Genomic DNA, 121,896 nt, shown 5'->3' with positions numbered 1-121,896 from the left:
CCTGACTATGCCGGGCCTACAAGATATATAAATATCTATTATATATGTATCTGTACGAATTTCTACTATACGTGTTTCTTTGTTTTAAATTTTGCGCAAAGCTACACGAAAACTATCTGCGCTAGCTGTCCATAAGTTAGCTGCGAAAGACTACATGGAAGGCAGCTTGTCATCACCACGACCCGCTAACCCCTGGGCAACTCTTTCACCAACGAATAATATATACATCTGTGTTCTCACATATTATAATATCAATAAAAACAAGCATCATGCCTAATATTAGACCTACAAATTGTGATTATAATTGTGGGTAGAAGATACAACCAGTAAAGCGCGACTAGTTCTACGTTAGTTGTCATGTTTGTACGAATGATATGCTCAGCATAGAGTTTGAGGCATGAAAAATTTGTTTCCGTGATGTTCTGTAAACTCTTTGCACTGTTTTATTCTAACACGTTAATGCAAGGTTAATTTCGAATTCAGTGCTTATGATATTTTGTAATCCTACAGCGAAATTTCCAAGAACTACTGTTAACGTTTCACACGAATGTAGCCGGTAGTGGATTGTCCACTAATTTATCATGTGTCATTAAACGCCTGACAAATATAATTAGCAATGTATGTCACAGCTCCAAATAGAACGTTTTAAAATCTAGTTTAAATTGAAAACGGGCTATGATAGAACTTGCCCACTGTGTCCAATGAGATCTGTAGCCGTCAGATCACTGTTGGTCATTAATTCACTGAAATTTATTGCAAAAGTTTGTTTCGAATGAAGGAAATGATTATACCTCGAAATTCTGTCATCGCTTGCGTTAAGTCGGTGACAAAAGAAATAAAGTGCAGCTCGTAAGTTTTGATTACACGTACCATTCGCATTTAGTACATCGGCTTCTCACCAGAGTGCTAGAAAGTAGCATTTTATGGACAGTCTATACCTATACTGACATAGGAAGCATGCTGTATCAACAGCTGTCCCTGTACGTGTGTTAAAGAAGGCTGACTGGCTCTCCGAGATTTCTGTAGTGAAGCCCACAATAATAAACGTTATTCAAGTGCGTGGGCTAGCAGAAGCAAACGAAGTATTCGCCGGGACTCTCTTGCACTGTGAACATCGATTTCTCTTCACTTTCTCGTGATTACTAGTTGTTTAGAGCGAATTGACATTAATTTATTCCAACAAAAGTTAAAAAGTCGATAATAGCAAACGTAAACTAAACATAGATGAGTTGAAAATAGACAAGGTAAGTGTATTATTATAATTTTGAGCGTCTGTTGTTTTCTATCCAATGTAAAGAGCTAAACAGCTGTAGGCGAAATAGAAACATTACGCGTGGGTTTGTGTGATTTGCTTCCAAAAGCTAGACTCAAGGTACATATATTGATTCAAGTTATGTGCTAGGTTTATATATGTACATACATATGTATCTACACACATCAAGAACGGAATATATGTAAGATCAGGCGTGCAATTGAGATTCGTGCTTTGTTTATTCGCTCTTTAAAGGAGTTCAAAATTTCAAAAAGAGCTCAGTTTCTATACAATTGCAAATATTTTTGAATATGTTTGCACATAGAAGTATAATACAGTCTATATAATTTGTTAGTATCAGTTATTACTGATTCAAGTAATTCTTTAATATTCATATTCTTATTCTAAAAAAAGCTGGTATAATATTTACCGAAACCTCTTATAGTGTCTGTTACAAAGAAACCACAAAACTGTGTTAGGTATACCATATAAATGCTAGTTTATTAACTGCAGGGTAGAAGCATCTCTTGATAACCAATTCCAGTGAGTTTGCATCTTTAAACGCATATCAAGAAAGAGAAAAAGGCTTAAGGGGAAGCCACACAGCTGATAGAATGTCCAGTTTATCCCAAAATAAGTATAGATGAGAATCCCGGCGTTTTAGAAAACTTTTAAGCAAATGTGTCAAGATAAATTATTCATAGATTGTTAACCAAGTGACAAAAGAAAGTTAATGAAAAATGGACACCCGCTATTAAAATGTGTGTATTACAATAGCAAGTTCCAATTAAATAACAATATTTATTGTAATCTAGATTTATAACGAACGTTTTTTGTTTGACAGATTTCAATATTTTAATATAACTAATATTAGCAGCGTTAACGACGATGCAAGACTTTCAGACTTGTTCCGAACCAGAAAGCATTAAATTATGTTTTCTGCAAGTGTAAGTGTAATATGTATGACTTGATCTGTTTGTCTAGTAATTAATATTTGGGATCTCGTTGCAATTCACTGAAACAGTTCATGTGTTTTTCATTCATTATTTAAATTATCAGATCCAAATTAAAACGACCAAGAAGTTTCATGACGTGTAAATTATTCAGTAAATGGTATTCTTCATTAGCCAGCTAACCGTAGCTATATAAAACAGTTACTTTAAACACAAACAAAATAAAAAGAACCATACCAAACTTATTTCCTCTTACTATAATAAGCGTGTCCGATAGGGTATTATAATTTTTTACCAAAATATAGTTTTACTTTCAGTGATGTCATAGTTTTACTTTACTTGTTTATGAGTTTTGCGCTAAGCTACACGAGGACTATCTGCGTTAGCCGTCACTAATTTAGTAGTGTAAGACTAGAGGGAAGGCATCTAGTCATCATCACCCACCGCCAACTCTTGGACTACTCTTTTACTAATGAATAGTAGCATTGACCGTCACTTTATAACGCTCCCACGGCTGAAAGGGCGAGCATGTTTGATGTGACGGGGATTCTAACCCGTGATTCTCGGATTACGAGTCGAACGCCTTAACCACCTGGCCATGCCGGGCCCTATAATTTTACTTCAAAAGCTCTTTTTATCTACGGTTAGAGTTTTAATATTTTAAACAAACTAATGATTACTTCACTTAATTCTGCCTCTTATAATAAAACGACGGTTGTTAAAGACATGAGATGTAAAATGATATAAATTTTAGAAACTAATGCTTTAGTTTCCTTAGTTCAGATAAAATTTTAATTTATACCATTTTTATAAAACAAATCTTTTTGCATGAGCTCTCCAGATGGGCGAAGAGCAAATTCCTGGGCTTAAAACTCTAAAAATACAGGGTTCGATTCTCCATGGGTACTCATTAAAGATGAGATTATCAAAAATTGTTTCTTTCATGAAGAAACGTTTAGAATGTTCTACACTTGATATTTATTATCCTGATAGAATCAAGTACCAGAATGTTAATATAGTGTGGAATCTTTCTTGTATCACACGTTGAATTATCTCGAAGGAAAAAAATCCAAAATTTACTTAATTTTCTTGCTTGTCATAGCCTTTCCTGAATATGTTGCATTTTTACCATGGTGAACAGGAGTTTCTCTAAGAAGGTAATGCAGCAACTCAGCACACGTATTATCCAAAATAAGTTTGGTTATCTGGGTAGTAATTTGAGTAATTTTCCGTAACCAGAACAGTCACCAAATCACAAATTCAGTCTGGGATGAACTTAAAACTTTGCGTTTGTCATTGTAATCATATGTTTTGGTTTGTTTTGAATTTCGCACAAAGCTACACGAGAGCTATCTGCGCTAGCCGTCCCTCATTTATCAGTGTAAGACTAGAGTAAAGGCAGCTAGTTATCACCACCCACCGCCAATCCTTGGACTTATCTCTTACCAACGAATAGTGGCATTAACCATAACATTATAATGCCCCCACGACCGAAAAGGCGAGCATGTTTGATGCGACGGGGATTCGAACCCGCGACCCTTAGATTACGAGTCGAACTCCTTAATCCACCTGACCATGCCAGGTCCGATAATGAAATAGGGAAACAAAAGAAGATAATTTGAATACGTGATCAGGAAATAAATATGCAAGGTCAAAGTTAATGTTTTATATAATATTATTATTCCAAGATGTCTAGCTGGCCATCTATCTACTCGACCAGTGAGTCTTACATCAAAAATAATTTATTCTGGGATTTGTAGTTTCACTGTCAGTTATTATTCAGTGATTTTGTAGTTCTTCACAATTGTAAAACCTTTATGTACCCTAAAGACAGAAAGTACTAAGTTATACTGGCGTAGCAATATGGCTAGAATTTGTTTCATATCTATATCATATAAAACAGAAATATCCAAGGTATTTGCCAAAATATGTACCTTTATATATACTTGTAAAAAAAAAGTATCAAATTACAAAAAAATGCACAAACAAGAGAATGTATAGAGATAGTTCAGCCCATTAGATTAAAATGAGTTTGAAATATGACTCCCTATTTCGTTGTAATCAGTTGCAAGATTCTTTAATAAGCCTGTCATGTCCAAAGCATGCTACTCCTTCCAATATTTTCCTTATAACGGTCTAGTGTACAAAAGCAACGGTTTTCCAGCTCCTATTTCAACAGTCAAATTGCATAACAATTCATAGGCGCTTCGTCTGACATATTCACTGATATGTCTTCTTATTGAATAGCTATTGCACACCCTTCACTAACAATTTCAAAATGTAATTACGATTTGTTCCGTTCCACCGCGACCTTATTTCGGCTATGGTTGTCACTTAACTTGATGATTCACTGAATCATTTTCTTTGTTTATGTGTGTGTGTGTGTTTCTTATAGCAAAGCCATATCAGGCTATCTGCTGAGTCCACCGAGGGGAATCGAACTCCTGATTTTAGCGTTGTAAATTCGAATACTTACTGCTGTCCTAACGGGGGACTTGTTTGTTTAGAATTAAGCACAAAGCTACACGATGGGCTGTCTGTGCTATGCCAACCACGGGTATCGAAACCCGGGTTTTAGTAGTATGAGTCCGCAGACATGCCGCTGTGTGCCACTGGGGGAGAGCACTGATTCGTAATGAAATTAAATGCAGAGACAAATGGTCTGAAAGTCACTATTAGTCTTCATTTACAAGAACCGACAAAAAGAAAAAAAGAAAAAAAACCTGATATGAAAATAAATATTTTTCTTTCGACAAATCCTGATACAAATAAAATGTTTTTTATGTTTTCTTTTATTACGATTACAATTTCTGATTAATTGTCAGGTACTTGTGCAATGTGACGCAAAGACAAAGCACTGATAAATTAGTTATTTTAGTAATTTTCTTCAAGGATCTGAAAGGCCCTGAGTACGGATTAGAATTTCTAATACACGGTGATTTCCATAAGTCCCGTTCAGTACTTTGCTGTAGTCCCCCGCTGGTACAGCGGTACGTCTACGGATTTACAACGCTAAAATTAGCGGTTAGATTCCCCTCAGTAGACTCAGCAGATAGCCTGATGTGGCTTTGCTATACGTAAAAACACACACTCACACTTTACCGTAGCAAAGCTTCGTGTCATGCTAAAACTAAGTTTGTCTCCCTCGCACATAATCTTTGAACGTACTCTTTACTCAAGGTTGTATGCCTTATTTTTTTATTGATACTTGCAGTCAAACGATTGTTTGCTTGTTTAATTTCACGCAAAGCTACTCGAGGGCTATCTTCAATAGCAATCTCTAATTTCGAACTGATAGACTATATTGTGGACAGTTAGTCGACACCACTCACCGCCAACTTCTCTGTTACTCTTTACCAACGAATATTGGGATTGGCCATCACCTTATTACGTCCCCAAGTCTGAAAGGAGGAGCATATTCGATGACGAGGTTCGAACCTGTGACGTGCAAATCGCAAGTCGAGTGTCCTAACCACCAGGCCATATAAAACCCCAAATGAATATTACAGACAATCGAACTGTGCGTGAGAACACAAAACAGAGTGGATTTACTTCAAAGAAATAAAAAAGTACTAAAATACAAATTATAATAGTTCTTCATAATATTTAATCACTGGTTTTGTAAATCCATGATTACTTTTTGTAATTAATTGTTTAATAAAACTAAAAATATATATAAAATTCATACTAGAGTTACTCAAAACAACTAATTCAGAATAATAATCAGTGTTATAAGTATAAAAAAATAAGACCAGATATTGAAGCAATTGCCTAGTTCATAAATTATGAAATTGTTTAATTATCTTGTGTGTAACCATGTGTAACCATCCAGTTAGAAGGATCCGACCATGAAGTCCTTGCAGCAAAACCTCGCTTTGTTCAACCAAATAAGAGGAGTCCAAGAGCTTTGCGCGAGGATTTTAAAACAAACAAGTTATTGTATGTTTGGTTTTCCCTTAATTCTATTTACAAGTTGTAGTTAATTATTAATTACCAGTACACGCTGATATCAAGCACCGGCCCGGCATAGCCAAGCGTGTTAAGACGTGCGACTCGTAATCTGAGAGTCGCCGGTTCGCATCCCGGTCGCGCCAAATATGCTCGCCCTTTCAGCTATGGGGACGTTATAATGTGACGGTCAATCCCACTATTCGTTGATAAAAGAGTAGCCCAAGAGTTGGCGGTGGGTGGTGATGACTAGCTGTCTTCCCTCTAGTCTTACACTGCTAAATTAGGGACGGCTAGCACAGATAGTCCTCGAGTAGCTTTGTGCGAAATCAAAAAACAAACAAACAATCAAGCACCTACAAGTTAGTCTTTCTCATAAATTTTGCACAAAGGTCTGAAAATTTATATAAATGTAAAAGAGTTGGATTCTTTTCTGAGTGATTGATTGTAAGTAATAAAGAAAAAAAAACCAACAACAAAAAACATGTAGTCCATAAATTTTACTTATCAATTCCTGATCTCTTTATTATAGCTACTTATTATGTAGTTTGTGAGGTTTATAACTGTGAGTTGAATGTATTGAATATATATATATTAAAACCTCCTAAACCTTCCACCGGGTGTTCTCAAAGTTGGTAAAAGTTTGAGAATCGTTATCAAACAACAGTATCGGTCATATGCAGAAGATTAATTCCAACAAATGCTTCCATCTCCATGGAACAGTTTTCATGAACAAAGCTGCATCCAAGAGTTGACCTTCGTCTTTCATCTGAGTTCATATAAAACGTATCACTCAGTTATAAGAGATGTCTTCTATGCAGGGTCATTACATTTGATGAGCTAATTTATTCGCAATTACAAACGATTCCGTTGACAGACCGTCTTTCACGTTCAGCTTTTTATTTATCAATGCAAAAAACAAAACAACGTTTGCTGAAATATTTAGGCAAAAACACTATGCAGAGGCGATCAGGGTGAAACAAACATTAATCACGGACCATGGGCACTTTCTAAAGATCAAATGTAATTTTTGATCGATATATATATATATAAATGAACTTTGTTGCTTTTGTTTTCGAGAATCATGACTATAGAACTTTGTTATCTGCCACCTACAATAATGTTAACAGCAAGGGTACTCAACTGACGAATCAATTCATTCTAATCATTATAAATTTGTATTTTATGACTTTGCAAACACCTAATTAGAACGGTATATTAAGTTAGCTCTATTCATTAGTGGGTTACAATATGCTCTGATCTATGTTCTTAGCTTGCTTTGATCAGAAGTTATTGATGATTTAGGAGTTATCTATGTATCTTGGGTTAACAGTTGCTTTGTCATAAATGACAAAAAAAATAATAATTGGGTGAATATACACTGAGAAAACTTTCTTGTATAAAATGACGCTAGTCGCATTAATTTAAAAAACTCCTACCATGGCCAAATGTTCGTTTATTGGATGTTAAACACAATGGACTGTATATGTTTAATGCCACGACGGGTATCGAAACCCAATTTTAGCGTCACAAACTTATAGGCTTGCTGCTAAGCAAGGGGTCCCCTGTTTAACAGAGAATCTGAGTTTCTTTTTTTAAAAAACTATGTCAGGCAAGTTGGCTAGGTCAGAAGTACGAAATATTATTGAGAAATGCAGTTTTGAACTATGTCAGTTACCATGCAACCCAGTTAATCGTATTAATGCATTGACTTCGGTATGGTTTGCCGATAAAAATGAATGTTTAAGGACCACTGATTAAAGAATATTTTAAAAAATGTTCCCAAAAGAACACAATTACTTTCCTGTGTGTCTTCGTATATACTGAAGATCATGAAAAACAACAAAGAAGTAAACATTTTTATGACAATCTTCGAAGATAACTGGAAAAACTACGTGGTTAGTATAACCATGTTAATATATCGATTCCATGGATGTTTCTAGACTGATAACGTTTCTAGAAGGGGAGGTACGTTTTATGACAAACTTTAACATTTATTCTCCAAGGAACTCAAAATATGACTGTCAAGTTATTTTTCATAGGAGGAAACCCATTCAGGATCTAGAAATGAGCTATTAAGGTCACAGTAAACGAGGAACCACCCTACCTATTCCTGACTGCAGTACAATAACATTTCAATGTCCTTTCACTTGCTAGATAAATTTCTAATGGTTTTGCCCCACCAAGACCCAGCATGTCGCAACACTCAGGTTTGGATTGTTAAGATGATGGATGGAACAAGAACTAATCATTTGAACGTTTATAGCAGAAACCTTAAATAAATTTCATTACCAGAAGAATGCAGGCTTGCAAAAACTGTTACAACCAGTACAAAACGTATAGTTCGCATATTTTATTATGCTATGAGAAAATTGTTCGTTTCTTTAAAAAATTCTCGAAAAAGACAAACGGCTTGGTCGTACAATGTGAGTACTATATAGATAATTCAGAACCCTGTAAGGATAAGGAAGGAAGAAATAGTCGTTTAAAGACTGAAAAAATCAGGCGTGTACCGCAAAAGAACACACGTGAAGATACGAAAAGCACGTAAACAGAAGCAATAACTTACGTGACATTTATACGTGAGCCCGTAAACTGCTTTTCAGTGAACAACAACTTAGGTTTCTCCCATTATGTTTCTAACTCCATTATTTACAAGTAATACAGTCAGTCAAACGTTGTGTTAGTTTTTGCTTTTCTTTACATGTACGTTTTGGTTTACGGTATATCAGATGAACGGTAAAATTCGTAGCAAACACAAGAAGGCTGTTTACGATAGGAAAAACCTAAAGGGATTCCAGAAACAGCGATAACTTGAAACACCACCACGTTATCATGTAAACTCATGTTCGACGTAAAGTTCTTATCCGATACAGTAATAATTACTTAGGTAAAAGCAACTAAAGAACTGTGTAATTATCAACGTAAACTAGGCAAAAGAAACGTAAACCTTACAGCTTTCTTTTCTCATAAAACGTATATAAACACAGAAACTTTGCAATTGCTATTCCATTATATTTCCGTGACTGAAATAACGGTTTGTTTTTTTTCGATACTTGATGAAACTGAACTTACATACGTTTTCAAGGAGGAAACATTGAGAAAAGAACAGCGAAACTACAAATAGGTGGTTAGCGTGCTCGATTTGTAATTTGAGGGTCGCGGGGTCGAATCCCTGCCACACCAAACATGCTCTCCCTTTAAGCCGAGGGTACGTTATAATATGAAGGTCAAACACACTATTCGTTGGTAAAAGAGTATCTCTAGAGTCGGTGGTGGGTGGTGACGACAAGCTACCTTCCCTCTAGTCTTACACTGCTAAATTAGGGACGGCTAGCGCAGATAGCCCTCGTATAGCTTTGCGTGAAATTCAGAAAACAAAAGAAACAAGTCATATATTACTGACAACCAATATTTTTGGTACGTTTACGTTAAAAGAAAAATAAAACAGGGTTGTTTAAAGAAAATGTTTTCACAAACTAAAATTCGCATGACTTCATCAGCAACGGTGCGTCGTCCATTTAACAACCACTTTTCAATATTCAGAAAACTCCTTCATGAGAATCACCCCTGAGGAATGAAGATGGAAGTTCTATCTTACGAAAAGGCTAAGCTTTTCGCGTATTTTTAATTGTGAGTAATTGTGGGAAAAACATCCAAATCTTCCAGTCGTTTGCCGGACTATTTATTATTGCCACAGGGACTTCTGGACTACTGCAGGGACTCGTGGTTAGTCACGCTCACCTAGACATGAAGGTAATTACCAAACAAATTAGGAACGTTGTTTGTTCATGTTTCACACTCAATGCATTCACGGACAATCAGCTGGTTTATCTTTGCACACGAGAGCAGTCAATGTGCTCCCAGAATTAGCAACGTTGAACATTTATTTTTTTTTACCCTAACAACTTCCAATTCATGTAAGTAGCTATCCGCCATACAAGAAAACGTGTATGTGTACGTTTGCTTCCTATTTTCTTCCTTATGATTAGGTAGAACTGTATAACAACCATAATAATACATGTATTCTTATGCTAATTCTAACGCACAACGCTTCACGAAAACATCGACCAGGCAGGTGCTTCTTGACTTTCACACGTAGTTCTCGACAAGTAATAACTAATATTTAAATTATACTCAGTTTTCGTTTATTAGTATTACATATTTTTGAGTACATTTTTTTTACTCAAGTAAGGTCAATATTTCATCACTGAGTTACTATTAATAACACAAATGTTAATCCGACAGAACAGCATTATGTGATTGAAACTGATCTAAGTTCAACAGAATATAACTGATTTTCCATTCACAACACTTAAAATTCTTATTCCATTTGTACCAAGTCCATTAACAGTTGGCCCGGCATGGTGAGGGCACTCGACTTTAATTAGAGGGTCACGGGTTCGAATCCCCATCACACCAAACATGATCGCCCTTTCAGCTCTTGAAGTGTTATAACGTGAGAGCCAATCCCACTATTCGTTGGTAAAAGAGTAGCCCAAAGGTTGGCGGTGGGTGGTGATGACCAGCTGTCTTCCCTCTAGTCTTACACTGCTAAATTAGCTTTGCATGATATTCAAAAAGTAAACCATTATGAAAGAAGTTGAAATGCGGTGTTTAATATAATAATTATTCCATGTTAATTTGTAACTACCTATTCATTCATTGTACTTTATCTTTACACCAAGTGTCTTTGTTACAATAAACTTTGCTTTCTCAGTCTTTAAACTTAACAAAACTCATTGGATTTATTATCACGTGATCTGTAACATTGGTTATTTTTCAAATGTGAATCTTCTTTTTTTTTTTAGCGGTAATTTCATAAAAGAACAAGCGTTACTTTGTGATAAGCTAGGAATGATTATGAGAGTCCAAGTTCACACCCCATTGCTGTAAAAACAAGTTCTATACTTTTGTGGCTGTAAGTGCGTTATAAGAATGATAGAAAAAAAAAACCGCACTTTTTCGGTACACAAGAAAAGACCATTAGCTGGTGATGGGTATTGTTGGCTGGCTATCTTACACTTCTAGTCTATCTGTTCAAAATAAGAAACGTCTATTTGCTTATATTCCTTGAGTAGCTATGCGCGAAAACTGAAAAAGAGAAAACAAACTAAATTTTTCATAAAGAAAGAATACAGAATTAAAAGAATGGCGGAAATAAGAACTGTCCAATCAGAAAGAGGAAAATAAAAGAATAAAAATCCATAAATCCTGTTCTCAAGCAGAAAAAGTTGATATTGCATAATATGTTTCCATAGAGATATCTTAGTACTTCAGGTTTGTCAGCACTGAACTTGAAAACCTTATACCGTATGGATAAGGCCCAGTGTGGTCAGGTGGGTTAAGGCGTTCGTCTCGTAACTTGAGGGTCGCGGATTCGAATCCCCGTCGCACCAAACATGCTCGCCCTTTCAGTCGTGGGGACGTTATAATGGACGGTCAATCCAACTATTCGTTGGTAAAAGAGTAGCCCAAGAGTTGGCGGTGGGTGGTGATGACTAGCTGCCTTTCCTCTAATCTTACACTGCTAAATTAGGGACGGCTAGCACAGACAGACCACGTGTAGCTTTGCGCGAAAATAAAAAAAACAACAACAAAAAAACGTATGGATAAAGTTTAACACATGCCATTTTGTTAAGTATTCCATGTCAAAAGGTCGATGTGTTTTCTATTGATACTTACGAAGCTCAAGTCTTATCTTTTTTCGACATTATTGCTACTTATTAAGATGTGTAAGGAGTGAAAATAAAGAAGTGCATTTCACGTTGACAGTCTTGGTCATTTCCATGACGTATTTGATTAGACAGCCAATAAGCTTGGTTCAGATCTAATTTTCTTGCTTTGTTCTGTATTTCAGACCACGTAAATGGCAGGATTTTGGTATATCATAAAACTGTAAATAAAAACATGTCAGTCAGAAAGTTCATATATTCAACATGTAAAGTAATATTTCCTTTTTTAGTCAAGTTGTGTTACGGTATATTAAGAGTTAAACAACAAAAGTGACGTTTTCTTGACACTGAAAGATCAATAAACTCCGACTAGTTTCGGTAACAATTATTACCATTAGGGTTAATGATGATGGTAACTGTTATAGAAACTAATAGCCTGAAATAAATACGGAAGAGTTCATCTTTATGTGTAAAAAGAAGTCGGTTTTAATTTTTACTGTTACTGTAAATTAGTATCTAAAATCGTCCAGTGTACATAGTAAAGTTTGAGGGGAAGATTACAGTTGATTGCTCTGTATTAAACATCGTTTATATTTCACTGTTAGTCAACTATTCAGTCAACAGCACGTGTATGTTTGTAGAGAGGGGACGAGGAAGCTGTTTCAGTTATTGAATCCAAAACGTTTGTGACGAAAAGATTGTTTCTAGTTTTTAGTCAAAAGTAATGTGTGACGGGAAAGTTATTTCAGTTATTGAGTCCAAAACGTATGAGACAAGGAAGGTATTTTAAGTACTGAGCCTAAAATAGCGTGACGTCATTGATGAGGAAGCTATTTTTAAATATGAAGCCTAAGATAGAGTACCATGTATTTTATCGACTTTTGTCACTAATACAATCTTAATGTATTGACATTTTAGCTTAAAGGTGAATTTTACAGAAAAAAGAAAATATTGCAGTCAAAAGAACTACTCATACTGATTAATTTTGTAGGCTCACATTTTTTATAAAACATATGTGCAAATAAATGAAACACAGAACTTGGTGCAGAAAGAGCCCTTTTCGAGCGGCAATCCGAACGTTTTGCTTTTTACGTTTGCCGCTAATAAAAGTACTGTGACGTAATACTTGCCAAACAAACTGCCAACGCCAGATCGTTGAATGTAAATAAACATGGCCAGTGCATACAGAGGGGAAAAAGAGGCGGAGTCTGTTTTGACTTTGTGTTCTGAACAATGTCGAGTAGCACCATATCAATTCGAACCTACTCTGAACGAACCTAGAACAGTTACTTTTAACACAGATCTGACAAGTTCTAGTGATGAAGACAGTTCCACGAGCGTGAGTTGCGGAACTGTAAGTGATACTGATAGCGCCCAGGCCGGTTGCGATCGGTCATACCTCCAGTGGAAAAATGGTAAGCCTAAGTCATGACAAAAAATATGGTCTGCATTATTTCACGTGCAATTTTAAGCATCTCAAAACCTGTCTGGTGTTTATAAATTATTGGTATCACAGACTGGGTTTTATTTGTTTATACTTTGCCGACTATGGTAACTAATACTTGGCCCTTCCACAATCATTGTAACGGGTATTTATGACTCGTAACAAAATGAATTTCAATTATATGTCATAATTCTGTCTATAAAATCAAACCAAATGTCGCAGTCTGAATAGTTAATTTATCTTTAAATGTTAAATTTGAAAAATGGAATTCTTCAAACTTTTCCATATTTAAAAATGATACAAAAACATCTACAGAATGATCTACCAACTTTTAAACTTGGAATATACTCTATTTGGGATAGATTTGTCCAGTGTCTAGAATAGGAAATCAAGGTTTTACTGACTTTCAGGTGCCACAAATGAAAAACACGCTCATGAATGTGAAATGTGTATGTCTAGTTACATTCTTCAAAAACTTGTACTTTTTAAATTATTATATTATACTAGTTATTGTTTATCGCTTTATACTGCACACATACCTTTAAGTTTGTTCTTTTCGTGATGGCAAGGGGTGGCTTCAAAGGAGTGAAACCTGTACGCAGCAGGCTAAGATCAGTTCTCAGCTCTACCTGAGGAAAGATGGTGGGGACGATCCTGTTTACTGCCGATGTATTTTTCAGTCTCAACCTGCCTGATTTGAAACTCACGGAATCCAAAACAGTGGGATCTGACACAAAACGTGAGCATTCAAAGTGATCTTGACAAACGAAGCGTGTTTGGCAACTATTACGTCATAGTTGTGAAGCGTCACAGAAACAGCCGAACGACCAAGAGAAACTTGAGTTCGAGGACCCACATATTTTGTTTCATTTTGTACTCAAAAACTAAAGTGTTTAAAAAATATGGCAACCACACAGGAATTAACCAAGGTACAGTTTCTAAGGCAATTATTAAATTTGTTGAAAATTCACTTTTAGTAGCCGTCTGGGAACCACAATATGAATAATACGCGCTTCTGGTCAGAATTATGCCCCTGTAATTGAACTCTTATTAATTTTGGATTCAGGCTTGATTTATTTCAAACTTTATGTAAAACTTCAATGTAATGTCACTATATTTTCTTACAGATTGTGTACACAACAATCAAGAAAAAAGAGAAAATTGAACGTGCTTTTATTCAGCAGTTAATGAAACGAAAGATGAAAATTTAAAAAAAGTTTTGCATGTTTACAGTTCATGTGTGAGATGTAAATAAGTATCTTTAAATTCCTTTATCTATTTTAACCTGAACGTCAACTCTTCGAGTACTTTATAAATGGATTTATCTGTACCTCTGTAAGAGACTACTTGATTTAGTTAAGTGTGTTTGAGTTTGAGTCTTGCTGTACGTACTTGAATACTGGTATGTATTTACCCCATGATGTTTATCTTTGTATATGAGCCTCTTTGTGTGTATTAAGAGTTTCTATTTATGAACTAGCTTGTGTCTCATTCTGAGTACATAAAGGAAGTATCAGAAACTGAATGGAAGATGAAGCCTTTTCATAAATGCTAAATTGTAGATCTACATAGCCTTAAGTACTAAAGTTTACGTGCTCGAGTTTCTGCATACAGATTGTGTACACTGCTGGCCAAAATCTTAAGGCTAATGAACATAAAGAAAAAATATGCATTTTGTGTTGTTAGACTTAACCACTTATTTGAGCAGAGCTTCGAAAGATGAAAATAAGAAAAGGGAAGATAAAAATATCGGACTACAGAAAACATTGTTAGAGGAAAGTCTACTTGTAGACGCCGAACAAGTCTTACAACAGGAACGGCTTGAACATGCACATTCCAAGTTATCCAGAAGAACAGTGAATAGGAGAGTGACTAGACAAGGTTATTTTGCAAGAAGAGCTATCTACAAATTTATATTAATCAAAACTCACCGCCGCCACCGTCTTAATTGGGCAAAATAACATACCAACATACATTTAGAACACTAGCGACATGTATTTTTTCAGATGAATTTTGTTTCTATCTTGTTTAAACGATTCGTATTTGTTGTTTGCCTGTAAAACAGATGAGGGATGACTCTTTTTTTTTCCCACTGGGAATATACAGAAGGTGGTGCAGTACCTGTTCGGGCAGCTGTTCATTATAGCGGAAGACTGCTCTTCATATCCTCCAGGGAAAGGGAAATGGCGTCTCCTACAGACATCACATGGAAACTACTATATTTATACCATATGTTAGGACAAAGTTTGGCAATACCTTTGTGTTCCAGTGTGCGCATTGTACAGGATTATCTTGACTATGAGGACGTTACAAGATTCTCGAGGGCAGCAAAGTCTCCAGATTATAATACCATTGAGAATTGTTGTGAAGAAATGAGCCGGAAAATTACTAACTACGACCCAGAACCAGCTATTGTAGCTGAACTGCACCATATTCTAATGACAAATTGGATGAAATAACCTCATTGACAGCATGCCACATTGTCTTGAGAAAGCTATCAGAATACAAGGAGAACCAGTCAAGTACTTAATGCTTAATATGAATTGATAAAAGGTTATAGACACTATTTATAGTAATTCGATGTCATATGTTGTCATTATATATATATTGAGTTTTGTTGCGATAAGTAAAATGTTGAATCTTTCTGCAGATGTCAAACAAAATTGTTTGCTGTTTTAATAAACCGTTCATGATGTCCGTAGAACCTGTCTCATTATACTAATTACATATGTAGACATTTAATGTAACATGTATTTCTCAGTTTGACAGTTCTAAGTTATCTGTATTTCATTTTGATAATGATGATCTTACTTGTTACAAAATATGTAAAAATTTTGGTCAAGACTGTACTTACGGTAAAGTTGAGGCGATTGAATATCAATCGTTGTCATTGCTAATATCGTATACAATCTCTTAACTCTAATTTTCAATCAGTTACAATTGTTTATGTAATTACTAAATACCATGGACGCCCTAAGGAAGAAACTGGGGGGCATTTACTCCTTTTACACTTCAAAAACAAATTGCATGTATTATGATCTAAATTTAACTGACTTATTTTGATGCTTTTGAAAAGGCTTTCAGGTTTTCCCGACTATTATGCTAATTTATGTTGTTGTCAGTTAGTCAAATCGAGGAAGCTTCTTTTATTTTTATTTTTTACCATGTTTCAGCGCTATTCTATTTCATTGTATGGTGTTCTTTTCAGGCATGATGGGATGTTGCAGGTTGATCAGTATTACATAGACTTGTATTTCTGTTATGTTCTTGAGTTTTAACCTTCGTTTTGAATTCTGAAAACTATCACAACATAAAATGGCATTCATGAAGACATCATCAGATTAGCAACAAAAAATGTAACTCATGAACTAGATATTAATTAGTATCTCATCATGTGACTCATTAATTATTAGACCTAATGATCGTATATGCTTCTGACTCTTGACAACAGTTAAATTCTCTTTGAATGTATCACTTAAAATGTTAAGTAAACAAAAATATTATCTAGATATTGGTTATCCACAATGTAAGCACTTCTTTATAGAACTGCATAAAAGACTAAATTTATCTGTATAATTTTTTCATCGGTTTGATTAAATGACAAAAATTAATTATAAAGTTAAGTATAAGGCTACACATAGACCAATAGTTAGGATGCTCCACTCGAAATCCTTTGTCCGAGCATGCTCACTCATCCTTTCAGCCTTGTGATCGTTATAACTTTAAGGCCAGTTCTGCTATTCTTTGGTAAAACAACGTCTATTACTCAAACTTAAGGACGGTTAGAGCAAAATCTTTACGATAACTTTGCACGAAAATTGACAAAAAAATATTTGGATTTAAATTCTTTTGTAGACAACGTTTTTTTACAAACTCGCATTTACGATATTTCCTAGCATTATAATCATCAGAATATTACATGATAATAGCTGAATAACGATACAACACATTTTGATTAATGTATTATAACACAGATTAAACTTGTAAAAGTAGTAAAAAAACGCTACCGCAGAATGAACATGTTTACGTTTCAAATGGATGAACCTGGGTTTTCTTGACTTAAGAACGAGAACTGAAAAAATATACTACTCTGTATTGGTTAGAGTTTCGTCTGATCGTTATTATTTTCAAAGATTTTTTTATTCGGATGGTTACGCTTGCTCGAATGTTTGAAACACACGAAACGTAAACGCAGGTTTTAAGAACAAAGAATATACCCAAATTTAACAGATTCTTTTCAGACTTCTCTATATTTAGAGCAAAAGAGCGATTTAATACTACAAATAACTGCTCTTGATGTCTTGGTATTGTCAGTCAAAGCAACGTGATAGATTTTAATCTAACAGCTTTATGTCTAAGAAGAATCTTCAAGTGATGTTTTTTTTTCATGTTCTTTATGTAACAGCATAAGCTTCACCTGACTGTGAACTGTGTTTCATACTTGAATGAAACAACTTATTTCCTGTTTCTTACTGGTTGACATAGGCCGCGGATTTCTAGGACATTGAATGTGTTCTGACGTTACAACACAGTTCTTTGCTTTGTGTGAATTAAGGTGGGTTACATTACATCTATAAAGTATAGATGTACAGTTCTTTATTTTAATTCACGGTTAGTGAACTGAGAAAAGTCAGAGGTGGATGTTGTAACTGTTACGAATATATCTTTGTTTTATTATTATTACTGGAGTTGTAATACCTCACTCAATCTATTTCTACTTTTGTTTATATTTGAAACTATATGTAATATTTCGTAAATGTAAAACAAAATGCCACAGAGTGTGCAATTCCCGTCAATTCTAATTTACCAACATAGCCTGTATCTGTGATTAAGAATAAAAACAAAGGCGGCCGATGCAATGAATAAAATTCAGTTACACAAACGTATTGCATTGAGATTAATCTATATTTAACGTGTTTTGCATAATAAAAATATAAGTACTGTATAAATACAGGGATTTATATATACATATACAACGAATTTTCTACCAACACAATAACAAGTTCAAATACAAATTTAAACATGAGAAATTAATAGGCTTAAAGAAGAATTGTTTGTTTTCAATTTCGCGCAAAACTACAAGAGAGCTATCTGCAATAACCGTCCTTAATTTAGGGACAGTGTAAGACTAGACGGAAGGCAGCTCTTGGGTTACTTTTTTAACCAACGAATAGTGAGATTGACCATCACATTATAACGCCTTCACGCCTGAAAGTATAAGCATGTTTTGTGTGACAGGGATTTAAACCTGCGACCCTCAGATTACGAGACGAGTGGCTTAACCACCTGGCCATACCGGGCCGCTTAAAGAAGGAAAATAAGGTGGTTAAGTAGATGAGTTAAAATAATTTTAGATGTTGGGAGTTTGAACTGTTGACAACAGTAGGGAGATTTTAGTCACTGAGACACTTTCTATGCGGAAAGTCCAAGATCTGGTTCACAAGGTGCTAAGGTTTTAAACTGGTTAAGTCGATACTGTGATTAGTATTCAGGTGGTGATTTTGGACGGCAGAGTTACAAGTGAATGAAAATGAACCATCCTTTGAGAATAGTTCCATGTGTTCATGAGAGAATTTTGTTTTGGAATTTCGCACAAAGCTACTCGAGGGCTATCTGTGCTAGCCGTCCCTAATTTAGCAGTGTAAGACTAGAGGGAAGGCAGCTAGTCATCACCACCTACCGCCAACTCTTGGGCTACTCTTTTACCAACGAATAGTGGGATTGACCGTCACATTATACAACCCCACGGCTGGGAGGGCGAGCATGTTTATGAGAGAAACCAAACGATTAGCCACCTTTAAAATTAAGAAAGCGAGATATTTAAACACCTAATAATTATAGAATGGTTTTAAAACTTTGTCAAGTTATCCGGTTACCATGCAGGTCATTTAATGGAGTAAATTGAATATGTTAATAAAATAGACTTAGATCTACAAAGTTCGTATAATGAAGTAAATTGAACTGGTAATTTAGTAGGTCTAGATATACACAGTTGAAATGACAGGTAGATTGAAAAGTTTAAGGAAGTTGGCCGAGATTCATACAGTTCATATAACGTAGAAAACCACTGTAATAGTTATTTTATTTTACAACAAACAAATGACGTCTAAATGTCTTAATTATATTGGATTCGTTCGCGAAAACGTGAGGCAAGACACAATCGTAATAAATTAAACTTTAGAATGAACGTTTAGAAACTGGCGGACGTGTTGAGTACTAAAACTTGATAGTTTATTAAACTAGTGTTAATATTCTACACGCAAAGGCGTAAATATTCCGCAAAACCAGTTTGTTTGGGAATTTCGCACAAAGCTACACGAGGGCTATCTGTGCTAGCCGTCCCTAATTTAGCAGTGTAAGACTAGAGGGAAGGCAGCTAGTCATCACCACCCACCGCCAACTCTTGGGCTACTCTTTTACCAACGAATAGTGGGATTGACCGTAACATTATACACCCCCACGGCTGGAAGGGCGAGCATGTTTAGCGCGACGCGGGCGCGAACCCGCGACCCTCGGATTACGAGTCGCACGCCTTACGCGCTAGGCCATGCCAGGCCCCGCAAAACCAGCACAACAAATCACAAAATACCACATCTTCCCACTCATCATAAGCACTGGATCCACATTTAGGACTGCTTGTGCTTGAACTAAATATAAAACATAAGAGGTAATTCTACTGGACCAACTGTATATTATAGGCTTAAACAACGGCAGTATCTGAACAAGAATCAACTCATTAAATTCACTACGACTCTTCAACTTTCTCTCACATAATCGTATCTTACAGGGTACTTAAGCTCTTGTATCTCACATCATCGTATCTTACAGGGTACTTAAGCTCTTATATCTCACATCATCGTATCTTACACGTTATTTAAGCTCTTATATCTCACATCATCGTATTTTACAGGGTACTTGAGCTCTTATATCTATCTCCAAGAACTCCCATCACCCCATTCACAAACGTGTTTTTATCGAATCTAGAACATTATTCGCATTTTTATTTCTAATGTTCCTAAAGGCTAAGTGTACTCAATGTTCACGTCATTTGTATTTATGTACAGGGCCGGATTTATGTCAAGGCAACTGCCTAGGGTGGTAAAGTTATATAAGCAGTAAATTTCTAAAAACAAATTAGCAACCATCGTTAAATGAAAAGAAGAAAGGTTCGCTCAGCTGAATTATTCCATTGTATGCGAGCAGGGATGACGTGAAAATGCGCATGTCACGATCTGTTAAGAAGTTACATTCAAAATTTAATTAAACGACTTTATTATCAATGTATGTCAATAAACTTGACATCAAATTAATTATGCTGTTACACTTAATAGACCTATAGAATAGCCAAGAGCCCTAGGCACCTGAATTGAGAAAGGGAAGACAGCAACTGGAATTTGGTGCCCTTCGGCAAAAACACTGTCTATATACCTTTATATAAACATTTAGGCTAACACCTTTATTTGACAATCCTGAACCAGAAAATAAATTTAAAAAATGCAAATGATTACATGCACTGAAAACGAACACTTTTTTTTTTAAATCGAGAAGCATGTTGTAATGTGAGAATAAAACACTTGTATGAGTGCACGGAAAGAAATATCAAATACATTTTTTTTAGTTTTTTATTTGTTTGTTTGTTTTTTGGGTGAAGAGAAATAGAAGATTTTGTCCCCACCCAGGTGTCTTTCACGCCTCCAATTTTTTTAAGAGTTAAATTATTTTAACATCTTAATTTTTAACCACGAATCTGGTTTAATTTTGTCCCCTTTCAGTAAATCTAGCCGGATACTAGACTTTATTAAATATTGTTGTTTTATTATAACCATATTTTTTAAACATTTAAATAAACATGAGTACGAAATCTAACTAAATTGTTTTGAAATGTATCGCAATGTATGCAAGAACTCTGAAAAACATAAAGCAATTTTGTTGACTTGTCACCTTGGGATTTTTCCGCGAAATTTCTTTGAAATTGTCCATTCTTGAACTTACTGTTGTTTAACTAGGAACTAGATCGATAGAACATGCTTATATGAAACTTTACCTATTGCAACGGAAATTAGTGTGAATTGTGGTTTGAACTAACTTCTAACTTTTCTGGAACTCCGCCTTCTTCATTACGTCAATCACGTGCACGTCAGTTGAATTACGTAAAATAAATAAAAGATATAGAAAATGATGTAACTATTTAAAGTCAGTTATAAGACATTTTTTTCATACATTTAAGTATTTTTAGCAATACGTTTGTAACATTATTTTTTTATTCATAACAGATAAATTAATGTAGTCAATACGATGCTATTTTTAAAGCTAAATAATAATTACTACATTTAAGCACCTTTCATGAACTGTTAGGTATATAAATCCTTGATGATCTGGAGTATATGGATGTAACAGATTTCAGATCTCTGTTTACATAAACGATAATTCTTCCAACTTTTATTAACGAAAGTACTTTTTCTGTGAAAACACCTCCGCTAGTACAGCGGTAAGTCTACGGATTTACAAGGTTAAAAGCAGGCGTTCGATTCCTCTCAGTGGGCTCAGCAGATAGCCCGATGTGGCTTTGCTATAAAAAAAATACCCACACTTTTTCTGTGATTGTTTGCTTTTAATTTCACGCAAAACTACATGAGGGATAGCGCAGTTAGCCTTTGTTTTGCTTTTCGCGAAATTCAAAAATCAAACCAAACCTTTTACCAACGAATAGTGGGATTGAGAGTCACTTTATAACGCCCCCACAGCTGAAAGGGCGAGCATCTTTGGCGTGATGGAGGATTCTGTGATTGTTCATTCTTCAACTTCTGCATCTTTTTTTCAATTTTTGCATTTTCTGGGATTTAATCAAAGTCTTTTACACATCAAGAAAGCTCTCCTGTTTGAACTAAAGTTTTAATACTGCAAAAAAATATTAGTCAACCATTTTTCAACAGCTAAAGTCATGTTACACCAGAACTGAAATTAAAATGTAGAGGATAGATTCATTTACTTAGAAGTCATTTATACCCAATAATATTACACGTAATACTAAGGTTGAGAATTATTTAAACTAAGACTATTAAAATATTTCCTGGACTTCAATCGAATCACAAACGTATATGAAAACAACGGTTTCTAAAGAGTGAATTTAGGAAAAATTATAATAGATAGATTTACGTAAAATAATAATATTGACAGCTGACTGAAATTTATTCAAAAATACGGTTGTAAGATACATTAAAACAAGAGACGTTCTTGTAATTGAATATTCTCATAAAATCATTGTTCTCGCAGACATTAATCCAAAGGTCGGGAATTTATCTACAGAAATTAGAGAGTGTTTTAAACATCATAATATTCAGAGCAAGATTAAAAAAAAACAAGCACTAAAATCACTTTTTAATGATAGTTAAGTGTTAAATATTTCGAACAGTACGACATTGTGTTCGTTGGTTCAGAGTTTTCCAGAATAATCTTTTCAAATGACATCTATCGTCCGTTTGTGTAAAGATTTTTGGGAAAAACTTTTCCCGTTGCTAAGTATCTTACCCATAAAACAAGCTGTGGAGACTTTGTGGATGCAGTTAGTATGGAGTTCCTGTTGAAATTAAAGCAATGAGAAAGAAACGTTAGAATCCAATGAAAGAGGATAAAACTTCGAATCAGAAAGTTTCTTTGTTCGCTTTTTTCAATTTCGTACAAAGCTACTCAAAGACGCTACCCTTACTTAAGTTTCGAACTGAGACATAAGAGGAAAAGCAAATATTGACTCCTCTCTCCATTGGTCACATACGCACACCAACTCTTAGACTACTCTAATCGAATACTGGGATTGACCGTTACGTTGTAACAACCCCAAGACTGAAAGGGTGAGCATGCTCGGTGTTTAGATTCGGACCCGTGAGCCACGTAAAGCAACACGATGAGTTGAGTTCTGTCCTCATCTTTCACAAAGTGCGCAGAGTATCCTAACATGTTGAAAACCGTTATTACGTCATACCCAGAGGTCACAATCTGGTTCCGACGAAAAAAGATAGTCTTGTTTTAAAAAGTTCTTTTCAGTGACGTCAAAACAATTCGGAATTTTAATTTTGTTGTTTTCCGAAGGAAGGGATAGAACCTCAAACTTATGCAAAGCTTTACAAGATATATTGATCAGATTATCTTCTGTGGTACCACTTCTATTCAATCAACTTGCGATTCTAAAGCTAGAAAGGTACTTTTTGTCATTGGAATCACGATTTTAACTTATACCTACCTAAGCCCCAGTTACAAGAAGTCCACAAGCAATATTAAATATATCTCTCTTTCTTTGTAGTTTGAAACAGCAAATTCACTAATTAGTTCACTACAACAACTCTGGACTCCATCTGACAGCGAATCTTTTGCTTACCTTGTACTTTCTACAGTTCATAAATGATTTTCTTACTTCTATATAGCTTCTAACACCACAGGCTACAGACACGTTTGAAACATTTCTGTATTATATAAATGCATATCGCTCACATAAACCTAAAAATGCGATCCACAACAATGAAAGAAATACACAAAAGTACTTATATTATATAGACAAAACACTTGACACGTGAATATAGAATTAACCAATAAATATTTACAGTGTAAAACACTTATTTGTTGTAATGCCACTACAACAAATAACCGTAATAACAAAGTTGTAGTTAAATAACGTGTTAGATCACCCATGGCTCTCTACTCATAGAGAGTTTAGCATTTATCCAACAACCTAATGTACCCTTATTACATAGTATTTCAAAACAAGTCTATGATATAAGGTAAGATTTGTAACTTTGAATATTATCACATAATACGAGTTATTAATCGTGACGAAAGGGTTATCGATGTTTAGAATATTCTAAATTTTGAGACATATTTTAAATTCTGATCGGATTTTCAAGTAACGAACAAACGTTCTGGCATTACAAAGTAATGCATACTTTCCTTTACTGTTTTTTTTTCTAATACAATCGAGTAATACATATTTTCCTCTATTTTTTATTTTTTTTTTTTTGTATACGTAATTCAATTCATCATACAATAATATTCTGACGTTAACTTATTGTAACGAGGTATCTAATCAAATCAACGTTAACACAATTATTTGTGTTGGGCGTGACTTGTGTTATTACAAAATAAGCTTCCGCTTAACGTGAACTAATATTTTAATGTTTGATTTATTATTTGAAGCTTGTATCCCTTATTTACTATGGCCACTCCTAAGGATAAGGGCACATAGAGTGAAACATTACCCATACTCAGTTCACTCTCATTTTATTTCAACAGCTGTTTCTCAATAGTTTTGGCGCAAACACGTTTTATTTTATTGTTTTAAATATTCTGATGTCTTTTGGCGTTTTTCATTTATATATGTCTGATGCTGACTGAAGAAACTATATGAATACGCCCTTGGTTTTCATTAGTGAGATTAATCTGTCGGAATGGGTGATTAGTTGCTAAAGATTTAAAAAACAAAAACGAATTACAATTTTCAAGTTGAAATACCCGGATTTCGTTTAAAGTTAACTTGCGAGCAAGTTCTTTCATAAAAAGAAACAACCACGATATCAGTTATTAATAGTACTTTGTAATTCATTTTATTGACTTGTATTTCGTTATTTTGTTTCTGGGGTTTATGGGAAGTTTCTCATTTTAAGCCGGACAATCCAATATTCTTATTATTGAGAGAACTGCACGCAGAAGTTCCGCAGTAAAGTAACCATAATGGGTTCATGTGGCCTTTTTTTCTTTTTCTGTTACTGTATTTTTTTTGTCACATTTCGCATGTCCTTTTTCTTATTATTATTTTGTTTATGTAGACGTCAGTATTGTTCAGGAACTCCTAGTGACAAAGCGGTGTGTCTGCGGACTTATGAAGCTTGAATCCGGTTTTCGATACCCGTGGTGAGTAGAACACAGATAGCCCATTATGTAGCTTTTTGCTTAATTACAAACAAGCAAAAAAGTATTATCAAGTTATTACTGACTAACAAATTCACTAAACGGCGTTCACTAAGTAGAGTTACCGTGGAAATGGTTGTCATGGCTACTCAAATTACAGCGGAACGCAGGCAAAATTTCACACGAAACGTCGTCGTTTGTTACACATACCTGTTGTTTTGAAACTTCAAACCAATAACTTTGTTCAGAATGAAAGTTAGCAAAGAAAAAGGCACCGGTTCACCATTCTTATCTTTGATTTTCACGAATTCCAAATATTTCATCAATAATTGCAAGTAACAAAGTCGACTTTATTTACGAGATTTTGAATTTGTTTCACTTCATTTTACTTGAATACCAGAACATTATAAAGGATATAGGTATAGTATTATGTAGCGACAGATTGTGTTTCTGTACAGGTTATAAAACTAAGAAAGTTTTAGACACTTAGAAAATATTCAAAACAAACGAAACATAAATTAAAGTGTTGGGTCTAGTTTATATTATGAGTATCGAACGCCTAGAAAATTTAGAAGTTAGTCTCAGGGGTATGGCCTACGTTCAGTAGCCACAAGTAGTTATTTGTTTGTTTTAAAATGTTAACGCAAAGATATCCAAGAGAAGATTGTTTTTATACTGATAGAGTAAAGACAGTGTGTGTATGTGTGTGTGTTTTCTTATAGCAAAGCCACATCAGGCTATCTGCCGTGTCCACTGAGGGAGATCAAACCCCTGATTTTAGCTTTATGAATTCGAAGACTTACCGCTGTCCCAATGGGGGGCCAGTAAAGACAACTACTTAGCATCAACTTTTAGGCTACTTTTGTCAGATCGAACAGTGGGATTTGACCATCACTCTTATAACCCATTCAAGGCCCCATAGTCTGCCACTGAGGCACGCCCGGCAATTCACAAGTATTATTTACCTCTAAAGATAATTAAACAGAAATCTTGGATTCAAGAATCTATTAAAACTTATCCTTGTCTAAAGGAAACTACACTCGACTCCGCCGCCATAAAAATAAGGAAAAAATGTAACTTCTGTTACCGATACTAACAATTGTTTTTTTTTCAAGATATTCAATCGTTTTTTTCCAAAACAGAAAACTCGCATGTTGTGAAACTTGATGAAACTGCGTATTAATTTATGTAGTAGCTGTTTAGCTGAGAGAAAAATATGGATGTCTTTTACCAAGGTAAATAATATATTCAGTGAGCAATACAATAACCATATTTTGAATGATTTAGTAAGAACATAGTACATATTCTCTCATTAATGTAACACATGAGGTTTTATATTATATTTACGTAAGAACATGTGTTTTCAATGTCTTATATGTTTATTTTGTATTAGTCTACGGCTGCCGGCTGAACCAATATTGGATGTTGTTGGCTAAAGTTCACGGTGATAAAAACTGCCAGTGAAGCTTATACCTCAGAAGAGGCAGAAAAACGCTGATTTTGGAAAAATATTTGATAGTATTAATGCTGATACAGCACAAATATATTTAGCAATTACGTAAGAAATCGCAGCCTCTTAGCAATGATAATAAGTGAAAAAATATTAAAACTCTATACCAATAGAATAATATACGAATTAATCAATAAGTAATTACTCTATATTGAGAGTTACGCTGTCTGCCGTGATTATACGTCACTAGGACCAACGCGTGTTTATTATGAACGCTTACGCATGTCTCTGGAGTTTCACTTCCTTTTAATGAATTAATTTTCAAGGACTATGTGGAACCTGAAGTGCATCTCGAAATGTCGCAGCTCTTCGTAACAGAAACAAACAACTTAGAAGTACACTCACTAGGAATTTTAAAAGAAATTGTTGTCCAAACGTTTGAAATGAAAATAAATTAAACTATTAAACAAACATCACTGGTCTAAAGCGTTTTAGTTATTTTAAGGAATAGAAATAAGCATTATTAACAGAGATCTTCTCACGTTACCAAAATTGAGAACTTGTATGTTTGTTTGTTTTTCAGAAATTCTCAGTCTGATAGTTTCTTTCCAGAAGGCCCGGCATGGCCAAGCGCGTAAGGCGTGCGACTCGTAATCCGCGGGTTCGCGCCCACGTCGCGTCAAACATGCTCGCCCTCCCAGCCGTGGGGGCGTTATAATATGACGGTCAATCCCACTATTCGTTGGTAAAAGAGTAGCCCAAGAGTTGGCGGTGGGTGGTGATGACTAGCTGCCTTCCCTTTAGTCTTACACTACTAAATTAGGGACGGCTAGCACAGAGTAGCTTTGTGCGAATATCCAAAACAAACAATCCTTTCCAGAAAAGTCCATCATGTTATTTTTGTTCTTGCTTTCGAAAAAAACGTTAGAGAAAAAAATATAACAATGTTGTTTGTTGATAAGCGCAAACGTATGTCCGTTGAGATAAACATGCTACAGCTACCACGGGTATCGAAACCACATTTTTAGCGTTACAGTTCTTCAAACTTCCCGCTGAACTATGGGGGTATAACAAGGTTAAATAAATTTACAAAAAATCGTGGCCAAATAATGATAAAAATATTATTAGAAAAATAAATATTTCAAAATACATAAACTATTACTGACAAACCAAAGGTAAAGTAACATGCCATAGATTTGTAGTGTTTTAGGTAAGATAGCAACATCAGGTTTTCCAACAGATATATCTTTACGACGAAGGAAAAGCATTTGATGGTTGACTTCCTGAATCTGATTCCTATAGTCCATTCTTAGCTGGAGGGTAGGGCTCTGGTTATTACTGAGTAGTTAGTTATTTCCTGTTTGGAGACTTCTCATCCGGTTTGTTCTCTTCGTAATATAACATATTAGCCATCTTCTCGATATAATCATTTTTTCTAATGGTTATTCAAATAACAGAACTAAAACTCATCGTATTAGAATATTTCAGTAAGCAACTAAACCAACCAGTCCTTTCGGTCCCTTCTTTATATATATATATATGATATATGTTCTATGTTTGTAACAATTAAAACTACTTCAGCTGACCTTGAGCTATGGCTAATTGTTATGTGTTGTAACAATGTCGTAGTGTAAGCATGCTATTTGTTTTTACCACCATGTATTGATATAGAAGTTTCAAAATTTGTTATTTTGTATTCTTTTTTTATTCCATGTTAGTCAAGAAGGTCGCTAAATTCCTTTCGATTTAGTTGCCTATTGTACGATGTCATCCACCTAGAGTAACATCTTTTGTTTTCTAAAGGGAAAGTAATTGTAAGGTCAACTATGGTATGTGAAGTTGAACAGCTGCGGTGTGGTCAGGTGACATCTGGAGGTAACAATGTCTCTTCTATTCCACTGGGAATGACTAGTTACTTGTGTAGCGCTAGTTGCTTTGAGTACGTTTGGCTTTAACGACTGAAGTAACTAACGTGAAAATTATTGTTTAGAATAAGATTTCAGTTCAGCCTATACAGTTTGGAACAAAATTTCGACTTACACAGCTTGGAACAAGATATCATTTATTCAGTAAGGAATGCAATCTCAGAAGAGTAGTCTGGAATAGATGCAGTTTAGAATATGAGATCACAAACTTATTACTAATTCTCCAGTAGATACAATTGTAATTTCTAACGAGTAAAGTAGACATTTTTAAATATGTTTCTTTTAAATGAAGATTATTTACTGTGTAACGGATTTACTGTCATACATTCATTGTAATACTTGCGTGTGTTTCAGTTTGATGCATATGACGTATATTGTTGGATGTGTATTACACAAGTCCTGCTTGTTCTCTAAATTTCTAGAATATTCTTAAGAGCAAGAATCAACAATATGTGGTTTACGAAAACACTAGCGTGTCTACAAAAGTTGTTGAACGTTCAAGAATCTCGCGTGAGTATATAAAAGCAAGTCATCACAAGATGCCAAGAGTTAATATTCATTTGTCAACTACAGTCAGTGTACTCTAAGCCTTGGAAGCTAGTGACTTGTGACTAACGTTTATTAATCGGAAAACTACAGAATTTGACCAGGAACGTATATAGATTTCGAACACTATGAACCGTTCAACTTCAAAGAATTTCTACATGGATATTAGATATCTTCCTCCGTAAAAAATGGTCTTATAAACCGTGTAAAGCCAAATAACAATAGATCCAGCTAACATTCCCGTCAAATGAAAGGTATCTATGTAAAAGCATAAAAGTTATTTGTTCCTCGTGAACCTGAACCGTTGATAACATATCCCGCTTGAAACCAGGTAGAAGAATGAATATTGTTTTTGAGTTTGTAAAATGTTTGTATATAAACTTGACGAACGGAAACAATTCATGCATCATTAATACCTTGCTCATCATGCATCATTAATATCTTGCTCAGACTATTTTATAGGTCTTGACGAATGTTTCTTTATGTGTGTTTTTCGTACAGCAAAGTCACATCGAACTATCTGGTGTATCTACCAAACGGAATCGAACCTTTCGTTTTAGCGTTGCAAATCCGAAGACTTACACCGTCCCAGCGAGGGACTATTTTCGATGAACCTTCATGTGATTATCTTTCTTTTAATCATCTCTTTAAACTGCCTTGGACGCCATGCTAATACTTCCTAAAGTTTTATCAATTTTGTTTAGTGTTTTCAAAATAAAGTGCTTCTTTAAGCTATAAGCCACACGTTTTCTAACATCTCTTCATTTGTTGTAGATACGTTACCGATAAACTAACAAGCTTCTCTATATTATAAATAATGACATTTATTTTTATCGCAGAATGTTTACAAATTTTGGTATTACATTACGTTTATCATTTATGTGACTTATTGAAACATCGATTTAAGTGTCCGAAGAACACATTTGGATATACAGAACGCAGAAAAAAAAAGTGCGATATATATATACATACGAGAAAGAGTGAGTGAATGAGCGACTCAGTTCAGAGTTAATAGTGAGTTATCGATCTAGCCAATTACTCAGTGAGCTACAGTATTTGGTATTGATTAAGCAGCGAAGAATTTCTGTTGAAACGAGTAAATTAGGTGTATATTAATATCACAGCTTATACCGAAACGCTGTTTGTGACCTCAGATCTGCAACTTGTTTCAAAGTGAGCATCACCTTTAGAAAACGCTATCGAAAAAAATTAAATCGTTATAATTGCGTGGACGTGATTTAATAATATTCTTTATAATAGTCGAAAAGAACCCGCCGAAATATAGAATACGTTACTACAATTTAAAATCAAAACTTTTGCTTTGATAAAGCATTATACATTTTGGAACAATTTACAAATGGCTCAGCAATAAGCTAGAGGGCTTATAACACTAAAAAAAAATTGATATTTAAGGAGGGTACAAATAGCCCGTTTGGTAGCGCTGTGCCTTAAAAAAACATAAAAGTCAAACATAAACATGTTGTTTAATCGCAGTGAATCTAAATTCAAGAAGGATTAAATCAAAGTATTTCAGTTTATGCAACAGTTAGCAAAGTAAAATGAACAAAGATGAAAAGACATCTAATTTTACAAAATAACAAGTTACATTAAGTAGTTATGTGTGTAGGAAAAAGAAAGAAAAAAAACGATATTTTCATCACTCTCTGTTACAAACTGTCATCTCAGTTAGTACGTAACACAGAAGTTATTTTAGTGCTGAAAAGAGCCGGTGGCGGCCAAGTAGTTAACACATAGGGCTAGTAATGGAAGGCCCGAGGTTCGATTCCTGATGCTACTGAACATGCACTACACTTTCAGCAGTGGACTATTTATTAAAGTAACTTCAGAAAAACTGTGGTGGCGGGCACTGCTAGCTGGATGCCTGCCTGCCTTGTGGCCAGCGACTATATTTGATTATTATGGTCTCTGATTGGCCATTAAGCCCACGTGCGCTTAGAAAAAAACATTTCAATTCCTATTCTAAAGCATACTGTGAGTTACCGTATAAAATGAACTAAATGTTTAGCTTAATCATCTGAGTTACAGTTATTTTTTATCGCGAAAAGACAAAAACAGTTTGAGGGTATTATGTACACGAAAATAATACTATCAGGAAAGTAAAGTATTTAAGTTGGATATTAATATGTATGTTTGATGAAGACCGTGATGGATAGTTTAGAAAATCAGTATATTTCTCTAAACGTGTTTGTTTGTAGCTCATACTAACAGATACACATACGTTACTCAGAATGACGTATATTCAACAACGCGTGTTAAAAATGTAAATATTATTTTTGCAGGCCTGCGTTTGTTAGTGATAAACTTTACGTAATACACTTTACTGGATTATACTTGTACGTGCAGTAACAAGTCGAAAGAATACAGTTAACACATCATGGAGGTATATAAAAGCTGGGCCCTGTATAAATATTTCCGATAGGGCCTACAGCAATTAACACAACAGCTGGTCTATATCCTTCCATTACAGATGCCCTTGTTACTGTTGTTGTTTTTGTGTGTGTGTGTTTTATTACTATCATCGAAAAGCATTTTTTTTTTAAAATAAGGTATGGGTGAGGTTTGTTTTTTGTTAATTTCGCGCAAAGCTACATGCGCTAGCCGTTCTTACCACCCACTGGGAAACAGACTAGAGGGCTCGTTTGTTTGTTTCTTCGTTTTTTGAATTTCGCGCAAAGTTATAAGAGTACTATCTGCGTTAGCAGTCCCTAATTTATCAGTGTAAGACTAGAAGAAAGGCAGCTAGTCACCACCACTCACCGCTAACTCTTGGGCCACTCTTTTACTAACGAATATTGGGATTGACTGTTACATGATAATGCCACACGGCTGAAAGGCGAACATGTTTGATGTGAGGAGGATTTGAACCCGCGACCATCAGATTAAAAGTAAAGCGTCCTAACTATCTGGCCGTGCTGGGCCTGACTAGAGAGAAGACAACTAGTCATTACCATCCATATCCAACTCTTGGTCTACTCTTTTACAAACGAATAATGGGATTGTCCATCATTTCATAACGCCCCGACGGCTGAAAAGGCAAGCATGTTTGGTGCGACGGGGATTCGAACCATTTGAGCTTCAGATAACGAGTCGAGCGCCCCCTAACCACTTGGTGGTCCCGAGCCACATTTAAAGTGAAAATGTGCGTTACTTTACAACAAGCAAAACCACTTTCATATTATCTCTATTCTTTGTTTAAGCGAATTGGAAGATCAGTGCAAACTATATCTTTCCTGTTGTAAGGATATTACTATCATACTATGTTTTATTAAATGTTAGTGTAAAACTTTATTTCAATGGTATGGAACCTTTATGGATTTATATGTGAAAATTATATTTATTTTTTTTTAAAGAAGTTTTGATTAATTTCTCTTTCTGTTAACTTACCAAAAAGAAAAATTGTCTTAAATGTTGATACCATATCATATATTTTTATTCCGAATTATTATTACTAACGGTTTCTACTGCTCTTTTATCGTATCTTATTTTTATTGGAAGCCATAGTAAATCTTTCAGACTAGAATTAGGTAACGTAGCAACACAAAACATTTTACAGGAAATTTGTAAAATGATATTCGACACTTAAATACTTACAATAATACTGATAACGGCATTTCTACATAATACTTGACGCCTCCACAGCTACACTTAACTGAATTGCGTGATTGTGTGCCACTTTTAAAATGACCACCAGTGGCACAGCAATACGATTGCGGAGTTATGATGTTAGAATCCGGGTTTTGATATCCGTGGTGGGCAGAGCACAGATAGTTAGCTCATTGTGTAGAAGTGTGCTTAATACAAACACTTTTGTTTAATGCAAAGTATGGAGCGAAGTCATTAGTAATTGCGGGGTCGAACCTTTGGCCTTTCTTTCGCAACCAGTACATTTATTTCTAGGCCACACTTGGCTCATTAAACGTGAACATTGTATTTAATATGTATTATAAGTGACTTAATAAATTTTTCCAAGGTGGTTAGTAATATTCATCTTGTGGTTTTACAAACGAGGTTTGATTAATAGACATTTAAGCTTAATTAAACATGCGGCACCTGAAACTCTTTGTACTAACATGTATTTACACGTAACTTACCATACGTGGACGAAATAAGTAGCCAAATATCAACAATATCTTGTTAAAGCTAAATATCGCATTTCAATACGCCCTCACGAGGATTTTAATTACATCAAGTTGATATTTGTAATATTTTCAAATAAATTATATCCTTAAACAAGGACGTACTTCCCAGAAGTTTGTAACGATTTACATATGCAAATCTTTAATTGAGTCAACATTTCAGAAAGCATACACCCAAGAGAGAACAGATAATTATTGAACGATAAGCCAGAAACAGACATACGAGAAGTGTTTCGAAGCCTTCATTTTTGAAACAAGCGAGACCTTGGAATTTGAGCAGTATCATATAAAACACATGCAAAACAAGAATAACAAAACAAGTCCACTATCTTGATTTTTAATGTCGAAATACCATTAATTAGTGGTTACACAAGAGCTATAACACATAGTTTCCGATACATTTCAAAATTTAGATAAATGCTCCTTAAATTTGAATTTATAACGCATGATTCTAATTGTACATTGGCCCAAGTTTTTTTAACAAAAGGTGTTGAGGTTTCGACATATTGAAACATATTCTTTTACCCATGATCAATTAATAATTCATATAGATTGACTCCAAACTTTTCAACCGTGGAGGCGTTATAATGTCGTGGCCAATTCGTTGGTAAAAGCGTAGATGAAGAGTTTGAGATGGGTGGTGATGACTAAATGCCATCCCTTTAGTTTTTCACTGCTGCATTATGGAAGGTCAACACAGATAACCCTCGTGTAACTTTGCGCGAAATTTAAAAAAACAACAAACTTTTCAGTTTCTTTCAGCAGCTGTTTCACAAAACTTATACGATGTTTGATTCTCTCACATCTCGATTTATTAAATGGATTAAATTTAGAAGAATTGGTTTAGAGTCAGTGATATTTAAAACCTAAGAATGTTAAATTTTCTTTTATAATGAACAGAAGAAAATCAATATTCCAAAAAAGCTCAACCTTAACATGTCTGAAAACGAGCCAAAAATATATATATAGTCATATATATTCATATGTTTATTCCACTAGCTCAAGGCACGACATTCCTGGAAGTTAATTCCTCTTGAACTTTGAAGCACACGAGTCGAAAGCAGTAAGTGTCCAATAGAAACGTTGTTTATGATTTTATTACCACCTACGACGATGGATTTTATTTCTGTAGCTGGAACCAAATAAGGTAAAGAAACACACAAATGTATATCCACACAAAGTAACCAAAGCGTAAAAAGAAAAAAGTAAATATAAACAGAATTACCCGATACTGTTAGGATTAACACTTTCAGATTAAGATACCAGTGAAAAATTTGCATACGTATCTGGCTGTCACACGATGACATGGCATGTTGTTGTGAAATTGTGGGACGTTTGGCCGATAGGTGTCATTGATATAATTTAATGTAGTGGATGGATGTCATAAATATTGTTAATTCTTGTTTAATTTTTCACCGCCATGTTTATAGACAACAATTATCCCAGTATTCAGATGTACAATAAAAAGTGACATGTATTAATATTTCATTACTCATGTGAAACACGAAACTGGTAAACTTTGGGAAGTTTGAAGAAAAATAGATACTACTGTTTTCATAGCAATACAAAATTCCAAACTCATAAGGCAGTGTTCTATATGTTCTACAGAAGTGATGAATAAAAGCATAAATGAACGAGAGCTACCTCAAGAATGGAGTGCCAGGAATGATGATACTCCAATTGATGACTGATATCATCGTCACGGACAACTAGTGGTCCGTATACAAATTAAAAATTTTACAATGTGTAAACTGTTTAAATGGATTTGCAGTTTAGAAAAAATGACAGTGTGCAATAATAACTAATACAGCTCAATATGCCACGTTTTATTCATTCCTGCACCCAGAGTTGCTTGTTTTAGTTTATTATTATCATTGTAATTTCGAGTTGTTATTTTGATCAGTAGGTGTGTGGCGGAAGACATAAATATTGATAACTCTAGCTTAACAAGTATGACATAGAAAAAGTCTGGTTAAGTCATATGAGCGTTGGAGTTCAAAGTTTGAATTTATTACTGGTCAATTAAACAAATGTTATACAAAAAATGGACTGACTTGGTGTAGTTTAGAATAATTAGAGAGTTTGTCGTTATGGTCGCGGGTTCGAATCCCCGTCATACCAAACATGCTCGCCCTTTCAGCCGTGGGGGTGTTATAATGTTACAGTCAATCCCGCTATTAGTTGGTAAAAGAGTAGCCCAAATGTTGACGGTGAGTGGTAATGACTAGCTGCCTTCCCTCTTGTCTTACACTTCTAAATTAGGAACGGTTAGCGCAGATAGCCCTCGAGTCGCTTTGCACGAAGTTAAAAACAAAACAAAATAAAACAAAAACCTTCTTTATTGTGTTGGACAAACTACTAGATCTGATGACCAGAATTAAATGAAACGTGAGCTCATTGTCGTTTGGCGTTTAGAAACATTAGTGTGGGTTTGTTGAAACTTAGTCACCGGTTATTTCAGTTATCAGTAAAAAGAACTCATCTACAAATTTCAACAGAATCCGCTTAAAGACCATTCACATGATGGCATTTGGTATAGAGATTAACAGTTAAAAACCAATCTCATCAGAATCCTTCTGAAAGCCAGTTTCATAGCACATTTGTTATTAGGGTTAAGATTAACAGTTAGACATCAATCAATGAGAAAAAAATATACCGTGTTTTGAATCAGGACTAAGATAACTTCAACCTCAGAACAATCCGTTTGAATCCCAGTTTTGTAATAAATGGTTGAATATAGCAACAGGTTTGAAAAGTCGCACAGAAACAAGAAAATTTGGGGACAATACCAACGTCGCAAACGTTTATGAAAATGTTGAATCTAAAAGTGATTTGGTGCCACAGGTTTATTATGACTAGTTACGACCCACGAAACATTTGTGGTAGTCATCATGCCTTTCATTGTTCTATCATTTTCACATAAGCTATTTGAGTTATGCTTTATTACAGACATTAAATGTTAGGTCGATAAATCTTGGTCTGTTTAAAAACAAACTTACGCGGTCAGACAAACAAACTCTCGTAGAAACTTTATTTGTTAAAGCTAGAGGTAAATTAAACAATAAAGAAAAGTGACAGTATTTAGAATAACGTTTAGTGTATGAAACAGTTTTACAAGTTGAAACAAACTCTCAAAAGCGAAGAAAAAACCTATAGTAAAGAAAAAATTTAACTAAAAGGTGCTTATAACACTATATAAAACGAACAGAAGTCAAGTTATTGCAAAGTAAAGCAAATGTAAAGTTCTAATGAAGGCAAACATAGCTGATTATGCAGAAATATCTGAATGCATGTTCACAAAGTGATAAGTATATGGTATTGAACGAGCTGCACTTGCGTATTTTATACGTAAATAAATCAAGAAATTCCTTAGAAATTGTATTTAAGCAATGATAATTTTTAAAGGAAATTATTATTATTACACACTGGTTAAGTGTTATTTGTGCGAACTACTTTCCAAGTAAAAAAGTAAATTTGAAATCTCAGCCTGTTATCACGTGATAACAACAACATTGTGTTAACGTGTACCGTAGTGATTGAACTGAAAAGGTAGACTGTTAAAGTTTAAGGTGAGTCTGAGTTGAAAAGTCAATATGAAATACGATCTTCTCGCACAGAGAAAAGGTCCGGCCAGATAAACGCAAGAATATTATTTACGTATGTGCACTATGTAAAGAAATGTTATGTAAAAATGTCTCGTATTCGTCCTCTGTGATGATATCCATATGCTACTTCAAAAATTCACACTGAAAGGAACATAAATATTGGAAACACGTATATTCAGGTTCTTCAGAGGTTTCTAAACGACTGTCTAATAACATAATATGCCCACAAATTCCAGTAAGTGAATCTTAATTTTCATAATCGTTTTCTCTGTTACACCAAGAATTAAACAAGTTGCTTAGATACTATTAAGAACCAATAAATGATTTTAATTTCTATAATAGTCTCTAATGGGATGATCTACGAAAGAACTTCAGACTTTTTTATAAAGTAATCATATAATGTTTTTTGCCATAATAACTTAGGAAGACATTCATTATTCATTTTCCTTCTCATGGAAATATCTGGTTTTATATTTACGATGATCTTCAAGCACTCACTGTAATGGTATTGAGTGGTAATAAATAGGTACTGCACAATATCGTGTTGTCGTTAATTCAACAGGGTTTCTCGTGCCATGCTCAAAGAAATTTTACAATATGTTAAATAGATGGAAGGCACATTCCTTTAGACTACTTTGTTAAAAGATAGTCCAATCGCCAAAGCCAACCCAAAGCAATAAATCTCCAGGAAATCACCAAGTTCCCAAAAAAAATATTAGATAGAGAATAACTTTGAAAATGTAGCTTGAATCCATTATTTTGGTATTATCATGCTCATTATAGGAGTTGTTTCTTTGATAAACAGTATTTATACTACCATATTGTTAGGATCAAATAATTCAGTGTCAATGAAAATTCAGATTAAGAAATAGTTAAAGATGAATTACTAATTTAACAGTCAGGTACTGTATAAGATAACTGTCCAAGTCATCGATATGAATTTTTAGATTTTTCTCAAAGAAATTGTCTGCTTTAAACTACTGAAGGGAAACTTCGGCACGTTTGTGTGTGTGTGTGTGTAAAATAGAACTTTATTGTGTGTATTACTCTGGCATAATCTGGTGCTCGTAATCTGCGAGTTGCAGGTTCGAATCCCGTCACTGAACATACTCGCGTTTTTAGTTGTGGAGACATTATAATGATACGGTTTATCTCACTTTTTATTGGTACAGAGTACTCCAAAACCTGGCGATAGATAGTGTTAAATAGCTGCCTTCCGCTAGTCTGTCTTTTTAAACTTAGGAACGGCTAGTCCTCGAGTAGCCTTGGGCGAACTTCAACAACCAAATAAACAAAATTTAAATGATTATTATGATTGAATTATCTAAACATCCCATATACTGAATTTATATTTCAATAATATCCTTGGCAGTCTCACATAATGCAATAGAAAAAGCGTTATTAATCAACTTAAACACTTTCAAATTAGCAATGAAGGGTGAAGGGTACCAAAGTTAGGGTTTTGTTCTGTAACAGCTAAGATGTTACGACTTTCCTTATACTTTCTTAAGGTTTATTTTAGAAATCTGTTACAATCCTTTTAAGAGATCTGATTAAGAAAACTATAAAACCCGTTACACAATGCACATTCCGAGGTGTATGATACAAAATGCTCCTAACATTATACGTGTTTGTGATCACATCTAGTTAATCTTTCCTGAAATATTCCTCGTCCTTGCCCTTTTTACTTTGTGAAATCTAATGAAAATTCCGAGTCCAATATCCTTTAAACAGCTTGTTATTATTGATTATTTTGAAATGTTTACCTCGCATACATATAAAGTAAACTTTTAATCTCACACATTTAAACACTGTGGTGATAAAAACATTATTATAAACAGTATGTAAACGTGTTCATAAATTTATGGTAGCAGTTACGAAGTGCTAGATTTGGTTTGTTGTAAATTTCGCACAAAGCTACATGAGGGCTATCTGCAGTAGCCGTCCCTAATTCAAAAGTGTAAGAGAGTTTGTCATCACTACCACCAACCAAATCTTAGACTACTCTTTTTACCAACGAATAGTGAGATTGACCGTTACATTATAACGCCCTCACGGCTGAAAGGACGAGCATGTTTGGTACGACTGGGATTTGAACCCGCGATCATCAGATTATGAGTTGAGTTCCTTAACCATCTGGCTACGCTGGGCTGAAGTTCTAACACCTAGTTTGTTTGTTTGTTTTTAGCAATTTAATTTAAAAACAAACTTTTTGTATACGTTATTTTCAGCTTTTGATTAATTCTACAACATTGTTGTGGAAGAGTATTATTTTTACTGCTGTCTTTAGATTATAACTTACAAATATTAACAATTTTTGGCATTTTTCTTTTCTATACCAGGAACCACTTTTACGTGCAGAAAACTCAATGATGTTTTAAAAGAACAACAAACAAGACATGTGATAGTTAAAACAACGGAAATCAAATTCCGTTAGACTACTTTGTTATAAAAAGATATTCTGAACATCTCCAGTACCCATGAAAGTTCATTCGCCAAAGTCAGCCCAAAGCAATGGGTCTCCAAGAGGTATGTACCAGGTTCCCAAAGAAAAATTGACTAGAGCTATATCTTTGAAAATATGGCTTGGAGCCATTATATTTCTGTTTCTTGCTGGTACCGTCATGCTTATCGTGGGAGTCGTTTTTTGGCAAACGGGTCTGGCGATTTTTCTCAGTGGGTTTTTCTGTTTGGTACTTGCCGTGCCCATGCTTGCTCTCTACGTGTGGTATCTCCGATGGCGAAAGGTTGGAATGGCGGAAAAGGGCAGCAAAGTGCAAAACACAATATCAACAATCGGTAATCCCGAATTATACACCCCAGCTCCACTCCAACTCAAATCCGACTATCCCATGGGACCTCTTCTCATCATGACACTTCCAAGGACCAAAAGTTATTCACCAACCCACCATGTAAAAGATATTGAAGAAGAATCGTCACCTGATATTAGTGAAAAGACGTAAGTAGATGAACAATTACAAAACACTTTTGGATATTTGAACGTAAGCTTTGTAATCTTTTTTTTCGTAAACGAGTTAGTCTCAAACTCACTTCTGGTTTAACATTCTTTTACAAACAACGTCAAAAGAAAGTTCAATTAATTTATTTTTGATACGGCTTTACTGCGACACATTTTCGTTAAAGTGATATTATATGAATTAAATATGACAGCAGTGCTGTTGAAATTGTCCGAACCGGCTTGCCATGGTTTAATGGTTAAGACGCCCGTCTCGTAATCTGCGGGTCGCGGGTTTGAATCTCATCACCAAACATGTTCGCCCTTTTAACCGTGTGGTTGTTATAACGTAATGATCAATCCCACTATAGGATGGTAAAGAGTGATCCAAAAGATGGAAATTGGTGATATTGACTAGTTGCTCTCCCTCTAGTCTAACACTTCTAAATTTCGGACGGCTGGAGCAAATGATCTTCGAATAGCTTTGCGCAAAAGTAAAAGTAAACCAAACACAAACATTCTCACCACTGAAATATTCAAGATATTAAATTGTACTCTTCTTTCAATGAGGCCCGTAATGGCCAAGTGGGTGAAGGCATTTGACTCGTAGTCTAAGGGGCGTGGGTTCAAATCCCCGTCGGACTAAACATAATCACCTTTTCAGCCGTGGGGACGTTATAATGTTATGGTCAATCCCACTATTCGTTGGTAAAAGAACAGCCCAAGAGTTGGTGGTGGGTGGTGATGACTAGCTGCCTCCCCTCTAGTCTTACGCTGCTAAATTATGGACAGATAGTCCTTGTGTAGCTTTGCGCGAAATTCAAAACAAACAAACAATCTTTCAATGAAGTTTAATTGAAATTTAAGCATTTATAATACGATTAACGTTTACTTACATTTATTCACCTTTATCAAAATACAACGCATTAATTAAGAAAAATAATTAATTTTTACGATTTCTCTATTTCTGTTGGTTTATGCTTTACAAGATTATGTGTGTAAAAATTCGGTAATAATTTTTATAGGCCTGGCATGGCCTAGCGCGTTAAGGTGTGCGCTTCGTAATCTGAGGGTCGCGGGTTCGCGCCCGAGTCGCGCCAAACATGCTCGCCCTCCCAGCCGTGGGGGCGTTATAAGTGACAGTCAATCCCACTATTCGTTGGTAAAAGAGTAGCCCAAGAGTTGGCGGTGGGTGGTGATGACTAGCTGCCTTCCCTCTAGTCTTACACTGCTAAATTAGGGACGGCTAGCACAGATAGCCCTCGAGTTGCTTTGTGCGAAATTCCAAAAAAACAAACAAAAAACAATAATTTTTACATTTCCATAGTGTATCATCTATTGCACTCAGTTTGGTTTTCGTTTTGATCTCTTTGCCGTGATTGACGATATAAAAATTGTGTCCACATAAGTGAAGTAATTTATTATTTTTAAGGTATGTGTGTGTTTTTTTTTATAACAAAGCCACATCGGGCTATCTGCTGAGTCCACCGAGGGGAATCGAACCCGTGATTTTAGTGTTGTAATTCCAAAGACCTACCGCTGTACCAGCAGAGGTCCTATTTTTAACAAACACATTTTAAGAATCTGTTTAGTCGTGACTAATTTGAGAAAGCGAATGGCCAAGTAAATATTCTCTGGAAAACTTTTGTTGTATGATTTCTAAATAACAATATTTGTAGATTTCAAATAGTAACTTTTATTGTCAATGACTGAATTCTCTGAGAGCTTCACGCCATTTTGAACATTTCATTTAATGATGACAACGCATGCACAGAAATGGAGCGATAAAAGTGTTACTGGGAGTACTGCGCGTCACGATGCCGAAGGTATCGTGTAATGTAGGTAACCCTTCAGTGTCTGAGAGTGCAAATACTAACAAATACTAACTAGTGAACTATCCCATTACATTAGAGTCGTGTAACAAATGCTGATTCAGTTCGCATTAAAAACAAGCGTTCTGACCAACAGCTATCAAAACTAAGTTTCTGTTTTTGCGTTTTTATGATATGACCACTTTCTAAAATACGACCATAACGCTTACTTTTTTTTCATGTCTTTGTAATTAGCCGCTTACGAAACACTTCTGTTGTGTTGAATTTTCCACATCTTTGTAATTAGTCACTTGAAACAAAACTGCTATTGCTAGTGTATAGACTACATATTAATACTAGAAATAAACGATATTTTAACACCAAAATGTTTTTATTTAATTATACACTCAACGTTTTGCTTTTCAGAAATTTTCAGGAACGTTCACCAAAACACGCGCCATGACTGACAGTTCAAATCTTCAAAGGATTTAAACCATGAATTATATTTGAATCTACAACGTGCATATTTGTACGGCGTGCTTTTGGTCGTTGAGTGACTAATTAAATAACAACATTTTGGTGTTATAAGATCGTTTATTTCAAGCATTAATACAGATATTGTGTGTTTACTTTTTCATGTGTTTGTAATTAGCCGGTTACAAAAATACCGCTTTCATGTTTAATTTTGCACGCTTGTGATTTGACACTTGCAATCATTTTTCTTTTTTTATTAATAGAATACCTCATAATAAAGCTACATCGAAAAGAAATTATCTGTCATTATAGAGGTCGTCAAGGCCTGCTGTTGTATTACTCCATTATTGAATCACGTAAAGATTCAGTGAATATCGTTACAAATTATTTGGAGTTTTTGTTCTTATAGAAAGAGGCAAAGTTCATATATTTTACTTGTTCTTGGCTTTTTTTATTTATATGCGCTTCCGCGAGAAAATTTTACTGAATTATAACAAATATGTTAGGAATGAATATTCCTCGAAAGAAATGGGACATATCACTCCACCCTAACATCACGTTCACAAATTCTGTTTTTTCGTGGCCATATGTATAACCGAAAAACAACATTATATTGTACATTGTTTGCAGGGTTACAATAACTTAATTACACTGTCCGTTTTAGTATACAGTCAAACAATTCTATTTAACAAAATATCTTGTCATTCCGTTTAGGGCATAAAAAACTCGAAATCTTATCACCATTAAGAAACAGATAAACCAAAGTAATAGACGTTAAACATGTTGTATCAAAGTGACTTTGCGGCCATACCACGTTGTTACAGTTCACGTCGCATCCGATCACACTTTATTCGAAGACTGCATTTCCACAATAGCCCCGAAGCGTAGCTGTTACTGCAAAGATTGTATCTCCAGCTGCTTGAGTTATGCGACGGTTGAACAAATACATCATGGAACCAATTTGTATACACGTGATTCGTGCCTTCCTTTCTAGACACAGATCCTTCTTTATTATATTATTTTGCCATTGAACCTTAGTGTTCAAGGATTCTCACCTGTTACAAGACGCCGAACTTTGCTTACCACGGATAGAGTACGACTTGTTGCAGGGTGTGTGTGTGTGTTTTCTTGTAGCAAAGCCACATCAGGCTATCTGCTGAGCCAACCTATGAAAATTGAATCCCTGCTTTTAGCGTTCTAAATCCATAGGCTTTCCGCTGTAACAGAGGAAGACTACTTGTTGCACACGAACACCAAAGAGTGTTAAAATGTTGTTCTTATACATTCCGTTTGTCTGTGACTTTAATATCGGCTATTGTCATCGCGTGACTTATTGATTTACTTATTAAAATTATTTTAACATAACTCTCTCAATGTCTTTAAATAACGATAAGATAAAAGTTCGTTTTTCTAAATCACCGTAATACGTCATACAAAAAATGATGCACTGTACTCCATACAGCAGTATTTAATCATTTCAAAACCTATCGCATTACACCAGATTGTTCTATCGTACTAAGAGTTAGCATGTAGGTCCCGGCATGGCCAAGCGCGTTAAGACGTTCGACTCCTAATCCGAGGGTTGCGGGTTCGAATCCCGGTCACACCAAACATGCTCCCCTTTTAGTCGTGGGGGCGTTATAATGTGACGGTCAATCCCACTATCCGTTGGTAAAAGAGTAGCCCAAGAGTTGGCGGTGGGTGGTGATGGCTAGTTGCCTTCCCTCTAGTCTTACACTGCTAAATTAGGGACGGCCAGCGCAGATAGCCCTCAAGTAGCTTTGCGCGAGATTCAAAACAAACAAACAAAGTTTGCATGTATGAGAAAACAATATCATCTACTACAATTAGAAACTGTCTATATAAGACTTAGAGTTTCTCGGAACGAAACGTGAGGGAGCAGTTGATAAGTCTTACAAATACAATTTATATTTATGCATTTGAAAACTACACATACACGCATATATTTGGGTCGGCGCTAGTAAATTGTAAAATAATTACTGTCTATGGCTTTGCCAAATATGAACTACTCAAATTGTTGAACAAAATTTATGTGATTGAGGGTCTGAAAATGCCGTTAGACTAAACTTTACTGACAAAATTTACATATGTTTATTCGGTGAAATATGATTTACATTTCCAGATATAATGTGAGAAATCTATGAATATACAGTTTGTTAAAAAGGTTTAAATTTTCTAGATTATTTGGCTAAGTCATTAAAATATGAGCATACTCACAATTCAGGCGGTTCTGTTAAAATTGGTGGCCATCAAACGTGTGTCATCTGGATTAACAATCCACCAACTTAGCACACCGAAGAAGTATATAGTTTTCTCGTAAATTATACCGTTACTATCGTTACATGGTTTACAACAGGATGCTAAAAATCGGTGTAATAATACTGAATCAACATGAGGGAAGCTGCCATTCTCTCGTAATAATACTGAATCAACATGAGAGAAGCTGCCATTCTCTCGTAATAATACTGAATCAACATGAGAGAAGCTGCCATTCTCTTGTAATAATACTGAATCAACATGAGAGAAGCTGCCATTCTCTTGTAATAATACTGAATCAACATGAGAGAAGCTGCCATTCTCTTGTAATAATACTGAATCAACATGAGGAAAGCTGCCATACTCTTGTAATAATACTGAATCGATATCAGGGAAGCTGCCATTCTGTGATTGATCATGGTTTTTTATTCTAATGTTCAAGATATCAACTGAAGATTCGGAGGAACGGGTCCCATCAGCCAGTACTTATGAACGCCTCTGCTTTGTGTGTGTGTTTTCTTATAGCAAAGCCACATCGGGTTATCTGCTGAGCCCGACAAGGGGAATCGTACCCCTACTTTTGGCGTTGTAAATCTTGAGACATTGCGCTGTACTAGCGGGTGGGCCTTCTGCTTTGTTCTCTTCCAACAGTTTGTTTGTTTGGTTTGAATTTCGCGCAAAGCTACACGAGGGCTAATCTGCACTAGCCGTCCCTAATTTAACAGTGTAAGACTAGAGGAAAGGCAGCTAGTCATCACCACCCACCGCCAACTCTTGGGGTACTCTTTTACCAACATTATAAGGTCGCCCACGTCTGAAAGGGCGAGCATTTTTGGTGTGACGGGGATTCGAACCGGCGACTCTCGGATTACGAGTCGAGTGCCTTAACCACCCATGCTTCTAACAGTCAACAACTAATTTTGAACCGTATTTTAAACTAATAGGGGTGATCGTGAGTTTCCAGATCTCTTTAAGATGTACTTTCTATTTAGAAAATTATGTGTATTTTAAGTAATAGAGAAGAAAAGATGATATAATTTGAGAATTTCTAGACTCAAGGTGTTAAGATAAAATTGTTTTTGAAGGACAGACGCCAGTTTTTCACACGAAAGTTAGTTTTTCTGTAAGAGAATGTTTTAAAATATACTACCGGTATATTTGTTGTTATCTTGTTTTTTAACGATTCATTTGTTGTTTTTTTCTTTTAATAACTATTTTCGAGAACAAAAGCACAATTACCAATAAACAAGAAAAACAGTCAAATAACTATCATCCTTGATATGTTACTGTATTCAATAGTGTTAGCTATCGAGAACAAGGCATAAAGCGACAGACGTACTTTGTGTTATTTAATTTATTGTGATAAATAGTATACTATTTATAGCTCTTTAGGTTATGGTTTAGTTTTAAGAATGTTTGAAACTTTATTTACAAGATTTTAGTAGGTTGTTTGTACTGTTTTGATGATTCATTAATAATAAGTATTTTATTTATGATAAACAGGTACCCGTTAAAACTGCGCAACAAAAATCTTCCTCCACTAGCAAGTGTTGAAACTTTGTCCCCATCCATGACGTCATCGGTTGTGAGCCTCGATACAGCCATCTAGTGTTACCAGAAAGAAAGAAATGCTTGCAATAACCGAAAGAAATAATATACCAGAAGTCTGATAGCATAGTTTACTTTCGTATTGCAAATAATTTAAATTTTTGAATAACATGCTAAATTTAAAGAAATCAAAATGGCTGGGCCATAATTCTGCTGACAGTTTTTATAATGTCGATATTTAGAAAAGCTATAAAAAGGTAGTGGCTGTTAAAATTACTTGTGACTAAAATAGATGTTTTATTAGAGTTTAACATAAGATTCAAACTTAGTCTTACACCAGTGTATAAAGTTATACATCGAATGTTTAATTAATATAAGGTTCATTTTTCTTTTATCTTTCTCATTACTCTGAGATGATTTATAACATGTTAGGACAAAATTATTATCGTGATTAATATAAACGCTATTTATGTAAATACGTTATGCTGTTTTATGACAAAAACTACAGTTTCAAAAACATTAATTTTTTCTATGCTTTTCTGTGAAACGTGTATACTCTCATTTTCCTACCAGAATGTGGAAACAAGTACTTAGAACTACCCAAGGAACATTCGAAGTATAATAATATGTCTTAATTTTTTTCGTTGTACAACAATACAACGGAGAATAATCTAAACAAAGATTTAAAAGTTTGCCCTTATGATGAGATTGAATAAAACATAACATTATCAAAAGTTTCTATAGGCATTTTATTTTCCCAAAGTTAGAGTTGATTTGTATTTGTCTTTTTATTCACAAAAAAGTATAATTTCCAATAGTTTCAAAATTTATAATGGTTTCATTTTAATTTTTGGTAAACCTCCTGAAGGTAGATTTTGGCATATTTAGATATCCAAAAAAGTAACATTTAGGTTTACAACCACAGGTGATCCAAGAACATGTTATCTGGCCACCATTTTTAAAGCAGTCAGTGCTCCAGATGCGTGGCGTCTGTCTTTCTGTGTATATAGATAGTGGCGTATATATTAACAAAAGGCTTTGATTGGCAACATAATCTTCTCTCTTGGCTTGAGTCACTTGGTTTCGTATAAATTTACTGCAAATGATATCATTCTGCAAGTTAAATATTCACAAATGCTACGCAGTGGACTAAATGTGCTGTGCTCACTCCGGGTATCGAAACCCTGATTCTAGGCCGAATCAGAAGTCTCCAGACTTACCACTGACTTTCACAAATGCAAACGAGGAGATGAAAGCATTCAGTTACAACATTTATTAAAGAGTTGGCGCTTCACATGAATTATGTAAATAATGACGAATTGAAGAAAAGTTATGAAAACTTGAGGATCAATGTCTTAATATTTACTAATGCTGGATTTTTTATTGGTTTCAGTATAGTACCTTTTTCCTATATTGTATCTTCTTATTCGCAGTTATAATGTTTGTGTTGTTTCTTTTATATATATTTTAAAATGTTTATTTCTTGATTATTATTATTACTTATAAATACTCCTTAAAAGTAGAATGTACAAGGATTATAATGTACTTCAGATATTGTTCTAAATCTAGTTATTTTGATAAGCACTGTTAACCGTAATAGTATGAGATGTCGATAACACACTCTCCATTAACTGTATTTAGCATCACTTGTTTGAAGAACACAGCATTATAATAAGATGGAAGAACTGCAGGTTTTGACACTATGTACCGAATAAACGTCCGTTTTCGACATTTAGACCTTTCCACAAATCTAGCAAAATTGTTTCAATTTATTTTTCGTTTACGATCCTAGCTAAACAGTACTAAGTATCCGAGTTCATGGTTACTGATGGGAGACTATTATTGGAATCAGATTTCTGAACTTATAATCTAGGACGTTAACTCAGAGGGAGGGGTCACCTGAGGAAATTACCATAAAATCAAGAATACTGTGAGAAACTATTTTTTCTGGAGGTAGGAAAGCTGAAAACATACAAAATGTAACAGGTATGTTTGGCCATCCTAAAAGTTGCATGATAATAGTGAATAAAGTGTGCGTGTTTGAACGTAACTTACCATAGACATCTATTTCATCATATCTTTATTCGTAAATTAGTTTATAGTAGTATAGAAGGGATTTTTTAAACATTCAAATTGGAACAATATAAAAAGAATTATAAAATAGTCTTATCATCATCTGTATATTTTTTCACCCGCATTAAAGTAGTTTCCGTAAAGTGAAAGCACAGAATAATAAAGCAGACAACATAAACGTTTTAACTAATGACAAACTTCACCTAAGATTTCTCATGAAGAATTAGTTTATTGACGTTTTCATTTTATACAGGTACGATAGCATGAATTTCTAATACGTTCAGAAAGCCAGTTACAGAAATAACGCAACACGTATCGTTAGCTAAAGTCTCAACATAATAGTTTTCATTCAACCTTGTTGCAAAACGACGTGTCTCGGTAACCTAACGAAGCTACTCAAGACGAAGTAATGTCATTCAACTATGTTTAACACATTTGTTACACACAGAAATATGTGCTTACTTTTCTAACACTAGAGCCTACACATGCGACCACCAACACACACCCGAAAACGGCGAAAAAAGTTTGGAATTAAGTACAGAGCTACATAACGGGCTATCTGTGATTTACCCACCACGGATATCGAAACCCGAGTTCTCACGGTATGAGTCCGTGGACATGCCTCTGTAGAGAGATGGTAAAAAACAACAACATACATTTAGAGTAGGGGTTCTGAAACGTGGTTCCTAATTTCAGGGGATCCGCAACAACAACAAACAAATTGTAATAGTAGTATTATAAAAAATAAACTCTTCTGTAACTCACAATTTATCTGGCTCTTTAAGTGATAAAAAATATGGCATCGCGATATAGGTTGAATTCAAGGCTTTCCATTGGCTATAAACACACCTAAGGTGGAGTTCAAGAAAACCTATCAGCACATTGCAAAAGAGAAGATGTGACAGAAGAGACTTGAAGTTTTATTGAATTTCTCTTTATACAAAACAAGGTTGAAGGATATAAACATTTTATATCAGGTCAGCTGGACTATTTTATATAAAATAGTTTAGACCTCGGAAGGGAGGTAAATAAGTTAAAGAGGCGATGGCTACAGGAGAAGCAGTCACAATTCTCCCACTAGATGAGATTGATTGGTTTGGTTAGAATTTCGCACAAAGCTACACGAGGACTATCTGCGTTAACTGTTCCTAACTTTGCAGTGTAAGACTAGAAGGAAGGCAGCGAGCCATCGCCACCCACCGCCAACTGTTGGGCTACTTTATTTTTTTTACCAAAGAATAGCAGAATTGACCGTCACATTGTAACGCCCCCACAGCTGAAAGGGCGAGCATGTTTGGTGCGACAGGGATTCTAACCTGCGGCCTTCAAATTATGAGAGAAGAGATTGAGGTTGTTTTTGAACTTAAGAACCTGAAACATGTTATTCAATCTACGAGGTCTGTTAAAAAAATACGCGGACTGACGTCATAAAACAAAATGTACTTTATTTAGAAGTTACAGGTCTGGGACCCCTTCAAAGTACTCTCCTCCCCAACGCACACACTTATCCCAACGGTGTTTCCACTTGTTGAAACAGTCCTGGTACGCTTCTTTTGTAATGTCCTCCAGCTCCTTCGTCGCATTTGCCTTAATCTCGGGAATCGTCTCAAATCTTCTTCCTTTCAAGGGTCTTTGGAGTTTGGGGAACAAGAAAAAATCGCAAGGAGCAAGGTCAGGTGAGTAGGGGTGGGGAAGAACAGTGATCGAGTGTTTGGCCAAAAACTCACGAGTTCTGAGGGCTGAATTTCGCAGCAACGCGGTGCATCTTCAATTTTTCGGTCAAAATCTCGTAACAAGATCCAACTGATATCCCACACTCTTCAGCAAGCTCCCTGACAGTCAGATGTCGATTTTCCCGCACCAGGATGTTGATTTTGTCGACGTGTGGGTCGTCAGTTGACGTGGAAGGACGTCCAGGACGCTCATCATCTTCAATGGACTGTCGACCATCCTTGAAACGTTCATGCCACTTGAAACATGCCGTACGCTTCATAGCAACATCACCGTAAACCGTGTGAAGCATAGCAAAAGTTTCAGATTTTCCAAGTTTAACACAAAATTTCACAGCAAGTCGTTGCTCCTTCAGGTCATTCATTCTGAAATCCGCCAAACGAAAAAGTCGCACTTCACTTAAAACCGCGTAGCTAATACACAAATGAAGATATTTGCGATCGGGAAATGGCGTCGTAATCAGCTGATCTGTGCAAACGTAGCGACACCAAGCCGATTCCCCTGGGACCAACTGGAGCCGCGCAATTCAAACAGTCCGCGTATTTTTTGAACAGCCCTCGTATGTTTCAATTTCTTCTACGTTAATAATATAATATACATATGCACGAGAGGGTTCCACAGCAAATGAAATTTCAAATAAGGGTTCTGTTTTAGCATAAAGGCTAATAATTCACGATTTAGAGTATTTTGAAGGAAAATACAATTATTTTCGACTGTTTGTAAATTCCTTTTATATCCTACATTCTAATAATGTAATAATTTTTGAAAAGCTTCGACATACGACTTCAACACCAATTGAGTAGGAAGCTAATATTAAAAATTCGCCACAACAGATAATTCAAAGACACACTCACGTTTCAAATTTTTCATTTAAAAGAGCGAGCGTTGTTTATATGAAAAATTTTAAAAACTATAGAAAATGTAATTTTCGGTTTTAATACATTGTCAGTAAAGTTTGGACTATCTTTACTGTTCGTAATTAGTAGATGATGTATGATAAAACGCCACATTGCAAAGCTAGTTCACTAAAGCTTTGGACATTTTATGGCTATTTCTCAAAGTCAACCAGAACTATCACGTGCTTTCTAATCTTGGCAACTGTTAGCATACTTTCGTGTTACAAGGTAGGCTTAGTCACCTATATTTGTCGCTACAGTTTCTTCTTCAGCTAATTCATTTTGCAATGATAAATTTTAAAAAGCCAGTTCTTTTGTATATATTTCATGCAACGCCGTAAAATAGTACATTTGGTAAGTAAAATGACGATCGGGTTTAACTTGTTTCATGAAACCAAATAGATAGAGATAATGAAAGGAATATAACGTGATATAATTAACTGTTTCATACGAGTTATTTAATTTTTGACGATTCAATGAAAAATTCGTATAGCCAACTTGTGAAACATGCGCATTCGAGATAATACCTCAACGCATGCATATTATGAACAGCATACGTTCATACGAGTGCATTAACTTTAATATTTTCGAATATCAATAAAAGTGCAAGAGTACATATAACGTTTATAACAACAAAACGATTTACGTAAACATCTAAAGTTGGTAACTTAAGTTAAACAATATACATATGATACAATATATATACATATCAAAAAGCACTACAACTTTGAACATCTTGTTTTCATTACACAGTAATTAGAGAGATAATAATGTCAATTGTTTACGTATATCTCGAGTATACAAAAATGTTTTTAATAAACAACGTTATACTTTTGCCTAACAGAAAAAAAAAGTTTCATTTCCATCGCGTAATGATAGACAGTTTTATATTTCACTAACAAATTCAGTTACAGCTTCAACGTGACTTCTGTAACAGCACAACAGATAATACAAGTAAATTGAAAATTAGCATTTAACAACAGTGATAAATGAAACTTTGAAACTCACAGGTTCATGTTTAATTTCTAGAATGGGATTTACAGAAATAATTTAAAATCCCTGGTTGTGGATTATAAGGAACGCTATTAATTTTTGTTTACTACTGATAAAACACTTGAAACTTTTTAAACGTAAGTGTTAAAGTGAATTCCTAATTTAAAATTTAAATCTCAAATCTTAAGCTATGGTCAAATTTATTATAGATGTATAAGAAATCACAGGATTAATCTTACTATATAGTACTTTGAACAGTTAATTAAGTGAATGACATAACTGTACAGTTATTTAACATAAAAGGTGAAATCTCAATGAAAATTTGCTACTCAAAAATATCAGAAGCTACAGTGGCTGCTTCTCTCAAAATAAAACTGAATATTAAGTTTATTAATAAAAAACAATTTTCAAGCATAACACCAAGTGAAAAATTCAGAAAATTAAGAAATTATTTAACTTCTTAAAAAATAAAACACAATGACTTTAAAATTAAAAAAAATTGTTTACATTTAGGGAAAAACTAGGCCTATATGAAAAACAATAAAAAATAACAGATTAGCATAAAAATAAATTGTAATAATGTGAACAAAACAGAGAAAATGTAACCAAATATAAGCATTATGCAAGATTTTTCTGATAAAAAAATTTGTATCTTGGCTTCAGACATACAAAGACTAGCTCAAAGATATGAAAAACAATTAAAAATAACTTTGAGAAAAGTTGAAAAGTTCAATTTCAGCAGATTACATTTTACAGTTAAACCAGTAGGCAGCAAAGAGTGAACAAAACTAGTGTTAATGTCAACATATATATTAGACTATCACAGTAAATTATTTGCTTGTTACACTGTTGTTTTCACACAAGCATTCATTTTGATTTTGGTTACATATTTATCATACACACCAGTCAATTCAGATCAAATGCAAAGTATGCATTGTAACAGGAAGGTTTTTACATGCATTTCATAATTAAGTATTTAACATAAAAATGACTAGAAAATGGGATAAGTCGATTTCTTGAACATGTGAAGTATAGTACTTTTCATAGAAATTGGGCCCAGCTTAAGAAATCTCACCTTTATGTACTGAGAGATGGGAAATGTCAACTTTTAGCAATCCAATAACTAGATAGTTGATTAGAGAAATAGTTAAAGAAAGTTGAAATCAAACGTCAGATTTTTCTAAAGTATATCAAATTAATATATTATGACAAATCATTTTTCACATAACACAACAAACCTGTTGATCCCAACCTGACTGAAAGAAATGTACACAACATTAATCCAAATAATGCTTCAGTTACCAAACATTAAACTATTTAAATCTTTTCAGACATTAGTTCTCAAATTTGATGTTGATAAACTTATATGAGCCTACAAATGTTTTTGGAATCACATATTTACTCTATAGCTTTGAGACTAATTAAAATTCAAGAACAAATTTCTGAAATTTTTCCACTAACATAACCAATTGCTTAAGTTGTTACATAGTTGAAAAAACAAAGTCAGTTGTACTAAAATCATTGATACTAAATAAAATATGTACTACCTTAAGATAATATTAAAGTTTAGAGATTCTGGAGGCAATAATTTCATAAAAACTAGAAATACAATAATACTTTAACATCACAACACACCAACTCTTTTTTGTAATAAGTGACAAAATTATCAGTTAAATTACTAATAAAAACATTAGAAGATACCTGTTTGTCTGTTTTTTGTGATTGGGGGGGGGAGAAGGACCAAGTGAACAGTGTAGTTTAACCTTGTACACCAGTATGCAGTCCAAACAACAAAAAGACAAAGTAGACACTTTTTATTTGTTTACATTTGCAATTAAAGTAGTGGGTCAAAAACAAACACTACAATTGTAAATTTCTTACATTTTACTATAAATTGAAAAAGAAACACAAAAGCTGATATGAACCAGATTAAGCTTTCCATAAGTGATTTCCATAATTGCTATTTCTAAAGACGTGTGTAGACAAATGTAACAAAAAAACAATGAAGTAGAAAGCTGACCCATACAGTTTTATGAAACTAATACAAATATTCAAGAATTTCAGGCAGACTGCCCTTACAAAATTCAAACAAGACTAAAGTATTAGGTGTACAAAAACCAAACAAGATTTCTTTTGATGTCAAGTACAATCTATATGATTTCACTATTATTCACAAGATGAAAAAGTTACAAGAGTAACCTTTCACTTATGAAAAGAAATTTCTATACAGTTACTTAGTGAAAGTGTTATTTGATAATGTATACAAGACAAATCTTCACAGCAGCTTAGTTATTTGGAAATAGTTCTTATCCCTGAACATATTAATTCTGTTTCCAATACACCCAAATCTAGTTAAGATGTTTGTCAAAGAAAAACTTGGTGCCAAACTCATTAGCAAAAAGATGAGAAACTAAAATAAAATTCAAACAAAAAAGACACCATGAACAACTTAAGCATGAAGTTTCCAAAATAAAGATATAATTTAAGGATTTGAAATAGAATTTCTTTGTACTACCATTCAATTGGCTTAGATTTTTTGTCCTATCTATAAACAATTGCAACAAAGATTTTCTTAATTTACTCTAAGATGCAAAGTAAGAAAATCACATGCATCATGATTCTGTTTTAAATATATATATATTCAATATTTTTGTTATCAAATTAGCAATACAGTAGCAAATCAAATTGTTTTCCCTTTTGTAAATTTTTTCTGTAGATTTTGTATGGACATACTGTCACATTTAAACTTAAGAAAACATTGGAAAGTTTAAAAATGAAGAGACTCCTGGACCAGGTATTTCCTAACGAGTTTTAAAGGAAGATAAGGACCAGATATATTAAACACATGCTGCTATTCTGCAAGTTCTTACATAATGGGCAGGTGCCAAATGATTGAAAGTTGGCTGATGCAACTTCAGTTTTCACAGGTGCCAAAATTGAGCTAGTAATTATAGTCTTATTAAAACTCACATGAAAATTGCAAAAAGTTTTTTTTGAAAAGTGAATAAAGCATCTTTTCAAAATTTATTTAAAAAATGTAATATTTCTTTGGATATTCAACATTCCACTATATAATAATGTATGCTGCAACTAAAAAGTTTTATAGCAAAGTAATTAGAGCAGATTGTGTTAAATGTTTTCTTTGTGAAATATTCTTATTATGCTAAATGCAAGACCCAATTTTCTGAATTGATACAAATTTATCGAATGGCTTTTGTAATTATGACAATATCCAAATAAAAACTTCAGAGAAGAGTTACATTGTTTTTACGTATTTTCATTTCAGAAATCACGTACAACATTTTGCACAGTTAATAATCTGACATCATCCCACACCTATATACAAACCTATAAAATGGAGCAATAAAACAACTGAACATAAAACACTAACTCCCGATTACAAAACTCTCAACCTCTATGATGAAAACCAAACAAGCACAAACAGTTACCATGCACAATACTATATAAATATTAACAAAACAAAAGCATGAAGCATACACATGCATAGAGTAAGTCACATAATTTTACTTTTAAATTTGGCTTGACACATCAATTCCATAAACTTCTGTAAAAACATTTATACAGTAATAGAACATTAAGAAGAAAGCAATTTACATAATTAAATTAAATTTAATGGTGATTAAAAATACACATAAAAATCACAAGGACAATAAAAAAGAGACATTTAATTTTACATGCATTGTACATACATAGATGTACCCAAAGAAATGTTAATTTTACTTTCAACTAAAATACATTGTAGAGAAAAGGGCTTGTGAATGTGGATACGTGTATAATCAGTATCTCCAAGGACTGAGATTCTTAATATTACTTTTATTCTTCTGTACACAACTGTAACAAAATCCTAAGCATTTCTGATACTCCACATACGTCTCTTTACACAAAAAATACACATCTGAATATTTACACTTTCAATACTCTATAGAAAAAGAAACAACTAGCAGATAAATAGGTTTTACTAATTACAATAGTATTTGATATATTAACTCTTCCCGAGAAACAAGTACAACCAAATTTCTACATACTCTTGAATAACTAGAAGCTGAAGAGTGAACATACACACACACCCATAATAACAGTACAACTGGCATATCTTACATATGCTCTTCTTGAGAATTGTTAATACAGTTTATTACATGTCATAAAAACTTAAATACAATATACACCAAGTAAAGATTAGAAAGAAATAGATAAGCTTAAAAAACACAACTTCCTGAGGTTTGACAATTTTTTCTGCAAGTACTAACTCAGAGAATGTGGACTGTGGTGCCATCTTGTGGTAATCTTCCCGAATGGAGAAGCTCGTTATAACTTGGTGGTGGGCCAGATGGAGTATGAGAGTCAAATGGCATACAGTCACTTCTATATACAAAAGACAAAATCATGATAAATATGTTACAAAAGATATTGTTAAACTTCTAAAATATTGAAAATTCAGAACAACTTTTTCATAATGTATAAGAAAATTCTTCTTGGAATTACTAGTAAATATGGAACTTAAGCTCTGTTTTCATAGCCAAAAATTAGAAAAATTAATGATGAATAATTAGTTTAACAGGTATTAATCTCCACATCGGATATTTACTGGACACTTCTCTTCAGACTATAGCTAAGGGTCTAAAACTGTATGGGTATACATGTCAGTTCACATGAACATGCAAGAAAAACAAGATCTATGGCTATACAACATTCAAATACAACAACTGGCACATAATTATAACAAAGAAAGAATTCTAGTATTTTCATAGGAATGTATGCATTTATTTATACATACAAGTTGAATGTGAACACAATTCTTTAAAAGTTTCGAGATGGCTTGCATGGATAATGAAGAAAACTATTACAAACGTACAACATTTTACAGTTATGTCATCAAAACTTATAAAGAGTATGTTTCTCATCTCTAAACTTAATTATTCTTCAAAGATGGCTTCACACACTAACAGTTTCAACCACAACAATTACATAACTGGAGCTAATATGGCATATTATATGTCATGTTATGTTGCTTTCAAGTTGTTTATAGCTATAACTCAGTCAAATGTTTTTTTCTCATCAGTGGAACCCATGTAAAGTTTATTGGAACCTGACACTAGATTTGATTTTGACCTTGAACTGATCCAGTCTTAAGAATTCAAATGCAATTTTTGTTGAGTGACAAGGCATATTTTATTTTCTTGGTTTCAACTATATTTTTATACTGAATGGTTAAATTCACAAGTGAAGCCATGCCCTCTATTAAGATAATACTTTCAGTTTGATCATACATTTGACCTACTTTTACATAGTATTGTACTTTATGTTAACACACAGGAATAAAACTAGTAACATGACATGTCTTATATCAGTAACAGTTCACAACCAACTTGAATACACCTTAAAATTTCTGTTACAATATCCAGTACAGATACAATTATTACACACCCTCAAGGTAAAATTATGGAAGATGATTATGTTGTAAGTGCTGCCACATAATCAGTCCCAAGTTTTGTACAGTTAAACATTACAAGTGAATATACAGAGGCATTGTATACCAACATGATTGATTAAAAAAAAAAATTCTGCTCAGCATCATTTTGGGCTTTTAACTTCATCTGGTCTAGACAGCTTACCTGGGGGTAGGAAGTTGAGAACCCTGTGGTGTTACTATGGGTCTATGCGAGGAATGCTGATTCAGAGGTGGAGAATGAGGGAAGTTCTCCTTTGTGTAGCGCGTGTTGCTCATAACAGATCTTGATCGAAACGTGGGAGGAGCCTGAGAAGTTGGAATAGGCAGTATGTAGTGACCATGTTGTCCAGCTTCCACAGAGGTCTTAGCTCCATATTGCTGAGGACCCCTCCAGTCTCCATACATAGGATGTGGGGCATCAGAATGAATCCTGTGGTGGTAGGGGTATCTAGAATTACCATCAAATGTTAATGTAGTAGGCTGTGTGTGTGAAACAGGAACACTAACTGGTGGATTTGTACTAAGAACACTGTAGTGTACAGCTCTGTTATCCTGTGGACGCCGGCCTGCCGAATAGGCCCGAGCCCGCTTTTTCTGTTTTCTTCTCACATAACATTGAATCATAAGTAAAACAGTGTTGACACCAACTAACAAAACACCAATGTACACAAACACCAAGAGCTCTCCATTCTGGGCATGCATAATAGCACCAGCAACAACAAGTGCACTTCCAGTCATAATGGCAGAAATAAATATGAACTGCTGAAAATAGTAGCAAAATTCATGTATACTACAGTCCGAGGAGGACACTGATGGAGTGGCTGTACTACGGGTTATACTCGTGACTGGGTCACCAATTTGCTGTCCTATGCCAGGTTGTGGAGCAAATGGAGGAACACATAGAGTTGTACCACTGGTGTGATCTAGGACAGCATTGCTTGGAACCGAACACTTTGATGCACTAGATGGATGAGATGCAGTAAAGTGGCCACCTTGAGAAGACGAGTGCTTTTGATCGGCATCAGACATCTTACAATTTTTCTTACTAAAAAGAAAAAAAAAGCTGTACCTACCATCAATTGTAAAGATCATAGTCATACTATTAGACAAATTTTCAGTGATTTGAGCTTTTGCTGAATAGTTTGCCAACTTTGTAAAATGAAAAATTAAAAATAAACTCATGCAAATGTACCAATAAAATACTGTTTACATGTACAGAATTGTTACCTACATTATAGCATTACTATCATAAAGTACGAAGTATTTACTATATATTTAATACACAAACAATATTTTAGTTTCAAAGTAATGTAACTTTTAAGGTACAGTAATTTGAATAACGGTACTTACTATAGGTAACAAACAATATCTTATGCTACTCCACTAATTTCAATCAAATTAATTTAACTGTAGCACTTCAATTTTATGAGATTTCTTTAATTACTTAAAACATTTTTAGATCAACCAAAATTCTTTAATTTCACTTTCTAAAGACATGTTTTGTGATTAATTACTTTTACAAAGCAAAATCACCCAACAATTTATTCAAAGAACAATTTTTTAGACTATTGTGCTATGGCTATTTATTCTTCAACGTGTTCAGATAATTTGCTTCATCATACAGACTAGCTATATTACTAGTTTTAATCATCACACACACACACACAAAATAACAAGTGTCAAACTTGTGATATTCATGTAGCAACCTAATTCAGCATTTCATGTGTATATCATACAGGTCCAAAATGCAAAACATTTAACAAATTCTAGTGCTAAATAAATCCTTTAGTGAAGTATTTCAACAGCAAATTATCTGTAATTCTTTCTACTTTGTGATCCTAGTGTCAACAGGCAAAGAACATTCAGAGGAAAATTTAAAAAGGGCAATTAATAAACTGTTGGCAAATTTCCTTTATAAATAACTAGGCTGGAAAAGAAACAAACACTTTGAGAAACAGTACAGAACTTTTCTACTTAAAATCTTACTTCATTCTTACGTGACCTAAATACCATTTGCAATTTAACACAGATCTGGCTTAAGTGCTGTATATTTCTCTAATGTTAAACAGTCGATCTTGTGTTCGTTCACGGGGTGATCTGAATAAATGTAACTATACTGAAAGTTAGTAAATTGTGAAAATAGTTGTTACCTAGAGACATACTTAGGTGAAACATAACTGTTGTAAGATACAAACCTAAGTTTGTTTGTTTGTTGTTTTTTCAACAAAAATGACATTTAATTTTCAATTCAAAATTGTCTATTTAAAAACACTTGTGCTGTAGAGTCACTTGTATACTAGCATATGTGTTCTATTTTGTTTACCCACACTGATTGTTTACAGCATAACAGCCCTCTTAAAAAGTTGAATCCTTACCAGGTTAGATTATAAATAATCCTGCAGCAAAGTTAACAAAAGGTAACAAGCACAAAAACATATAGGATTGTTCAAACAGTATCTAGGTTTCAGTCCTCATGCTATCAGTGTATCTTTCAGCTGTTCATATACCACATTATATCTGTTAAATCATACTGGTGTCAGTCATGCAAGTTGCATACAATCTTTTTCCAGCTCAGCTACAAACACTGATCACATAATTAGTTGTTCCTGAAGGACTGAGTGTAACAATAGTTACAAAATCATTAATATTCAGAATGTATCTCATCTGTCATCACACAGTAATAACACTGAAACTTGATCCTATTAATCAAACTCATTGTTTCTGCACCTACATTGACAAATTACAGTAAATAAAACATAAGACAACCTGTTAACTTGTGGTAACATACCACTCGTTATTTTGATTCTGCAAATTTAAGCAAGATGTATAGTGCCTTCCCAAGACAAGAGTATCAAAGTTTAAATCATACAGAGTTGTGTGTATGACTGCAATTTTTATTTATTATTGTGCAACATTTCAGTTTCAATCCAGCAGAATATCATTTTAGACAGTTGCAACAACAAACATAACAATTAGAGTACAGTTGTACTATCATAATTATACAAATAAGCCAAAAAAACACTGTATATCTAAGTTTTCTTAGAATAAAATGTACTGCTTACTTTTACTTAGGTAACACTAATTGCTATTTTCATTCATGTACATATTAAATTTACAATGCAATGTAATACACTACCAAAATATTCAACCTGTGCATACAGCACCTTATTAGTGTTGTGTCTTATATAGTAAGAGGTTTTGCCAAACCATAGATAATACAGGGTGTTCAGAAAGTCATTGTGCAGTTTTGTAACAGCATTTATTCATCTTTTTTCAAGCCAGCAACAGATAACTGTGTTTAGAAACAAAATAAGAAGGATCCAGGCCTGTATTGATGCCAACGGGGTTCACTTTCAGCATTGTTTATAATTGTCATTCATATTTACCCCCTGTATTCTATACTGAAACATGTCTGTTAATAAATATAGTGCACAGTGATTTTCCAAACACCCTGTACATCTATCATACATTACAAATTATGTTTCAAGTGTGTAAAATTCTGTATAGATTTGCCTTTTTTAAAATCACTTGTGAATATTGCTCAACAATTAATTATTCTTGTAAGGAGTAATAAAAAGAACTTAAAATTTATCATCACAATTATCCACCAACCCTTAAACAGTGGGAATGTTGTAGGCAGCAGCTTATCACAAATTAAAACATGTTTTTCTCCAATTTTTTACAACACAATCTTTAGCATATTTATTATGAATTTTGAACAATATATGAAAGAAAAGAAAAGCATAAAAACATTTATTAGAAGTTAATTTTTTTAATTATTTTTTAAATGGTACAAAAATCACAAAACATTCTCCAGTGCACAGTACTAGTCTACGTTCTTTACACCAGGTAGTCATGATCTTTCACTTTTCTTCTTGTATGCATACATAGGTGACCTTGTCATTGTCCACTTTTTCTAGCTCTTGAAGATGGAATGTTTTCCAAAAAGCAGATAAAATGATTTTTCCAACAAGTCTATCAGGAATAGTAAGGCTATGTCTTCCTGAGAAATGTCTTGTCACGCTTCCCTACCTTTCCAATAATTGGTAAATTACATTGTAACTAAACTGCCTCAATAATGGCTTCTTGCCAATTTTTACTAGATACAAGTTATAATAATTCCAAATTGAGATATCAGTTAGGTGAAAAAAGAGGTTCTTCTACCACTTCACACAATTAAGAAGGTAATCAATTTGTTTAATTTGCATGTCACTTTTTTCAACTAGTCTCATGTTGATAGCATAGTCTAAAACCATATCAGGTTTGGTTACTGGTTGTTTAGTTTTGTAATCATCCTTTCTACTGTATTTCATTTCACCTTTATGTACTGTACTAAGCAAAGTAACAGGATGTTTGTCATTCTATTGAATGCTTAAACATTCCCCTGCTTCTTGGTCTCAACATCCTTCTTCAGAGGTGCAGATTTAGGCATGTTTTTCTGATTAGTTCAAAGAGAAAGTTACATAATTCCAGACTTGTATAATAATTATCAGCATATATGACATTTTCCAAAGTAATCTTTTATCAATTGCTTGGCAACTGATCCTGAAAATGAGCCTAAATTTATCTGCGAGGCCAGCATTTCTACTATCATAAGAATTAATGAAAAACGTGACACCTTACCCATTTGGAACCAATGAATTCTGATTCACTATCTAAATCACATTGAGAGCTTGAAACAATTAAATATGAAAAATATGAAAAATTTTCTTCTTCATTGGAATAATTTTCACTTGCTAATGCTTCAACTTCATCTTTTGATGAAAAGAATTTTCACTTCATTCCCCTAGCTGATGCATCCTTCCTTATCTGCTCCATTACTTACATTGAGAAAGTGACTTAGATGCAGTGCTTTGATAGAGTACGGCCACTACAGCATAAGGGGGTTGCCAACCCACATTTTTAACCTGCATCATGAATTAGTAATAGCTGTACTAATTGCAAACCATGAAGTCATCAATTAATGATAGCCATGTTTTTCTTTGTAAATATCAATTGATGATGGATGCCATTTAAGGGTTAAATATGAAAACAGATAATGCATGAACACAAAATTCTCATTAGAATCTTGAACATCTCAGATTCCTTCTAAATTTTTCAAGAGAAAACAAGTTCCGATATTTTAACCTATTCTCACGTGATAACCTTTCCATTACAGATATCATCAGAATAGCCCTCCGCTGAACTCTTTCCAACAAATCAATGTCCTTTTAGAAGGAAGAAGTCCAAAATCAAATAATATATAAATGTGGTCAACTAAATGACATTAACTTCTTTTGACTGGTATCTCCATAGGTACAATTTAAAAGTTCTATTTACCCTGATCAACCACTGAACCAAGATCATTTTCCTTGCACAATACTGTTAAAGGTTATTCCCAACCATAATTTAAATTTCAATGTCACATACATAACATTTTGATGATTAGCCAACATGTATCATAATTAAAAGTTATCTGCCATTTCTTTGCCAAACTCACCCAGCAATCCAAAAAAATCCCTTTGTAAAGAACCAACATCCTCACAGCCAAAACTAAATACCATCAGTAAATTTAAATAATCAGTTCATTTCTTCTTTAACACTGATGTAACTTGAAAAGAACTACAGTACTAACACTGATCACTGAGGTACTCCACTCACGATATCAATCCATTTTGACTGAACACCATTATAACAACCCTCTGCTTTCTTCAATTCAACCAGTTTTCTATCCAAGGGAGCCAACCAATCCACCATACCTACAGAGATAATCTTTTTCACAAACCTTTTATGTAGAACCTGTGTTAATTTATCTTATGATTTAAAATATTTATTCACTTTAACCTGGAGTCATGTCTTTCACAAGTTATTTATAAAATACAACAAACAAAAAGGGAGTACACATTACTGCTGCCACTACATTATACAAAGAAAACTACCAATCATACTTTACTTTCCCCAACACTAACTAAATATAGGATTAAATCAAAATAATATTTCTCTTGATGGTCTGCAGGTAACAATTTCAGCATCTCATGAATGTTTCAGAATATTAAAAATTATTAATGATCTACGTAAAACTGGTATTCACAACACCTCCAACTGTTAACTAACAAGTATACCTGGATATAAAAGTATGATTAGATACAACAGAAAAATTACTTTAAATTATGAATATTATAGAATGAGACAAAGTAATTAACTCTTGGCAAAAGCACAAAAAATAGTCAAGACAGCAGACAAAGAATTTTTTTTTGTAAGGTCTAAAGACATTACACTTATAATAACTATTCCAATTACAATTGTAGATGAGCACTGGCTGTATCATTCATTGATCTTAGAGGTCTTTGCTAATGGAAAACAAAATAATTTAAGCAAAACAACTTCAAAAGAAAGTTTTTGGAATTTGCAATTCAAGTAATGAATTCTGTGTTTAAGAGTGCCTTAAGTGTAAATTATTTGTGTTGGAACATCTTGGTATAGATACGTGTCCACTTGCATCTGAATGATTTAGAAAGATCTCGGAAGAATTACATACTAAACAGGACAAAAACAATTACTTAGGACTTCTATGTATCATTAAAATTCCTGTGAGCTAAGAGTTCAAGTTAAATGTTAATATTCAGAATTGCAAAATTATAACCCTCACTGGTCCTCCCAGTCTTGTACATGGTTTAGTACTACAAAAACCACCCAAAATATTTCTGGCATAATTAATTGTATCTGATCTTTTCTATAAGGGAATGATATTAGTTGACACATGTGACTTTCAAAACAAATAGTTCAACAACAGCTAAGTTAGCTGACAAATATATATTAATGTCTGGATTCATGCCACATGTGTTACTAAATATAACATCTCTTAAGAACATTTTGGAGACAATTATGGTCACTAGACAGTTTCAAGCTGCTGCACATCACTTGTGGTAAAGGTAACCAAGATTTACAAACATATTTGAAAAAAAGAAAAAAAAAACTAATTGAAAAACCAAAGATGAAATAATAACTCCAACTTGCTCAAAGAAGCAAAGTAATAAGACAGGTAAAGTAGTGATTGAAAAACTATTTTTAATAGCTAATTTCTTAACTATTACAGTATAAAGTAGTTAAAGCTTGACAGAAGGCAATTTTTTATCAATATTATGCATGTCAAACATTTTATGCAAACTTAACTTGTATCTAACCATTGTCATTAACAATGAAACTTTAAATCATTGTTGTTGTGATCAGTAAACATAGTCTTAGTAGAAGTTAAATTGGCTATTTTAAAATGTAATTTCAAGTGATAACTCCTTTCGACACTGTTGGTTAAAGATAAGTTAAATATTTAATATTTATTCTAAAGAAATGAGAAAGGCATGAATCAATATCTAATTTCATTTCTAATACATTTATTTTGATGAAATAATTGTTAGGGTGAAATATATAAACACAATCAAAAAACAATCCAATGTATTTTCCTCTTAATTTCTTGATGTACAGATCAAAGATATTTACATTAGTTTATAGTTTTTATAAAAATGTCTTGTAAATCAAGACTACTGTAAGATGCAATAATACCAAATAATATATGTAAATTAAAAGCAATGAATTTACCACGTATTTAACAAAAATAATTTTGTAACCTACATTTTTAACATCTTGATTTAGCAGCATTCTTTATGGAACAATTAATTATAATGTAATATCTAAAATGTTTATTATAATGTAATAATTTAGAAAGTTTATTTGGTATGTGGAAACAAGAGTACATTATAAATATAAGAATCAGCAAAGCATTAAGTTAATGATAAATTTGAAGTATTCTGTGAGTAAGCAAGATAAATTTCAGGAGCTATGAATTATTATGTATATTTAGTTAATCAGTTAACTATGAAATTGTTGAAGTAAGTTTATTTGTAAGTTTTGCACAGTACCATTAGCAAAACATTTCCATTTACACATTATTTGTTAAATTAAACCTACAACGAGTCCTATAGAAATGTTATAAAAGAAATGAATTTATTATCACTTCACATACTTGACTTAGCATTATCTTCCCAAATGATCCAAATGAACCTGTTGCATTTATTTATTATTTCACATGCCTAACATTCATTATTATCATCACGTTGTCATTGACAAGTTTGATGCAAGATGGAGCAAACTTCAGCTTGCAATTTCAAAATTTGGAACTCTGACAAGATATACAATATACATTAATGATTGACATAATCACTCAACTACTACACTGAAGACTACCTAATCCTCTATTTTACAAAACATCCATTCAAGGGCATTAATTAGGTTCACTTACAATTTTATAACGTGTGCTACTGAAGTAGTAGTTTTGATTTATAAACATTAAATATTGGAAATAGTGAAACAGAATAATATTGCGAGCTATTATTAACAACCCCTTGTTAAACAAAATACCAAATAAAGGTTGTCACAGATATAATTTAACTTAAATGGAAAAAGTATTAAAATTCAATTCACCTAAATGCCTATTATTTGGAATTACATATGTATATACACATTTATGCTTTAATTAGACAAAATAAAAACAGAAATTGAACACAATTTCTGATTTTAATTATGATGGCTACTACTAAAGATAAAAAGGAGAGAAAATATTCATACTCTTCCACATTTGAAAATATGGCATAAAATAATACCTAATAATACATCAACTGATACAAAAACTGTAGTAGAAAAAATAATAAAAGTTACATTTTTGAAACTGGAAAGTAAGTACATCTGTGTTGATATTTTGGAATTTTTTCATTTTGTAAACTAAGCAAAAAATACTAAAAAACAAAGGTACCCTTTAGATCACCAGATAAACAATGAATTATTATACATAAACTAAATCAAAATGCTGTTCCTTAATGTAAAGTTAAGCTTCACTGGAATACTATGTATGGATTTGTTCTTATCTAAGAAAGGATTTTGACACAATGAGAAAGGTTAAGTTGAATATTTCCATTTTTACAAGTTCATCCTATATGCTTAGACTAGGATTCTTTAACTTCTTTTATCTTCCACAAAGAAGAGTTGATTTTATTGAAGTTTATAAAACTATCCAGAGGATTGATAAGATAAAGGTTTCAAAGTTCTTTGAACTATCTTCTTAAGACAATAAGACAAGTTTCTCATTTGGAGCAGACAGGCTATAATCCAGTTTTATCTTTCTAACAGGCATTTAATTTATGGAACAGCTGCTAATTGCAGGAATGGTAGCCAACAATTTCCAGAAAATTAAAGGAGGAATAATTATTTTGTGAAAAATTCAAAATGTTTGAACTTTTAATCTTCAAGGATGAATGTGCAAGTACAGCCTTGAAAGACTAATGATCCCTTGTTGTCTGGAGATATATAGAGCCAATCGTACACGAGGTTATGAGCATTCAGTCTGTTATTGTTCTGCACCGACATATTCTAGTTGTGGTTTAATAAACCCATGTTACTGTTTATAACTAATTTTACTAGTTATAACCAGTTTGTTAGTTGTGAAAAACTTTGAATAATTTGTTTGTCATATTTCATGAGAGAGAAAAAAACAAAAAACAACTTATTCAGGCAATGATGAACACATCAAAAAGAGTAAAGATGATGGTGAGATTGAAAAAAAATAAAGACAGTCTATTCCTCTGAATACCAAAGATAGCAATAATAAAACTGCAGTGATATTGTAGTAGGTTCAGGAGAAAGAGTAAAATATACAGTTGTATATGCTAAAAATAGTCTGACCTTAATATGCCTAACTTGAAATTCTCTGTTTGCAAACTGTATAAAAATGTATGGCATGCTCTCTCGTAACATGGACAACTTATATGCATGTAAACATAATAAGGTTGTACATGTTGGGATACAAACTACCAGACTGAAAAAGCTATAGCTTCACTGCATTACAAGTCACTTGTTAGGCCTTATTTAGAGTACATATTAATTACTAAGAAAGAAATATCTTGCATTTGATGTAATGGGTGAGGATAAAAGACTATCTTTACATGAGTGCATGGAAAAAAAAAGTTGTACCTTTTGTACAGATTAATAATAACCTCAAATTTTCTTCTAAGGATGTATTTTCATGATCTCAATTTATGCTTCAACAATTGATTTTCTAGCATTTTAAGTTCTTTGTATAAAATGACTTAAAGAAAAGAAAATACTAATGCCAGTATTATTACCAGCTGTTGTCCGAGTGAGTGTGATGTTATTTCTATTTTCAGTTTCTTTTGTAATATCCTTCATTCCCTGAGAGAATCCAAACTTAGAATGCTAGAAACTTTTGGTTAATATTGAGCTAAGGAAACTAAATGTTAATAAATAGATGAGAACATTACCATTACATCTCCAATTACAAAACTGTAGAGAACAAACATAACATGGACTTCATCACCAAATTACAGATAAACTAAGAACTGGATCCCTGTATGTAGTTAACTCCAAGGTTTCTACGATTAGTAATAATAATGTGTCCAATGGAATCCAAATGCACTTCTAAGCATCTGGTCAGGATGAGTTGTCCTATCACTTGACTTTCACATCACCTTTATATAATAAAGTACAGTTTTTTTGTGTGTTTGTTTTTAAATTCTACAATATGTACCATGTCAAAGTTTATAACTTTCAATCAGTTATATTTGTGTTTGTAACAATATTCAATTTAACTTCTTTCAACATATACAATAATTCAAAATATTTTAATTTAAAATTAACAGTATTACATACTATATTCAAATTCTTAGAAATCTTCAAAGTTCTACCATAGTCAACATTTATCTACAATTAGTTTCTTTTTTTTTTAAATAACTATCCTTGGGACCATCCATTAGAATGTGTTCTATCATTTTAAAATTACTTTTGGCATTTATTATTTTTGCTAACAGTAGTAATTATATTGTTATTAATGCCAAATTTAAACACTAGGCGTATAAACTATAATAAAACACAAACGTAACTTAGTTACTGCCTAATTTGTTAACAGCTTCATTACTGCTTATCACACACTCAATTTATTTACGTTAAACATTGCCAACAGTAAAGCAATGGAAAGTCTGTTGACAATGACGATGTTGCTAACATTAGCGTTAACTACTGTTGCTGTTTTCAGTCCAGTAATGTAATGTTTATAAATATCCAAATACAAGTTACAAATACTACTACTACCAGTAGTAGTAGTGGTAATTCTAAGTTCTACAAAGGTTAGTACTAGTATTAGGAGAACGTAAATTTACAATACTGACGATTTGGCAAGCTTACTTCACTAATTTCTGTACTTCAACATTAAAAAGAAACATATTTTAAAAAAACGACAATGGCAAACACGTATCTTTATAATAACGATATTACTACTGCAATAAAAAAATAAATCTAATAAACCACCTTCTCTCCTTCCCCTACGACTATCTCTTACACCCACTGAGCAATATAGCTGGTATTAAATATACATACATATTATAGTCTCAATATCATGTCAAAGCGACATCTACAAAAACATCTTAAAAATTTCAAAAGTTTGCGATTTTCAGTGTTGTATAAAATAATTAAACTACAAACAGTTTATACTGTAAATTATTCATCATAGGGAATTGTTTTGAACTTAAAGTAATAATACTATTAATATATAAAGTATAGATTTTATAATATTCTCTTTCATTCTCAGGAACAGTTCTGTTTTAATATTTTTTAAAGCATTTTCTATAAAATAAACATAGTATCGGTAGCTGCGCTTTTAAATATTTATAGCTGCCAATGTCTTTACATTTTGATAGAACTAAATCTAGTTTGTATCAAAACCAGGCAATATATACTTGAAAAAAATATTGTTTGTGTAATTATGTATGTATCTATGAATGTTAATCGAATGGTTACTTACACGTAATTTTCTATTTAAAAAAACACGCTATAAAGCTTCATTTGAGAATAATCTCTAAAATTGATGTTCAATATGACTTAAAATGTTTCATGCATGTGAGAATTAAATATTTGTTTACAGCTACATTCTATCTATTATGAGAAATAAAAGATCTGACCTTAACGTTGTCCTTCTATGAACTTGACGTTGTCATTAATTCCAAACATTTTAACGGGATGAGGTCAGTCGAAATAATCTTTCACAACACCTGAAATACCTCTTCTTTTCTCGTCTGTAATTTAAATGAAATAGGTGTTTCAATAATTTGACTAAATGAGCGTAACATTGGTGAAGTAGTTGGGAAAAAGAAACTGTCAGTATGTTTCACAAATAAACTCAATATTATTTGCAATAATTAAACTAGGTAAATAGGAATAATTCTGAAAAAAAGTACAAGACATTCAATGGAATATAAGAACTTTGTACTTGCTGCATTATTTGAGAAAGAAGGATTTTCTAAAGAAAATATTGCTATCAGACAGGACTCATGGCACTGTTTACAATACAAATTTTATGACATTAGAGGCAAATATAAGCCATAAAAGTGGACTTACAAATTGAAAACAAATTCTGTTTTGGAACTGATCTAATTTCTTTGTCTGTGGAAAATGAAACTTTATTCACTGTATTCTAGCTTCGTCAAAATATTTATATATTGCCAGAAAACGTTTTTTTTTCTGAAATTTTACACGCATTATTACTTTAAAAGTCATAAGACTCAATAATAAGCAATTAATCCGTTCTATATAATTCACGGTTTGTTGTAAGAATCGTAGCTAATATTAGTTAGCTTTGTACTCGCAAGATGGCAGGCAGGTGATAAAAAGTTTGACGTAAGTAAACAATAGAGTTTCGTGTTTCGTTCGTCACATATATAAACACTTAGTTGGTCAATAAATGAAATGTAACATTCGCGCAAGGAAAAACGCCGCGAAACATTGTCGTCAAGGGAACATGTAGCCAAACACAGCTTTGACCATGTGTTTGACCATGACTTAGTTTCTAGTAGAAGAAATGTAGTAACAGGATGTACCGTGAAGTTTTGATGTATATAAATTAAAGAGCTACTAAAGTAACGCTTTATTTTCTTTTGAACAGGAACGAGTAAAGATTTAGTCTTTGCTGTACTGCATAATGTAACTTCTTGAAGAATCGTCCAACAAGTAAGTCAGTCGTTTCAAGAAAACTTACAAAAATCATTTTTAAAAGGAGAAAATCTCTTTAATAACACTAGTAATGGACTACAGTTTGAAAGTATAATGCAATTGACATGTTAATTTAAATTTTAATTCAACAGTCTAGTTAAATCGGTGGATATAATCTTCCCAAATTAATTTAAAATATTGTTTTTATTAACTCTACTTTAATTTTAAATATCTGTACTAAACATATAACTAATATATATTATCACAAAATAAAATAAAAAATAAATAAAGAAAGAGGCAAATACTCTTTCTGCTAACGACAATATACTACAATTTATATAAATTTATCTAATTCCCATCATGATTAGGGCCCGACATGGTGGTACATCTGGAAACATAGCGAGTTTTGATATTCGTGGTGGCAGAGCACAAATAACCTATTGTACAGTTTTGTGCTTAATTACAAACAAACAAGCTAGGATTATGTCTTACGTTTCTAACGAATTTACTGTCAACATTTTATAAATTTCTTATGCCTTTCAGTGTTCAACGGTAAGTTTAAAGGCTTATAACGCTAAAAGACAGGTTTCAATACCCGTTATGAGCACAACATTTGACTACAGTTTATGAGCAGTTTACGCTGCTCATAATGAGAAATGCACATTTTAACACTAGTTCATTTCGCCAGCATAGTTATGCATATTTTATATTATGACTGTATTGTAACTGTCTCTTTGGAAACGACGAGTTAGTGAAAACTGTGTACTCCTATTATGTTTTTAAAATTTATGAAGCAGATTCTTAAAGTAGTGTGTTCAAACACTGAGAAACTACAATAATTATTATTCTGTTTAAATGGCTGGTATGATAGCATTTTGTTAAAACTTGGAATATTGTTGATAATTTCTTTAGATTGTTTTATTTTAGTATAAAGTTATTCGGACTAAACCTGAATTCTTATGTGATAAGTAAGAATTTCTTTAGTAAGGATTAAAAGTCTGCAGCTACTTTATAATTTATGTCTGATACTTAAATTTCACTCCTTTTTCCCATAATGCCCTTTTTTCTTTTTCTTTGAGTATGTTTTACAAGTATAATTACAGTTTTCTATTAATATTCCACCTTACTGACAGTAAATAACTGTCAGTTTGCCCCCCCTCCCTTCAGTGGCACAGTTGTACGTCTACGAACTCAAACTGCTATAAATTGGGTTTCAACACCTGTGGTGGGCAGAGCACAGATAGTCCATTATATATCTATGTGCTTAATTTCAAATAATCAATCAACCGTCAAGTATAAAACTTCTTTCATTACATAAAATGATTGAGCCAAGCAAGTGTTTGCCGACCTTTCGACCTTAACAGTTTTTATATAAATTCGTACATTCTCAAGAATGCTCAAATAGCGAATTTGTACAGACCAAGTTATGGTTATCAATGCTCTGTTGTTTCTCTTTAGCATCAAGTTATTGTGTCCTCACATTTGCTGCACACTTGGAATCACTGATACGTTGTGTTGGAAAATATATCACTAAGTGACAAGTCGTGCACCAAAGATAATAATATAATGGGATAGAATCATTCGGTACTTTTAATCAGTCAAGGTGCCATCAGTTTTGAGTAAATCATCGATACAGTTTGCTGAAATTCAAATCCAAATTGGTCTTGTTTTTCCTCTAGGCTTTATTCTAGATGATGTACATTGGTTTGTTTGTATTTTTTTAATTTCGCGCAAAGGTACATTAGGGCTATTTCTACTAGCCGTCCCTATTTTTGCAGTGTAAGACCAGAGGGAAGCCAGCTAGTCATCACCACCCACCACCAACTATTAGGCTATTTTGTTACCAATGAATAGTGGGATTTACCTTCACTATATAACACTTCCACGACTGCAAGGGCGAGCATGTTTGGTGTGATGGAGATTCGAACCCACGACCCTCAGATTACGAGCCTAGTGCCTTAATCACCTGGTCATGCCAAACCTGTACATTGGTTGTGATACCATTTTCCTCTCCACCGTCGAACAAACATTCGTTCATTACTGCCCAATAATTCGAAGTTGGGCGCAGCATCGCCAGGTAGTTAAGGCGCTCGACTCATAATCTCAGGGTTGTGGGTTCGAATCCCCGTCACAACAAATATGATCGTCCTTTCAACTTTGGAGACATTATTAAGTTGCAGTCAATCCCACTATTTGTTGGTAAAAGATTAGCCCAAGAGTTGGCGGTGGGTGGTGATGAGTAGCTGCAGCCTTCCCTCTAGTCTCACATTGATAAGTTAGGTACGGCTAGCGCAGATAGCCCTTGTGTAGTTTTGCGCGGAATCATAAACAAACAATTCGAAGATGGGTTCACCTGTAAAAAAAACACAACTCTTCGTGTTTACTCATTTCACTGTTGTAGTCCAATTTACATTTAGTCTTTCAGATTGATGACCTACTCTCAGCCAGTTTTCCAACAGCTGCACATCCACAGAGGTCACTTCGGCTTACTGAGTATCTCACTGTTCTCAAGCTAACATTTACACTAATATTTACCACAAAGTCCTCGACAAAACCTAAATTCGACGACCGTCTTTTTTTTTCTTTTCTTTTTTTTATATAAAGAACACATCTTGATATCCCAAATCACTTTCAGGAAGTGTCAGTTTTTTACTTTGACCATTTCTATTATTAACAATACCTTTTTCATAGCCTTGTATATACGTACCATTCGTTCTCGGATTTTAATAATTTATTTGACATTAGTGTTTGTATTTTTCGTGTTTTATTAACAGTCCATGTAATATTAGTGCTTGGTGTTTTCTACAGTTAATTCTGTGTTTCCAGGAATATATCAACAAGATAAAAATGATTTACACAATATTAATGTAGTGTAATGAAATATTAATAGCATGTACGAAAAGACAACATGTACATATTTCCAGTCTTACCGAGTAATTAGAATGGTAATATCTCTCAATTGTATATACCTCTTTATGTATGCTTCTCTCTCTCTTTTAAATCTATAGAATATTTATATTATTTTCTTAATGGCTCTCAAATGAGACTTAAAACTCGAGCGCTTTCATATGGTTCATTATTCTACCGAAAAAGAATAGAGAACCATTTGAAAGCGCTTGAATTTTGGATCTCGTTTGAAAACTATTACAACTTTTGTATGTAATTCCATGTTTTAACTTCTTAATCAGAGTGTATATTATTTCCTTACTATATTATTGATGAATTTTTTTTACATTGAGAAAGGGACCGTAAATGATCTAATCGTCATAATGCGAGACTGTGGATTTTTGGGTTAATTACTCGCATCCCGTTAATGACAAAAAGGAAAAAAAATCGCGCTCCCATCTTTGAGGCCACGGGTTCGTTATAATGGTGACGATCAAATGACACTACTCGCCCAGTCAAGAGTAGTTTGAGAGCTAGTGGTGGCGTTGCTGTTGACCACTTGACAAAGTATTGAAGGTTTGGTGTCTTTTTGATTTCGCGGAAAGCTACACGAAGGCTATTTGCGCTAGCTGTCTACATTTTAGCAGTTTAAGACTAGAGGGTGTGTTTTTCTTATAACAAAGCCACATCGGGCTATCTGCTGTATCCATCGAGGGGAATTGAACCCCTAATTTTAGCATTGCAAAAGACTAGAGGGAAGGTAGCTAGTAATTACCAACCACCGCCAACTCTTAAGCTACTCTTTTTATTCACGAATAGTGGAATTGATCGTCACATTATAATGCCCCCACAAAAATATTGAAGAACGTGACACTCGTCGCCCGCTGTCGAACGTAAAATCTTGTGATAAGTTTTTTTATTTTCACTTTTCAGAATGACATCAAGAAACTGCGTACTGTTATCTGTAATTTCTCTATTATTGTTTTTCTTCTCAATACAAGTTTAATGGCATTCTACAAGAAAAATAATCAGCAAACACATTGAGCAGATGTCATACGATAGATTAACAAGATAAACTTGAAATACGTTCCTCATAAGGTCTTCGATTATACAGACCAATCGACATTCTAGACCACTGAGTTTATTCTATTTCTCTATGTAGTGGTCGAGAAGTAGCATTATTATTTTTTAAGTGCATCGTAGTTAAAACACAAATGAAACGTTTTAAGTTGGAATATAAAATTCAACGTTTAATCGCGTATACAATTCTACAAGCATGCACCATTTTTATTTGTATGACTTTCAAAGTATTCAATAAATAAGAAACGGATTGTCATTTAAGGTTTGTATGAAAAAGGAATTACATTTCGATTTCTGTATTAAATACCATTCTTTGCAAAGTGGTGATTGAACTTGACCACGCCCAGACACTGAGCTTGATTTTCCCTCACTTCATAATAGTTATTTATAAATGTATTATTGATTGAGACTGCCTAAGCAGAATAATAGATACATTAGTATATTTCATAACACCACTGCAGTTTCTTGTTTTCTTTTAGCTACTTAAGAATATTCGCAATAAGCCATTGAAATGTAATAACATTTGAAAGACTGAGAGATTTGAAGGACTTGCTGTTGAAACCAAGTTATTTATTTCTATTTCCTTCATATAAATAGGAAATATTTTGAGCAAAGCAGGACATCGAGGAATAATTTAATGTCATACTCTCAAGGAAATGACTGTCATTTTACAGGGCGGAGAGAATGCTGACCTAGCAATGGCTTAATCTGCACATGTGTGTTAATACGCTCTGACTATTTGTAAAAGCCCCTAGAGAAATTATCATTTGTACTGCTCCTATCACACTGTTCCCCAAATGACCCCTTCCTCAGGAAATGTTTTCTTTAAAAATAAAAGATAAAACAGATACAAAACACCGCACCTGTAACTTATGCGTTTTTTTAATGATGTTCCCCGCTGGTACAGCGGTAAGTTTACGGATTTACAACGCTAAATTCAGGGGTTCGATTCCACTCAGTGGACTCAGCAGATAGCCAGATGTGGCTTTGCTATAAGAAAAACACACACAAAAACACATTCACAATGACAACACCGACATAACAATTATTGAAAAACAACAACAATGCACGATTCGATGAAAGAACAGAAAATACGCAGAAAAATAAATATAGTAAAGTGGGTGTGAAAATAAATTTGAAAATGTTCTGTATTTGTAACTTTATGATATCTTACAAGTCTAAAAATTGAGTGTGACAGTCAACGGCAATTATCCAATTATGGTAGCCCAGTTGTTGTTGTATGTTGTTGACTTTCCGTCCTCTTCTATATACTCCATTATTTCAAAAGTAGAGCTGACTAGCGCAGATAGCACTCGTGTAGTGTTGCGAGAATATCTGACATAATTAAACGCTTCTTTTTCTACGCGACCCTGCATGGCCAGGTGGTTAAGGCACTCGACTCATAATCTGAGGGTCGCGGGTTCGAATCCCCCGGCACACCAAACATGCTCGCCCTTTCAGCCGTTGGGACGTTATAATGTTTCAGTCAATCCCACTATTCGTTGGTAAAAGAGTAGCCCAAGAGTTGGCGGTGGGTGGTGATGACTAGCTGCTTCTCTCTAGTCTTACATTGCTAAATTAGAGACGACAGCGTAGATAGCCCTCGAGTAGCTTTGCGCGAAACTTAAAACAAACCAAACTCTTTCTACACATACACAAAGTTTTTATTTAACCTACGAAACGACATGTAACAGCCCCTATGTACAGCTTGAATTTCAAGTGGGCGTGACAGCGCGCGACTGCCTCGTAGAACCTTTGTTACTAAAGATTGTTTTTTCCGCTAGGTGTTGGAAGACATTTGTCGTCAAGGTTTATCAATAGTAGCGATCGAAGTATCGTAAAGTACATGGTAATGCATACCACCATTATTTTTTATAACGATTGCCCCTAAAATATTTAGAAAGTGTACTTTTGATATTACGACCAAATTTTACCCTCCCTTTTTTCAGATGCATTTTTGTGTTTTTTGCACTATTATGGTTATCCAGACTATTGTAGTTCTCTGTGTGTGTGTGTGTGTGTGTGTGTTTTTTTCTTATAGCAAAGCCACATCGGGCTATCTGCTGAGCCCACCGAGGGGAATTGAAACCCTGATTTTACGCTGTAAATTCGTAGACTTACCGTTGTACTAACTGGGGGCTTGTAGTTCTGTGATTCATACCTTCCAGGATATTTGGGCGTGCGATAAGCAATACGTGTTTGGTGCATTACTAAATTTAAAAACTTCAATGATGAAATTTTCAAAAGAGTATACAGGCTATGCCAATGGACCTTGATGCCATATCCATTTCTTAAGATTCTAACATTCAATGCGCATCGTAACATCGAATGATCTCACTGGAATTGAATTACTTCTGATGTGTTCTGAATATCCACGATTACCAAAGAACAAGGGCACCCTTTTTCAAACAGCATCCTGTCAATGAAAGATAGACCAACAACATGACATCCTATCATGTTACACCAAACTACTTTTCAACCTAATTCTTGTGGTTGGATTTTTGCATTATATTGTAGATTTTCTTAGGACTAGTATCGGTGGTTTTTATGGTTTGTTTCACTTTTAACAAGCATTTTTTCTTCATCTACTTAAACACCTTCTGAACAGTTTATAAAGTTAGAAATTACGTTACCTCAAAACTGGACAAATCTTTTTTTTGACCTATTCTATCAGTTTTATGCAATTTTATTAATCGTTCTCTTTGAGCTCGCTAAGCACCTGCTTGCCACAGTGTCCAAAAGATCTTATAACTTGAACCAGGTTTTGTGAAATCAGAAGAACAAACAATCGATACAACGAGTGTCTAAATTTCAATTGCGACCTTCCATTGATTTAATCTTAAACGTTCATGAAACAGTATCACGTTGACGCATTTTTAGAAGTATTGAGATTACAGCTAATTATTATATGAAAAGAAACATGAAAAGTTAGTAAAATACAAATAGGAGCTATAAGAAATTATGGTAAAGACAGGATCTAGAAAAATTAAGGTGGTCATATCTTCTGTCACTTTGTAAAGAATGTTTCTGCCCATGGTTGTAACTGAGAATACCGAGTTCGTGTCTTCCTTTTTTTCATTCTTGTTTCACAACAGTTCTCCAAACATTCGCCTCAGTGGAATAGTGTCTCTGCTTCTGTCTTGTGATATAATTATATAAAAGAATCAATAAGGTCCTTGTTTAAGATATGAAATAGAAATTATGGATGTAAATAATATATTCATTTTGTAAGGATAACTATTGACGATTTATATTTAAAACTTGTGTGACTCGTTTACATAAAGCATGCAAAGAATATGGCCAGATAACTGACATCTCACCTGAAACATTTGTTTTATTTCAGTTTCCACGTTACTACCACTGACTTTTAATGCTTATTTTCTGTTCCCACTTTATTACCAGTGGAATTATACGAGTTTGATTAACTTTAAATTATACTGAAATAAAAAGATGGGTTTTCATGAGCAATGATATCGGTATCGCGAACCCAGCAAATGCTACAGCACATAGTAGCGTTGGTTTGTTTGTTTTTGAGTTTCTCGTAAAGCTACACGAGGGCTATCTGCGCTAGCCTTTTCTAATTTAGCAGTGTAAGACTAAAGGGAAAACAGCTAGTTATCGCCACCCACCGCCAACTCTCGGGCTACTCTTTTACCAACGAATAGTTGAATTGAACATCACATAATAATGCCTCCACGGCTGAAAAAGCGAAAGTGTTTGGTGTGACGGGGATTCGAACCCGCGACCTTCGGATTACGAGTCAAATGCCTTAACCACATGGCCATGCTGAGCCAATACTAGATGGAAGGCAGCTAGTCATCACCACCCACAGCCTACTCTTGTGCTACTCTTTTACCAACAAATAGTAAAATTGATCGTAACATTATAATGCTCCCACGTCTAAATGGGCGAGCGTGTTTCGTGTGACAGAGATTAGAACCTGCGACCCTCACATTACGAGTGGAAAGCTCTAACCACCTGACCATGCCGGGCCATAGAAGTTCGATAGTTTAGACGTAAATGTAGTTTGTGTTCATGAATATTCTTGCAAACGAAAAGGACACCGATACTCTGTTGTCAGCGTTCTAGGAGGTACCATGATCATCAATAATTCGTTATAGGTAACACAGAATATTGTTGTACAAGAATGTGAACTAATGTTTCTGGTGTAGTTTATTATTCTTTGTTGACTGTAACGCCCTATGTCGCGGCTAAATTCATGGCTTCCTCCACTCGTTTAAACGACTAATAACAATTCATTATTTCAGCCAGGTTAACATCGTTAGCAGTTCTTGTTACTTCAAAGCTTAGACTACATTTTTATTATTTAACGTGTTGATATACATTTGATTTGATTTTTAAATAACATTAAACAAACTTAATTCATCTTTTTAACGGTAGTATTACTTGTTGTTATTGATTCTGTTTACTATTATCACAAAGTTGCATGAGGGCTATCTGAGCTAGTCGTTCCTAAATGAGCAGTAAAAGACTACAAGGAAGACAGCTAGTCATCACCACCCACCCCCAACTCTTGGGCTACTCTTTTACCAACGAATAGTGGGATTAACAGTCACATTATAACGCCCTCAAGCAGGCTATTGTTAATGGCAAACACGGAGAAAATAAGATAACGCCTTAATTACCCACTCGTGCAAACATTTCCTTTATAAATATTTCGAAATTGTATATTAACATCTTAGTTCTTATCTATTTGTACTGCGTGTTTCGTGTTAAATTTGTTTCCTTTCTTAACTTTTAGATATCTGTTAGGATTTAATATCAGTTAGAAGACATTTAGGCCACGTGGGATTACAGAGCGTCTTTTAACAAAATAGAATGATACAAAATTAATTTGGATATTTCAATAGATTTAAAATTGTGTACCACAATAGAATGTCATTTGGTAATAATTTTGAAAATTTATTGGTCAAATTCATCACAAGTAGTAATAAATAATATTCAATTTTAAAAGATGAAAGTGATTGGAAGCCTTCTCTAGATACAAACATTTTAGGTTCATGATATCAATAACTGTTGCTCGGTTTGAAATCATGGAAAGGTCACGTAACGTATTATGTGTCATTATAGCCAGGAATGATCAAAATGAATCGTGTCTGTAACGTATCGATCCTTTTATGGCTTGCATCTGAATTTGATTGCCCAATCATCTTAGTGCATAATACCTTATAGAACAGAGCTGCAACTGTAGTATTAACCTTTTTCATAACCGAACACAAAAATTCAACAATAGCGGAAACTAAGTTTTTTCTTTAGAAGTGTAGTTTTGTTTTATCAGTTAATTTTTCGAAACTAAGTTTTGCCGATTACATGTCATTCTTTAGAAGTGTAGATTTATCAGTTAATTTTTCGAAACTACGTTTTGCCGATTACATGTCATTTTGTAGAAATGTAATTGTATCAGTTAATTTTTCGAAACTAAGTTTCGCCGACTACATGTCATTTTGTAGAAATGTAGTTGTATCAGTTAATTTTTGAAACTAAGCTTTGTTGATTACATATCTTTCTTCAGAAGTGTAGTTCTCTCAGTTAATATTTTGAAACTAAGTTTTGAAGATTATTATATATCATTCTTTAGAAATGTAGTTTCTATTAGTTAATTTTTTGAAACTAAGCTTTGTCGATTGTATATCTTTCTTCAGAAGTGTAGTTTTATCAGTTAATATTGATAATAAGTTTATCGATTATTACATATTATTCTTTAAATGTGTAGTTTCTATCAGTTAAGTTTTGTTGGTTAGAAGTGTAGTTTCTATTAGCTCATTTTTTGAAACTAAATTTTATCAGTTATATATTTTTCTTTAGAAACAGTTTCTATCAGTTATTTTTTAATCTTACGACATGTTATGAGTTGTTCCTTATTGTCATTGTTATATTAATTTAGAAAACACGAAACCTATTTGTTAAATTTTATCAAATCTGGTTAACTTAAGAGCAACGTGCTTATGAGGCTAAAATACTTGTTTTTTTTTTAATCAGAAGTTGGTGAAATTATTCAGTAAGGTTGCTTTCATTATTAATGTACTGGGAGTGTACAAAGAAAAGTAGCCCCTTGAAAATGTTGTTAATTTTTTGTGTCTTATATTAGATAACATAAAAATATATAAAGTTATATAAGTTTTTGGAACGCACTCCATGAGATCTGTTCAAATATGATCTCAAATCATAACTTTAACACTGGCTGTCATAAATAACTGAACTTTACATGATTTTAATTACATTTTATCATATAAAGTGTTATGCACCTGCTATACTTTCTTCGATTTTCTTATTCCAAGTAGCCTATAAAATGATGCAACACGTTTCTCTGCAATTGTGGAATCTTTGAAAGATATCTTAGAAATAAGGGAATCAATATTACTGAATGGTCAAGTCAATCATCTGATATCAATCTGATTTAAAATGTATGGGCTGAGTTAATCCAGATGCTGGAGGATGGTCAGACCCAATGGAGGGTGGCACAGCGCGTCGGTGTGTTACCAAACGTTATCAGTCGACTTTGGCGACGCTACCAGGAGACAAACTCTTATGTAAACAGCCAGAGAAGACCGCTACATTGTGACTATCGCTCTGCGGGACAGGCTGCGGCTCGGTCACTGTGAAATGACCTTCAGCATTCCACTGAAACCCGTGTGACGACCCAAACAGTTCGCAACACGAAGAACGCCTTAGGGCCAGAAGGCCTGCAAGAGGCGTTATTCTGACAGCGCGACAGTGTGCAGCCAGTTTGAAGTTTGCTCTTCATCACCTGGACTGGCAACTTCGTCAATGGGCCACCGTGCTGTGGACAGACGAGAGCAGGTTCACTGTGTCTCATGATGATGGACGTGCGAGAGTGTGGAGACGCCGAAGAGAGCGATTGTGTTAGTCGACACTTATGGAGGAGGTTCTGTGATGGTCTGGGCAGACATATGCTTGGGTGGACACACAGACTTACTCATACTTGATGGGGTGCTTTGAACGCACGACGATACAGAGACGAAAGTTTTGAATCCATTGGGTTCGTTCTCATGCAGGTTAACACGCGAGCCCACGTCGCCAGACTGGGGATGGACTTCCTTGACGAGGAAAGAATAGAGCCTTTTGAGTGACCCACCAGATCTCCAGATTCAAATACGATTGAACATTGTTGGGATATGTTGTAGAGACGTGTTAGTGAAAGCCAGCACCCTCCTTAGAATGTACAGGAACTGCGGAAAGCCCTGGTAGACAAGTGGGCTGCCATACCCCAAAATAACAACAATAGACTGATTCGAAGTGTACCAAATCGGTGTCAGGTGTGTGTCACAGTCCGTGAAGGTCACACTAGATATTGAATGTTTCAAGCATTTCTTGAATAAACGCATGTAAACTGTTTAAAGCTTGTTTCATATGGAATATCAGTTTTGGTGATATTGGTCATTTTTAAACATTTTATTTCTCTATGTTTTACCGTTCATCACACATTAAAAAATTGGTACATATGAAACAATAAACGCATGTAAACTGTTTAAAGCTTGTTTCATATGGAATATCAGTTTTGGTGATATTGGTCATTTTTAAACATTTTATTTCTCTATGTTTTACCGCTTATCACACATTAAAAAATTGGTACATATGAAACTCAAATGAGGCAAATTACCTGAAAAAATAAAAATATTATCACATTTGGAATACTGAGATAATTATATCAGAAAACGTACTTGTTACTTTAATTTTTTGAGCAGTTTAATGAGAATAATAAGAACTAAGAAATTACAGCAGGTGTACAATATTTTTTATGAAAAAATGTAATTAAAATAATGAAAAGTTCGATTATTTACGAGATCCAATTTTAAAATTGCGATTTACGATCATATTTAAACGGATCTCGTTGAGTGCGTTCTAAAAACATATAGTTTTACGTATTTTTATGTTATCTAATAAAAGATAACAAATTAACAGCATTTTCAAGGGGACTACTTTTTGTGTCCACCCCCTGTATAGTTAACAGTCTTTTATATTATAACAGCCAATTGTTTGCATTGTATTATATTGTTACCACTTTATATAATTATTATGATAATATGAATGTCAAATGCAACACTTTGGTAACAGTTTACACATCTAATAACATTGTTAATTGCAGTCTCAATGACTTGTGATTAGATAGATTTAAAACCCTAAGTGATTTCTTGTAATTCAGTTAAAGCGTGGTTATTTGAAAATTCAGATGGCATTTAAAATTAGTCTTTTTTATGTGAGGATCAGATAACATGATTTTTTAAACAGATGTTATTCTCCGTGTTTATTAAATCATTGGTTTAAAATATGGATATTTATAATGTGTTATCGTTTGGAAAAGGCAAGGAATGGTATGATTCCAATAAGGAAAATAGGTTACTTTGCAAGTTAATAACTACATACTGGAAATAGTGAAGAAAGTTGAACAATTTGCTCCCTGATTTAACTTAAAAACACAGTTGGACATTATAATTAAAGCAGGAATCTACCTATAAATTTTAACCATGATAATCCACAAGGACTTATGTCTAGCAAAATGGCACATGAGCAAGGTTCATAATTTTCTTCCAAATGGAGTATGTTGTCTCATTGGACAAAGTACGTGTTTACTTAAGTTTAAGCGACTGCAAAAGTCAGAGAAATTTATTATCTGATACAACATTCCAAACATGGTACGAAACATGTCGCCAAAGTTGTTTTTTTTTACAATATTTTTGTACTGTTTCTTTGAGTTACAGGTGCAATGGAAAAAGTAAATATTCAGAAATTCAGTCGGAGGTCAGTAAGATGTGGTAACGTCGAAACAACACGTACAGCAATATCTGCTGGTTTTTGTTGTTGTTGTTGTTGTTTTACGAAGATGCAAATATACAGGAGAATTTACGTTAAATCATTCGCAGACATCTACTATAGTGTGTGTATGTGTATGTGTTTTCTTACAGCAAAGCCACATTAGGCTATCTGCTGAATCTACCAAGGGAAATCGAACCCTTGATTTTAGCGTTGTAAATCCGTAGACTTACCGCTGTACCAGCGGAGTACCATCAGCACGTAAATGATGAATGTTGGTTTGGTTTGTTTGGAATTAAGCACAAAGCTACACAGTATGCAATCTGTGCAATAGATGTTTGAAATAATGCAAAAATGGTATTGATCTTACACTTTTGCTGTCGGATTGCTCGCACATTATTAAACTTCTTTATGTTTGAAAGTTTTCAAGATCATGTTTGTGGGTTTCAAAGAGTGTTATGTGCAACAAGAGGACTCATAAATAAAAATTGGAATTATTGCTAAATACGTATTGTGTCGCATCTAAGAAAAACATAGGTATCCTGTGCAATATCACGAACCAATCGTCACTTCTTTGATTTTTTTCCAAAATTAGGGTATAGATTTCAGTTAATGATACATATTAATGTAAAAGTCACGTGTAGCGAAATGTAGCTTTAACGAGATAATAAGAGAGAGAATAAGCGAAGCAAATATCGAAGTACAAAACCTTCCATCTGTCTAATGCTGGTTATTATGTATCAAACTTATTGTACAATACAAGCACTAGTGATATTTTTCTAATAATATATGTGAAGATAACATACTGGACTGATGTTGAAATTTGTTTTACCTTCACTGTAAGAGTACGGATAGAAAGTGCATTTCAAACGAACATTTTCAGTTTATTGTATTGTCAAGTGTGCTGTAAAGCACTGAAAACATTGTATTTTTTCTATATCGGTATACGTCTATTAGATACATTTACCTTACATTTGTTTAGTATACAACAGTTTGGGTATAAACTTTATATGTATTTAATAATTTGTGCACAACACATGAGGTGTGATACAGATTGTATGAAGGGCTGTTTGCAATTCTCAAATATAATGTATTCCACACTTAGAGAAATTTTTTAACGAACAGATCTGTGTTATTAAATGACGATTACGTTACTATATTTGTAACTAATATTTAATGTGTTTAAATTGTTGAATTGGTTTGTTTGTTTTTTTGAATTTCGCACAAAGCTACTCGAGGGCTATCTGCGCTAGCCGTCCCTAATTTAGCATGTAAGACTAGAGGGAAGGCAGCTAGTCATCACCACCCACCGCCAACTCTTGGGCTACTCTCTTTGCCAACGAATAGTGGGATTGACCGTCACATTATAACGCCCCCACGGCTGAAAGGGTTGAGCATGTTTGGCGCGACTGGGATGCGAACTCACGACCCTCAGATTACGAGTCGCACGCCTTAACACGATTGGCCATGCCGGGCCGTCATGTTGAATTGGAAGTGGTAAGGTACAAGTTTTTAATTGTAAAGTAATCATCAATATAGCCAAACATCGTTTAGTACTAATTTTGAATTTTCAACTGTTCTTTTACAAATTATTTGTTGTTTGTTATTAAGCACAAAGCTACACAATGGCTATCTGTGTTCTGCCCGCCATGGGTATTGAGACCAGGTTTTTTGTGGTATATGTCCACAGACTGTGCCACTGGGGATCAAATTACTTGAAGTAGTAAAATTACCACCAAGACACGATCCGAGCTCTTAGCTCAGCTTATAGCGGAAATACTTTGACCTATTAATACTGTCCAAAGTCTTTATCAACGTGGTCTCTCGATGAGTGAGCTGTAAGTCTACTGATTTAGACTATACGATCTTGTACTTTTCTTTGCGGTGAACACAACAGATAGTCCAGTGTAAATTTGCTCTGAATTACACACACAAAAATAAATAAATAAATAAACCTAATGCCGTAAATCTCAATTTTCAGTTAATTGAGATCACAAAACTAAAAGCTTCTCCTGTAGGTTTTATTTTATAATTAAATATCATAAACTAATGGAGATAATTTTCTGTATCTTTACAGGTTTTTGGCACAAACTGACGTTTCGAAACAAAGCAAATGGTTCGGCTTATTAAAGGCTCAATGACAATATCACATTGTGGTTGAATCGAGATATATTCTGCTAGTAAATGTGGTGTTTTGGTTATCAGTTTTACTGCCAATCTATTTACCTACCATATCTGTCATTTTTCTCAAAACAAGGTATGATTACTCTACACCGTGACGTGCTGCAAATGAGGTCATGCAAAGGAGTTGTGAAAACAGAAATAACGCAAAGGTTGAGATAATGAAACGATATGTGGATAGTATATCTATAGATGAATATGTACAGTGTTATGAAGAAAGAACAAAAGCGTTATAAATGTGCGAATAATACATAAAGTGCAAACAAGAAGTTTCTTCTTCAATACATTGATTGGAAAAAATCTATTTGGAGGTTAAAAAAATATGACCCTGTACTTATATTAAACTTGCTGTTGCATGACTCTGTGAAAGTGCACATTACGGTATGGAAAGTCAGTCAAACGGCAGACCCAGCTCAAGGACTACCACCTCTCCAGACCATGATGGGACCAGCAACGAAACATCTGACATCCTTCGTTGGTTGATGCTGAACCGGCTTGAAGTCAGCCAGGTACCGGAAAGAGGAAACTTCATTGTCAAACCCCCACGTGCCAACCATAAAGCGAGAGCCCGGAAGAGGTTTCGCAGTGTCGCTTTGACTTCAGCTGCTAGTATTTCAACCCGTAGAGAATACGTTGGTACTGACGTATTTATTGTCATTGGACTGGGTATTACCTTCGTTGGCACGGCAATAGCGTTAGTAGGATTCTTTGTGCCTTTTGGAAACACAGAATTAAGACCCTTAGTTCTTGGAATTGGTCTGGCCGTCGTCGCTACTGGACTGATTGTAGCTGGTGTTCGGATATTTAATTGTCGACCTTACAAAATAAGAACATGTTGTTGTAGCAAAGCTGAACGTTTTCCGCATCTGAGGAAAGCATTTGTGCACCCAGTACCAATGCGCATCAGCATTTCTTCTGTATCCTCTAGTGCTTCTAGTTTACGTACTTTAAACAAAGACAATTCAACGTTTATTATACCTCATTCAGATAAGTCTAAAATAATGCTGAAGTCGTCCTTTCGCTCTTCCTCCAAACCGGTTACTGCAAACACGGTAAATTTCAATCCAACAGTTGGAGAATTTTCTGTTGAAAATGGCTCTAAAGAGTTGGCGTGGCATTCAGAGATTTCTTTAATCTCAGAAGAACTCTCCAAAAAAATTATAACAAATCAAGACCCATCCAGCTACTTAGAACTAAGAACGCCTCTACCGTCGAAACCATAAGGGTAAATAATAATGATAATTCGATCTTTCAGCGAAGGGCACCCTGGAGTGACAGAAATTTGCCATTTGAAAGGTACGATCTCACTGCAGGTACGGAAAGAAAGCTTAATGAAGGCTTGGATAAAACAAGAAAGAATTCAGCTAATTTCCATGAGGACTTCAGTAAAACCATCAAAGAAATGGTGTTGAAATGAACACGAAACTTTGATCCACAGTTGAAAAATGTTTTTTACTACCTGTTTATCTTTAATGGAAATAAATCAGTAGGAGACAAAGTAGAAGAAGCACACCGGAAATATAAAGAAAGTAAAGTCAGGCTCCAAACAACAAAGTTACACAAAAGTTTAACCCACTACGTTTCTAAAGTACCGAGATGTTGAAGGGTCATTATGCGAAACATGCTCTGCTCGTTTGGTTGCAGACGTGTAGTAGAAGTGAGAATCAACCTTGATAAGCGGTTCAAAGAACCAGAGAAAGCTTTTGTGGCTACATTTTATTTTTCTGGTTTACTGCCTTCCCTCTAGCTAGTAGTTAAAAATTAAGGTTTGAGTGTACCTGAATTATAGGGCTCTTATTTGATTTTGTTTTGTTTTTTGTTTTTTAATTTCGCACAAAACTACTCGAGGACTACCTGCGCTAGCCGTCCCTAATTTAGCAATGTAAGCCTTAACCCACTTAGTCATGCCAGGCCTGTAGAGCTCTCTAAGCAGGTCTCTTGGCCCACATACCCATAAATCTTCGCTTTAGCTGAAAAATAAATTTTTCCTTTTTTTTCTCTGTTGAAATATTTAAAATGAATTCAAATATGTTAAAGGAATTCCGACCATTTATTTGATTCAAACAATAAATCGTACTTAAAATAAAAACCGAAGTTCTTCGTGTTGTAAGAATTGTATTCTATTTTATAAAGAGTGCATAAAAACAGCTTCTATATAATTTTTATAAAGCAGCTTGGATTCACCAGATAACCACATCTACTAACAACCAATCCATCTGTGTTTTTAATCGTTTTGACGCAAAGCTGCAACACTGGGATATCTCTGTTTTGTCTCAGCTACTAAGGAACACTCATCAAACTAAACAAAAAGAAATTATAAAATGCTAAAGTTCTGACAAATATCAAGCTAATATGAATGAATATTTATCATCTTTTTTATAAATAATTAGTATACATATCATCTTGTAAAACATATCTAAAAAAAACCTTCTGGCTTTGCTTTGCCAATTATTTTTGTATGCCTTCTTCCTCCATGTTTTATTGTTAGAATTAGGAAGATGGTCAGAAATAAGATTATATGTTACTAAGTTATTTATTTTCCTGAATAATAATAGTCAACTATCTGAAAGGGTTCGAGTTTTGGGTCTCGTTCTGAATATATTACAACTTTTGTAGGTGATCCTTTGTGCTAGCTACTAAGAGTGAATGTTATTTATAAATATTCTACAGATTCTATATATTCTAGAAAAAATATGTTATCAAATATTATAAATTGAGATAAATTTGGAAGATTTATATTTTCAAACTCTTGACAATATATACAAAAAAACCCAAACAAAACAGTATTATCTGTAGTAACAGTTATGTTTGCAAATAATATATAATCGTGTGTTTATGTTTCTTGGCCAGTTTATTGAACCTTATCAATATATGTTGCTAAAATATTTATCTTTGCTTTTAAAAAATGTAACGAAGAAAGAAAATTAAAATTTGTGCAAATTACAGAGCTGTTAAACACCTTTGTTCAAAATTTTGTGAAGGCTACTGTGCTTAATTGAAATAAAATAGTTTGTTGTAATTAAGCACAACACTATACAATAAGCCATCTATGCTCTACCCTACCAGGAGTATCGAAACTCGATTTTTAGCGTTGCAAATCCGTACACATCTCACTGTACTATTGGAGAAGCACATAAAACAGGGTTCCCAGGTGGGACAGTGGTAAGTCTATGCACTTGCAACCCTAAAATCCAGGGTTTAATTCCCTGCACTGGAAAAAACAAATAGCTCAATGTGTTTTTCCTTCCTAGTGGCACAGCAGTTTGTCTCTGAACTTATACCGCTATAAAGCGGGTTTCAATACCCGTAGTAGGCAGAGCACAGACAGCCTTTTATAGCTGTGTGTTTAATAACAAACAAAAACATAAAACAGAGTAACGTAAGTTGCTTATGACTCTCCAGAGTAAGTAGTGCTTCCATAAGATGGAGCCATATTAATTGTTGTCCTTAATTTATTACAAAATAAAAACGAAAACATTGTGGATGTAAGAGAATTTTGGATGCATCCTTTTTACTTAGAAAAAAAGGGTTAAATTAATAAAAAGACTTGTTTCTAGAAGAACCAATAAACTGAGTATTTGTTTAATACTTTAGTGGTTTAAAAAGGAAAACTTTGTAAAAACTACAAGAAGTGTATTACCGCCAAGAAATAAAAGTTTGTTTGTTTGTTTTTGAATTTCACTCAAAGCTACACGAGAGCTATCTGCGCTAGCCGTTCCTAATTTAGCAGTGTAAGACTAGAGGGAAGGGAGCTAGTCATCACCACCCACCACCAACTCTTGGGCTACTCTTTTACCAACAAATAATGAGATTGACCGTCACATTATACGTCCTCACGGCTGAAAGGGCGACCGTGTTTGGTGTGACAGGTATTCAAACCCGCGACCCTCAGATTACGTGTCGAAAGCCTTAACCCACCTGGCCATACTGGACCCCAAGAAATAAAATAAAAAATAAAACATATAATAAACTTGGTAATAAACTTATTTTTAGGCAAAGACATATTTAAAATTCGAAACTCATGAAGAAATCTGTAAAACATAATGAATTTGAAATTTCTAACGCAAATAGGCATCAGTTTTGGTCTTATAATGTTAGAGATTGTGCAAATATAGATTAAGATATCACATGATATTATTTCGCACTGAGTTCGTTATATCAGAACGACTATGAATATATTTACGCAACACAGCAGGTTACGCGCGTTGGAAAGCATGCACCATAACTACATTTTTTGACGTTTCATAGGTTGTGTGATGCCACCAGAAATCTGTTGTTTTTGAGAAAGACACATGAGAGTTCTAAACGACGCAAAATGTTCATATGCACATATTGTAAAGATGAGTTCAGATATAAATTTAGAACTTTAAGGACATGGGTATCCTTTGTACTTAATGACATTAAAAATTAAATGAATAGGATCATCTTGGGGCACCATGGTTATCTAGTAAGAAACCTACAACAAGTCACACCCTATTCGTGGGAAGTAAAGAGTGTCGTCTTATAACAGGTGAGAATCCACAAATTAAAAGATCCTTGACGAATCCGTCCATGTGTATTAAGAAATAGTACATAAAGTAATCAAGAAGGATCTTTGTTTAGAAACAAGGCCAACAAGGCATGGGTTCACCGAGATAAGGCTTTCTGTCATAACTCTCGTTAAACAGCCGCGTACGTTAAAGTAACTAGAAACTGAAATGAAACAAAGGTACGAAAACTTATAACCCAAGCGCTATCGAAAGTTGGACCTTTCTTATTTGAGGGACGAACTGGAAATGACCATGCAAAACAGAGTGTAAGATAAATTGATGTCATGAAGGCAACCATGGAAATCAGAAAGTATTTTGAGTAGCTTTCATTGTTTCTTACTTCCGGTGTAACACGTAAGAGTGTAGTTATGTTTTCTTACAGCAAAGCCACATCGGGCTATCTACTTAGTCCACCAAGCAAAATCGAACCCCTGATTTTAACCTTGTAAAATCCATAAATTTACCGCCATTTATAGATGTATTGTTTTAAAGTAAAAGAATTTTCGAGAATGTTGGTTAAGAGAAAGAAACGATAAGCAGACGTAATTAAAAGTCCCCCACTAGTACAGGGATAAGTCTACTGATTTACAACGCTAAAATCAAGGGTTTGATTCCCCTCGGTGGGCTCAGCAGATAGCTCCATGTGGCTTTGCTATAAGAAAACACACACAAACACACGTAATGAAAAAATAACAGAAAATTATCACAAGTAAGTAGTTAGTCTTAGAAACATCAGAAGGTAAACAATGAACATTAAAACTACGTGGGCAGGAAGAAGAAACACTGACAGAGAACAGAGCAATGATTGTAAATCACTGATTTCAGGTCTTTGATTTACTTCATAAGGCTAAAGAGTATCTAGAGTTGCAATTCAATAGGTTTATCCTTTCTTTCTCTCGACTTAATTTTTGAAATTGGTTTCAATGCCAACAATATTAATAGAACAGCTGGGTTGGTTGAAGTGTCGGACAGCAGAGAGACCCTATTCAGTGTTAGTAGAAGATTTATAGTTGTTTAAAACTCTCATAGAGTCGTTTGAGTGTGTCCCATCTGCTGCTAATTACATGTTTTACACTGTATGAGATGAATGGTAATTAGTTATGTGCTAGTAGTTTCTTTGTAAGTGTTAAAGCGTTTTTAGTGAACTCTGTTAGAAAAATAATGCGTATTTTTCTATAACCTTGCAGGCAAGACAACGAACTTTATTAGATGGATGAGAACTGTCGTTTAGTGGGGCTTAATTCACTTAATCTCTTACCTTCCCATAATCCTGGAAGAAATAATTAACATAGAACATTTTGTTTTTTTATACAAAGGAAAAAAATTGTGTTTTGCTTTACATCAAATACAAAACTGTTTGTTTGGTTTTGAATTTCGCACAAAGCTACTCGAGGGCTATCTGTGCTAGCCGTCCCTAATTTAGCAGTGTAAGACTAGAGGGAAGGCAGCTGGTCATCCCCATCCACCGCCAACTCTTGGGCTTCTCTTTTACCAACGAATAGTGGGATTGACCATCACATTATAACGCCCCCACGGCTAAAAGGGCGAACATGTTTAGCGCGACCGGGATGCGAACCCGCTATTCTCAGATTACGAGTCGCACGCCTTAACACGCTTGGCCATGCCGGGCCGCAAATACAAAATAAATTTATGTTTTATACAAGTGTAATTAAATACAAAATGCACTTTCGCAACCGTGTTTTTTTTTTTTTTGTCTGCTTCAAGCAGAGTCTGAAATTCATATAAAACATATCCCTCGAATTTTGATAGAACTGTGCGGTTTCATATTAAAACTGTCAATTTTAGTTTCACTACTTAACTCACGGTTAACTGTTTGTAAAAAAAATATGATATAGTGCAATATTATTAGAAGACAAAACACATGTTATGGGGCTTCAAGCAAAATGAATATACCTAAGGAAAACACACTTTGCAAAGTATATCTGAAAATATGTTTGGGGAGATAATTGTATTATCACAGATTTAACCGCAATTAAGCTGTGATGTTCTGAAAGGACATTTCTTTCCACAGCTTTAATATTAAATATCAAAAATCATTACTTAGTTAAAAGAAAACTTTCCCTATAGGTTTATTGATCTCAACCTTTAAAAAAAAACACTTTCCGAACAAACTCCGGTAGTTTTCGTTTACGAAACAACAGCACGTGGTACAGCAGCTCAGATGGAACTGATGACGTTATCGACTAGTGTACTTCAAAAACATTTTATTTGAGTTTTGTGTCAACCATGCAGTGTTTGATTTTGCTATAGTTTATTGTACATTAAAAGAATAAGCTCGACAAAAAAGTGGTTATACTTTTAAAAAGTCTATTTAAAATTCGAAACTCATGAAGGAAACTAATCATTTATTTTTAAAAATATAAATTAAAATACATATTTTAAAGCTAGTTGTTATTCAGAATTTAGAGCGCAATTACTAAAGTTTTTTTCTGTATCAAACATTAGTTTTACAAGACAGAAAGTTATATGGTTTTAGTAAGTGTAGTAAGAAACTAAATCTATGTCCTGAGTTTAACGTTCTTTTTGACTTTATGACAATTAACACGAGCTAGGCCCGTCATGGCCAGGTGGCTAAGACACTCGACTTGCAATTTGATAGCCGCGGATTCGAATTCCCGTCACACAAACATGCTCGCCCTTTCAGCCGTGAGATGCGTTATAAGTGACGGTCAATCCCACGCTTCGTTGGTAAAAGAGTAGCCAAAGAGGTGGCGGTGGGTGGTGATAACTGACTGCCTTCCCTCTAGTTACACTGCTAAATTAGGGAGGGCTAGCGTTGATATCCCTCGTGTAGATTTGCGCGTAATTCAAAACAAACCAAACACGAGCTAACCTTAGTTCTCACTCAAAATGGAGGAACATTTATTTCTTAAATAAGAAATAATTAATTACTGTTCGAATTTAAGATCATTAAAATATAATTTAAATTCTCTATACATTTGAATGGTTAAACACGCGTTTGTCAGTAATAAGTTATTTAGCAGCACTTGATGTTTTCATACAAGTTCTATGCCCCGTTTATATGTTTATTCTACTCTAATACAGTTTAGTCTATCTTAATTTTAAGCTATTCTATTCTCAGAATCGTCTACTGACAACTGCAATTAATTTATTTTATCCTAGGAATAAATATTTTAAATATAAAACAGTTTTGTGTAACTTATTTTCAGTTTAATGTAATTTCGGCACAGTTCTTTTTGTATTTACTGAGTGTTCCAAGATCTGGCATATTTTTTACTAAACGTTTCTTTTCAAGCCTCAAAACTCAGCTAACTAGTTTTATATGGTTAAAACATATTCAGCTTGCATACACTGTATAACTCTTTAGACTTTAGCCTTACTGTTGAATACAGAATGAACACCGATACACTAGAGATAAAAACACATAATAACGTAGTGAATCATCAAAATTTCGATATGAAAATAATACCACTATTTGTACGTGCTTCCCACTTTCGTTTCTTAATGGAAACTATGACTAGGATTTATATAAATAAACGTCAATACGTCTGTGTATCTGTTCCTTATACATTTCCACATTTGTTAATCAGTAAGTACCAAATTTGATAGAGTGATAGAAACTGACACGAGGAAGGTCAAGGGGAGACTGCACTTTCTCTAATTTTGTAAAACTACTAATGTTGTATATCAATCAGCATTAGAATGAACTACGTAACCGCCATTGTTAGAATTCGTGAAATAGTTTTTCTTTCTTTTCAGTATTGCTACCTTTGTGCATTTCTTATTGCACTTTAAATGTTTATGATGTTAAGGAAGAAAATTTAAAAACATGTTCCATTCTTTGTTACAGACGAGAGGCATGCCGAAATATACCTTGTCGGCTTCACACATTTTCACAGATGCTGTCACAGAGTACTTTTTCGTTCTTGTCTTTATAAACTGGCCACATACATAGCAAAATGCGTCTAGAGAATGCTTACAGCTTCTTGATGCCATCTCTGACAAAATCAGATAAGTCTATGTGTTCACTTAGGCAGCTAGAACTAAACTGAAGTGGTGAGTGGTGAGAACCTGTATTTATATCACAATGGAAAGTTCTAGAAAATTCTAAAAGGTTCTTGAAAACTCTCGTAAGTTATACAACATTCTAGAAAATTCTTTAAAATTCTAGTAAGTGCGAAAAAAATCTCTGTCAACTACTCAGCACTGAATCTACCTGGAATGTTCCAACTACTCAGCACTGAATCTACCTGGAATGTTCCAACTACTCAGCACTGAATCTACCTGAAATGTTCTGGAAAATGGGTAAATTTGATTACCCAGATCACAAAAGCAAAGTTTGAAGAGAAAAATATGTCTTTTCCATTTACTTCAGGCATAAGCAATTGGGAAATAACACTTTCTGCCCAGGAATAAGAAAAATTAAAAATTTTGTTACATAGAGTTATAGTTGGGAATTTGAGTTAGTTCTGTATTATGATTATTCATGGGTATTTAAGTCAGTCCTTTGTTACAATCACACACCGGTATCTAAGTTAGTCCTTTGTTATAATTATACACGGTTATTTAAGTTAGTCCTTTCTTATAATTATACACAGTGATACGAATTAATCCTTTGTTGTAATTATATACGATGATTTAAGTTAGTCCTTTATTATAATTATACCTTGGTATCTAACTTAGTCCTTTGTTATAATTACACATCGGTATCTAAGTTGGTTCTTTGTTATAATTGTACATGGGTATTTAAGTCAATATTTTATTATAATTATACATAGGTATTTAATTACTCCTTTTTATAATTATACATCGGTATCTAATTTAGTCCTTTATTATAATTATACATGGGTATTTAAGTTGGTCCTTTATTATAATTACACATGGGTATTTAATTAGTCCTTTATTATAATTATACCTGGATATTTAAGTTAGTCTTTCTTTGTTATAATTATACGCGGTGATCTAAAGTAATCGTTTGTTATAGTTATACACGATGATCTAAGTTAGTCCTTTATTATAATTACACAGGAATGTTATGTAGTGTCTAAACCAACGAGTTCTTTAATTCTAGAATTACAGATATAAAGTTATCCGCTTGTGTTTAATAAGTAATAAATATTTTTGTATGAAACACTATAATAAATAAAATAATAGTCACATTTGGTATTAATATTTATAAAATGGTTTCTGGACACACTACTATATTATATTTCTATGCTACATTGAAATATTATTTATCTATAATATAAACATTTGGTCGTTCTAACACGTGAGTTATACATATATGAATTTGGAGTTTCAACGCCAGAAACCGGGTTTCGATATTCGTGGTGGGCATGGCACAGATAGGCCATTGTGTAGCTTTATACTTAATTAAAAAGAACAACATTATTCAATTTGAGGCTGCTAGTAGGTGCTTAATTAAGCTCACTAGTATCAGACAAATACACATGTATTTATTTAATTCGTATAAAAATATTCGTGATCGTAGTGGAAGCCGTCAATGAATTAGTTACCAGACAACAAATATGACTATTAGCAAAGCAGTATTAGTACTACAATACTTGTACAATATTTGTCGTACAGGTTTCATAGTTAGTTTACAAGTTAGTTTTTTCAGAACCACAAAAAGATCTGGCTCGTTGTACCATGTTTGTACATACGAAAATACTACATTGTTTAATAAGCTTTGTAAGAGAAACTACCTTGTTTAATAAACATTGTTAGAAAAACTACACCATCTAATAAATATTGTAAAAGAAACGATATTGTTTAATAGCTATTGTAAGCGAAACTACATTGTTTAATAAATATTTAAGAGAAACGTGTAGTTGCAGTAGGCAGTTGCTATTTGATAGCTTCACAAGCGCGGTATAAATTTCTTAGCCAATAATATATTGCACGGTTTTTTCCAAATGAATTTAGGAAGCGGACGTTTGCGATATTTTTATTAGCTTTCTTGAATTATGAGCCACTAAGCATTAATTTTCGAGACTGTATAGCAGTTAAAATTATGTAAACTGAAATACATTACAAAATTAAGTGGACTGCTTTAGCACGTATTTACGATTAATTACAAAGAACCAACTGAAGGATAAATTACGTGTTTGGACTTATTATTATTATTACTATTAGTAGTATTTGTATTAGTAGTAGTAGTATTACTATTATTAGTAGTATTAGTATTAGTATTATTACTATTAGTATTAGTATTATTAGTAGTAGTATTAGTATTACTATTATTATTAGTAGTAGTAGTATTCTCGCTCCAGAAATCGATGTCTTTTTTTTCCAGAATTAGAGAATATTTAATTTTACTCTTTACGAATAAGAATTCTTTCATGTGTTTTTTTTGCCTGGCATGGCCAGGTGGTTAGGGCGTCGACGAGAAAACTTACGTTCAAAGGTTCGAATCCACGTCACACCAAACGCGCTCGCCCTTTCAGCTGTAGAGGCGTTATAATGTAATGGTCAGTCTTACTATTTGTTGCAAAAGGAGTAGCCATAATCAATTAATAATTCGTGTAGATTGAATCCAAACTTTTCATCCGTGAGAACGTTTTAATGTTATGGTTAATTCATTGGTAAAAGAGTAGATCAAGAATTGGCGGTGGGTGGTGTGACTAACTTCTTTCACTCTAGTTGTCTTACGCTGCTAACTTAGAGACGGCTATCGCAAATAGCCCTTGTGTAACTTTCTTTTAAATTCAAAACAAACAATTTTTATTTCAAAATCAGCAACCTTAAATTTATGTACATAGATATATTTGTTTATGTTATGATAAATATTGACGACTTAAACATTATTTATTTAACACTGAAAGCTTAGAAGGCTTTGTGCACATCTTTGAAGACTAAACCTCAGAAGAACGTTTTGTAAATATACATTTTTATGGTTGATTAACTCATGAAAGACCGATTACAGAATGTTACAAAGGTGCAAGTTATTTCCACACTTCGAAGTTGAGGTGCACAGCTGTTGTCTGCGGCATTAGGTTTTTCATTTTCGTAACATTTTTCATTAGGTAAAGTTGTTGTTAGTGGTAAAGCATAAAACCACACAATGGGCTATCAGCAATCTACCTACCACGGGTATCGAAACCCTGTTTTTAGTGTTGTAAGTCTACAGACATACTGATGTGCCACTGGATTGACAAGATATAGGCTGTCTATTTTCCCAAACATTATCCTTTATCGAGATATAAAAAGTTGTTGTAAGTCGTGAAACGGAGGCTTAATATTGTTGACTGTAAACCAAATCAATTATGAAAACGGACTGAAAATTTTTAGCGTGAACTGTCCAGTTTTTTATGTTCATAAAGAAATGAAAGTTTTTCACTTTTCATAGTTCCTTATTGTTTCGTATTCAATTTTTATCTAACTTAAAAAAAGTAGCGGTTCTGAAAAAAAAAGAATATATGAATAGAAATATTTAGAGCAGTTTTATTGGAAGATATATTTAATCATTTAATCTTTCAGTATTTTACGAACCTTATTGATTAAACAATCCTCATAAAACGACTAACCGTAAGAAAGATACTGATAATCGAAAACTAGATAGTTGAACAATTATTTTAAGAAAGGTGTTCAAACTGACGTTTCTACTCAACTGATAAACAAAATCTGTTAAAAACATTTCTTTTCTAAATTATTCAGGCCTGCGCTCTCTAGGTGGTTAGGGCGCTCGACTCGTAATCCGAGGGTTGCGGGTTCGAATTCCGTCACACCAAATATACTAGTTCTTTTTGCTCTGGGGGCGTTATAATGTGATGTTCAATAACACTATTAGTTGGTAAAAGAGTAGCCCAAGAGTTGGCAGTAGATATCTTCCGTTTAGTCTTACACTGCTAAATTAGGGACGGCTAGTGCAGATAGCCCTGGTGTGGCTTTGCGCGAAATTCATAAATAAACGAACGAAAGAGTTTGGATAACTGTATTTCTTGTTTTGTAAATTACCTGTTTTTCTATTGTATTTCACAATACGTAGAACAATGTTTATCGTCTCTTCGGAAACAGTGCAAATAATTCACGTTCCGTTGAGATAAAGACAAGGTTTACCTTGCGACATGTCCTACTAGATAATGGACATTTTGTAACGAATTTTGTTGAAAGGCCACACGTTATGGCCAGGATAATATTCCCATTTATATGTTTCTTAACGAGCGATAAATAATTTCCATGGAAACGTGTTTTGTTTATTCAGTAAAATACTAGCATCTACTCGTAACTATATATACAACTTACCGTGATTCTAGATAATGATGTTAACCAGGAATTAATGAAAATATTTACTGTTTGTCTTCTTCTCGGTATAGTAGTTTTCGTTCCCTTTGTGCATCGATTGAAAATAAGCATCATATATATAATTCTTTATTTCAAAGAATAAAGAATTGTCTTTTTACGCCGCCATTACAATAATATACGTTGCCATAACGACGTTTGCACGTGTGTATGGGATTAACATATCGTAATAATCTCACACCAATCCCACATACATAATTTACACCAAGACAAATAGAGCTCACTCACGCCCGTTTCATTTCCTAATAACTTAGCAGATCTTATCATAGAACCATTGTAATGGACCTCCCAGGTGTTCAGTCTTAAGTCCAAGGGTATGTAACGATGAAAATGAAACTGGGCTTAGATACACGCTATGGACACAGCACAGACAACCCACTGAGTAGCTTTAAGATTAACATACAAAAACAAACAAAGATACTGTAATTACAAGTTTATCACTCTTTACAAATTAAATGGGAAATTAAATGGTAATTTTACCTTGATTATAGATAGTTCCAAGTAAAAATAACGTTAAGTGCCTTGTCTTAGTAATAAAGATAATCTGCTTTGTTTTGCTGTTCGTATGCTTTTTCAAGCAGTATGGTTTGTTTTGTTTTTTAATTTCGCACAAAGCTACACGAGGTCTATCTACGCTAGCCGTCCCTAATTTAGCATTGTAAGATTACAGAGAAGGCAGCTAGTCATCACCACCCACCGCCAACTCTTGGGCTACTCTTACCAAAGAGTAGTGGGATTGACAGTCACATTATAACGCCCCCTCGGCTGAAAGCGTAAGCATGTTTGGTGTAGCGGAAATTCGAGCCCGCAACCCTCAGATTACGAGTCGAGTGCCTTAACCACTTGGCCATGCCGGGCCCAAGCCGTACATAAATAAGGAATAGTTTAACTCATATTAATATAAAACCTTACTTAAATATTGCTAATGACATAAAGAAAACAACAAAGGCTTCAGAATCTTAAATAGTCAGCAGCACCCTAACACCCAACATCTACTCTAGTAGACTGTTACTCTTATAACACACCCACAATTTATGGAGTAAGGAATATTAGGTGGTGCCGCGTAGACTTTAACCCAGTTGGCGAGCTATGAAATATAGAATATTACGAAGGGTAACCTGAGCCAAAACAAGAAAAAAAAAGATAATTATTTAATTTTAAATAAAAAATATTTTATTAATTAACTTTACATATAATACAGTATATACTGTATTCCAGTTCTGGACTAGTCTTACATTTAATACAGGATATACTCTGTACAAGTTATGGACTAACTTTACATTTGATAGAGTATATGCTGTATACCAGTTATGGACTAACTTTCAATTTGATACAGTATATACTGTATACTAGTTATGGACTAACTATACATTTGATAGAGTATATGCTCTATACCAGTTATGGACTAACTTTACATTGGATACAGTATACACTATATACCAGTTATGGACTAACTTTACATTTGATACAGTATATACTGTATACCAGTTATGGACTAACTTTACATTTGATACAGTATATACTGTATACTAGTTATGGACTAACTTTACATTTGATACAGTATATACTGTATACTAGTTATGGACTAACTTTACATTTGATAGAGTATATGCTGTATACCAGCTATGGACTAACTTTACATTTGATACAGTATATACTGTATACCAGTTATGGACTAACTTTACATTTGATACAGTGTATGATTGTATACCAGTTATGGAATAACTTTACATTTGATACAGTGTATACTGTATACCAGTTATGGAATAACTTTACATTTGATACAGTGTATACTGTATACCAGTTATGGAATAACTTTACATTTGATACAGTATATACTGTATACCAGCTATGGACTAACTTTACATATGATACAGTATATATTGTATACAAGTTATGGACTAACTTTACATTTGATAGAGTATATCGTCTATACAAGCTATGGACTAACTTTACCTTTGATACAGTATATGCTGCATATTATTTATGGACTAACTTTACCTTTGATACAGTATATGCTGCATATTATTTATGGACTAACTTTACATTTGATAGAGTATATGCTGTATACCAGCTATGGACTAACTTTACATTTGATACAGTATATACTGTATACTAGTTATGGACTAACTTTACATATGATGCAGTATATATTGTATACAAGTTATGGACTAACTTTACATTTGATAGAGTATATCGTCTATACAAGCTATGGACTAACTTTACCTTTGATACAGTATATGCTGCATATTATTTATGGACTAACTTTACATTTGATAGAGTATATGCTGTATACCAGCTATGGACTAACTTTACATTTGATACAGTATATACTGTATACTAGTTATGGACTAACTTTACATATGATACAGTATATACTGTATCCTAGTTATGGACTAATTTTACATTTGATACAGTATGTGCTGTATACCAGCTATGGACTAACTTTACATTTGATACAGTATATACTGTATACTAGTTATGGACTAACTTTACATTTGATAGAGTATATGCTCTATACTAGTTATGGACTAACTTTTCATTGGATACAGTATACACTGTATACCAGTTACGGACACACTTTATATTTGATGCAGTGTATACTGTATACTAGTTATGGACTAACTTTACATTTGATACAGTATATACTGTATACCAGTTATGGACACAGTTTACATAAGATACAGTGTATACTGTATACCAGTTATGGACTAACTTTACATTTGATACAGTATATACTGTATACTAGTTATGTACTAACTTTACATTTGATACAGTATATACTGTATACTAGTTATGGACTAACTTTACATTTGATAGAGTATATGCTCTATACCAGTTATGGACACACTTTACATATGATACAGTATATATTGTATACCAGTTATGGACTAACTTTACATTGGATACAGTATATACTGTATACCATTTATGGATACACTTTACATAATATACCGTGTATTCTGTATACCAGTTATGGACTAAATTTACATTTGATACAGTATATACTGTATACTAGTTATGGACTAACTTTACATTTGATAGAGTATATGCTCTATACCAGCTATGGACTATTTTTACATTTGATACAGTATATGCTGCATACCAGTTATGGACTAACTTTACATTTGATAGAGTATATTTTCTCTACCGGTTATGGACTTGACAAGTTTACAAAATTTATTGGATAATTACCAAGATAAATAAGTTAATATTTATTTTTATAAAAAGGTTGTTTATTTTGAATTTCGCGCGAAGATACACGAAGGCAATCTAATTTAGCAGTATAAGGCAAGCGGGTATGGTTTGTTCTGAATTTCGCGCAAAGCTACCCGAGGACTATCTGCGCTAGCCGTCTCTAATTTACAACTGTAAGACTAGAGGTAAGGCAGCTAGTGTGTGTGTGTGTGTTTCATATAGCAAAGCCACAAGGGGCTATCTGCTCAGACCACCGAGGGGAATTAAACCCCTGATTTTAGCGTTGTAAATCCGGAGACATATCGCTGTACTAGCGGAGGGCAAGGCAGCTAGTTATCACCATCCATCGCTAACCCCTGGGCTACTCTTTTAACAAAGAATAATGGGGTTGACCGTCACATATAACGGTCCTACGGCTGAAAGGGCGAACATGTTTGGTATAAGGAGGAGTCTGACCTGCGACTCTCAGATTACGAGTAGAATGCCCTAACCACGTTTTAGAAACATTTTTAAGTACTCGACTATTTCAATCGTAAAACAAATTCAAAATTGAGTGGCTTTTATATTAAACAGAATCATTGAGTCTTCTGCTCTGATCATCATTAGGAATCGAAACCTGGATTATAGCCTTGTAAGTCCGTAAACTTTCTGCTGTCCCACTGGAAGACGATTGAATTGTGCAATTGCCTTAGTTTTCGTTTGATATAAGGATAAAGTCGTGTATACCTTTGAAGAGAAACGTGTGTTACTTAAACTTTTACTACTGTTTTGCAGAACAATAAATTACACCCTTGTTTTCCGAATACACCTCATCAGCACTGTACTAAGGAAAATATTTGTTATAGGGTTAAAGGTTTGTTCAATCGCTTTCCTTATTCTATTACTTTTCGTTTGTCCTGTAATATTTGTTTGTACTGTTTGCAAAATTTACTGAGATGGAACTGACCACCCACCAGTATGACCGTAACGTTATTGATAACTGTTATGATAAATGAAAAAGAGAAAAATGGTTTTAGTAGAAAAAACTGAAACTGGTGTTCAGTAAAACTAAACAGTTTCTGAACAGAGTAACACAGCAAACATTCATCACACACACATTGTATTCAGTATGGATAAACGTCTTCTGAACAAAATAAGACAGTAAATATACATTTTTTGGTTTAGTACAGTTACACTGAGACAGAAGACATACACCTAGCATTTTCATTTTATGCAACTAAACATCTTCTGAAGACATGTTTCTTTGTTCTGAAAGATGTTGAGTCGTAAATGATTTATTTGTAAGCAAGTTTATCATTTGTTATGAGTCACGAAGCTACAAAAGTGGTTCTGTGTATTTTAATCACCGCAGAGATCGAACCACGAATTTTATCTATATAAGTTCTAAAGCTTACCACTGAGCCATCAGCAGTAAATAGGTGTAATCCGCTTACTTTGCTGTCTTAAACTGCTAATAGTCAGGTACATATACATATATATATATATATACAATAACTCACGACTCTTGCATAAGAAATATAGGTATCAAAGCGAAGTAGCTTTAACTCGTAGTTTGGCTTTGAAATATCTTCAATAACATATTTAAGAGCTGAGCTTTGTTAAGCGTTGGTTAATAGAAAAAAATAGTGAAACTCTTCTAAAGTAAATGAATAAAGAAAGGTAGTTTATGTAATTTCGTAAACGCTAAGCAACTTCCATTTATATAAAACTATGAGGTTGATGAAACCTATAATGGCATTTTCAAATAGTTTTCCGATAACGGGTTCCCTGTTGTTGCACTGTCATAGCACTGAGTAATAACACTTATTTGTTACGTAGTTTCACCATTCACCCGTCTCATGTATATGTAATAAACTACTAATGAAATGTGATTAGGCTTAGCGCTGTCTTTTTTCTTTGCTAGACTATATATTCTTCTGAGAATCTTGAAAACCTCACTAGAACTTTTATTGAAAACGTAAAGTAAAGCGACATCTATCATACATGTGAATGTTTTTTGTTGTTGTTTTTTAGAATATGCAAAATTTTTGCCTTGGACAATTTCAGAATAGGTGCATATTTCACATATCATAATAATTCATAAGAAGTATATATATGCTTTTACAAATCGCCCTTAGATAATATACTTCGTCTTAAAATAACGAAAAAAGTTATAAATCTTTCTTGCAAACGAAAATATGTATTAAGGAAAATTTCCCTTTGTCAAGACTTTACTAAGCCTGACGTATTATCCCCACCATACCCGTTGTTTACTCGCAGGTGGTGATCACTTCCCACCGCCAGATTCTGACTCAAGCACCCTGGCTACGGAGCGAGGGATAAGTAATGTATCCTTAATATTGTTTGTTTGTTTCACGAGGTACAAGGTCTAATAATATTACAATGTGTAGAACAAGAAATTTTGAACAAACATTATTGACTGAGGAACTTGTAGAGACTTCAAATAACAAATTATTAGATCTAAACTGTATATTTCAGTTTTATACGAAATTTAACTTTTCATCTAAAAAGATAACATAGGTAAATTACCTACAGAGTTACGAACAAATTTGTACAAATTAGTTGGACCACCCTAACTGAAGTTCAGTTTATCTCATGTTTTTCTGACATAATCTTTATACAATTCGTTCTCTTTAGTTTACTCTGTGCTGACTGTGCTTATTTTCAGGTCATCTCTCATGTAACATCTGATTTTAGGTTCAGAAAAAGAGAAAGGATTTCAAACACTTTTAATATACTTTAATCAATAATGTATCTTCCATTATTATTAATTACTTCCTGTCAATGATTCACAAGCTTCTGAATGCCACTTCTATAAAATTCTTGGAGTTTGAAGAAAAATAATGTAGAGAGGGTAGTTTTGACATCTTCATGTGTTCCAAGCTCTTTTCCATCAAGATAGTTCTGTAAACTTCGGAACAGATGATATATAGATGGGGCAAGGTCTGGAGAATAAGGAGGATGTGGAAATTTTTTCTCAGTCTAGCTCTTCAATCTTTGCAGATGTGATTCTTGCTGTATGGAGCCGTGCATTATCCTGGTGTAACACAACATCTTTATGTTTGATCAAAGCAGGCCTCTTTTCTCTAACTGTTGACAAGAGAAGTCTGATGTAATCATTACATTGAGTGGCAGCAACTCAAAGTGGATCACACCAACAATATCCCACCAAACGCTTAACAAGACTTTCCTAGGATGGAGAATTATTTTGGGCTGTTTTTTAGACAGTTTACTTGCACTGAGTCATGGTCTGTGGCTCTTATCATTTTTATAAATATCCATGTTTCATCTCCAATCACTAACTTGTCCAAAGAAGGTGAGTTACGGTCACGAGAGTGCATAGAAGTGCAAATGTCCACTCTTGCTCTAAGATTGGCTTTTATCAAATCATAAGGGACCAATTTTCCATGTTTTGACACCTTTTCAATCTGTTGCAGATGACGGTGAACTGTTGAATGAGTTGAATTAAGTTTCTGTGCTAGTCATTCAACAATTACAGCACAATTTTTATCAAGTGCAGCCAGCAGTAAGTCATCATTAAACTCAACAGGACGACCTGAACGTGGCACATCCCTTCAGCTGTAGTCACCTGATTCGAACTTCTGAAACCACCTTTAGCATTTTTTTTTCATTGAGAGACTCAGCACCAAAAAGACCTTGAATGTTTCTTTAGTTTTTGCTGTATTATTGCCTTTTTTAAATCCCTAAAACATTACATGTCTAATGTGCTCCTCAGACACATCAGTCTTCATAAGGGTTTATTTGATTACTGATCTGAAAAGTATAGTTGGATTAGTTTCTTTTATTTGTCTGAGCATTTTTATACACGATCTACTACATATTTTAGTCATTAAAGTCTTCTACAAAGACAGACATGATGATACACTCTCTGTATTAAATATTCGGATATTACTTATGGGATGGCCTGATACAATAAGTTGATTAATTTTAGATAAAATACTGTAATCAAAGATTTTCCCTATATAGTACATGTTCATTTTACAGGATGTTTTAATGATACAAGTTTGGTGAAGAAACATACTGACTGTCTATCCTGTCGGCCAGTGGATGAAAAACTGGATCAGTAGAATATCGAATGCTATACTGTCTGCTGGAAAATGAAAAACTGAATCAGTAGAATACCGAATGTTATACTGTCTGCTGGAAAATGAAAAACTGGATCAGTAGAATACTGACTGTTTATCCTTTTTGCTGGAAGATGAAAAACTGGATCAGTAGAATACTGACTGTTTATCCTTTTTGCTGGAAGACAAAAAACTGGGTCAATAACATATCGACTAACCAATTTTAAGTTAGTATATCACCAACTGACTGCAAATTTACATAACTCAGTTATGTTTCTGTTATTGATTGATAACATGATAATTCAATAAATATGTAAGTAAAATATATTATTGTTGATATGTACATAATGATATTGAGTCGAAACACGCTCATAGGTATTTTGTGTCAAATTTAAAAGCACAATAATTTTACCTTTCATACTTATTAATGGGAAATAAACTTAGTTTCCTAGATTATTTTTGTCTGTTGAATGCTCTCTAAATCAATATTTTCAATATTACGTGGTCTATTGAAGGACAGTCATATATAAATCCTAGCACAGTCATTATACATTTGAATGACATGAACTGATAGCTCTCAGGTGTTTTCTACTGTTATAGTATTGAAACCAGATAACATAGGAAGAATATGTCGCCACAATTACGAGCACTAAACTATGATTAAGTAACGAACCGAGTCCGTCTGTGCAATTAAACTTGAGAGAGAGCCTAAAATGTTTAAAATCAGGGCTCAATACCCTTAGTAGGAACAGCATAGATAACATTTTGTGTTGTTGTGTGTTCAAAAAACAACAACAAAAAAAAAGGCCTAAAAGTTAATACCATTCTAGGTACAGTAATTCGTGATGACTAGAAACCCACTTGAAGTAAAAACGTATCTCAAGACGGCTGATATGGGTCTTGTTATAGCAAAGTCACATCGGGCTATCTGCTGAGTCCACTGATTTTAGCGTTGGAAATTCGTAGACTTGCCGCTGTACTAGTGGGCTAAGGCTGGTATGCGTATTAATACTTTTATTAAAATAAAATAGAGAACAACGTTCCGACTTTTTTAGGTCAGGTCAACCTGAAGATGACCTAAGAAGGTCAAAACATTGTTCTCTACTTTATTTTAATAAAAGTTTTAATACCTATATTAGCCGTCTTGAGATACATTCGGAGAATAAACTGTACCCAGTTTTATTCTGTAAATAAATTCTTTATTTTTAAAGCTATTCTCACAGAGCAAAGCTTAAGCGCTACTTCGTTATAAAACACGCTCGAGATTCATTGACGAGGGTTGGTGTGTTCGAACTAATGTGAATATATTCTACACATTGAATGAATAGTATTTACGCTTCTGCAGAATCCAGAAAGGATAGTATTATCACAAATGAATAATTGTAAACGTAGCAAAAGTTCCCTGTATGAGTTTATTCTTTCTATACTGTAGCATGCTAATCGAACTGTTCGACTTGTCACGCACCGAAAGCTTCACAAAAGACTGCTCTTTCCCTGATTGATCCATAAAATATATAATATTAGAAAATCATTAGGCAAAAAGTAACTCACGTAAATGTAGACTAATAAACGTAGTACATGTTTCAAAGTATTGACCATTATATTTTGAAGAAAAAATACAAAATTTTACATTTTGGTCGCAAAGAGAAAAAAATGAAAGCAGAGATACATTGCTGTTACGTGCATATATGTTGCTGCTATTGCAAACATAAAAATATAACCAAGTAACAAGTTGGGTCTGACTTCCCTGTGTATCTGAATTAAACCTGAAAGCCTAAAACGTTTGGGATTGTTTACATACATATATGTAAATAGATGACTGTTAGCTAGCTGTAAAACGTTATTATAAACAGCCACTGTCACAACAACCTAGAAAAAGGCTTAAAGAAACAAAAAACAATAAGACATCACATTTTTAAAAAACAAAGAGAACTCAGCTTTATTAAATAAACACAATACCAGAATCTCCTACAGCAGTTTGTAACTTATTATGTTTGAACTTAAGGCTGGAATCGCCCAAATAAAAACTGAAAACAACACGACACATTGATATATCAATGGTAGATAGTCCATAGCAGTCTTTCCAGCTAAGTTTGTGCACATATTATTTATCGAACTCGAGCCATCGATTTGATTCAACATTACTGAAATTGTCAAGTTTAATTAACTGTTATAACTTGTTTGTTTGTTGTTATTTTTTCAAAACTTTTTATCTTTTTTTGTATATGACGTTCGTACCAATTTTAAATATGAGTGTGTTTACTGGCGCAATGTTACACAATGGACTACCTTGTGTTTTGCCTCTAATGCTTTCAGCGTTGTAAGTCTGCAGACTTATTGCTGTGCTAATTCGTAAGACGAGTAAATAGCACAGGCATGGTAACCCATAGGCCATACCTGACCTCAGGCTGATTTTAATATATTAGTTAGGAAGCATGGTTAATGATAACTTACGAAATTAGGTAACAATTTTCATGTGGTGTATTTAGATATCGGAAATGATCACGCTTCATCACCACCAGATACTGCAAAGCACGTTATTGTTGTTATTTGTTTCAAAATGAAGTTCATCACCGTTATTGAACCAATGATAATATTACAGTTTTGTTTTATACGAATTAATTCTACTTAATCCATGTGTGGTACATTAGAGCAAGTCAAAATGCGATTTATGTCACGCGCGCAAGAACAGGTTAACGTTTGTCTAACAGTCTACGCATGCGTTTGACGAACCATTTAGCAGCCAGACAGAAACATTAACTCGTGAAGCGAGGTTTTCAGTCGATCACAGTTTGTTTGTTACATTGCAACATTTGCCAGTTTGTCCCAAACTGTTTTGTTTATTTGTTATTAAGCGCAAACCAGCAAGATGGGCTAACTGTGCTATGCCCACAACGAGTATCGAAACCTCTTTTTTAGCGTTATAAACTTTCATCTTTACGTGGTACTCATAAGTTGAATAAAGCAGATAAAGACAAAGTTTATATTATTGATATTTTCAATTCGCACGCGCTATAAAACAAATCTCTGAAAATTGAGAAAAGCACTGTGTGGATTAGTACTGTCAGATTCGGTTTGTGTTTCAGTGAACTCTCCTAAAGAAGCTGTAAAGAGAAACGTTGTTTAATCAAGTAAAAACAACATTCTGATCTTATAAGGTCGTTTATTGTTCGTATTAAAATCACCTACTCGTACAGAAGACTTCAGAACTAAATTAAAAAATTACAGTGAATAAAATAAGGACTTGTTCAGCCGGTAAATTATAATAAACAGTATAGCGCGAAACATTCAACTAATATATACCAATACCAAATCCACCCATAGAAATGACTGATGTTATATAGCGGTATAGTCACAACATTAGGCACCTTCATGTGTCAAAAACGAATTTTATATTTTCTAAATAATGTACAGCAGTTGAAAATTATTTCATTTGAGTCCAATGTTTGAGGAGTAAAGGAATACGGTAGGTTAAGTACACTTTAGAAGAACTTATTCTATATACTGATGCAGTGTTGTCGTCAACTGAAGTTATTGTGTCGCGGGTGACACATTTAGTACACATGTATTTGGTTTCCAGCAAATTCTTAACCTTTCGACTTGTGGCTGTAATTTGTTTTTTATTTTTCATTTCGAGCAAAGCTACACGAGGGCTATCTGCGCTAGCCGTCTCTAATTTTACAGCGTAAGACTAGAGGGAAGGCAGCTAATCATCACCATCCACCGCCAACTCTTGGGCTACTCTTTTGCCAATGAATAGTGGGGGTTGATTGTTACATTATAACGCCCCTACGGACTGAAAGGGCGAGCATGTTTGGTTCGACGGCGATTCGAACCCGTGACCCTCAACTTACGAGTCGAGTGCCTTAACCACCTGGCCATGCCAGGCTGATTTTGGTGTTACTGAGATGTGGTTATAGTGAGAGACTTAGAAAGATTCTTAAAGATGTAAAGCCAAAGAACAGACCATTTCCGTGAAGAAAATCTCTATTTTTTACTGTGTGAGGTAAACAACTTTCACAAAAGAGCGTTAAGAAATAACCGAACTACGATATATTTGTCAAGGCAATTGGAAGAAACGTCTTTATTAGTAAAGTGCAGGTTTACAGTTATTACGAAAGAGAACCTACTAATCTAAAAGTGATTACGATGAAACTGTACATATTTTCCGGTACTACTAATAATGTATTGAATGAGCATGTCGTATATCATCATCAAGATGAGTAGATGGCTTGTTTATTAATAAGTAATCATCCAGTTGAGTTTTTAACTACAGTTCTTGAAAGTACGTCATATAGTAATGAACTCTCATCATTATCACATCCTTATCATTAGCATGAATTATTGGATTGCTATATTTATATACTCACTATCGTACGTTCCAGTGATAGGTATAAATACACCTTTGCGCAACTGTAGCTTCTTTGTTGTTATAATCTAGTTCTGGAAATGCAATAACAGTTCTGATCACAAGTAGCTGGTTCATTGTTGCATCACAAAAACTATCAGTCAAATAAACTTTCAAAGAACCAACTAAGGATTATTCAATTTCTCATTTGGCCAGCTTCAAAGAACCAAGCTTTACCAAGCTTCACAGATTCAGTAGGATTCTTCAATTTCTCATTTGGCTAGTTTCATAGGACCAGGCTGAGGATCCTTCAGTTCCTCATTTAGCTAGTTTCTTAGAACTAGACTGAGGATTCTTCAGTTCCTCATTTACCCACTTTTTCCAAAGGTAAACATTATACAATGACTTTGTTCTCAAACATCTGAAGAAAGCTCTTCACTCTCTGGAAGTACCTTCGTCATAGGTAAAACATTACATTATTAATAACAGCTGTTTTTATACTTGAACGTTCTAGTAAAACACTAATTTCAGTTTCATATCAGAAATCGTTTACCAAAGTAGACATTATCTGTCCATTTCGTCAAACAAAGTAATAAATCAATAGGCACGTTCATGTTAATCGATGAATTCAATCACATTCGTGTCACTACCACTATTAACAGTCTGGTTCATTCTCAGAAGATAAATGGTTTCAGAGTTTTTTCTGTCGATTTCTGTTTCGTTTGTTTGTTTTTTAATTTTGCGCAAAGCTGCACGAGGGCTATCTGTGCTAGCCGTCCCTAATTTAGCTACATATGAGCTACATAAATATCTTGTATATAACTAACAATTTCGAATATTTTCATCTCTCTTATCTTAAGGATAGAGTAAAGTGAATAGTGCTTTAATAAGTTAGAGCTCAAGGTACATCATACAACGCGAGTGACGTTGCATTTTAACATCATTTGGGATTGCTAGGCAAGAAGGAAAAACACGTTTTACTTTTAGCGAAAGGCCAGGTTTCCATTAAAGCGCGTTTTACTATTAGCTATAGACTAGGTCTCAAATAAAACACATTTTACTATTAGTTATAGATCAGGTCTTCAAGAAAACACGTTTTACTATTAGCTAAAGTCCAGATCTCAAACAAATAGCCTTGCCGTATATTAATGTTCTTGCAAAAAGCTGGATGGATAGTCAGTCAATTAATGTCACGAACTTATCATTATATTCTATCACAACTATATGGGAAGAATAGAGCTTCTTTATAGCTCCTTGGAAATTCAGAGTTTTTGGTCTTCTGTTAAATCATTTCTGAAAATACTTGAATAAAAAAGTTTGTTTGTTTTGTTTGTTTTTGAATTTTGCGCAAAACTACACGAGGGCTATCTGCGTTAGCCGTCCCTAATTTAGCAGTGTAAGACTAAAGGGAAGGCAGCTAGTCATCACCACCCACCGTCAACTCTTGGGATACTCTTTTACCAAGGAATAGTGGGATTAACCGTCACTTTATAACGCCCCCATGGGATGAAAAAGTACAATAACCACTATTAATGATATTTTGTCTTTCCGTGATTCAGAGGTAAGTCTGTAGGCTCATAACAATAAAAATCAAGTTTCAATATTCTCGAAGAGCAGAGCACAGATAGCGTGTTGTATATCTTTGTACTTAAGAACAAACAAAAAATTATTGTGGTTCTATATTTTCAGGAAAGTGTGAAACTGTTAATAAATTCTTAACAATTTTATCTTCTTGTTAGTTATTTGGAAAATGTGACGCGATAGTTTAAAAAAAACAACAGTTTTTAACATGAAATATATTGATTAAATGTGGAATGTTGCTTTGATTTTTCCAAAGTAATTTGTTATTTGTGTTCATCTATGATGTGTCATTTTTAATCATGTACCTTTTAATAAATAAAATAAAATTTCCTTTATTGTTTTAATGATCAAAGTGTTTGGATCTTCCATGTAAACATAAGGTAATAATATGGAAAACTTACATATTTTGTTTTTGTTTTAATTTGTTGGGATTCTATGGGTCTCAGTAAGCTCGTAAAAGCTGAGGTTTGAAGGCCTGCTAAGTTTTGTGTTTTCATGCAGGCCGATCATTTATTGACAGGTTTTCTTGGAACTCTACGTTTAATAAACTTACTCTCTTTAACTGAAAGAACTATATATATTCAGGGTAGTTTTAATTCTGTTATATATTATATATTAAATCATAAAAGAATTTCTTGATATAGTTTATATGTATATGCTTTATGCAAGAATAAATTTTTCACTTTAAATGTATGCCCCAACAGTCGGTTTTTGAATTTTGCGCAAAGTTGCACGAGGGCTATCTGTGCTAGCCTAATTTAACAGTGTAAGACTAGAGGGAAGGCATCTAGTCATCGCTACCCACCATAAACTCTTGGGCTACTCTTTTACTAACGAATAGTGGGATTGACCATTACATTATAACGCCCCCACGGCTGAAAGGGCGAGCATGTTTGGTGCGACGGGGATTCGAACCCGCGACACTCGGGGCCGAGGGAAGAGAAAGCGAAGACTTAAGACAGAATTAAAAGAGAACGTGTAATATTTTAGTTCTCAGATACATTTACTCGGCGAATAATATTATTCTTTTATTCCTGATATGCGAATACCAAATTCAGATACTCATATAATTAATATAAATAAATTATTTGTTAAAATGAATTGTCATTTTGTACTGTACACATAATATAAACAGCTTGTTTAAATCGAGATATAATTTTTGTCCTGTTTTCTTAGCATTGTTTGAAGTTTCGTGTGCCAAAGCCTTCGTGATAATACTACACGAATTTAAACTACCAGAGTAGACATTCTAAATAATTTATCACTCGTGATAGATGCTTGTTTAAATAATTTATATTTATAATTTTTATATTTTGTAGGGGAGTAGCTTTCACACTTTTACACACCTTTACTGCATTGTTTTCAGGCGCTCTGATAAACCAGTAACCTGAATGTATTTTTATTATTCTCATTAAATACTACATATTAGTGTATTAAAAAGTTATGTTGTTTTGAATTTATAGCGGACAAAAGGTTTATGTCTTAAACCTTACAGGAATGTACACAGAGGGAAAAACAGCTGAAATAACATAACATGTAATCAGAATTTTTCCAAATATACTGAGTCAATCACTGTCTGATTTCTCGCTCCACGGCTTCCAAGCATTTATTTCGTAATATGTCTAGCACATAAATTCCAAATTTTATGCTTTTGTGAATATGTTTTCCAGCATAATATACTTCGTCAAGCTTTTTTTCAAATGACGTTAAATCATTCAATCTAGATTTCTTTAGAACAGCACTTTCTAACAATTCGTCTCACTAAGAACCTATAATATTACAGATTTTTCATGTAATTACTGTGCAATAACCAGTTATTGGGCGTAGCGTTTACCACCCAATTTAGTTATAGGCGTCGGACAGCGGACTTAGTCATTATAATTATAAATTACTTTAGTTATAAGCACAACGTAATGAATCACGGTTAATTCTCCAGAGTATTTCTTAGTTACCTGAAAATAATTTTGTGGTCATAAAGGTCCTTTTAATAACAAATTAACTTATTATTTAACTTTGATTATACCAAAGATAAAAATATGATTACCATTGTTATAACTATCTCAGTGGATATAAGTTAAGCAATAAATAAATAAGACATGAACAGTAGCGAAGTGGTCACATACAGAGTGACTTTTATATCGGTCACATACAGAGTGACATTTATATTTCCAAAAGTGTTTTTTTTTTTTAAATTAAATTAAGTTCGTTAAATGGGTTTTGTAAATGTAACAAGAATGGAACAAACTATATACCAAGAAAAACTTCTTGAAGTAATCCAAACCACCTTGCCCAGCAGGGCCAGGTAGGTTAAGGCACTCAACTCGTAATCCGGGGTCGCAGGTTCGAATCACCGTCACACCAAACATGCTCGCCTTTTCAATCGTGGGAGCGTTATAATGTGACGCTCAATCCCACTATTCGTTGGTAAAAGAGTAGCTGAAGAGTTGGCGGTGGGTGGTGATGACTAACTGCCTTCCCTCTAGTCTTACACAGTTAAATTAGGGACGGCTAGCGCATATAGCTCTCGTGTAGCTTTGCGCGAAATGCAAAAACAATCAAACCACCTGTTATATCACATTCACAGCACTATATTGTTTGGCAAAATTACGATCACACAAGTTTAAGTTTCCCCTACTTTGGACTCCACCCGTATTTCATTTCCTTTTCAAATTCTTTAATAAGTTGTTTACGCATGATTAAATTCAGTTAAATGGACGGACAACTGCATGTTGTTAATTAGTTGAATAAAACTGATGATCTTCGCATTCCATTTGTTAATTCGGTTCCAGAAAGCGTCTCGTTTAGCCCTCGTTTAAATTTACTGATGAGGCTGACAACCCCAGACTTTGTGTGTTAACCAGCTGGATAAAGTTTGTGATCCTCAGATTTCATATCTTAATTCAGCTTCATAAAGCAAGTGTCTCTTAGGCAAACAGTCAACAATAACTATTTCTATTCAAATAGTGGTATCTGATAGTCACTCTTAAAATGCCCCCACAAAACTAAAATGCGAAGCAAGTTTTCGCGAGAACAGAAAGAAAACAGTGGATCTTCAGAAGGCCTAAAGTGAAACAAATATGGAACAACGTGTACACTAAAAGCACTACTTTTATTGTACTTATTTTTTATGTTTCATATGGTTCTGGTATTGAAATAATCATACAGAGCTTAGAATTTCAACAAAAAAGGGAGGAGGAATAAATGTTAGGTTTAATGGAGCTTTATGTTACATAAATGGAGCTTTATGTTAAATAAATGGAGGTGGTTTGTTTGTTTTCTGAATTTCGCGCAAAGCTACTCGAGGGCTATCTGTGCTATCCGTCCCTAATTTAGCAGTGTGAGGCTAGAGGAAAGGCAGCTTGTCATCATTACCCACCGCCAACTCTTGGGCTACTGTTTTACCAACGAATAGTGGAATTGACCGTACATTATAACGCCCCCACGGCTGAAAGGGCGAGCATGTTTGGTGCGACGGGAAATGGAGGGGATATGAAATTATTTTTCACTTCGTTTGTTTAATACATAATGTGATTAATTTTATATCTCGTCCTTCCATTGAAACTTTCTAAGTTGTTTGTGTTATAAGACCATGAAACTGCAATGTCTTAATGATATAGTACGCCTGCCAGTGCCTAGCTTAAACGGATCTGCATTGATTCATTAGATTATCACGTTTGTCTCGAACAACTAAGAAAGTCGATAAATCTTATTTATTCACTGACAAAACGTTCTACCTGTCATCGTGTACAACTTACCATGCTTTGAGATAAGGTAAAAAAATGAAAGATAGAAACTGAAAGTGTCAGAGTATAATAAGTGTGCGGTGATTTGTCCTCATAAGGAAACAAAAGCATAAAAGATGGATTATAAAATAATAATAAAAAAATATGTAAGATCAACCAATAACGATAAAATTAATTAATGGTTGTCATTAATCATATTCAAGATTAAGTGCTTTCAATTAAGGATAAAAACAAGACATATTTATATGTTAATTCGTGTCCTCCTTTCCTTCATAGGAAACTATAAGTTTTCACTCCATTAAGAAGTTTTACTCAATCGCGATTATAGCTAAGCTTGCAAGTCTTTCTTGTTGTTATGCATTTCTGGTGTAGCTGTGTAATATTTTAAAATGAGTTTGTTTGTTTTGTTTTTTAATTTCGCGCAAAGCTACTCAAGGGCTATCTGCGCTAGCCGTTCATAATTACCTCATACATATTATTTAAATCATCAAATGCGCTTGCGTTCCTTGTTTCAAATTCATTGTTAAATAATAAACACGGCCAGCAGAAAAACTTCTGCAAGTTAGAAAGAGCAGTTAACCAAGATGTCCTATAATATTGGCTTAACTGAATTTTCGAATACACTGCTGGCCTGGCATGGCCAGGTGGGTTAAGGCATGCGAGTCGTAAACTGAGGGTCGCAGGTTTGAAACCCTGTCGTACCAAACATGCTCGCCCTTTCAGCCGTGGGGGCGTTATAATGTGACGGTCAATCCCGCTATTAGTAGGTAAAAGAGTAGCCCAAGCATCGGCGGTGGGTGGTGATGACTAGCTGCCTTCCCTCTAGTCTTACACTACAAAATTAGGGACGGCTAGCACAAATAGCTCTCGAGTAGCTTTGTGCGAAATTAAAAAAACAAAAAAAAACAAAAGACAAACAATCATGTAACACAATGCTGGAAGCACTTGCACATCACGTGACATCAGAGAGATAACAAACAGCTACGAGCGCAAGGTGCAGGGCACGAGAAAAAAGAAGTTTCCAAATGTCGCAATAAAACTTCCTATAAATTATTGTTACTTTCTTTTCATACTTGATTTGATTGTTGTATATCTTAAATTATAAAATATAATTACGAAACGCGCTAATTATTTATTTACCTTAGTTTTTTTAGTGATTAAAATAAATTAATATATAGATTCTAGGGCCTGGTATGGCCTAGCGCGTTAAGGCGTGCGCTTCGTAATGTGAGGGTCGCGAGTTCGCGCCCGACTCGCCCCAAACATGCTCGCCCTCCCAGCCGTGGGGCGTTATAATGTGACGGTCAATCCCAGCCGTTGGGGACGTTATAATGTGACGGTCAATCCCACTTTTCGTTGGTAAAAGAAGAGCCCAAGAGTTGGCGGTGGGTGGTGATGACTAGCTGCCTTCCCTCTAGTCTTACACTGCTAAATTATGGGCGGCTAGCACAGATAGCCCTCGAGTAGCTTTGTGCGAAATTCCAAACAAACAATATAGATTCTAATTTGTTAATAATTTCCAATTCTGCGTGTATTTTGAAGTAAGATGAACTGGTAATTGCTTCCATTATGCCTTGGAAGAAGCCAATACAACACTCAAGATTTTTTTTTTAAATACAACTATGAATTTGAAATTTTTAGTCACAAAATTATTCATGTAATAAGCATTTTATAGTTTGGTGAATACATTATGCAACAAAAATATTTTTAGTTTAAAATAAGGCCTTTTCTAGTAGGAAAAAAAGCTAAAATTAACTCGAAAAAGGAAACATTTTGTAAGTTGGAGAAAAGACTTTTCCCGACAGTGCTTTCGCTCGTACAAGATGATTACTGAATATGTTCGATACAGTGCACCCCGTTAGAACAGCGGTAAGTCTACGGATTTAAAATGAGGGGCTCGATTCCCCTCGGTGGGCTCAGCAGATAGCTCGATATGGCTTTGCTATAAGAAAACACACACAAATACACGCCACAGTAGAGTGCTTCCGTGTGAACCAATTGCAACTTCATAACGTCAGATTTAGCGGGTACTTAAAAATTAATGTTTGTAACATATACTGGGGAAGCACTTCTTCCATGTACCGCAATCTTTTGCTGATGTTTACAGTAGATTTATGTACATCTTAGTGTAAGCATAAAAAGAAACATGTTAAGACATTATTTTTATTAAAGCAGTAGTAAATAACAGAACCACAAATCTAAGTAGATTGTTGTATTAATAAACCCAAAGATTCGTGGTGATGAGAAACCCACTTGAAGTAAAAATGTATATAAAGATGGTTGATATGAGTATTAAAACTTTTATTAAAATAAACTAAATAACAACGATTCGACCTTGTGGTTAACCTAAAGATGACCTATGTATCTCAAGATACTGGTACGGGTATTAAAACTTTTATTAAAATAAAGTAGATAACAATGTTTCGACTTTCAGGTTAACCTGAAGATGACCTAAGAAGGTCAAAACGTTGTTCCCTACTTTATTTTAATGAAAGTTTTAATACCCATACCAGCATCTTGAGATAAAAGCCCAGAGATTCTAGCCACAGAGAAAGTTATTGAACTGCATATATATGAAAAGCTCTTTTAAATAATTGCCGCATACTGTATTTAAATTGAAATTTCTGCCAAACAAAAAATAAAATAGTCCTGTTTACGAATAAAAATAATTCATAAATTAATGCCTTATGAGCTAAACGTTTCATTTATTTAAAAAAAAAAGATAATTTTTGGAATAATTTAATTTCGAACTAATGCTCACTCATAATCTTTCAGTTCAACAGGTGGCACTATTTGAGGCTAGAAATTTGTTGTTTGTTGTTTAAATTTCGAACAGTGCTAATCGTGAGCTATCTGCGTTAGTTTTTCCTAATTTTGCAGACTAGAGGGAAGGCAGCTGGTTAACACCACCCACCGCCAATTTTTGGATTATTATGATCGAATAATGTGATTTGAATGTCATTTTTATAACGCAGAAAAAAAACTCAATTTCTTTCTCTTTTTTTTTGTAGTAAAAGATCACGCGAACCACTGGTCCACCTTTGGTCCCTAGAATTTCAATTGCTTTGGTTATTATTATTAAACACAAAGACTCAATGGGCTATTTGTGTTTTGCCCTCCACGGATGTCGAATCCCGGAATTAAACATTCTGATACTATAGACTTACTGGTGAGCCACTACGGAAGATGGAAGGAGGGACCTAGGAATTGTTGCTTCAAACTAATGAATACTGGGTGGGTTACAGTAGATGTAAATCTATATACGTGTATTAAAACGTCGTCCTTGAGCCAAAAAAATTAATAAAACTTGATGCAGTCGTGTGAAATGTCTAAGCTTCAGATTTACCATTTGTTTGTTTACCTCAATTCAGTAACAACAGAAATACGTTGTTAAACAAGTTGAACAAATGAAAAAAACAAATAGTACATATTATTTCTGTGATGAATATAAAAATCAATTTTGCGCTCACAACGTTCAGAAACATAATATTCCATCAGAGGATCTTTAGCCCCATCTGTTGGAATTTTGTAGAAACGTTTTCGGTAGGGCAAGAGTTTCTCGTAACGACGAGAAATCCACTAGAAATAAAAATGTGCTCTCAATACGGCTGATATGGGTATTGAAACTTTAATTAAAATAAAGTACAGAACAACGTTCTTAGGCTGTCTTCAGAAGGTTGAGACGTTGTTCTGTACTTATTTTAATTAAAGTTTTAATACTTATACCAATCGTCTTGAGAATACAAGTCAAAAGTTTATCTAAAAATTTTAAGGTCTTAATTTTAGAGCCATATATCAGAGATGTACACTTTGTGCCGAACGCCGTATTAAGTTACGATCATGTACAGTTTTATTTCCAAATATGTCATTTACATTGAGAAAACTGTATTCTACCAAATTTGTTTGATATGTATATATACATCGTGTTTACTTAATTAACGCCATACGATTTTAACTCGTCGAAGGAACTCATAAAAGCAAGAATTTTTTTCCACAAAATAATTTTCACCCATTCACAATTTGTTATAATATTTTTAGTGCCACAAAGTTGTCTGTAAAAGTTGTCTATCTGTTAATAATGCATATAAATATAATATCCTTTCTGACACGCTTTTAGCTGTTACAGTTCCAATCCAACTGATGAATTCTGATGTTTAACAGGAAGATCGAGAGGCGGCATGTAGTATATAAAAGAAATATTTGCATAGTATTCTGGTAGAAAAAAATCATAATGAACTTACGCTGACACATCGGAATCTGCCACAACTAAAATGCCCGAAATAACACGTCATTGGTGCGTTTTATATTTTATATCCTGAATCAGAAACATCCTTAAGAATATATAAGAAAATCCTCAATCTCCTTGCATATAAATCACATGTATTTTAAAAATTATTTTATTTGTGTGAGGTCAGTGACGAAATAACACGTACCATAACCAAGAACAGATCTCCGTATAGAAAAGTGAATCAAGTATTCATGAGTTACTTCCACAACATATCTCTACAACCGTCCCATGTTTCAAGCAGCCGCAGAATCACATAAATCTTCAAACTGTTCCATACGAGGATGTACAGGTGAAATCAACATACGCAAAGCCTATAGATTTCTGTACTACCGAACTGTTGAAACTAGCACAAGGAAATCGTTGCCTTCGTACATGAAGTGATTAATGGAAAAATCATACAAAGAGCAATGGTGTACTTTTGACATGATGGTCTTACAACGAAATCTTTTTCAACGCAAAATACATTACAGCACTATTGTCAACATGTACGGCCGTCTCATAAAGCATGACCAGACGTGGCTACCTGCACCGTATCAAAATCGGTTTTGAAAATTTACTTAACCTCTATTATAGGCTTAAGACCGTTTTAAAAGGTGGCTTATTAATTCTCCTTTCTTCCATAAAATGAACGAAAATGTTCTGGTAAACTCATTAATTCATACTAACCTTACTATGGAAGGACTGGATTACTATAAACTTCTAGAGAATTAGAAAAAAATCTAAAGACCACGAAAATGTCAAAAATATACCAATTTCTTTGTAAGGAAAATGAAGCAAAACCTACTAACAATTTTTTAAGTGATAAAAACGACTTTTATGGAATTATATATATTTGAGCCAATTCACAATGGAGTATTTTGTTTACAAAACAATTTCTGTACTTTTTGTTTATCCACACACTTTTAGAAACTAACAGCATGAAAACTGTTAAACTGATCAATTAGTTACTAATTTACCCCTACATGTTTAGTTTGCTATAATAGTTTTTAAAGCTGCAGATGAGCCCAGAATTCCTCAAAAAATTAACGTTTACTTCTACCTATAGATGATAATAGAAGACAGCAGATTAAAACTATTTGAATGAGCCATTGCTAGAAACAACACGATTACAATGGAAATTCTACTCCTTAATTTGTTTATAAGTGTGCAAAATAGCATGAAGTAAAAGTCAGACTTATTAATGCAAATTTTCTTATTAATATTTTTGAAAATAATTTTTTTTCTATATGTGGTAAACGCTGTAACAAGGGTTTAATATAAAAATGATTGCGCACAACAAAGTTTCACAGTGAAAACAAAAGACTTTCTTAAACAAGACAATAGAAGCAATATAATGGAAGACAAATTCAACCAACGAGACACCTCACACGATGGAAGACGATCACACTTCCTTCTCTACGTTAAACCAAGGTCTAATATATACAAGATTGAAAGAATAAACCACTCTACACTTATCCAGATAGAATCAACTCTTCAAAAATGCATTTGTTACCCACGTTACCTGGTTACTCTCTTTAGCAAAAGTATGGAAAGCAAAGCTGTTAACTATTTTTAAACGTCTATACAACTGATGCGATGATAGAAACAGTAAGTGAGAAACCTGAAGGAATTCTCCAGAGATACCATCCGTATAAAGGTTCAGAATTACCAAAGGCTGAACGACCTTGGATGGTTTACGTCTGGAAAGCAAAGAAACACTTTCCAACACACAAGCTTGTTGAGAAACCTCTCGATCAGAAAGTTCAGCTAGTATATATTTTTCTTGAGCAAATATCTGAATTAATTCAAATACAACATGGTATAGTTTAAAGGTAATTAGAGTATTTTTGTATTTCAACTGTAGCAAGTAAGAATTAGCTGGATTAGTTAAGTATTCAAAATTTCAATTTTGAAAGATTAAAAAAGAGAGAGAAATAAAGGATTGAGGCTATGGAAGATTGACAGCCAGAATTTATCCTTAATTAAGTTTTATGAGTTTCATTAAAAAGGTTTGTTAGAAACACAATGGGCTACCATTACTGTGCCCACCACAGGTAGTTAAGTCCATCTTTTAGCGTGATGAGTTCACTTACCACTGAGCCATTAGAAGGAGAATTGCAAGAAAGAGTTAAAGTTGTCGAATATATTTAAACAGAGTTTATATATAATTATGTTAATAAGACATTCATTGAAAGAGGGGTAGAGATAATCAATATTGTAGAAAATATTCAGTCAAAGCTTGTATGTAATTAATACTACAAAGAGTTTCAATTAGACAAGGAGCTCTTATTACCACAATGCATACTTAAACTCTTTCAACTGTTCAACTAAACCTCATCCTCAGTTGTAGATGAAGGTACAGCATCTCCGATTTGATAGTTACGGTCTAAAGAATGGTATGTTTGATGGGTTTATGAATTCACAAAAAAATAGCATTCAAATTATTCAAAGATAACTTTCTTTGGTTCAATATTTCTCAATTATTTTCATAAATGGCACTCTAAACTTTTTGCTAAATACTGATATGTCGAAAACCACATAAATCACCACAGTTTTTTTAAGTTATTTTCTCCGTACATTATAGACTGGATATTTAGTCCACTTAATCTTTAATTTCTTATTAAACATCTGGGAACATTCCAGTGTTTCTGTTAAAATATGTTATGGTACCATTTATACACTACTACATTGTTTCCGCTTGTGACGTGTCATTTTATTTTTATTTTTTAGTGGGTGGAAGGGGTAAATAAGGATTGAAATTTACAGTAAGAACTTTAAGCAGAACTTTTTAAAATTTAATCTGTAGATCTACAAGGT

At 33.9% G+C, this 121,896-nt stretch overlaps 3 protein-coding genes across 18 annotated transcripts; 2 read left to right on the top strand and 1 right to left on the bottom strand.

Moving 5' to 3' along the window:
• Window positions 1-863: 863 nt before the first annotated feature.
• Window positions 864-47,977, top strand: LOC143255219 (uncharacterized). 10 transcript variants are annotated; one of them, XM_076510529.1, is made up of 6 exons: window positions 864-1,244; window positions 25,086-25,170; window positions 34,245-34,308; window positions 34,854-34,960; window positions 39,193-39,809; window positions 45,872-47,977. In XM_076510529.1, exons 5-6 carry the CDS (start codon window positions 39,331-39,333, stop codon window positions 45,975-45,977), a joined length of 585 nt encoding a protein of 194 aa, XP_076366644.1. In that variant the 5' UTR covers window positions 864-1,244; window positions 25,086-25,170; window positions 34,245-34,308; window positions 34,854-34,960; window positions 39,193-39,330; the 3' UTR covers window positions 45,978-47,977. The 10 variants fall into 10 exon arrangements, with proteins under 10 accessions (XP_076366644.1, XP_076366641.1, XP_076366647.1 ...); XM_076510526.1 differs by having other exon boundaries at window positions 34,245-34,392; XM_076510527.1 differs by lacking the exon at window positions 34,854-34,960 and adding an exon at window positions 29,590-29,708 and having other exon boundaries at window positions 865-1,244; window positions 34,245-34,392.
• Window positions 47,978-51,180: 3,203 nt separating this feature from the next.
• LOC143255218 (uncharacterized) lies at window positions 51,181-68,517 on the bottom strand. Of its 7 annotated transcripts, none has more exons than XM_076510517.1 (4): window positions 68,429-68,489; window positions 62,720-62,817; window positions 57,243-58,124; window positions 51,181-55,992 (listed from the first exon to the last, which is right to left on the bottom strand). In XM_076510517.1, exons 2-4 carry the CDS (start codon window positions 62,746-62,748, stop codon window positions 55,878-55,880), a joined length of 1,026 nt encoding a protein of 341 aa, XP_076366632.1. In that variant the 5' UTR covers window positions 62,749-62,817; window positions 68,429-68,489; the 3' UTR covers window positions 51,181-55,877. The 7 variants fall into 7 exon arrangements, with proteins under 7 accessions (XP_076366632.1, XP_076366633.1, XP_076366634.1 ...); XM_076510518.1 differs by lacking the exon at window positions 68,429-68,489 and adding an exon at window positions 67,387-67,629; XM_076510519.1 differs by lacking the exon at window positions 62,720-62,817 and having other exon boundaries at window positions 68,429-68,517.
• Window positions 68,518-69,869: 1,352 nt separating this feature from the next.
• On the top strand, window positions 69,870-87,986 carry LOC143255217 (uncharacterized). Its single transcript, XM_076510515.1, has 2 exons — window positions 69,870-70,123; window positions 84,942-87,986. Exon 2 carries the CDS (start codon window positions 85,429-85,431, stop codon window positions 86,266-86,268), a length of 840 nt encoding a protein of 279 aa, XP_076366630.1. The 5' UTR covers window positions 69,870-70,123; window positions 84,942-85,428; the 3' UTR covers window positions 86,269-87,986.
• Window positions 87,987-121,896: the final 33,910 nt, after the last annotated feature.

The sequence above is a fragment of the Tachypleus tridentatus genome, chromosome 7, assembly GCF_004210375.1.
Source record: "Tachypleus tridentatus isolate NWPU-2018 chromosome 7, ASM421037v1, whole genome shotgun sequence".
Classification (NCBI taxonomy): domain Eukaryota; kingdom Metazoa; phylum Arthropoda; class Merostomata; order Xiphosura; family Limulidae; genus Tachypleus; species Tachypleus tridentatus.
This window is presented reverse-complemented; position numbering and strand designations above follow the sequence as displayed.

What these genes read in the sequence shown, in the direction of transcription:
- LOC143255218 (XM_076510516.1), bottom strand. Translation starts at nt 68,343, where the DNA reads ATGTTTCTTTTTAATGTTGAAGTACAGAAATTAGTGAA. An exon ending in GAAGTACAGAAATTAGTGAA is followed by an intron (nt 58,125 to 68,305) that starts GTAAGCTTGCCA and finishes TTTTCTTTTTAG; the next exon opens with TAAGAAAAATTGTAAGATGT. An exon ending in TCTCAACTTCCTACCCCCAG is followed by an intron (nt 55,993 to 57,242) that starts GTAAGCTGTCTA and finishes TTTTGTATATAG; the next exon opens with AAGTGACTGTATGCCATTTG.
- LOC143255219 (XM_076510530.1), top strand. Translation starts at nt 39,331, where the DNA reads ATGAAAGTTCATTCGCCAAAGTCAGCCCAAAGCAATGGGTCTCCAAGA. An exon ending in CCTGATATTAGTGAAAAGAC is followed by an intron (nt 39,810 to 45,871) that starts GTAAGTAGATGA and finishes TATGATAAACAG; the next exon opens with GTACCCGTTAAAACTGCGCA.
- LOC143255217 (XM_076510515.1), top strand. Translation starts at nt 85,429, where the DNA reads ATGGAAAGTCAGTCAAACGGCAGACCCAGCTCAAGGACTACCACCTCT.